This window comes from Strigops habroptila, chromosome 6, assembly GCF_004027225.2.
Source record: "Strigops habroptila isolate Jane chromosome 6, bStrHab1.2.pri, whole genome shotgun sequence".
In the NCBI taxonomy this organism is placed as follows: Eukaryota; Metazoa; Chordata; class Aves; order Psittaciformes; family Psittacidae; genus Strigops; species Strigops habroptila.
Window position 1 is genome coordinate 10309718 of NC_044282.2, and position 144179 is coordinate 10453896.

Below are 144179 nucleotides of genomic sequence, written 5' to 3' on the forward strand. Positions count from 1 at the left end.
GTTTGATCTGACTATTTCTTGATGAAATCACAAGAACAATTTTGCCTTAAGGTAATTTAGGTTTAAACGGCATATGATAATTTAGGTTTAAACAGCATATGACAAGGATTAGAAATTATCCCCTGCTTTTTCCTCTGATTACCTTTCACCATCACACTTCTGCATTAAGAAGAGTGCTTTGACAATTCTTTGCTCCCCAGCCTAACAACACCTTGATTTCAGTTTTCAAAGTTTTTAAAAAATAATTCTATGATCCATACACTATTATAACTTTTACCCTTTCCCCATCAACATCAAGTAGAAAAGAAAGCGGCAGGTCAAGGATATGCTTACAGGAAAAACAGTTTTGCCAGTAAATGTGAAGAATAAACATTTCATCAATTTATATGTTTTACTTAATGTCTCACTTTTAAATGTCTTGTTTTGTAAACAACATCAGCTTGCAGATCAAAAAATTGAACACAGCAAGATGCATTAAATTGGTGCCTGTCTAAATGTTAGTCTTGTAACTATACTTCAGCTTGACTCCTGCAGAGAAAAATGAAAACATTAATAAATAGGCACTGATAAAAAATCTTATCTTGCTGAGTTCTTTCAGATTACACTGAAATATGACTTTGCCCTTTGTCCCCACTCTGGTGTCTACTGTGGGAAGACAGCGCAACATTAAGGCCTGAGGCAAGTAGAAAAGGAAATGGGAAAATGAGACTTGCACAGTCATAAAAGTAGAAGCACATGGGAAGAAAAGCAGGAATGGCAGTCATTTCCCTTCCCACATAATTTTCTGAGGTTCCAAATTTTACCCCGTTTAACACCAAGGTAAGACAAAGAACTTTTAGTGGGTAAGCAAGAAGTGTATGTAGTATAACGAAGACAACTGCAAGGTCCTGGACCCAGGTCAGAATAACCAAGGAGCCCAGTATAGTCTAGGATCTGTGTAGCTGAGGAGCAGCCTTGCTGAAAGGGACCATGTGGACCTGGTGGACAACAAGCTAAACATAAATCAGCAATATGTTGCTGCAACAACAAAGACAGATCAGATCCTAGGCTGCATCCACAAGGACATTACTAGCAAAGATAAAGGTGTGATCGTCCCACTCAGCACTTGTCAGGCCACACCTAGAGTACTGTGTCTATTTGTGGTCCTCACAATTAAAAAAGGGTGTGGACAGACTGGAGAGGGTCCAAATGAGGACCACAAATATAATTAAAGGGCTGGAGAACCTGCGCTATGAAGGAGTTAAGTCTTTTCACCCCGGAGAAGAGGACGCTCAGGGACAACCTCATCACAGTTTTACAGTACTTAACAGAGAGCTACAAAGAGGATGGTGGATCTCTTTTCACAAGGAGGCACATGGAGAAGACAAGGGGCGACAGGTACAAGTTGCATCAGCAGAAGTTTCATCTTAATATAAGAAAGGAATTTTTTACAGTAAGAGCAATCATTCACTGGAAGAACCTCCCTAGAGACCTGGTGGAGACTCCACCACTGGAGGTTTTCAAGGTGCAACTGGACAGGGTGCTAGGTATTATCATCTAGGTTCCCTTTCCCACAAAAGGTTGGATAAAATTATCTTTTGAGATCCTTTCCAACCTGGGCTGTTCTATGATTCCATGATTTTGTAATTCTGTTCCATAGAAACAAAAACCAATTTCTTCTTCCTGGCAAAAAATATAATGGGGAGGGTGAGTAGGCAGACAGGCTTCTTTCTAAATAACCAGATGGTTAACATTCTCCTCCACATTTCTTCGTAGCTAAAATTTTCATATTTGATCTCAAGCCTAAGGTAATATTCCTTAGAATCTTGTGCCTCCTACTTACAAATCATCAATCTCAAATCTAGATAGATCATGGAAAAAGCAAAAGCATGTTTCTTGAGTGAGAATATTTCATTACATATTATTCATGTCCTTCATTTCCAGTATTTCTTCTGCACATAAATTGACAAAACACAGACAAAACAGTTTACTTTGTTAGCTTCTTTCTATCCCCACAACTGTTAAACCAAATAGCAGTGCACTCCATAGCACATCCAGCCACAGATGTATAGCCAGTGACCCAGATACATTGCATCTTGCCATGCAATCTGTTCTCTAGAAGGAAATCCTGGACATGAGCAGGGAGGGAACTTTGGTGATTTGTATTGGTCTGAATGACGGAGGGACCCAAGCCAGTGTACAACTCACTGAACACATCTGCACCGCTGCACAGACACGGCTCATGAGCTGTCAGATCTTTGCACCAGTCCAGACTCAATCAGGCAGAATTCAAGTCAAAGTAAAGGTACCTAAATATATGTATACTTAACCTAGGCCCCAGTCTTCATTGCACTCAATGGAAATTTAGCCAAAAGTCAAGGAAACCTGTGACTTTTAGCTAACCTGTCTACTTTGAATCATAGAATTGTTTGATTTGGAAGAGAATTTTAATGATCATCTAGTCCAACACCCCTGACATGGGCAGGTACACCTTCCACTATACTAGGTTGCTCAAAGCCCTGTTCAATACCACTTTGAAGTCCTCCAGTGATGGGGCATCCACAGCTTCTCTGGGCAATCTGTTTCAGTGTCTCACCAACCTCATCATAAAAAAATGTCTTCCTTATATCCAGTCTAAATATACCCTCTTTCAGTTTAATGCCATTATGTCTTCTCCTTTCACTACGGAACCCAGAAAAAAAGTGTTTCTCCAACTTATAAGCTCCCTTTATATAACGAAAGGCCACAATATATTCTCTTGAGAGCCTTCTCCAAGCTAAACAATTCCAGCTCTCTCAGCCTTTCTTAATGGGAGCAGTGTTCCTGGCCTCTGGTAATTTTCATTGCCCATCTCTGGATCTGCTCTCTGGGGTCCATGTCTGTCTTGTTCTGGGGACCCCAGAGCTAAATGCAGTACTCCAGGTGAAGTCTCATGAGACCAGAGTAGAAGGGGAAAATTACTTCCCTTGGCCTGCTGCCCACACTTCTTTTTATGCAGCCCATGCATAAGGTTGATGTTAATCATCCTTTAGCTTCCGTCATTCTACAGACCCATGCTCCATCGACTACAGTAGAAGTCTGGGCACGTTGCTTGTTTATAGGCACCTGTGTTTAGATATTGTGGACACCTGATGCCATGTGTCATCTAAGGCCGAGTTGCTTGGCCTGATCTGGCCTCCAGACCCTCTTTCAGAAGGGCACAGAACCAGATAATATCTACTAGTCCTATGCAGATGTCTCACCTACCCTAGGGCATTTCAATATATCAACCAAACAGGGACCACAGTGTCAACTCATTGTCCATGCATTTGGTTATCAGCCTCTTTACAATAAATGGAAACAGCATAACTAATATCCCCGAAGACACCTTATTCCTGAATTACACTGTCATAAATATCAGAATGTCTTACAGCATAAATTAATATCTTTGATCTGCTTGCAGTCCTTTGACAAAATACATTCAAAGGGGCTACAAAAACAATAAGGACTAAATATTTGTACGTTCTGTCTACAAAGGTTTCAAGATTCTCCTACGTATTCCTATAATGTGTGGGAGTAAGTCATCACACTTCTTTGAAGTAATGAAAATAAATTCCTTTTAATGCATTGTATCAGACCTATTATGTGCAACAAATATGGCATTGCTAATGGAATGTGTTATGAAAAATTAAAATTCTATCACATAATAATATGACAGTTTTCTAAGTTATTTTATATCTAGATAGAAAAATAAATAGGGGAGAGAGAGAGAGAATTTGGCTCACTTATGAGCCTGAGAGATTGGCCTACTTCTTTTCACAATTCTGTCCCTTTACACATGCCATAGATGCATAAATCCAGCACAAAAAGAATACAGCATGTTGCCTTGTGTACATTAGTTTGGATATTTTAGTTCTGCTCTTGTCCATGCAAAAGAACAAAACATGTATATATAGCTTCACTTACATTTACTAAAGAGACAGCTGATTAAGTCAGGCCATGACAGGGCAGTTTTAGACATGATAACCTGTGGTCTTCACCTCAAATGGTTATGATGATAATGGGAATGTATTTATTTAACTATCAATTTATTAATGTATTTATTACAGAGTAATAACTTTGTAATAGTTAGAACTGTAAGTTCAAGTTTATTCAAAGACTTAAAATATATATGCATGTAGCTCACAATATATAACAAATAAAAAAAAAAAATATATCCAAAGCAAAATCTAACTACTTAGAACCCAAGATTTTATTTTCTTTGAGATCTTGTAGAAAGCCAACTTACTAAGAAGTCTCAAATTTAAAAGTTTTACAAATCAAAGAACAGATTAGAGTCTAGGGTGAAAGAGAGAGAACGCATAAATAAAAGTAAAACCAGAGAAGGATTGATGACTCACCTAGTTATCTTGGTTTACACTTTCTTTAAAAGCTGAACAATTAAAAAACATAAAAAAAAAAAAAAAAAATAGGTTTACACTAAGCAATAGTTTGTGACATTTAGATTTCTCTTTTTCTCCCTCCCTTATTTTTTTTTCCTAAGGCATTTTGGCAATCATATAATTAATGCCCTGTCTGGCCTCTCAGTCAGTCTGCTTCCTGTCAGGGATGCCAGAGCGGTGAAACGCTGTTAGTGTGTCATGGGATCCATGCCCAGAGCTCTACTTTTCTCCCAGCTGTTGGCCCATCTTGTTGAACTGACATTGCACATCACTCAGCATGGCGATGCCAAAACAGCTAGCACCCAGAAGCAGCACTTGTAGCAGCCTTTTGCCGTGCTGGTCCAGCCCTGACTCGTGCCAGTTTCCATCAGTGTAAACCAGCAAACTACTCCCTTGGCCTGGTGAGAGAGAAGGAAACAATACAGCCACCTTGGAAGAGCAGTAGGACTGAGACTATTCTGCCAAACTTTACGTTTCAGTTTGAAAGCTGCTTTCAAGCCGCTGCATCCACTTATTTGTGGATTTGAGTCGCCAAGACTGTGCCAGTGGAAAGCAAATAAAATCTTTAGCACATAGACTGATTTATTTATATAAATACTCTACAAACCAGTAGAAGACCAAGTGGAAACTGATGTGCAAAGATTTACACAATCCCTTAGCCACTGTCACGCTACAGAGAGTACCCACAGAAATTACCTGTCTTCTAGCTTCTCATTTGCCTTTTTTTTCTGAACTTCCATTGGCTGAACTTATAGGACTTTGATGGCTCGAAATCAGCAAAAGTACATGAAGTGCATTGCTGTAACAGACTACCAGGTGGTTGCCGATGCTGTTAGGTTGCTAAAGTGAAACAAGGCTCTGAAAATATTGCTTGCCTTACATACTCAGGACAGGGGTATTGTATGGATACAAATGATGCTGTCCAGGTCAGGAAACTCATCAACATGTTTCAGAGTATCTCTTTTAGGACAATGAATATTTACACTGATTTTCAAAACATTTGGTTTTTAACTTCTACCTTTTAAGACCTAATTGTTTAGTAGTTCTGATCAGAAAGTTTGTTGTTGCATTTCACATTTCAGTACATTCAGAAAACAACTGTCATATATATTGATATAACTCTGGTAAAATGAGTCCAAATGATCTATTCTTGACGTTAGGTTTGTTAACAATGCTTCTAAATGACCCTGGTTATTTCACAAGGGCATAGATATATTTCTGTTGTCTGAAACACAAATGCTTAACTCATGCCACAAATGGCTTCTGAATAGTCTACCAGGCTTAGGATGAGTAACAGCTGCCATTCGTTTCTTTTTCCACCTTTGTTATATTGATTTGTAGAACTTGTTAAGAACTTGCCAAGGAAGTTTTAAGTTGACAAGCAGGTATTCTTTATTGCGACGTCGGGGTACACCAGGAATAGCTCCTCCTAGTGTGTCCTGTCTGAGCATCAAACAAACTGTGATTATATCGTTGTTAATCATACATATTCATTATGTATGTATTATGTATGTATTATGTATGTATATACATTACATGCATATTTATGAAGTTACTTATACATGACATCATATTTCTAGATTATTCTTCCTGCATGTGCATTCTATTATGGCAGTGGTCAGTGGGACCCCTGGTGGTGGTTTCTTCATCATCTTCTTCTTCATCATCACGTCCTTTGGCTGAACTTCAAGTTTGGAAAGTCCCGTCATCAAGCCAACTACCACCAGTCCAGTTCTGGCTGGTTATTGTGCACCTCGTTTCTGTTACTTACTCCTTTCTATTGTTCAAAACCACCAAGCTCAACATCCTGTAACCATGAGACAAAACTGAGTTTACTTATTTACAGAAGATAATTTTTCATTTTGTATTTTCCTGTCTCATATATACAATATGAATTGGACAATGCAAGAATAAGTACGATGAAATTAAGTTCATCTTAGTTTGAAGCCAATGGCATTGTGGAGTCTACCGATTTTTCAAAAATGGATCAGGAGATTTTTTTTTTTTTTATTAAAAGGATACTTTTTAACTGTGAACTGGCCCAGCTACTAACATGTGACCTCCATTTTATCCTGCAGATGCAAGAGTGAATGGAATGATTAAGATAGGTCTTTCAAATGGGTGTGCTCTAAAAAAGAGACACTTTCTCTGTGCAGCTGCATTCAGTGGCCTCCTTATTGCCTTTAATTTGAGACTAGAACCTTTCCAGACCAGTTAGTCACTCATACACATGCCAGGAGTAATTTTGAGTTATGTTTCCGGTGGTTCTCAGGAGATTCCTTCTCTGGCATTTGGCAGTGCATCAATGATTTCGGCAGTTATATTATCCTTACATTATAGTTTGTAGGCTTGTTTGTGGACGCTTGGGTTGAGTTCTTTTCTCCAAAGCCTCTTTTATCAAAGTTGACCTTTTGTATCAAGTGGAGGTCTCTCTAAAACACACTGAAAATGTCCTAAGCCTCCATTTGCTTGTACTTTTGTGGGGAGGAAAGAAGAAAGAAAATTCTGTATTTATGTTTTGTTGGTAACACTGTAGCTGCAAAAAATAAATCAAGCAGAGGCTTTCTTGTTTAGAATAGCTCTTTTATTCTCTTTTTGGTTGTTGTTTATGATTACTAGACCTGACTTTCAATATGTATTTGTTTTTTCTTGTTAACAACTTTACTATTACTTTTACTTGTTGACAATTTTACTATTACTTTAACTTGGAGGGTGTTTTTTTTTTCCATTAACATTAAAAGATGTCTAGGTCTGTCTGCTCCTGTTCATAATAGCTTTACACATTCTGTTGAAAAACTATTTCTCTCTCCTAGCCAAACCATTCCTAGATATATTGTCATATGTATCTCTGAGTGTTTCTCCAAGTTTCTCTTCTCCTATCAGAGATGGAATCCTGAAAGCATGGTGGAAAAACTTCAGAGCAGAAGTCCAAACTCCTCTCTGCTTTGATGGTAGATGATACATCTGGAAATAAGCGTTCTTTGAAAGTGCTTTCTAATAAAAAAGAAATTCACAGAACAGCACACAAGTCATGGCCATCTTCTACATTGGCTTCTCTGATGTATAAATGTCCAAAAGAATGAAACTAATTGCTTACTTGTTTCCTGGCTATTTATGAATCACATTGTGCCAGTGGCTCACTTTAGTTTACGATTGTCCATCCCATGACACTTCGGAGACTATAGAAAGGTAAGGTAGAAACTTCTAAATTTGTCTTTTTCATATTACCCACCTTAAAAGCAGAATGCAAGATGACAATCAGATGTACACATTGCATGCGGGTTTTGGAAAATACTAGTCTCAGTCTAGGATGGCTTTGAGTCCTATCGCTCATGACTGTAATAACTCCTATTCTTCCAATCAGAAAACTCCAAGGTAATCTATCAGCCTCCGGTCATGGGCTCAGCATTTTTGTGTCCAGTCAAGAACTTGATCACACATACCCCGGTTCAGGCCATGTGCAAGCATTCAGCTTCATTTTGTCAATGTTAGGAGATTCCAGGACAGCAAATCAAGTAAGTGTGCTTGGCTTATTTTATATTCATGAAGTATTCTTAAAATATCAGACTATGTATTCCTCAAGCCTCCAGTAAAAATAACAGTCCCAGAAGCAATTAAATGAAACAGAGAAACCTCAACCCACACTTTCTATAGCACATTCTTGTTGTCTGTAGACTGTAGACAGCAGCCTGGGTGAGAAAAGGGTTTTCACCAGAATTTGTCAAAACTAAAATTTCTTGTTTTCAAAATACATATCTTTTGTTGAGAAATTTTCTCAGCAGCAAGATGGGCTATGTATTAGTTGTAACCTCAGAGACAAGAATCTCAGGGTCGTAGGAAAACTTGCTTGCAAGTTTTGGACCCTGCCTCCACTGAGCACCTTAGCCATTGCAGTAGCCCGCTATTGCCTTTCTGGTTGCTTCCAACATAGAAGCCTCAAAGCTCTAAGGACCTGAAAAACATGAAAACATTTCTCATTTCCCTCTTTCACCATTTCAAGTAAGCATGATGAAAAAATAAATAAACCATGCAGTCAGCCAATAAATCTTGCAGTAGCCTAATTTTTCTTGCAATGAAGCCTTAGGCAAATCAGCTGTGGCAAAGAAAGGAAAAGCATTAAAGCTTTGTAAAATTCCCTCATTTACTTATCTTCTACATCTTCTTTAACTACTACTCCCCTCAAGGGATTCAAAGTCCTAGTGTTACTCAGTTCTTGTACCAACCACTGAAAATAAATGTTAAATGATGCTTATCAGACCAATTCTGACAAATCTCTCAGGAGTTTCAAACTAAGCAATTATTACTTTTAAGCATAACATAATAAAGATAGCATACAAGAAGCTTGCAGAAAATATTAGTCATTCAGTTATTTTCGTGGACCCTTCTCACTCACTGAAAAAATCTTTATTTCCTCTTTCAACAATAAATATATCTGGTCTGATTAATCCCTATAGAAATTCATCTGGCTTGGCCAGCTACTACGCTTCCTATTCCTCAGTAATTTCAGAGAATTGCTTTTAAAACTCACATAACCATTATCAGTAATTTTGATGCTGTACACACCACATCCAGAACTAAAAATACATTAGCCATACTATTTGCTGTCCCATAGATAGAAGTTTAATATTCATTCTTCTATTGCTGGGATCTTTCTGCATCATTCAGTGTTTCCATCACGAGACAAAAGTGTGCCATCTAAGGAGGTATTTCATACGTTGTACAGCATTCTGCTCCATTACCTTTCATAGCTTTAGCTACTATAAAATTCTATTTTGCTTGCAGTTGCTTGGATAATTCTCTAGAGGTAAGAATTCACACATAAAAACACATCCTTCCAAAGCAAGCACACCTAACGAGAGAAAGTAAGAAATTAAAGCTTTAGACACCTCATAGACACAGAGATTCACAAGTATCATTCACCTTTGACTACTTAGAGAACTGGTGAGACACTGCAGGCTCAAATTTGAATATGTTTCCTAATGTTACATAATTCTGTTTACTCATCACATCATACAGCTATATTGCCCCCACTAAATTAATCTACTTTTTAATGCAGATGAGCTCATGGATAAAGAAGAGCTGTTTGAAAATGAATCAGATCAAAATTAAGATTACACTGTGACGTAGAGGAAAGCTCAGAGTTGGTGACAAGGCCTTGTTCTCTTTTTTTTGAGAAGTGTAAGCACAACTAATTCATTCTTAAAACAAGTTCCTGAAGGATTCCCATCACTGATGGGAATTTTTTATCATATAGTAATATCCATGGAAAAGTAATTAATTTTGGCTAGGACTCTCCGTTATGTTTTCCCCTAAATACCCTGACTCTGTGTCCCTTGGATATATTTAGGTCTACACAATATGGTCCTGGAAGTAAATGCAAAACAGAACTCCCAAAACTACAGCCGAGGCTGAAATCCAGCAGAAAGCTTTCTACTTTACCATAGAACCACGAACCTCACTCAGTTTTGCCTTTCAGTCTCCCTGCATAATTTCCAATCATGACCAACATCTCGGGTCACCTTTCAGGGTGGGCATTCCTTAAAACAAACTAAACAAAAGACTTATTTTCCTTAGAACACCGCCATGGTTAACAAGTAAAATGCTGCCTATTGCCAGGTGAATAAAGGCTCTTTACTGTACAAAACATTGCTTAGAGCTACTCCAAAACTGTTAAAAACATTCTCAGAAGACCTAAAAACAATGCAAGCCCTACTAACCTTACCATCTGTCTGCAAAACCAACTTCCTTGACCTTCATTCTCCTAATAAACACCTACCAGAACATATGCAAATGTAAAAAATATTTTGTCTTTTTTCATCTACAGATGATTATCCCCCAGGAAAAGGTAGAGGGAAAGAATAAAATAACCTATATGAATTAACAGCTCTGAATTATTAATTTTTCTATTAATTTTTTCATGTGAAATAATGATTCCTTGTCCCGCACATTTGAAATAACCTATGAGGTTTTATGATTCAGGAACAACAGGGTTGATTGCCCTTAAAGAATAGGTTTTTATTGTTTATCATTCAAATGCACTAGATATATCAAATATTGACTTTACAGATAGTGTTGTTTCTGCCATGTATGATTCGTGGTATTTTAAACTAATATTTCACCTCTAAGTTATGGAAGCAGCCTCTGATTTCTACCAACAGGAAGCAGGAAGCAGACTCCTATTCATACCTTTTGTATTTTTTGTTTACATCATAAGGCTTGCTACGATTTTGGTACTCATTGTTAACATCCAAGATTTATATAATTACAGGAAAATGAGTCAGTGATGATGGTTTTCAATCAAAGTTAATTAAATATGAATGTTACTAAGTAATACGCTTTTAATGAACTAAAAAAAAAAAATTAAAATTGAAACTTCTAGTAATGACCCAGCTCTAAAGTATTAAAAAAAGAGACTGCTTGTATCTATTCACCTGTTTTTAGCTATCATTCAAAAAAAAAAAAAAATCATTCCAGTAACATCAAGATCTACTAATAACACAGAGTCTTTTTTTTGTCTTCAGTCAAGAATGACCTAAACTCCTTTTAAACTTCTGCCTCTGCAGCCAGTCAGTTCCATTGCCTGCTCAGGCTGGAAACAGAGAACAGTTCTGCCATCTCATTCAGAATTCAGTGCCAAGAGGCAGAAGAGATAGGACAACACCTGTATGGACAATGCAAACTTTCTTTAGGAACCTGGGTTTTAACTATCTGTACTACTCAGGTGTAGCATAGGTAACAGAAGCTTCTTCTGACCTTCCTACATACCAGATAACATATAGCTTCAAACAAGAAAATTTAAAGTGGTGTGTTTCATTGAAAGAAATTGAAAAAATAAGAGAAAATCTCCAGGTATATAGAAATTAGTAAAATAATGAGTAGTGTTAATCCTAAAAAACAATTGCTATTGTTGATTTTAAGAAATATACCACCACTTGTAAAGAACAGGTTCCATATAATGCTAACTTGCGAGGCATAGAAACAGCTGAAAATACATGTAAATGGCTTGTAATTATTATGAAATAAACTTCTCTAAAAAACGTAAATTCCTCTCCAGAACATGACAAAATACAGATGTAATGTCTAGTTGATATGTTACATCAATCTTTCATCTTCAAGCTAAACTATAACCTATGTTCTGGAAAAAGCAGAATTGCCTTTTAAATGTATATCTGCTGGCTAAACTGGCCTGTAACAAATTAAGCATTTAATACATTTATTTTCTTTAATGACCAGAAAAGAGAAAACCCAGCTATACAAATATGGAACTTGTGTGGCAACACCAAGAATTATATTGATTTCATTCTGACTGACAGGCTTTGTAGAAGCATGTAGAATAAAACCACTTCAACTCAGGAACTTCCTGCTGAGATATATCATTTAACAAAACATTAAGTGGAAAGGAATAAAATTGTTCAGTGTGAAAACTTCGGAATTAGCTAAGACAACTTTAGGACAGAATTTAGTCATGGGGTGAAAGTGGAAAGACATTAAGTGTTACTCACTAATTGAATTTTTCTGCATTAAATAAAAATGAATGATCCAGTTGCTGTTGTAAATATAGCTCATCAACTTAAGAAATTACTAAACTTATATTCTTCTAGACAATACTCTATTTTATTGAAATGGAGGCTGAAGTTACCAATCTGAAATGTCTTAATATACTGTCAGAGGCATTGTATTTCTCTAAAAGGTCAACCAGAAAGAAGTTTACCCACTGTGCTACAAAGCAGATTACTTTGCCCATTTTCAGAAATGACAGTGATGCAGAAGGTAGGGCTACAGACAGCATAGCCAGTGGGAACAGAGGCAAAAGAATGGAAAGGTATGGAAAGCATTGCCTTGAAAAAAGCAGCCTTCAAGAAATTTGCTCATTGACTAATTTTGCACTGTGTTTTAGAACTTGTATTATTTCATTGTTTTCATTAATTTCTTTAGCACAAAAAATGTGACCAAATAAAGAAACTGGTTAACATCACAAAGCTGGGAGGATAACATGTTGAAGAGCCAACTGGAGTAACACCTGAGAAAAAACAGATGACTTTGAAACACGCAGAAACAGAAATGTAATGGTAAAATAAAATACAAGGTCCTGAGCTGAAGAAATTACAGGAATTTGTAAGAGAAGTTCTAAATGCAGCAGCTACAATTGAAGGAGAAGGAGAGAAGTGTAATCACAGCAAGACTAATAACCAGCAAAGAGAAGCAGCTGCGATATGAAAAATATTATTAAAAGGTGTTTCCGTCAAGCTGTTTCTAGTTGAACTAGGTAAATGCAAATGTGATGTGTGCATCACTATGTGATGCCTAATTTAAAATACAGCTTTCACTACACATATTTAGATACAAGGAACTCAGACTAGAACAGATGGAGAGAATTGGTACCGACATGGTCTGAGCAATGAGTAGCCCATCACATGAGGTGAGGTTAAATGAAATTGGGTTGTTTTCAGACAAGTAAATCAAAGAACAGGAGGAATTTGTAAGCAAAGGAGGAAAAAGCATGCCTTAATTTAGAGTATAAAAAACAGGTAATAGGATATAAACTGTTATTGAGATATCAGAAGAATTCTGGTTTCTAGCTTGTCAGGTAGTGAAATCTGGAACAGCCTTTTTAGAGGCTTTTCATCCATCATTATCTTATCATCCTTCAGTTTTGATTAAGTTAAATTCAATTAACTTGTACTACTATTATTAAATTACAGAAAACTGCGGGCTTACTGAAACTAAGAGGAAATTGACTGTATTTGTAGAAGTCATTGTTTTCTTGTTTGCCATTAGTCAGCCTAGCAAGCAAGATGGCATGAGGCTTCATGAACCTCTGAAAATTCAACCTCCAGGTAATTTCGTCCTCTAAGGCAAGTGACTTGATGCCATTTATATAAAGTAAAATTGCTCATAGCAAGTGTATTTACATATGCAAAATTTCAAATGTGTTTTCCCACTTACAGTTATTAAAAACCTGAAAAAAAAAAAAAAAAAAACCCCGAAAAATCAGATTATGTATAGAAAGCCAATGAAAAGCAGATAGCCATTTATGGAGGCAAAGGAGTAAGCAGAGGAGGAGCAGTATTTACTTGTATAATGGTTCCCTGAGTGGCAGAATGTGTATGGAGAAAGTACTTCACCACACAGCTCAGAGGAATCAATGGAAATTGGACTGCACGTACAGTGAGATCTGATCGCTATAGCTCAGGCTGTGCATGGCAACTTCTCCTTGTTTCTTTAAATGAAGTGCTTTTTTCTTGTGTTAAGAGCCTAGTCTACTCAAATTAGTCCAATGTGCAAGAACAGACGTTACTTGGGAGACAGTTTTAAAAAATCATCCTTCCCACTTGTATTTTATCTACTTGTTGTATAATTTCATAGCCATTTCTTAGCCATATCTATTAAGATATGTTTTTACTTAACTACAAATATCTATTTTGTATCCTTATACCAATGTTTACTATCATATTACTATGCTTGCATTATAATTACATTTCAATATTCTACTTCATTATTAGTGGAAAGCAACTTGAATAAACAATCTAAATTGTTATGGCTTCATTTTCCTTTGTATTAAACAAACCAGATCACTCCTCATTCAGGTGAATGGGTTAATGTCTATGTATCAACATAACTACAATATAATTAGTTTAGAGTAAGCAAATTTTTAAGCCTAAACTCTCCTTTACATACTTCCAAAGCTAGAATAGGATCATTGCTGCACAATGCTGAAGAACATACACATTCTGCCCAAAAGTGTCCTCATATATTAAAGTTTGTCTTATACACTGAAGCTACTACAGCAATTTTTAACACTGCCACCTAGGGCCACCATTAGTTGTGACAGAAACAAAAGCAGTGGTACAGCAGTAGTTATTGGAACAAATTAATTTTACTCATTTGACAGGTGCACCTGTGACATTCAGAAGTAATTACAGCAGCTAGGCTTAAGGTGCAGCTTGTGAATATAATTCCCTATGAAAGGCATTATCAGGCACAGGCTTTTGACAAATCAGAGGTTTAGCATACATTTCTATCAGTCCTTCTACTTACCAAACAGAAACAAGAACGCTGGAAAATCATTGCTGCTTCATTGCACTTTCAGAAATAGAACAACCCTGTGAAGTACAAAGCAAAAAGACCCTGGACGAAGGACACCTTTACCTGCATTAAGTACTTCTAAGCATCTGTCATGGAAATAGCATGTAAATGCAAATATTGCAGTGCACTATGAAGAATTTACAACACCTTTATGATCCACTTGAAGACAGTAGAAAAAAATAATAGTGACATAAATTTAAAAGCATGAAAAATGTGTAAAACCTGAAGATTTTCTTCTTTTTTTACACTCTCCTAGAATCAAATCCAGTATTCAGATGAGGTATTCAGAAAGATCTTGTGGGAAGTGGAACACAGGATCACATGCAGAAATCCAAAACTGTATTTAGAAACACAAATTTCAGTGACTTAGGAATTCCTAAATGGCAATATGGTGTATCTGAACTTGTTAAAGTTACTGACAAACTGAAAGGGTTCAGTGAGCAGCCAATGAGCACTACACATTCATACAACTCTTCAGCTACTGCACTCAGGCACCCATTTACAATTCTTACCTCCAAAAGGGCATAAATGGAAATTTTATTCATCCTGAAATCATGTAGTGACACTTCATTAAAAAGAATCATTAGATAGGCTAAAAAATAAGGAGCATAGGCTCAAAGAAGAGTTTTTGCAGATGAACATGATTGCCTTAGGATGTGCAAAAACAGTTACTGGAGAAAACATGTAAGAAAGAGTATATTTTGGATCTAGTGAGTATTTGACCTATTTCAATATCTTACAAAGTTGATTCATATGAACTTGGATAGTGATGTCATATAAATTAAAAATAGCTAAAAGACCATGACAAATAAGAAGGATGAAATGTATCAAGTTGTGGTAGCTCAGCCTTAGTGCTCACTGGTAAGATTAGATCAGTATGCTAGACTGAAAGATAGAAATATTACAGCCATCAAAGGCAGATGCAAATGGAATATTTATACCAGCGCAATGTCACTTGAACAACTCAGTGTTCTACCTGCCTTCTGAGTAGAGTCCAGACAATCTACAACTACCCAGAACAGGTCCATCAGCTTGAACTGACATCTATATCTGCATCATATTCCAAGAAGAATATGCTCTAGGGGGATCTCAAACACAGAGGATATCCTCAAATGCAGAGGATAGAAAACCAGGTTGTTTTGATCATTCCTGCATCTTAATGGAATTCTTACATTATTTTGGCAACTGAGAAAGAGGGTAAAGTTGGTCATGAAAGGTTGCTGATCATAAAAAAAAAAAAAAAGTCTTATAAGAGTAGTGTACACATTGAACCAAAAGTTGCCATTTAACGGGCAGTTAAGATTAGGTGAGATACACATAATCTTTAATGCCTAGAATACTCCACGTCCAGTGCCTGTACACGGGGTAACAACACTTATGAGTTCATAGATACACTATGGTTCCATATTTTTTGTGATGCTTTGTTAATGAGAAAACACACAGAGTATTTCCTAACAGTGATCAGATCCCATATTCTTCTCTGGAAAATTGCTGTAAAACCTATTCACACCACCAAGAACCAAGCACAAATTCCATTAATTTAACTCAGCAACTTTGTACTTCTCCAGACAGAAACGACAACTCAAAAATCAAAGAATAAAATTTCCCCAAATTATTTTTTAAAATTATTGTGGATAACATTTATATTTTTTCCAGCTTTTTTCTCTCTTGTGAAACAGAGGTCTCCAGATACCAGAAAAAACTTCAAAAAGTTTTGCGTTTATTTTCAGTTTAGATAAGCATACTGAATTTCATATCATCTCTAAAAAAATCTTCTGAAGGCTGGATTTAGATTTCACTCACACTGTTTTAACATTGCGTCACACCTACTGAATTCAGTAGCACTACTCCTGACTTAGGAATAAAAGAAATTCAGACTGCTGAAGTCTGCAAATGGGGATTTAATACAAGAACTGCTTGTCTTTCAAGATTCTCAACACTTCTGCTCCAACTGGAAATTTCTCAACAGCAACATCTCTCAAGGTATCTTGGCACATCCAGTGTTGGCTAGCTCCCAAAAATTCAAGTGCTATAAAAATAAGAAAGGTAAAATGCATTGAAACATTTCAGAATCTCAATAAATTTTGTATCACATCTAGATAGTGGGCCGTTTTTGCAAGAACACCTACAGATAAAACAGGGTGAGCAAAGCTGTTAAATTCCCGACTGATTCTCTGGCCCTAATTTTATTCTTGGACTCAAGTTTTCCTTCAGTCAACTGCTGAGTACAAAATGATATTTAATTTCAAGACACATAGTGACTCAAGGACCAGATATCAGTTTCTTGCTTTCAAAAGCGCTTTTATGCAATGGAGAAATGAAAGGTACTAAAATAAAATAACGTTATATTCTTTAAATCTGTGAACTTGCATTATGTTGAGGACTTGACCACTCCTTCACATAATGTCTAAGGAATGAGAGCAAGAAAGAGTTCCTGTTGTGCATCACAGAACACTGAAGAAGTTAGTTGTGTTACATTTCTCAGCAGAAATTCACAGTTAGGTTCTTGTCAAGTATTTATGTAAAAGATAGAACATCAGCTGTTGATAATCAACCAAATTTTAGCATACAATTTTTTCTAGCCAATTATCTAGTAAACAGATCAAATTTTCTGTTGAGCAATCTATTTTTCTTCCATTAGCATATTCAATGTAAAAGCAGATTATTATAACTGCAGAAGCAAAAGGGAGAAAACTGTTTTCACCAAGTTTGTATGAAATTCATGATTAACTAATTCATTTTCATTGGCTTTCTCTGTATGCTTTCCCTTCGTTATGTGTGCCTCTGAACTCTGAAATCTGGCCCACACTTTAATGATTCAGAATCATGTTTGTAGAAGAAATCTCTCTCTTAACAGTGAAAACAGCTTGAATAAATACCTATTCTCTGGTTTACATATATGGAGACAAGAACTACAGAATTTGTTCCACTGCCTTGAATTGCAGGTCTAAAGCTTCTTCCAAGCCAAGTTTTGTTTTGCTTGCCCTTTCTTTCCTGCCGGACATTTCCACCTCCTTTGATTTGTCGCCGAAGATCACCTGACCACATAGCCATAGACAGTTCAAGGCTGACAAAAACCTGTAGTACTAATAACAGTAACAATAACAAAATAACAAAAGCACAAAATAACAATAACAAATAATTAATGTACCTATATATTCCAACCATCAACCATAAAATGCAACACAAATTGTGAAAAAAAAAAAAAAAATTAAACATTCTTTCACCCTAAATTAACTAAAAAACATTCTTTCAAACACTGCCTTTTTTAAGAAATTATTTAAAGGAGAGAAAAATTTCATTCACCCAGTCTTTTGTCTAGCTCTAGAAGAAACAAAACAGAAAGTGATGTGCTTTCATTCTGCACTAGGGACCTATCATCTCTCATTCTCACCCCAAAATTCAGATTCTTGGTCTGGTCTCTGACTATAGGATTGCAAGCTTTTCTACAAATCCAAGACAGTAAGAAAACTAATGTTGCATAGGAAAAAGAAATACAGTATGTAATAGCATACAGAAAAAGCCATAAGAAAAATCAATATGTATCACACACACTAGCACCATTATACCACTTGGCTCCCTAGTGGTATCTCTTTTGTCATCACAATCATCATGTATCCTACTGCACAGGAAGGAAGCCTTTAAAGCCTGTTTGGCAAAAACACTCTTCCATGAGTTTTGCAGCAACTGATGTTCGTAAGCCCTAGTTTCAGAACGAAAAGTTAACTGAGAGTTGTTAGCCAGAGGCTATGGGAAACAGAATGGATTTCAACATACAGAATGGTCAGTAGACTGCCTGGTTTTGGGTTACAGAGTTGGGTTTGGGTTTTTTTGGTTTTTTATTGTTGTTTGCTTTGGTTTTTTTTTTACCTAAGACGCAGGTGCTGAAATCAGCTCAATAAGAAGAAAACAAAAAGTTTCTACATTCCAGTTCTAGGAACTTTGCTCTCTTGGCCTCTTATCCAAGTGGGTGGACAAAATCTTCAGTTATTTTGAGGACAGCAAAATAAATGCATTCAAGTGCAACAACTCAGTTGGCATAAAGTTGTCATGAATATTCTGTGTAAAACCTCTTTGCCTGTGCATCCTGTTATAATTGAGGAAAATATTTAAATGTTTTATTTATCAAAACAGGTACTTGTTTTAGATGAATGAGCAAATGGAATTTTCCCTGTATGTGTTAAAAATACAAAAAATCTGTTCTGCTGTCCCAATCCTTTTTCTGCTTTCCAGCCAAACAAAATAGCAGAAAGAGACCAACTATTCCAATTGGCATGTTCTGAGTGCTCACAAATTTTCATGAGAGGAGACATCTCAAGCACTGGACTAAACTCTCAGGTTCCAAGTATAATTTTGAACCATTTATCTAAATCCAAACATCTCCAGATGGAAATTAAACCTCTATTTTATTTCCTGGATGTTCACAATGGAATTTTTTTTGCTTCTGAAGCTAGCTTGTGGTGACATCTGTGTCAAGCCACCTTCTCTGCCTCAGTTTTTCCACTAAATTTTCCATTTTTGCGTTAAGAAAATAAAATTGTGAAGTCATCTACTTCTAGAGCTATAGTAGTATTTCCATTGTCAATTAGAATCATAGAATCATAGAATAGTAAGGGTTGGAAAGGACCTTAAGATCATCTAGTTCCAACCTCTCTGCCATGGGCAGGGACACCTTGCACTAAACCATGTCATCCAAGGCTCTGTCCAACCTGGCCTTGAACACCACCAGGGATGGAGCATCCACAACCGCCCTGGGCAACCCATTCCAGTGCTTCACCACCCTCACTGTAAAAAACTTCTGCCTTATATCTAATCTAAACTTCCCCTGTTTAAGTTTGAAGCCATTACCCCTTGTCCTACCACTACAGTCCCTAAGGAAGAGTCCCTCCCCAGCATCCTTATAGACCCCCTTCAGACACTGGAAGGCTGCTATGAGGTCTCCACGCAGCCTTCTCTTCTCCACGCTGAACAGCCTCAACTCTCTCACCCTGTCTTCATATGGGAGGTTCTTGTCAACCAACACCACCAAGTCCTTCTCTGCAGAGCTGTTCTGAATCTCTTCTCTGCCCAACCTGTAGCAGTGCCTGGGATTGCCCTGACCCAGGTGTAGGACCTTACACTTGGCTTGGTTAAACTTCTTAAGGTTGGCATTGGCCCACCTCACAAGCATGTCCAGGTCCCTCTGGATGGCATCCCTTCCCTCCAGCGTATCAACCGAACCACACAGCTTGGTGTCATCAGCAAACTTGCTGAGGGCACACTCAATCCCACTGTCCATGTCGCCAACAAAGATGTCAAACAGGATCGGTCCCAACACCAATCCCTGAGGGACACCACTCGTTACAGGTTTCCAACTGGACATCGAGCCATTTACCACAACTCTTTGCGTGCGGCCATCGAGCCAGTTCTTTATCCACTGAGTGGTCCATCTATCAAATTGATGTCTCTCCAATTTAAAGACAAGGATGTCATGCGGGACAGTGTCAAACGCTTTGCACAAGTCCAGGTAGACGACGTCAACTGCTCTGCCCCTGTCCCTCAGTTCCGTGGCTCCATCATAGAAGGCCACCAAATTGGTCAGGCAGGATTTCCCCTTAGTGAAGTCATGTTGGCTGTCACCAACCACCTCGTTGTTTTTCATGTGCCTTAGCATGCTTTCCAGGAGAAACTGCTCCAAGATTTTGCCAGGCACAGAGGTGAGGCTGACTGGTCTGTATTTCCCCGGGTCTTCCACCTTTCCCTTACTTGAAAAGGAGGGTTATATTACCCTGCTTCCAGTCATCAGGAACTTCACCTGACTGCCACGATTTTTCAAATATGATGGACAGTGGTTTAACAACTTCATTTGCCAGCTCCTTCAGGACCCACAGATGGATTTCATCGGGTCCCATGGACTTGTGCACATTCAGGTTCTTAAGATGGTCTCCAACCTGATCTTCTCCTACAGTGGGCCTAAGGTCTTCATTCTCACAGTCCCTGCATCTGCTTTCCAAGACTTGGGTGGTGTGGTCAGAGCATTTGCTAGTGAAGACTGAGGCAAACAAGTCATTGAGAACCTCAGCCTTCTCCAAATCCATGGTAGCCAGTTCTCCCAATAGCTTCCAGAGAGGGCCCACGTTGTCCCTAGTCTGTCTTGTATTTGCTACGTACCTATAGAATCCTTTCTTGTTATCTTTCACATCCCTTGCCAGATTTAATTCTAGCTGGGCCTTAGCTTTCCTAACCTGGTCCCTAGCTTCCCAGGCAATGCTCCTATAGTCTTCCCAGGCTGCCTGTCCTCACTTCCACCTTCTATAAGCTTCTTTTTTCCCTCTAAGTTTCCTCAGCAGCTCCTTGTCCATCCATGGAGGTCTCCTGGCTCTCCTGCTGCGCTTTCTTCTAGTCGGGATGCAACACTCCTGAGCTTGGAGCAGGTGATCCTTGAATATCAACCAGCAGTCTTGGGCCCCCCTGCCCTCTAGGACTATATCCCATGGAACCTTACTAAGCAGGTTCCTGAAGAGGCCAAAGTCTCAACCTGCATTCTTCAGGTCTTCCCGGCATGCTGCCATCCCTTATCTTTTTGACAAACTATGCCGACTTCTCTCTCCCTGTGACAAACTCAAGTTCCTCAGCATCTCTTGTACAGCTCAGATCCTGCCTCTATTTCATCTTGATTTTTTCATGCCATAAGCCTCAAGCAATTGACACATCAGCAATTGTCTCACAATATTGCTTCTTTTCCATGTGATTCTGACTTTCTTTTAAGCCTCTTAGCGCTGTCAAACCCTCTGGGAAGCATAAATATAGCCTACAGCAATCTGGTGTGAGAACACCAGGAGGGTGCATGGGATCACTGAAGAACACCTTTTTCCAAGCCTGCAGAATAATTCACATTCAACAGCATCGAAGACAACTGGTTAAAACGAGAAATGTTATTCTGCTGCAAAGAAAGGTCTAACAATTGCAACAAACCTTCAAACTCTTCCTCCCCCCAGCTCAGACTGAAGTATCCCTTTCCCTTCACTAATATTTCCATTCAAGGAACATTTTGGAAGGAGCAGCAACATTTTGGAAGCCTCCTCTTTTTCCAAAAGACTTTGCATTCTATTCCCAGTGCTGGCACAGTCCAGGCCTAGAGAATGTCTGTTCCAGCATTTTCATTCCTTCATCTATTCAATTTATTTCATTAATTTCTCCTTTCTGGAGGTGTGACCTCATAAAGGCTTAAGTACATCTCCCACTCTCTCCATGGATCATTAGTGCTTCTGCTGTCAGGAGACAGAAAATACAGTTAAAACAAGGGAAAGGAGGGGGCAAAGTGAAACTACATGTTTTTGAGGGCAAGGGGGATATTATATCACCTTATCTCCAGTTTGGTTCCATTAGAGGAAGCGCAGGCATAAGCCTTGTGTAAGTCTCCTTTTAAAGTGAAATCAACATTTCTACACCTATGAAAGCTTCACAGTTCAACCATAGGGAAGGGTTTCACATTTATCTTACTGCTTCAGGTAAGCAATGCTTGCTAAAGCTCCTCTGATTTTAAAACTCTAGTGCGAACAACTGCCTGGCTGCTTCATTAGGCTAAACTGACAATGGAGGGATGAATGAAAAGTCTCATGCCAGTTACGGATTTAAACATAAACAAGAGTTATCAAGCATTGCTTGTACACAGAAAAATCACATTACAACATAGATTTTTCTTACGCGAACTGACAGGCGATACCAGGACACGCCCTGTCACAATGGAAAACGTCACATTCCAACCCAGAGCAATATTTCCCAATACCCTTTGGCAGTAAAACTGGAGTTTAAAGGACACAGATTCCAGGCTGCTTTCCTAACCATGAAAAGAGGGTGGTGATGTCCCTCTCTAACTCTAAAGTGATTGCTTCAGCTCTATAAAAGTGTCTCAATATTTTATGTGTCTTACTTAAAGCCCTAGCTCAAGGATCTATTATTTTTAGATCCCACAGTCACAGAAAAGGCTCATAAGGTAAATTTTATAGGCTCCTACTTTTAAAAGATTTTTTTTTTTTAATAAAACAAAAGTCATGTTTTCAAAGAATGTCAGGATTTAGACAGCTCTTGAGCACTTCCAGCTGGTAATACTGATGCTACTCTTTCCCTATTCAGCTGAATCTATTAGCATTAGCTGTAAGTGGTCCGTTTGTTTGCAGCTTTGTGGTTTTGTTATGGGTAGGGCTGGGGGAGTAATCTCTAGGTGTCCTGCTCCTTTCCTCCTACACTGTCATCACCAGCCACTGCTGACAAGCATCAACAGCTTTGGGAATAAGTCAAATAGGTAGTTGCCTTGTACTGAAAATAATAGACTTTGCTGTAATCTTCTAGGTTTTGTCTTGTCTAAATGTTGAACTAGCAGAATTGTGAGATGGAGTTACGGAAATTACCTGCCCTGCTATGAGCCCATCCTTTGCAACACGAAACTTGAAAGGCAGCAATGGTGTGGCATGAAGTGTCAAGGCATAAGAGAAATTTTTTTCTTTGGCAACGCCCTACCTCCCTAGCAAAAATTTCAAACCTATTGATGCCATGGTTCCCTATCATTTTATTTTGCCTACAAAGCTGACAAGCCTCAAGTCAAATCTTCTAATAATTCAATGCATATTTACATAGCATCCTAATCTATGGAAAAGTGAAAGAATATTGCAATAAAAATTAACAAGCAAAACTGAACATATCATCAGTTGGTGGTCCCAGTGAGAGCAACACATTGAGCTTATGTAAGAAAGGAAGGAGAATATGTCAAAATTATCCCAGTTGATGGTAGTTTTCTACAAAACAATCCTTATTTCTGGCAAAATCAGTAGGAAAGAAGAGCAAGTTGGCACATGCTGAATTTTACATGAAATGAAAAGTAATACTTGTTCAAAACATTGAGTCATGTATTTATATCCAAGAGAAAAATGTTTTGAGAACTTTCTCAAGGCAGCCTATAGAAAGATTGGATTAAAAAAGAACCACTTTTTCACACAGACAAGCAAACTTCATTGCTTTCATTTCATTTATCAGAACTCCCCCAAACTCTGGTGGATTTTAAGGCACGTTCCTGACCAAAGGCATAGTATTCTTCTGCTCCCAGTACCACACTAAACATCCATACATCCTGGACTTCTGTTTTACCATTGGCTGATACAGCTAACTGTATTTATTTATTTAATACTAACCCACCAATAAAAACAAACCAAAACAAACAAACAAACAAAAAATCCCAGTGCATATTCTATAAAGTTTGACAAATTAGCTGCCATTTAAAAAAAAATAAAAATTTCAGTGGCAAAATGTTTCTTGGTAATAAATCCATACAAAACCCTATAAAAGTACCAGCTGTTCCTGACAAAACCCTGAAGCAAAATTAACACTTCAGTATAATTTTAGCAGCTGCAACCTCTAGGCAGTAGCTGAGTTGATAACCAAAAATAGCTATTAGGCGCATTAGATATTAACTGAAACAGGGAGACTTCTGACACTGTATTTGCAGTCTGAAGAGAAAGCAAGATGGCACACAAAGGTCAGTTCTTCTGAAGACGTGAATCACAGAATCATAGAATGGCTGAGGTTGGAAGGGACCTCTGGAAGCTACCGGGCCCAACCCCCTTGCTCAAGTAGGGCCACCTACAGCCAGTTGCCCAGGACTGTGTCTAGACAGACAGAGACTCCACAACATCCCTGGGCAACCTATTCCAGTGTTCAGTCATCCTTACAGTAAAAAAGCATTTGCTAATGTCCAATGGAATCCCCTCTATTTCAGTGTTTACTCTTTGCCTCTGGTTCTGCCACTGGGCACCACCGAAAAGAGCTTGGCTCTGTCCTCTTTGGACCACATCTTCGCGTATTTATATACATTGATCAGATGCCCTCGAGTCTTCTCTCCTCTAGGCAAAACAGTCTCAGTTCATTCAGCCTTTCTTCATATGTGAGGTGCTCTTGTCCCTTAATCATCCTTACAGCATTTTGTTGAACTCTCCAGTATGTCCATGTCTCTTTTGTACTGGGGATCCCAGAATTGGGCACGGTATTCCAGGTGTGGCCTCACCAGTGCTGAACAGAGGGGTAGGATCACCTTCCTGAGCCTGCTGGCAGTACTTTGTTTAATGCAGCCAAGGATATCATTTGCCTTTTTTGCTGCCAGGGCTCTTTGCTGGCCTATGTTCAACCTGTTGTCCACCAGAACCCCCAAGACTCCCAAGGTCCCCATCAGAACCCCTATATCCATTTCTGCCGAGGTGATTTCCAGCTGGCTGGCTCCCTGTATATACTGGTACATGGAGTTGTTCTTCTTCAGGAAAAGTCAGTCTTGCAGGTAAGACTAGTATGAATTCAATAGAAATAGTATTTAGCCAGAGAGTCTTAATTAAGCTGCTGCTATGATGGCATTGCATTCTTTGTGGGACACAGACGTGCTACTGAGGCTCTGCTAGTTGCTGCTGGGGAAAAAATATTACAGACAAAGAAACGGAAACTTACATTTCGCACTAAGACAGTCAAATGTTTCTACATTCAAAAGGAAGGGAGGCAAGAAAACACTCTGGAAATAGTTACTGAAGGACTTGGGACTGAACATAGAACTAGAAGTGCCACTTTTCAGCAACCCATATTTTTAAATTGGTACCTACATTCAGAATAAGGTACACTGTGCTCGTGTCTGTTCTGAAGTTCAGGCAAAATCTCTTTTCACAGCAGGTTTCTGTAATGAAGAGTTCTCACCAACATACTCTTGGCTGCACCAGAGCATTGGCAATCAAAGCATTTAACAAGGGATGTGTCTATCAGGTTGTCTAGGCTTTCTTCTAAATGAAACACAAGCTTCAGCTGAAATTCCCATCTAGAGGCATACTTGAATTTCTTTCTATGGGAAATTGAAATCTAGTTTTGTGTATATTTTTGGAAGATACTTATTCTTCCTTCTCCCAGCTCAACAAATAACCCAGGGACACAGCAAGTCTGCCTTGGAAAACACAGTAATCAGCTGAATGGGTTAGCTTTTCACATAAATTCTGCACTGCTATTCTGCACAGCTCCCTGTAACTGCAGCTTGTATCCAACTCCCTGAAAGTACAGCACTAATTCAGGTACCATCTGCAGCTCCAAGCCAGGTGACCAGGAGAATCCCAAGGTGAATTTTATAGCCCCTTTCAGACCCCCAAACACTATCATTTGCTACCACCCTTTCCTTCCCTTGCCAACCAAACATATGCCTGGAAAAATGCCAGACTATCTACAGAACTAAAGCTGCTAAACTAAAGCTAAAATTTTCCACACAACTAAACTACTTGTGTGCATAGGTTTTCATGTATGCAGGTACATAGCCTCTACTACATGAAACAAAGGGAATTTTCAGATAACAGAATTTATTTTGGAGGCACGCAAATGTCAGCAACCACAACTGCCTTTCAGCTTTTTCCTTTTATTGGGAGCAGGATCCAGAGAAAAGGAATCAGTGAGTTAACCTGGTAGCAAAGGACTACATTATCAACTGTCTCATGTAATCTAAAGGGAATAAATCAGCACTGCTTCCCTCAAGCTTTCTTGTCAACGTTTTTCCCTCCAACCCAGCCTGCTTCATTTTATCCCTCTCTAGTACTCCATTCGGTTACAGAGTACTAGGTTCTCATATTTATTTAGATTCTCAGTTTCCTGTGAAAACAAATGGCAAGCTGGTACTTAACGTCTTTGAGGGGCTATCTTTTAAAGTCTGAATGTCCGTTTGCTAACAAAGAAGAGAAATGTAAGCAAGCATCCCAATGGAAATTAGCAACTATTTGTCAGCAAACAAAAGAAAGATTATCTTTTACTAAGATTACTTCTCTTAATCAACTGATACTGAATGTTTATTTTTCGCTTCACAATAGCTAAACAAGCAGAACCAAATGCCCTTTTTATCATAATAAATTCAGCTAACCAAGAATCTCACTTGCAGAGAGAGAGCTTTAGGAGGGAAAGGCTCTGAAATGCTTTAAAAAGCCAAGCAAAAACCAATACCCTTGGTGGAAAATATCTTAGTTATTTTCTTAGGCTTTTTTATATACAGCACATAAAGCAATTGCTGCATCAATTTTACCGAAACTGTTCTGGAAAAAAATCAACAAATAAAGTAGGTTTATTGTTCAGATCCTATAACAACTTAGCAAGACAACAGTGAAAGAAAACCTGGCTTCTCTCCCTGATCCACTAAAGCCCTCTCAAAACAATAAGCAAGGAACGAAGGAACAAAGTTAACTTTATGAACCACTTTTAATACAAATATATACTGTTATGTGATATGTAAGTTGTCAGCATTCCACAAAGAAATGCCATCAACAAATTTCACGACACAAAAAGACCATGTTTGCTTGGAAGGGGTAATTCTGACATGACCACAAAGAGACCAGTACCCAATGAATTTGTGAGCAAAATTTAACTGAAAGTCCTGCAAACTGACAGAAAAGCCTTACAAATGGCTTTTAAAATTACTCCATGCAGATGCTCATACTTAACTAGATACTCATTAAACACATTATCAAATAATACCCATCTAGGAATGTGACCTCTGTTACTCCAAATGTTATGATATTACAGAGGAAGTCTCCATTCCCTGATCTTCTACTTCTCTTGAAGATCTCTTACTTACTTGAGAAAACACATGCTAGGGCAGTTACATTTGTAAAATTGTATGCCACCTATCAATGAATACCCTTAACTGAAAGATTATATACCAAAACACACAGCAATTTTACCAGCTTGTTGCTGGGCTTTGTAGGTGTGCCACATTCACTTGACTACATCACTGGGAGAGAAAACCTTATATTTAGTCACCCCACAAAATGATTCACAGGAAATAACCACAAATAAAAAACATCCTACACCTACAGAATTTGAAATAAGAAATTCCAAGATGGTGGTGCATCTAGTGTCCCAGAGGTTGAGTAGCAAAAGCCATGCATGAACAAAGAGGGAAACATGTTACAGGGAAAAGCAATGGGTTCTTTTTGTCCTTAGGCCAGTGGAATCTAATCAAGAGTCTGTGCTACTTTTGTGCATTTTAGAGAGCATCACCAGAGAATTTAGGTTGTAAAAGGTATGCATAGTGCAGGAAAGAAATTAAATAGAAGTTGCTGTCATGCTCATGGCTAAATAAATGACTTCTCTGTCAGGCTTGACAAAGTGATAGTATAAATAACTTCCAAGGATAATTTTCTAACACTTGGCTAGTTGGTTTGATTCAGCACTTGGCACTGATAACCCAGTCTTATTCTCAGAAGAGCAATGACATTGTTTAATTCTTAATTCCCACTGCAGAAAATTGCAACCTGTAGTAAAATCCAATGATTTACCATGGTAACATATATCACCAATCTACACATTGCAGTCACAGTGGCTGTCTGTATCATTGTCTCAGAATGTGTAGACCTGTATAAAATACAGTAGAGGAAGTGGAACCAAAATGTAAGTCCAAAAACTCCCAAAGAAAGTAAAACCACAGGATGATCTTTTTTATAAATATTAATTATAGTTTTCATGGATTTACAGGTAGACTGATGCTGGGATCTGATTGAAATTATTATATGGACAGACCCTTGCTGGTTGCCCTCTTAGTTCTCATGTGTGTTAAAACAGCAGCTCGGTCATGTGAAAAAGCCTTTCTGCATGTGAAAGTGTGAAGATTAGTACTGCTGCAACTTTGACAACAACTTGCTTGTCTAAAGGAGACTGCTGTCATGCAACACCAGCTTCAAGTACTTTCTACACTTATAGTCACCTGTTTGGTCCAACTACCCCTCGTCACCTGTCATTCTCCCCATTTTGAAATCTAAATCTTTCCCAGCTGCTGCTGTGGCTGCTTTATGTAGCATGGCAAATAAAACTGAAAGTGATAAATAGCACCCTGATGATTAAGCATGCTCCAGGGAGAAGACCCAAACAAGTGAATCAGATTTTAGTGACCTTCTTGTTGACAACTGTCAATTCAAATGCTCACATTTATATTCATTGCTGACTACCTCAGAGCAACCCTTTCTTGACTACATGCTAGCCTGAATCATACCCTCTCAAAGGTATCCAACAGCAGCAGATACAAATGCTTCTATTGATGCAGATTTTTCCTGGAAAAAGAGTTTATATTATTAAAGTACTGCAAACAGAATGTAAGAAATCAACTATCTGTTGTACAATAGCCATATTTTCTCCAATTCACACTGAAGAGAAGGGTGGTCCTAAAAGCAGAGGAACAGAGGCATGAGGAAAGTGTGTGACCCCACAAAGGTCCCTCACCAGCACTGGTAGCAAGAAAACCATTCTGCATCATACTCTGCAACCACTTAAGTATCACAAAGACTTTGAAGTAGTGAGGGACAACAGACCTGGTGACTCAGTCCAAACAGTTACGTCAGTACTGTCTCCATCCTAACTAAACTAATGCAACACTGCAAGAAAAGGGAGGCAGAGGTGACCTTTGAACAGCATTGCTAAAATTCTCAAAGCTCTGTTTCATGCGTAGTCCACATTGTTGAATGTACTTTAGGGGACAAACCAGTTTGAATTTCATTGTTCAAAAAAACCCCTCACAGTCATATGTAAAGAAGAGATTTAGAACAGAAAAAAAGTTTTGATGGGCAGCAAGAGGCTGCATCTCATTCTCCTTTTAGACTTTTTCTGTCTTCTTCCTCCTAATGCTATGAAGCTTTGAGGAGGTGATCCCTCAGTTGTTTCAAGTTGTCAGCTCTACCATGAGCAAGAGAGGAAAATTGAACTGTACCATTTCTGTATGTATAAGTATATGTATCTATAAATAAATTTGTATACATTAATAAAAACTTTACCCAAGGAATACACTATACCTTACAGGCTATTTACCCCATGAAAATGTAGTGAAAGAAAGAATGAAAAATAACAGATGCTAGACACTCAGCCTCTAGGATGATGAAGGTAATGAAAAGTCTATGTAGACTAAAATAGCATAAAACAGCAGAAGCTTGTGACATGGAATGAGAAGCAGCTACCTATAAAACCAACCAAACCTAGACGAAATAGATGGTGGATCTGTTACTGATGCTAAACTTAACACATATTAGGTGTAAAATTCAAACCTACTATTTTTACAATTCCCAAAAGAATGTTGGATGTTTTCAGGAAAAACAGAAAGATATAGACCACGACCTGAATGATTTTCAGAGATTTGACATGACAAGTCAAGATCACCAGGTACATCAAGGGGATAAATTAAAGAATGTTAATGGAATATTATAGATGGGGTGGTAGACATCACAAAAGGCAAAAAAATTAAGAAGTTAGTTTTCCGCAGCAACATTAGCTTTGCTGTGTTACACAGCCTACAAATACTATATAACCACAGCATGCTAGCATCTACATTTCACAAAGAAAAAGAAACTCATGTTCAGCTTTTGCCTAATGTAAAAAAACAAAGCTACTTTTGAACTCAGTGGAATTGAGATTGAGAACATCTGGAGCAATGCATGTATTTACAAGTTCCATATGAAGAGATATGAGAAACTATATCTGGTAACAGAACTTAATTTGCAAAGACAAAACTTAGTGGAAATCAATGAACACTAAACACAAATTCTATTGATAGGTTGAATACTGTTTTGTAAGGATCCTCAAATTCATTCTTGAACCCATCATGGCCATTCAAACGGTCTTTTATTTTTAGGTTTCTACATCAGGTGAAATTCTCTAGAAATATCTTCATGAACAAAAACATGTTATATATGGAAGACAGACTTGCTGTTAGAGGAGAGTATTCAACCATTACCTACCAACCTGGCCAAAATAAGAACATCTAAAACGATGTGAACATCCTGTTACCAATCTCTGGAGTGCTGGCTACTAGAGGTAACTTTAAATGAACATAACACTAAAACAGAAGTAGCAGAAATGGAACTTAAGTGTAGAACCTGAGTTTATAGTTTAGATCATATATAATACTAACAGCATGAATAGATTTAAACTTTAGTAATGCCTTTGCGACACCTGTGACAACATGACACCCTGCACAAATTGCTTCAGACAAACAACAGTCATTAATATTTCAGAAATTCAAGAGAAGAGTACAATTATCACAAAGACAAAGCTACAAAATAATGAGGTTATTAAAAAAAGGGTGCAATTACAGGGATAAACAAAGTACAGCTGACTGAAACAAGTTCAACTGCTAATACAAAGGCATTAGCAGAAATTCTGCTATAATCTGGATACAAAGGCTGGTTAAAAAATTACGAGAGTATTTGAATACCATAAATTCCACCAAAAGAATATTATTGCTATGCTATTGTACTTACAGAAGGAACTGACTTTTCAAATAAGCCCACAAAAACCTATTTCACAAGAGGTAAACAGAATTACAGGAAAGCCTAGGAGGATATAAAACTTCATAAGCAAAGCACAAAGATGAGAGGGAAAAGACGAAATTGAGAACAGAAGGGGAAAAAAGACAACTTTAGTCTCTGTCACAGGAAATAAGATGCAGACCCAGGTACACTACAAAATAGCAGAACTGCAATTTGCATAAATAAATAACCTTATCTTGCCAGCTTCCTCCTTTTATCTCATTTTATTCACAACCTTAAGATCACCAAACCTCTATCTGCTTCAGCACTTAAAAACCCACTTTCTTAGAAATTAGCTTCCTCATTACAGCATTCCTGAGCATGTTTATGCACTTTTAGAGAATGTCTACCTCGGAGCTTCAGGTCATTCATAGTTTTTCCCCAAACAATAATAAAAGTAATAAAATTAATTATTTACTGCTTGAGGTATCTATAGCAAAAGAAGGCAACAGAAATGAGGAGGACACGGGCACTCTCCACAAAACTTTGTGAGCTGATGGTGAACAACAAAACACTTGATTTGGGCACTCATCTTGTTCTACTGAAAACCCAGTCTGCATTTTTTTTTTTTTTTTTAATTCCCTTATTCTTTAAATAGAACTTACTACCTAAATAGTCCAGAATCATTCCCAAATAGACAATAGCCTCAAGGGATGAGTGAGGAGAGGGCAGGGAGAGAAAGGAATCAATGCCACAGCAACTCCAAGACTTTTAAATTAATTCTGCATCTAATCTTCTATTCAGTAATTTTTTTCAAATTTTTATAGCCCATTTCATAACAAATGGCAACTACTGCCACTTCTAGTAATCACAGACCCAGCAAATACAGTGTAACTTGCATGGGCTCAAGATAGTATAAAGTATTTATGCAGAGACAACATGAATTGTAAGGTTTCAAGATAATTTTATTATATTCTATAAGTTGGCTGAAGTTGTTTTTCTTATTTTTTCCACCATGTTATCTGTGCCCTCTGAAATCCTGGAGGATTTCCACTCTCCACTAAAGCACTGGTGAGGAGTTTGTCTCTGCCTCTTCCCATCCCTCCCAGCTGCAGCAGGACATCTCCAGCCACTCCAGGCCATGTCCTTGCAGCTGCAAGATCACATCTCCAGCAGAGAGCACAGCTAGGTTGGAACCGTGTAGTAGATATAAATGTCCAGGGCAGGCATGGAATGGTCTTTAAATGAAGTTCACAGCGTCAATTCTTCAGCTTTCACATTCTTCAAATTAATGATTAACAGGTTTCTTGTTCGTGACACTTTTCAGAAAATATTAATGTTGCTCTAAGACACAAATACTCCCTCCTCCAAATAAAACACAAATAGATTTTATTCTTTTTTTTAATTACTCTGAGCTCACATAATTGCCTATCACACTTTCAGGCAAACTTGGTGATGTTTCCTAAGCAAACATAAACTTTTCAGTCTTGCTTCCACTACTGGGTGTTACTGAGCCTCTACAGTGAATATTAAAGAAGGCAAATGTATTAAAGTATAGCCAGGAGAAGAAAAATGGAAAAAATGAGAATTATGTTAGTCATTCTTTAATTTCTTATAATAATGATGTTGAATCATTCATTTGAAGTTACTATGTTGGTAGCCATTTAAAAGAAAATCCAGCAGATTAGGATCTTGAAGAGCTATTTCTAACTCCTTTCAAAAAAGAGATTATAAAGTTTGGGAAGGTCATCTCTGCAGCCTATTGAAATGTTTCTAGGGTGCTAATACAAGTGCTACAGGAACAAGGCAAAGTGAAAAACCTGGAAAAGTTCCCAAAGAACATATTAGTGAAATGTGAAATAAAGATACTTTTGGAGACATAATTTCACAGGAAGCTACATCTTGGTTTCTACATGCCTGAAATAGGCCCCATCTATTCAGGGAACTAGATTAAGTCAGATTAAAGGACAGCCCAGGCAAGATCCAGATCTGTCCTTCAAACTTCACTGTTCAGAAGATTTATAAATGGTTAAATGATACAATTTTTGTGTGTGTGTTTTTCAGAATGTTTCACATTACACAAGAGGGATCAAAAAATCTGATTATTCTTGTGGCTCTTTATGTTTCTGGATTACAAAAAAATCATGGCTGATTTCACCCTCTTATAACAGTGCCAGTGAGACCTGGCTGGAATGGAAGCTCAGTTTCTAGTGTAGTTCCAAGTTATTAGGAAATGTGTTCCCAAGAAAAACAGTGATATTTTCAGAAATGCAGAGCTCATGCCATTCACTGTGAAGTTAAATTTTGAATTGTAAAATAAAGAAAGAGGCAAACAAAACAATAGAATTTTACGTAACTGTGCCTCTTATCCACTAGACTATTGCAAGATTTGTATAACTTTAATGGCGGAATTGAAGACCTATTTAATTTTTTATTCTTAAGGTCAAGGTCTAATGACTATTCAGAATGACAACTACTTTCAAAACCCAGTTTGTTCACAATTATACAAACTGTAAAGATTCTGAATTATCAGAGTTTAGGAAGGGGACTTGATTGTCATTACAAAAAGATAAGCTTTTCAGTAAAGGTTCGATTATAGTCAAATCAGAGAAACAAGATGTTGCATAAGGACTAGGGAAAAACACTTTTGAAAATGTTACAATACTTTTTATATAAATCAGAAGTGTAAATTCATTTGGATTAACATGTAGCCTATTCCAAATAGGGCAATGCAGAATTAGGTAGGATTCAAGGAATGATAGTAAGAATTATCCACCTGGACACAACCTGATGAAGAAAGGCCAAAAAGACTGGTGAGTGTCTATTCTAGGGCAAAGTATAACAATGAAACCATAATATTTATTGAAATGGGTAATACAGGGAAGATAGTTTAGCAGTTTCTCTCACAACAACATAGGATATCCAATAAAACAAAAGTTAAGCCAATTCAAAACCAATTTTTTCTTTTTCATTTTTTTTTTTTTTTTTTTTTTTTTTACATTCTGATACTTTGAAAATAATTTGCACAAAAATTTATGGACATCAAGAATTTTAAAAGATTCAAGCAAAACCTGAATATTTGTACAGACAACAAGAGTAGTACAAGTTAGTCAGAGCTGTTGGAAAACATCCTATTTTGGCTACAAGGAGTTCTTACTCTTTCCAAAACAGCTTTTGTTGCTAGCTGTTGTTGACAGCAGGACATGGAAAACAAGCATCAGCCCAGTGAAGTCTGCTAATTCCTCCACTAACGTAAAATTACCAGTCCAGGGAACAACCTTTTCCTGAATTCTCATGTATTAATTAATATGTCTTCATCTGTAACCCATAAAGGATACATTGGTATACAAGCTGTTAAAGCAAGAAGAGTGGCCACCTCTCTGAATGAGCTTCACAGAAGGCAGGAACAAAGACCCCCAAATAAACCCATTTTATAGTCAAGAACTAGTGTATTTTATGCCATACCAAAATATTTTTAAGCTGCCTATATTCAGAAGTAATCCAAAATTCACTACAAATGCAGAACCTGGTCCATTTTAAGTGCTTAGTGAGAAAGAGGACAGGTTAGGAAACAATTTGTGACTGGGTCAAATCACCTCTGTGTTGTGACTAGTCTCTGTTAACATCTTAAATGCTGTAATAAACACATAATACTTCTATAAGGGCTGCAGGGTGAAGCCTTTTTTTAATATTTCAGACTCTTATTTTACTTTCCCCAGAAGGAAGTTAATTCTGTAGCTTGTTCCAGTGACTTTTCACCATTTAAATATCACAAAAATGGTGCTACACATGTGATACCACAAAAGCAGCTTGCTGTGAGGAACTAGGAACCACTAACCTCAAAGTTTCAAGCAAACATCGTGTGAAAGAGACATTTTGTTCCAACTTTCTCTGCTCTTGACCTTAGTGTGGTTTTCCAGTCCTTGCTGGAAAATTGCAATAGAAGTAGCCAAATAAAGAAATCTTCTAAATCAGAAGTAAAAAGTAAAAAAGTGAGAAATAGAGCAAAGGAAAATAATTCTGTCACACATACAATCCATGTGTGGCTCTTAGTTTCGTCTAAGCAAAAGGGTGCCTTTCAGAGATTCATAGGATCGAACCAGCATTCAAGAAGTCATCTGTTTAACTCTCTGACAAACTACTTATGACAGTCCTCACATATTTTTTTAAAAACTGATTATAAAAGATGTGCACTAATAGAGACCACACAGCCCCAAGGGAAATATAATCAATTGTATTAGGTAAAAGAATTTTCCAGAGCTACAGTGTAAGCTCTTTATTATTACAATCCCTCAGAAATAGAGAAAGGAATTTATTCTTTTCCTCTTAAAGGTGAACTTCATTTGTGACCTTAGTCTCCTTAGTCTTCTCTTCAAGTCAAACAATGCTGTCTTTTACTCTTTCCCACAAAATCATGTTCATTTGACCTTTGACCACTCTCATTCCCTTCACCAGTTTTTCTCCAGCTGGTCCACATCTTTTACAGTCTGAATACAAGCTGTATGCTACCTAATGCCTTACGACTGCGAAACAAAGTTAAAAGGATTACATAGCTCATTCTGAGGCTATATTCCCATATATTATTTTAGCTCAGCATGACAAAATCTGGCAATGGCAGGATGTTAACTCCTCTTTGTCTTATGATCCCCAGATGATCTTTTTACACAGCACTACTACCTAATTATTTGCACTATTTAATAATAATAGTATTTGAACTATTTAAAGCACTGAATTTAGATGCTTGATCTGGGAAAGTTCAGTTATTGATTTTAGTCCTTTGTATGATCCCCAAGTCTCATGTCTAAAGTAGCCTGAATTAAATAATAGATATGATTTCTCGGTATTTGCCATATGCTGTAAATATTTATCTTGTTATCTTTTTCAGTGAAATATTACCATAGGTCTGATATATTCAAGTATTACACACAAAGATTCCTGAAGAGAAAATATTAATTTCAGAGTAGATCTACTCTGACAGAAATGCAAGTTATATAATAATAGTTATAAAGTTCCTTCATATACCCAAGGACCATAGCAACATAAATAAGTAACTAGATGGGAGATGAAAGTGAAGGGAATGGCCTGACAAGGAAAAGCCTTCTGAATAAAAGGTAAAGATGGACAATTTGTTCCAAGCACTTCGCAGGTCAAGGGACAAAGGAGGAAACAATAGGGGCATTCAGTCTTTTCCTTCATATGTAGTTTACACTTTGCAGTAGTCTGTTTTATCACTAGACATGCCAAGAAGCCCTCAAAATTCTCTTCCAAACTGCAGTTCTTATTATGAACTATATGCTGCTTAAGATGAATTTGAAAAAAAATAAATAATTGTGACAGTTAGCAGCATCCATAACTAATTGTCACAGACTCACCGAAGTGACCAAATTCCACCACACTGACACAATCCCATACCACATACTTTTTCAAAGGAGTCATCCAAAGCTGGGTAAGGGGCAAATGCTCAGAACTAGGATATTGAATTTCATTATCTGTCGGTTGGCAATAGAGAATATCTGAAGAACAATCTGAAATAAGCTATATATGCAGAAAGTTATTGAAAATAAGGTGTGAAAAAATGGACATTTGTAATGTGTCTCTTCTCCCTGGTCACCTACTGTCACAGAACCTGCAGGGATAATGACATCTTTGGCTCTCCTGTGGCAACTGTGAATGACATTAGCCACTGGATCTAAAAATTTTAAAGAAAATAACAGACATACGTGTATACAGTATATATATATACACAGACATGTATATATAAGTATATCCATATATATAAACACACACAACTATAGAGAAGCTTTGTTTCCTTCAAAAATTTGGCAATGTTCCATGTTCACCAATTTCAGAAGGAGGAATCTTCTCATTTTACTGTACTGATCTTGCACTTGGGAAGTGGTTTGGGGGGATGGGGTATTAGGCTTTCAGGAGTGTATTTTCCAGAGTATTTTTTCCTCTATTCCAAATAAATAGTTCACTTAATTATCTCAGTATTTAGTTTTGTAACTTCTATAGTATATGGAGAACCTTTTCTGTCTGCGACCCTTATTCTTATAACAGCATCATCTGCAAGTTATGTAAGCTCCAAACACAGCCTACAATCATACCCAAGGCCATTTTCATCTTGTGAGGCAGGCTTAAAATAAAAATCAACATTCTCCTTTTTTAATATACTGTTCACTGACACTGATTAGTTTATTCGCTTTGAAGACTCCAGAAAGCTCACTTGTAATTGAGGAATGTAATAAATATCTCTAATTTCTGAGATGCTATCCTTTTCTGAGGTTGTAGTTACTTCATTGTAACATCCTTCCAGATTCCTCATAAAGGTGTTACTAAGGATGTTAGCTGATGGATAATAACTACATCCGTAAGATATATTGCCTTCTAGAAATAAAGGAAAAAAGTCCATAACTTCTAACATATTGTCACTTCTACTCTGTACAGTATTTGGATTTCAATATATTCTAGACATAAATACATTTATGCATAAATGAAAAGTTTTGGTTTGTATTTGGCTCAAATCACAGAATAATAGAATGCTAGAGAAGTCTGGGTTGGAAGGGATCTTAAAGATTATTTTGTTCAACCCCGCTGTCATAGGCAGAGACATCTTCCCCTAGACTAGGTTCTCAATGTCCTATCCAACCTGACCTTGAACACTTTCAGGGATGGGGCAGTCACAGCTTCTCTGGGCAACCCGTTTCAGTGTCTTACCGCCTTCACAAAAAAGAATTTCTTCCTTATATCTAATCTAAATCTACTCTATTTCAGTTTAAAGCCATTCCCCCTTGTCCTGTCACTACATGTCCTTATAGAAAGTCCCTCTCCAGATTTCTTGTAGGTCATCTTTAGGTATTGGAAGGCTGCTCTAAGGTCTCCCTGATTTCTCCAGGTTGAACAAGCCCAACTCTCTCAGCCTATAGGAGAGGTGATGCAGACCTCTGACCATCTTCATGGCCCTCCTCTGGACTCCCTCCAAACAGTCCATGTCTTTCTTACATTGGGGATCGCAGAGCTGAATGCAGTACTGCAGGTGGGGACTCACGAGAGTGGAGTAGAGGGGCAGGATTACCTCCTTCTACCTGCTGGCCACACTCCTTTTGATTCAGCCTGGCATACGGCTGGCTTTCTGGGCTGCAAATGCACACCACTGGCTCATGTTTTGCTTTTCATCAACCAACACTCCTAACTCCTTCTCCTCAGGGCTGCTCTGAATCCATTCTCTTCCCAGCCTGTATTTGTTCTTGGGCTTGCCCCGACCCAGGTGCAGGACCTTGCACTTGGCCTCGTTGAACTTCATAGTGTTTGTATTGGCCCACCTCTCAAGCGTGTCAAAGTCCCTCTGGATGGCATCCCTTCCCTCAAGTGTGTCAACTGAATCGCAGAGTTTTGTCTCATCATCAAACTTGCTGAGGGTGCTCTCAATCCTACTGTCTATGTCACTGACAAAGACATTAAACAGAACTGGTCTCAATGCCAACACCTGAGGAGCACTGCTTGTCACTGGTCGCCACTTAGACATTGAGCTGTTGACCATGACTGTTTGAGTTTGAACACCCAGCCAATTCCTTATCCATCAAGTGGTCCACCTGTCAAATCCATGCCTCTCCAGTTTGGGATTCCTTTGTGTTGCTCTTCAGGTGCTCTCCCGCTGACCTTGGACCCCTCTCCAGGCTCTGGGCCTGTCACTGTCACCCATTGCTGCCACTGGCATCAAACTGGTAGGAGTGGGACAGATTGAGGTTCCTGTCTCCCAGCAACTTTAGTTTAAAGCCCTCTTCACCGGTTTGGTGAGCCTATGACTGAAGACGCTCTTCTCCTTCTAATATTGCCATCTTATTATTTCCATCTACTTTTAACAGAAATATGATCATTTTCTTTTGTTCTGAAAGGACTGCCTGATGCTATCAATGTTTACTTTAACAGGATGTTCCATAAATCATTCATAATAAAGCTGAGGAAATTACAGAACTTTGAAGTATAAAATGCAAGTTTAGCCACAGTGTGTATTCAATATTAAGGTATCAGTCAAGTACATCTTCAGACTAACTCATAGGAAATAGGTGAAGGAAATGGATTCTTTTCTGGTACAGACAAACTGTGGATCAGTATGACACCAGCCACTCCAGAGTTTTCACACATTTTTTTCCTTCTCATCTACTCTGTTTACTTCTGTTTCACTGAATCAAACTCTAAAGGAAAAATGTCAACTGCAAATCTAGTGAGGAAAATAAATAAATTTGTGTGCTGTTTACATAGCAATATATTCACCTGGATATTGTAGGATGTTATGACTTAAAGTAAATGTTGTTGAATGCAAGCAACAAAGAGCTTCTAGCAGACATCAGGGAAACTCATAAAGTTGTCTTAAACAAGGCTAATAAAAATACAGTTAAACAGCCTTCGTTCCCTAGTGATACAGGTTAAATCACAAAAAGAACAATAGAAATAATAATTGCAAGACTACAGTACTGTCATTATTTGTTGACACTGCAGAGGAATTAGCAGTGTCAGATAGTTGAAACGTCATAGTGATAGCATTAGAGGTCATTAAGACCTTCCATGATAGTGAATGCATTTTTGAAATGTCATACACGAACTTAAGAGAGATGCATGGAGTTCATTCTTTATTTTACATAGACCATTTTTCAAGCAATTTTTAAGTGAGTTTGTTAATGATGACAGTATAATGTTCCTAGGCTTGTTTAATTAAAGGTATATTTCTCTGTCTCATTACATTCCTGAAGCTGTTGGCTCCAAATTCAGACACTGTGCACATTTTGGTCTGATCAGGCAAAACACTCTAAAACATTCTTCGGTGGGGATTTATGAGTAGAAGGCTAACTAGCTAAAGTTAGAAGGAGAAGACTTAAAATATTAGTTCATTTAGAAGACCCCTGATTGCCTTTAACATAACATCCTACCTATTTACTTTTTTTTTTTTTTTTATGGTAGGCATGTTAATTAGCTTTCTCTGAGCATATAAATAAAAGCTGTACACAAACACCTCTCAGGTTTTCTTTCTGTGCTGTGGTGCTCTTCCCATCTAATTCTGATTGCTGACTGGAAACCCTGAAAATATGAACTTAGTCTTTTAAAAACATGTTTTACTTCCCTTTATGCTTTACTTCCTAAGTGCGGAAAGAAGGAAACAAAAATGGATAACAAAGATGGGGATTGGATTACATGACCTTTGAAAGTCCCTTCCAACCCAAATTATTCTATGATTCTATGATAAAACTATGATAAAAATAATTCACTAAAAATGCCCTACATCATCTTCCATTAAGTATTAGTTTTATGTTTAAAGGAGCTAATGTTGGTTAAATATTTGACACAATCCCACTTGAAATTCTTAAAAGCAAGGTTATGGAAATCATAGGGTTCATCTGGGGCTTAAGATCGTGGTACTAACACATATTTCATTTCTTCCCAAGGATTTCTCTTGTTGAATATTTACTAAAGATTGCAGGGCATCTGCTTACAGCTTTGTTGTCACTTATTACAAAATCTGAATTACTATTGAAGCAACATTAGAAGACATTACTTTTTAATATAGCTGCACAAGTAAAGCAAAACAGGGAGTAATTATTAAATCTGATGCTGTTTCTAGAGGTTCCTTTGATATCTGCGGTTATTTTTTAACGTCACTCATAATCTTCCGAATGCTAAACCTTCTCTCTGGACACAGTTGAGATTAACATAGTGAAGTTTTAATAATTTGATGGTCGTCTTACTATATCTTTAATTCTATTATGCATAATAGAAAACAATCAATAGGATTGGGAAGGCAAACTCATACAGTAACTACTCATCCACCTGTTTGCTAGGTTAAGAAAATAAAACTTTAGAGAAGTCACAGAACTCTGCTTAAAGCATTTTTATTTATGATTAAAATTAATAAAGTTTACTAGAAAATACTTACACAACTCAATCTTGATTCATAAACTATTTACAGCAAATCTGAAGCAGGAACAATGTATCCTACATAAAATAAAGTTTAAAAGCTGGTCTTAAGTGGAAAAGTGATTCCATCACCAAATACTGCATTTCCAGATTCCGGACCTCACTGCTAACATCTAAACTAGTGGGCCATGAAGCCAAACAAAATTTCAGTGCTGGCATACACTGGACTATACACAGCCCATTGAAAATGCAGAAATACCTGTGCTTACCATTGTCCCATGCCAGTAAAACCACACAGTTGAAAGGAGAGGCTTTCCAATTCTTTCTAAGGATATAAGCATATGCAACCAAATTTATATATATCCTTCAGACTTTTCCTATCCTTTTCCTATGCTTCAGAACTTTGAGTTTTCTTAAGCACCGCTTGAGTTCGGAAAGAAATTTGGCCCCGTGGACCTTCATTTTCTCCAGATTTTTTCCAGAATTTTTGATACTATGCAGCATAACATCTTAGTAATTGTCAAAGACTTTATATCTCTTTCATTCACATAACCAGTATTTAAATGAGAGGCATTTCTTTTCATTTTCTCCAAAGCTGCTAAAATCTGACAGTCCTCCTACTTCCATTACGAAAAGACAAACTCCCCTAGATGAATTCTAACTGGACTTTTACTGAGTCCAAATGAAAAATAAGTTCTTCAGCTACAGATCAGACTAGCCACAGCTAAGTAGCAATGTGATTTTTTATTTTAACACTGTCCTCACCATCCAGATTCATTATACAGTAACAAAATTGAAGAATTTTTAGAAGCAAAGATTTTGTTTGTTTGTTTATGATCTAGAAGGAAATACTGCTGTGACAAAATAGTAGGTCAAATTTTGCTCGGGTTTATACCTGGTGCCAGCTTTTGATCGAGACATTACAGATAGCATGCCTGTATCTCCTATCTTTGCTTCTGAATTCTGATTAATTCAAAAAGCACTGTTCAGCTTCCCTTCATCATCCTGCATGTCTGACATTTTAAAGTGGTTTGGTCTCAGCCAAATATAATCTTTCAGCTCTGATGGAAATCCCCAGCCCACCCCGGCTCTGTGACTGAGAAATCCTGAATCGCTGCTGAGACGGCTGACAGCAACCAGCAGCCACACCAGAAAGTTTGAACCGTTTCACTGCAAGAGCGAGCTGCCTACTAATAAAAATAACATTTGTTTTCTTTCTCTTGTGACAGCTGCCAGCATATAAATCTAAGTATTTTACACTTCTTTTTTCAACTAAATAAAGCCAGACAGGTGCCTCATCCACCATGGGAACCGTGGAACAAATCCAGACAAACAACAGTTGAAGCCAGTCTTTCAAAAGATATAATACAAAGGGACAAGAATAAAAATAATAAAAAAAAACAACCTGTAACAGTGAATTCTCTAGAGGAGCTCCCTATTCTGGCTACACATTAGATAGTAGACTCAAATTGCAAATACCATGTTTTCTTCTTTGTCTTCCTGTTTTCAGGTGGCAATCTATGACATCTTTATCACAATTATATATAATGAAAATGCATATTTTGAGGATGACGATGATAAAACAGAAGTCTCCCTAGTGTTTTAGGATAAATTATTTCTCTCCATCTATTGTACAACTCTGTGACATTGACTCAGCTTTGTTAATAGGACATTAAATTCTACCGTCTGAAGGAAAATGAAATGTGTCTAGCTACTTCTAGCTCATCAATAAATTTCAAACCATCTCGCAAATAACTGAGTTAAGGTAATCTTAAAAACAGCAGCCTAAATATTCCAGAATGGTGCCTGAAGTGCATGACTACTTCCTCACCAGAAATGTAACCTGCTTGAAAGCCTTTCAGAATCTAGAAATCCATTTATAGAAGATGCTCAGCATACTAGTGTCTCACCCATGTAACAAACCTCTGATCCTACTGTTACCATGCTGCTGCTTTGATTTTTTCCTCCTGCCTCACACCTCATATTAGTAATCTGCATCAGAGCAAAATGAGTGCAAACAATCATTATGGTCTGAGTGGCTATATCTATTTTGTACAAGCATAAGTGGCTATACAAATCATTGAAGCCTTGTAGAAGGCTGCACTACGTACATCTCAAGCAGTCAAATGGATCTGGCACCTAATTCCAAGGTCCATTTTCATAACACAAGCATGATTCCAACCTTAAGCATTATGAGTGTCCTGCAGAAACTTCTAAGAGCTTTATCTTGTTTTCCTACAAATTAATGCATAAATTAAGTTGAAAATTAATAGAACAAGAAAAACTAAAAAGTTTCGCTTGCATAATGTGTATACAGTTTACAGTTGTGTATCTTGTCATTAACACATGTCTTGTCCATATAAAAACATATAAACATATAAAGCCTATCTATGGGGACACTTTAAATCTTTACCCACAAATTGGCTGGCCTGCTAAACAGAATGTATTGTAGTTTTCATTAAAATAACACCTCTGCTCTTACTGTGGTGCATCTACAGCTTAAACCTCAGTTCCCTTGTGGTCACTCTCTCAGGTGAAGCTAACACAACTTTGCATCAAAGACGACTCCCTGCCCCTGGAAGACATATCTGCCAGGTAAGAAAGAGAGAGGTGCAAAGGGGCCATCCTAATTTTAGGTGTCAAATTGCAGAGTCTAATTTTCAGCACCCCTACATTCAGAGGAGACAGGCTAGCACCTCTACTCTGCATGGATTGTACAGGAAGCCTGGTGTGATGAACCTAACTCCAGCACCTCATCTCAGTTTCTGAAGTTTGGCAGCATGAAATCTCTTCCCTTTCTCCTCCCATCGTGCCATCTCAGGGCACAGTTTGATTTTTCATTTCTCAGAAATGCGTTCCCATATCAGAAAGAGTAAAACACCTCAGCAAAAAAAGCACTGCAAAACATCTAGGCCAGCATAAGGCCCAGAGGTTCCTATAAAAATTATCAGTACTTGACCACCTTCATAAATGTCCCACTAGACAAGCTCCAACCCTGAGGCACTGGGAAGATAAAAATATCCCAACTCTTGTTTGAAATAATGAATTACAAGAGGCAATGTAGGCAGCAGTTGTTTAAATGTGAATTTTTAGAAGAGTTGGTTAATTTCTGCTTACTCTCAGAATTGCATTTGGAACCTCAAAAAAGATTCAGAGTGGACCTTTGACACCCAGTTACAGGGTCTTTATAGATTTGAGCCCAGTCATCTTGAGGGCAGAAAGGAAAGAAAGCTAACAATATTTTGGCTTTTGTTCAGCATTCACCAGATCTACAGTGAAAACAAAAACCAGCTAAGTCAGTTAATTATTGACAAAGTAGCAGCTCCACTTTGAAGTCAGGACATTGGTGAGGTAAGAGGCAAGCAGAAGGTCAGATGTTCCTGTGTTTCTGCCTGCTGATGGAAGTGAGTACATAATGGGGTGACAGCATAAAAAGCAGCTGCAGATAAGGATTGCTTACTGCTTCTGCTGCCTGGAGGAAGGAGGGCCTGCCCTGGAAAGACAGACAGTCTGAAGAGATGGAACACAAAAAGGAATCAATGCATTTGTTTAAATGAGGTTCAGCAGGGCTCCAAGTGGCAGCTATGATGACAGAACTTTTTCCAGCACCAGACTATAAAGCAGTGCCTGGCAGGCTATGGGCTAAAAATATGTCTCAAAGGGATGCTATCAACACAGAACCAGATCTCCAAAAGAAAGGCAATATTTAGCATATAGGTAATGGCCCTGTTGTAAAAGATGGGCTACTTATGCATACTTTCCTGACCCAGCAGTTTGCAGGGATTTCATTCAGCTGAAAAAAGCTGGGTTTTAATCTTTACTTCCATGCCCTGAAGTTTGCTGGAACGGGTTTGTATTGAACTGCCCAGAAAATCCTCTTCACAGAGAAAGCCTCAGCTCTAACCAAAGAGTGCACAGATCTAAGGACAGATGAATTAAACCCTTCCAGCATATCTTTTAACTGCTTCCTGTAGGTCAGCAGGGGAAGCAGCCTGCCAGAGAGGTAGGTCATAGGCCACTCTACAGAGAAAACATCTTCCATAAGAGTGAAAAGAGCGTGATAATAATAACCAGGAGCCTCACCTGATGTTCCTCACTCTAAATACAAAGAAAATGGCTTCCACAAACCACAGAAAGTCAATTAAACAAACCCAGAGAGTGATTCCCTGCTGAGCTTGTTTGACCCAGATTTATCCATTAGCTTGAACATTTCTTCAGCCTCCTTTCCTTTACTCCCATGCCAAAACAGATCTAGGAGTTGTCCCCATATGTTGATAGTATTCATTTATTCATGTATTACTTCTTCTTTCTACTGATACAGATGCCACTACAATTTGGAAAACTCAAGAGTTTTTGTTTTCTTTCTGTTGTGGTTTAACCCCAGCTGGCAACTAAGTACCACCTCACACACACACACACACACAGTGGGGTGAGAAGAACTGGAGAAAAAAAAAAAAAGGCAAAACTCATGGGTTTAGATAAGAACAGTTTAGTAATTATAATAAAATACAATATAATACTAATACTACTAATAATAATGAAAAGGGAAATATCAAGGAGATATACAACTAAAAACTATAAAAAGAAACACCCCAAACCCAACAATGGTACACAGTACAGTTGTTCACCACCTGAGATACTCAGCCCATCCTGGAGAAACATTCAGCCCCTCACAGCCTACTCCCCGAGTTTATATACTGAGCATGATGTGCTGTGGTATGGAATACCCCTTTGGCTAGTTTGGGGCAGGTGTCCTGAGTCTGCTTCCTCCTGGCTTCTTGTATCCTTCCTCACTTACAGAGCATGAGAGACTGAAAAGTCCTTGATCAGGGTAAGTGTTACTGAGCAACAACGAAAACATTTGTGTGTTATCAGCATTGTTTTCAGACTAAAGCCAAAACACAGCACTGCACCAGCTACTAGGAAGAAAATTAACTCTATCCCAGATGAAACGAGGATGCTTTCTTTTCCTGACATATATTAAACTAAAACTAATAGTCCAGGCCCCAGCAGCCTGGGTTGTGAATGCTTCTCTTTATTACAACAAGCTCTGTAATGACAAAAATCGGAATCTGAAATTCACTTAGAGAGTTTTCAATTTATACAGAATAAATTCCTGTTGTTAAATATATTCTTGCACCAATGAAAGCAAATTACTAAAGAGGAACACACTGCCATTCTTAATAAAAGTTATTTAAACTCCTCCTGCCTCTCTAACCACCATAGACAAACGCATACATTGTGTGTATTTGGGCTCACACTTTTTAAAAGTAGTATTAGCAATAGAAGACATTTACTAGACAGAAGTAGATAATGTAGCAACAAAAATGTTTTTAGGTAAGTGTCATCTTCCTTTATAAGGCCCCAGTAAACCTTATTCTGAATACTGTGTACAACCCTCATCTCCCAGGGGCAATAAAAATTAATTCAATCCAAAACAGATAAAGGGAAGGATTTCTAAGATGATCAAGGAAGCAGAGAGCTGATTTTGGTACAGAAGACTAAAAGAAGGCTATCTCATACACCCAGAGAAATGAAGGCTGAGAGTGGATATTAAAGCTCTCTAGTAACACATCAAAAGGTAAACAGAATGTAGGAAAAGGGACTATTCAAACTTAGAGACAATGTGGATGCAAAAGAAAATGGTTATGAAGTGACCATGAATAAATTTCAACCAGAGGTGAGAAGAAGGTTTCTGAACATCAAAGAAACAGAGCTTTGGAAGGCTCTTTCAGTGAGAGCAGAGAGGGAAAAAACTTTAATCAAGTGTAAGATGGAGCTCAATAAATTTGCCCAGTAACAGCAGCAAGTTAGAATAAATGACATAGTCCCTCCTGTTCTACATTCCCTTTTTTCAGGGTAGAAACTGAGAATATTTGCAGATATTTGCACATAAATTATACAAGAATTAAGGTAAGCCTCTAATGTATGCAACTCTTTTTTCACTCCTATGAGAGCAGCAATTCACATTGCCTTCAAAAGAAATCATGATGCAAAGTACAAAATCTAGACAATTATTGTTATTCAAATATTCCCAGATTAATGCAACGGGTATTGTTTCTGAGAGACTATACAGCTTTAGCTCTTTGAGTTATTTTTTGTACTATAATCTAAAGACATAGGTAAACTCTCCAGACTGAATGATAAATTATTCCTGTTTGATTCAGCCTTGCAGGATGAATGTGCAGCTGGTCAACAATCCATTCTTTCATTTGATTTCATGTATTTATTTTTAAATGTTGCACTGCTGGGTTTGGTTAAAATATGTTCCAACATCAGCGAATCACTGATAATCCTTAGGTAAATAGGGGCTATTTATATATCCATTTAGAAAGCCAGATTTAAATAAGACTTCTAGAGGTAACAAGTATTCAGTGTATACCCTTACCTTACTCAGGTATACCCTTACCTTCAGTTTGGAAACGAGTAAAAAGCAAGAAAATACACTGAACGTATCCTTTCAGAAGCACTTAGAGAGGTGAGCCTACTCTGAAAAAGATAGCTTTTAGAATTGTTCTATCATCATTTGGAAAATAAAAAGAAGAGCTACTGATTTTGCAAATATACACAGATGGGGAAAAAAATATTACAGAAGATCTGTCAGGAGCAGAGTGCTGGCATGTTTATTCCAAGGCATGAAGCAAATTTTCCTTCAGAGACTTCAGCAGCAGTGTTTGAAACATTTCAATAGCTTGGTTTGGGTGTTTGCTTTGCTTTTAAAAAATCCTCAGCTATAAATTCTGTAGTTTTATCTAGATTAAAAGGATAAGTAGGAATAGTGAAAACAATATTACAGTGATGCAGCAAGATGGACACTGATGTAACAGGCTGCTAGTCCTGCAAAAAAGTTCAGGTCTTAATACTAAATTTCAAGAACTGACATGTTTTCTCTTTTGGAGAAGGAGGTGTCTTTCGACAGTGAGGGGGAAGGGAAACAGTTGAAAAGGTCCAGACCCTGGTTGCCTATCTTTCTTTGGAAATGTGAGCAAAAGACATTCCTTCTGGAAAAAGGGAGAGCCAATTTAGCATTTAAGGGTAAGACCAGCTTTCTACAAACAGCCGGAAATTTCACCTTCCAAATCTCTTGCTATCAAAGCATCCTATAATGCTGAACACGGTCTTGATTTCTCCCTCTGACATCTCTCTGAAACACTGAGCATCTTGTTATCAATGCCAAGTTTCCAATTTGAAAAGAGAGAGAGTCATTTAGTGGAGATGAGATGAGCAGAGCAAACACTGTGGTGAGCTTTTTGGACCAAATTTCTGCTCTGAAAGTGCCTGTAATTGAGGAGGCTAAGGTTTAATGTCCCAAGAAGTCACTTTTGAAGTCACTGTTTCTTATTAACCACTTATTTGTTATCAGTAGCTTGTATAGAAAGCTGACTTCAGTAGTATTATGTTGATTCACACCATTTGGCCCAAAATAGGAAAAAGACTTTGTTTGTCATTATGACTTTTTGGAAGTGTGAATTCCAGGGTTACTGATTCTTCCAGGCTCGAAGGAAATGAAGAGAAAAGACAATAAAAAAGTAAACGGACTTTTATGTCCCAACTTTTTATACTCCAAGAAAGCTAATATGTTTGGTACCTAACAGCATAACACAACATTTTAGCATAATTTATATAAATATGCTTATGCTTATTATTGAGAAATTCTGAACAAAAATTGAAAAGAAGCCTGATTTTCAAAAATGTCCATGAATTTTCATTATTATCTGACCACCTCCTCTAGGGTCCACTTCCTAAGATCATTCTCCAGCCTGTAAACCATCTCACAACTAGGCTGAAAAGCTGGTCCCTTTCAGCTCCTGCTTCTAAAGCATCATTCTATATCTTTCTGAATCATACATAATCCCTTTATTTAAAATTTATTTTCTGCTTTTCATGTAATTTTAAATTCCTTTATTTCTTGCTTTATTGTGAACACTGCAAAGGCAGCAGTTTTGCAATATTTTGTGATGCTGAGTCTGAACGCAATGCCTTTCCAAGTCTCCTGTTGATGTCACTACATCTATTATCAATAAAATCAGCTCCAGGTGTTTGGCTTGCTGCACTTCTCATGAAAGACAATACATAAATAGATTGTACTGATAACATATTTCCCAAGAGTTGTTAGTTACCACATAAACTTTTCCTTGGTAATAGGGTGGTTTTTTTGTCTTTTACTTCCTTTAAAGCTTGGGTTAACCAATTGACTATCTTTAGAGCAATCAGTGCTTCCTACTGAGAGCTTAGTGTTCAAAACCTACAGCTCTTTTCTGTTTAGAGATTATCAATAATTCTTTAAGTAACCAAAATTCAAATTCCTCAAAGATGGTGTGATTTCTGTATGGTTTCCCACAGGCTCTTTCCAGGCTAGCTCCCTTCTTTGCATCCCCGTTGAGCTCTGGTTGTCTTGCAGCTAACGCAATACATGGCTACAACCATACTAACAAACCAAACATTGTCCAGACTCAGTGACTGATCCAGAGGACTAAAAGCCTAGAATGCCAAGGTCAATATTATTAAACGTGTAGTTTCCAAACATGTAGCGGCATTGAAAGCGCTGAGTGAGAGTTCTGTCCTGGAACTGGTCTGACCAGTGACACTCAGCCAGGACCAACAGCTGTGAGGGACAATCTGTCAGTTTTATGGGTAAGTCTCATGCCCAGATCTGCATCCTTTCAAATTTATGAGCAGGGATATTGCCAGTAAATCAAAGGAATTTTAGCACAACTAAAGAGAGATTTACCATTCATATCTTAGCTGAACATAACTGGATTATCCCATTTTAATGATTCTTAAGCCACTAGCTGTCCAAAGAATGAGGCTGAAACAAGTTAACAGCAGCAGTTTTCAACAGGTTAAATAAATATGTATAGGAGGCACTTTCATAAGCTTGGGGATGAACACAGCAGCTAGGTATAAAAATCCTCTAATGATATTCCTTACTATGGGAATACGTACTTTTTTGTTTCTATTAATTATTTCCCTTGTGAGTTTTTAATCTCTCCTACTGTAATATCTAAATAAAAGCTAAATTAAAAAAGGATTCGAGGAAGAGCTAGTAAGAATTGGAATTTTCACTGCCTTGGTGTAAGAACTTAGTTGTTTCCTTGGCTCTCTTCTCACTTTTGTTGGCTATAGAAACTAACCTCCAACCCATTAAGACATGTTCACTGGGTGAAAAAAATGGTTTGCTGGGTAAAAAACTGGCTGGATGGCTGAGCCAAAGAGTTGTGGTGAATGGAGTAAATCCAGTTGGCAGCTGGTCACAAGTGGGTTTCCCCAGGGCTGAATATTGGGGCGACTTCTATCTTTACCAATGATCTGGATGAGGAGGTTGAGTACACACTCAGTATGGACCTGGGAGTGTTAGTCAATAGCCAGCTGAACATGACCCAGCTTGTGCCCAGGCAGCCAAGAAGGCCAGCGACATCCTAGCTTGTATCAGAAATAGCTTAGCCAGCAGGACTAGGGCAGTGATTGTCTCCCTGTACTCGGCACTGGTGAGGCCACACCTCAAATACTGTGTTCAGTTCTGTGCCTCTCACTACAAAAAAGACACTGAGGTGTTGGAGTTTGTCCAAAGCAGGGCAACAAAGCTGGTGAAGGGTCTGGAGAACAAGTCTTATGAGGAATGGCTGAGGGAACTGGGGTTGTTTAGTCTGGAGAAGAGAAGGCTCAGGGGAGACCTATCACTCTCTGCAGCTACCTGAAAGTAGGTTGTAGGAAGGTGGGAGTTGGTCTCTTCTCAAAGTAACAAGTGATAGGACAAGGGGAAATGACCTTAAGTTGCACCATGTGAGGTTTTGATTGGATCTTAGGAAAAATTTCTTCACCAAAAGGATAGTCAGGCATTGGAACAGGATGCCCAGGGAAGTGGTGGAGTCACCACCCCTAGAGGTATTAAAAGAACATGTAGATGTTGTGATTAGGGTCATGGTTTAATGGTGAACTTGGCAGTGCTGGGTTAACGGTTGGGCTCAATGATTTTAAAGGTCTTTTCCATCCTAAATGATTCTATTCTATGTTATTATTAACCACCTGAGTATGGAAAATGCAGTTTCACTCAAATAATGCATGCCTGCCAGCTTTCCAAACCAGCAAAACAGTCACCTCATTAGCTACTTACAAAGGGATTAGGAATTTGAGAGCAAGGCTATGGTCCAATGAATAAAGGAGTAAACAAGAAATAATCAAACCTAGACTCTTTTTCAGTCTCTGCCTCTGCCTTACTCTGAGATCTCAGACAGGTATCTTAACTTCTCTACCCTTCAGTTCCTTCATCTATAATGCAGAAATAACACCTCCTTTGTAAAGTGTGTGCATGCAAATGCATAGGTGAAAAGCTTCTTGGCATAATCACCACAGTAGTTACTGACTGAATACAATGCCTCAGGATCCTTATAGTACTACAACATTCACATTGTTCCATGAACACTACAAATAAAACCAAAGTTGACAAGCCAGTTTGAACAAGAAAATGGAAACAACCCAGGAATTTGCATACAGCTGGCTTTCTTACAACATGTAAACTGCTGATGTAGGATGATAAATTTTCAGATGCAATCATTAGTTTGCATTCCAAAATGTCCTCCTTTCAGTGTCTTTCTCACCACGTCTTATCAAAGTAGAAGTATAATGTTGATAATATTTAGTATACAGTACCATGTAAATAAAACGTCCTATTCTATTAATACCTAATATACTCAGCTTCCAGTGTTCTGAGGCTTGCAGGTTTAACACTATGTAACAAGTTGCAAAGAAACAGCTTTTAGATTAAAATGGATTAAAATAATCTACCATAGAAATAAAGACCTTTCTGAGATTTTTTAAAATAGAAGTTAGACATTATGTCCCCAAAAACATCCAGACAGCTTGGCAGTGAAGACATTTTGGTTTGGGAAAGCAGATTCCAATCCTATCACTACACCCACCTGCACCCCCTTTTTTTTTTTAAATTTGAGAAGGAATTTGAATTTGCGCCACACATGTTCCAGGTCAGTGCCTAGGCCATGAAGCAGCTGATAATTTGGAGGTCAGTTAGTCATTGGTTCAGGTAGATATTCCAATCAGAACATATAGTTTTTCAAAACATGACAGGCATTTGCAAATAAAAATAATTCTTAAGCAATAAGTCTTTTCTAACAAGCAAAGCCTAACTTTCCTTTGGAAAATGCTTGCCTGTATCTAACCAATCATTATGTTTAATCCTCAGAGTATCAAAGGAGCAGCATATTCCCTGACAAGTTTTCAGTAGCAGTACTACAGTTTCATCTTCCTTGATGCCACAGCTTCACACAGTATGGTCTCCTAATATGACCTTATTTTCCTTAATTTGACTTCAGTTAGAGCAGGGAAAAATATTTGTAAGTTTGTATCACCTTTTTTTTCAGCTGACATTTTGTGGAAAATCTCAACTTTATTTATTAAAATAATTTCAACATTAAACCATCTTTCACATTAAACTGGTTCCACTTGTAAATATATTTAATTTTTTAACTGTCAAAAATTTCTTAAAAAAAAAAAAAATTCCTTTGGATCACAATGAACAAACATGAAATAAAGTGTAAAAATTAAGTCTACTTCACCAGCAAGACTGAAAACTTCTTTTTGAACTCATGAGAAGTCATAGTCATTTTTTTATTCTTTCAGAGATGCCAAATAACATTTATGCAAACAGCTTTGTCCCACGTATTCATTATTTCCTTTAGAAGATCTCATCTTTTTCTTTTCCAGATTTTGAGGGTTCCCTTCAATTTTCCCTTTTAGCTTAGATATGACTTACCTTAGCTACAATCATAAACGTAACTATCAATCACCCTCACCCTCTTTCAGACCTTAATTCTGTAGACCTATCTTCTGAAATTCTGTATTCAATCTTGTCTATCTAATCTAATAACTGGTTTCATATCAAGCTTAACATGCCTATAAAAGGTCTATCAACATTTTTTTGCAAATGTCCATCATTACATTATATTTCAACAGCCACTCATACTGTCATCCTACTCTATCTTATGTTGGGTATAAATAAAGCATCATCTTCAAAGTGAACCTCTTCAGTTCTGACAATGACATCATTGTTACATGTTGCAGCTTCTCTCTCCATAATATATTTAACTATGGAATAGCAACCCTTTCATCTCCAAGCTCCCACCAAAGTTCAAACTCTGAAGACTTTTCCTGTGGCTTTTATCCTACATCTAGTGAGTATTCAATCATGCTTGGTGATTGTTTCCCCTGATCCTCGCATCTTTCTGAATCACTTTTTCAGCTCTGCTATCTACTGTATTGTACATCAGGTATTTACTCTCTCTCTACAGGCTCTTAACAATTTAGTTTAGTCCTCACAATAATCTCATATTCAGTTGCAAGAAGTTCATTCTAATCAGCCTATTGAATAGCTTCCATTTTCAAACTTTTTTTTTTTTTTCCTATTTTGCTTTCCCCTCTTCGGAAGAATTTACTGAATCATCCAAGAAACTCCTTCATTATTCTCCTCCAGATTGCTCCTAAAGTCTTTCCTTTGATGTGTCACTAGGCTGTTGATGCATTAAAACTGCAATCTATCATGCTGAATAACACTCGTGTGGTGATTAATTATAGCTTTACTTGGCATCCCTGGTATTCTGCAAAGATAATAAAGTGACAAAGCTAAGCTAGGTTTATGCTCACAATAAATAAATCAGCAAATCCCCAGCCATCTTTGTATACTTTTGTATAACTCTAGTGACAGAACATACAGGAGGCTCATGTGAGGCAGAAATAGTCTTTTGCATTCAATTGCAAAAGTACATTTCAAATTAGACAGAGGACTATTGATAATCACACATACACATTTGCTTGGCTTCTTTTCACAGCCTTGTAATGCAACACCAGAAATCGCGAGGTTATCGGTGTTCAGTTACTAGCGTTCTCTGGGAGACTCCCAGGATGAAAGTGGTGTTACAATTGGTTTAGCTCTCCTTAACATTGTGCATGGTCATGCTATTAGAGAGATATCTCTGAGAAGAAAATATTAGAGTATGCAGCAAATTCTAAAACTTACCAACAAAGGTGGATTTATTTTCTGTGTGCTGCTTTTACAGCAGAGACTTGTAATAGTGGCCAAAAGAGGCAGCATGATTCAGCTCTAGCACATGGATGTGACTAAGATGAGATGTCATTTATGTAGTGTCTGCCTTTAATGTAAGTATATATTTCTTATTGTTCCCTTTAAGTCTATATCAGAGCTAGTCTTCAGCAACAGAGCAACAAAGTCAACTATAAAGTAAGAAAAACATAAAACAACTGCAAATTTTTTTCCCATTCATCTAAAAACAGAAAAGTGATGCTGCTTCAGCAGACAGGGCCTCCTGGAGGGTTTGAGATAGCTGGCAAAAACTGTGGATAAGAGCTGCCAAAAAAATACAAAAAATACAATAGTAGACAATAAATTCCAAAACATCAACAAGACCATAGAGGAATCAACAGAAATTATAGAATTTATTAAGATTAATAAATCTGAGAACTGAGTGGATCACAGTGCTTACCTTATGTGTGAAAAGGACAAAAAAGGGAAATGTCTTTGCCACCTATGTGGTCATCTTGGGGTGCAAAGTTAAAGCAGTAACAGGTAAAACAATTTTGGATTTTGGTGATGTCAGATATTACTTTAAAAGGATTATTATAGCACTGTCTGACAAAGTTTACTGTATGTGCATAAAGGTTTATAAATGTATACCCTCTGTAAGTTAGATCCATCAACACAATCTCTATAATTTTCCACCAACATTCTCCAGAAAAATAGGAAATTCTTCCCACAGTTATTAGTAATAAGGACCAACTGATTACAAAACTAGGAAAATAATGGTATCTTTCCAAACAGCTAGTAAATCATCAGATGGTGATAACATAATTAAAAAAAAAAAAAAAAAGGCATAACAAAACACATAAAAAAATCTACACCACACCCAAAAGTTAAACCATCTTGCAGAAATTTACTTTGGAAAAAAACAGGAAAATTCCACAGCAAAACATAAAGGCAGCAAACTTTTGCATAAGAAAATGCAAACACATTCCTTCCAAATAACATCAATCCAGAAATCTGCCCTAAAACCTTCACTATTTAATTTTGGAAAATCACTATATTTTAACCTTCTCATGCATACACATTTTTTCATACCTAACTTCACAGTTACCAGCTACTAGCAGCTACCAGCTCAACCTTACCCTAATCGCAGCCCATACAAATATTAACTGGCATCACAATAGTAATAATCTTCTTGAATTCAAAAGGCCAGGGAAAGTTACTGTGGGATATCCACAATGTATACCTCAGAGGAGAAGGAAAGCAAGGCAATTTAAATAAATTAGAAGCCAAGGAGAAGTGAAAAGTTGTCACCATAGCAGAGATTCCTTTACACTCTTCTAAGGTCTTATGCCAGGGCTGCCACTTATGCAAATGGTAACATATATCTGCACTTACTTCAAACACCTTATCCTCACATGAAGCCCAAAAATCCACTACAATACATACTGGTGCCTGTTTTGAGCTGGAGGGCAAAAATCTCATTTTTCAGTCACAAGCAGCAACAAAATGATGACCCTGGGCAATTCTCCAGGTAAAACAAATCTCCAGAGCTAGAATAATTCAGTTTGTCTTTCCTACTCTGCAGGTAGCTTTAAAATATTCCTTCATGAGAGGTGAGGAAAGCGAAAATGGTGTGGTGAGTTGTGCTGCAGTCCACAAACGCATCAAGGTGAAGTTTGCCAGGTACATGCCTCTGAGCAACACAGCAGGATCATCTTTTAAATTTGGACATCGAAAAGGCCTAGTACATATCTTCCCTTGAGGATCAATTCAGGGAAAATACTTCTGCCAGCAAGTTAGTAACTTGTAATGGCAGATGAGTAACATTGAGTTCCACTGTGTTTTTTTCACCTTTCATTGCCTAGGTCTGGGCTCTTGATAGTTCAGTCCCAGAAGCAAAGAAAATACAAACAGATTCTGATAACTAACAGGTAAAGACAGGTCCTTAAACTTCCAGATATCTCAGATAAAGTGTGACTTTCAGGTGGCTTCAGGCACAGATGCAACTTGCCATCATCCGTTCTGATAGCATTGGAAAAGACTTCAACTATTTTGGGGAGAAACCTGAAAATAGTGAGGTGTGAAAACCTGTAAAGGAAACCAGGGAAAACAGTCCAGAAAACATCATTTCAGTAAGATGTGCCACAGTTAACAACAGCAACAGAAGTGACGGGGACTAAGTATTTTTTTTATTTTTTAGAAGCATGGTGAAGAGTCTGTCCATCCCCAGGAAGCATAAAGAGAGACTTACAACTACAGCTCATCTGAGGAAATGCAAGAACCCAAATGCATTTGTACAGGAATTACTACATTGTAAAAAGTCTATCCTGAAAATTTGGCATATTTATACATGAATATATCTGAATTTCTAACCTTTAAATTTGGCTGGTATTTTTTCTAAGGAATAAGAATTTGGTTGTTCATCAGTGGGTGTATATATGTGTGTTGCTCTGCCTAGAGGAGTCACCACGTATCTGTGGCTTGGCCTTTTTTATGCTGATTTGCCATCCTGCTTACTGGCAAAAGAAGTGTTAGAGAGCACGGCGTCCTTGTCTCTAAATTGGAGAGACATCAATTTGATAGATGGACCACTCAGTGGATAAAGAACTGGCTGGATGCCACATGCAAAGAGTTGCGGTAAACGGCTCAATGTCCAGTTGGAAACCTATAACGAGTGGTGTGCCTCAGGGATCAGTGTTGGGACCTGTCTTGTTTAACATCTTTGTTGGCGACATGGACAGTGAGATTGAGTGTGCCCTCAGCAAGTTTGCTGACGACACCAAGCTGTGTGGTTCGGTTGATACGCTGGGGGGAAGGGATGCCATCCAGAGGGACCTGGACATGCTTGTGATGTGGGCCAATGCCAACCTCATGAAGTTTGACCAAGTCAAATGCAAGGTCCTACACCTGGGTCGGGGCAATCCCAGGCACTGCTACAGGTTGGGTGGAGAAGACATTCAGAGCAGCCCTGAGGAGAAGGACTTGGGGGTGTTGGTTGATGAGAAGTTTAGCATGAGCCGGCAGTGTGCACCCAGAAAGCCAACCGTATCCTGAGCTGCATCAAAAGAATCGTGACCAGCAGGTCAAAGGAGGTGATCCTGACCCTCTACTCTGCTCTCATGAGACCTCACTTGGAGTATTGTGTACAGTTCTGGTGTCCTCAACATAAAAAGGACATGGAGCTGTTGGAGCAAGTCCAGAGGAGGGCCACGAGGATGATAAGAGGGCTGGAGCACCTCCCATATGAAGACAGGCTGAGAAAGTTGGGGCTGTTCAGCCTGAAGAAGAGAAGGCTGCGTGGAGGCCTCACAGCAGCCTTCCAGTGTCTGAAGGGGGTCTATAAGGATGCTGGGGAGGGACTCTTCATTAGGGACTGTAGTGGTAGGACAAGGGGTAATGGCTTCAAACTTAAACAGGGGAAGTTTACATTAGATATAAGTTCTTTACTGTGAAGGTGGTGAGGCACTGGAATGGGTTGCCCAAGGAAGTTGTGAATGCTCCATCCCTGGCAGTGTTTAAGGCCAGGTTGGACAGAGCCTTGGATGACATGGTTTAGTGTGAGGTGTCCCTGCCCAGGGCAGGGGGGTTGGAACTAGATGATCTTAAGGTCCTTTCCAAACCTAACTATTCTATGATTCCATTATCCAGCAAACTGCACTCCATGCGTGTGAATAACAGACTTTTAGTTAGCTATTCATTCATGATATAATTTAAAAGAACAAAATAAACTAGACTCTGGGTTACATTCACATATATACTGTATTGACTAGTGCTTCTCCTTATCTTAAAGGATTTTAAGCTAAAGCCTTCCTTTACTTAAGTGGCCCTTCTCAGTCTTTAAGGGGAAAAAACCCACTCTTCCTCTCTTTACTGAATAGTGTTCAAATGACACAGGGTCTCTATGATGACTCAGGAAACTCTAAGTTATGTCTCTGCCTTGAGATCCCTTCCCTCTGCAAGGAAAGATCTGAGACAATCAAGGAGCTGGCCACAATATTCTCTGTATTGCCTCTATAATGTGGCAAAATGCACCCTCTAACTTTTGAATCTTCTCAGTATGTCCCAGTAAATGATTATATATGATTGCCTGCGGCCATCTGCATTCACCAGTTAGATTAAGTTTGTCTCAGAAGAAGCTTGTACAAAGGATTGATCGGCTTCCTTTTGGACTTAATTCTAACAGGGGTACTTGAGAGTGAAAAATACTGCAAACATATTTTATCAAAATAAAAGATCAAGATCTGGATTACAGACAGAAACAGGATGGCAAAAGATAAGAACTAGAACAGTGTAGTTCTTGGGTTAATCTTTAGCAGCGCAATTCCTCCTTAGCTAGCCAGGTAACTCCCCGTGAGGCAATCTAGGACATCTCTCCACCACCTACTCACATTCTGTCTTTCAAGTGCTACTACACACAGCTGAATTCAATTCATACCCCAAAAATTGCATATTCAAGACTTCCTCTTAAAAGTTTCAAAGTTTTTCTTGCAAAACTGGCTGCTTTTCCCATCTAGGCTTCTGTAGGATAAAATCTAGACTGCAGCTTCTCAAGCCTATGGACACCAAAAAAAGCTTTCAGTCTAGACTAGCTGGGGACAGCATTGCCTTTTCATGATCACAGTTTGTTAGGCTGCCAATTTCCCATTTCTTCTCCCTGTTCTGACTAGGAGGTAAGTTGACTAGATGGCTTGCTAGCCAGACAAGGTAATGTTCTTTATAACAAAACTCCTTCTTTGCAACAGGAAAAAAATTACATAAAAGGCATAGCCTGCCAGCTGTTATTATAGTCCTCTGGCTTCTTGTGGAAACCAAACACAATACACCAGTAATACAGATTCTACACTTAACAAGGATGTATAAGGCAGTGGTGTATACTCCACCCTCAAAGGTGTTGTCAGCATTGTCAGAATTCATCAGCTCAACTGAGTAGGATGAAAATCTTGTTATGAAAATTGGGGGACCTTTATGAAATATCTAGTGCCCTCCATTCCCACCTGTTGCTGGGGTAGAAAGCTGAGAAGCAGTCTATCCCTGCAGTTAAGACGATGGTTGTTGTTTCCAGCCAGAGGTGCTTAGGCACAAATGCCAGCATTCTTGCAGCCATAGATACTTTAGCTGCTATAGAAAAGAAGCTGTTGCCTGTTCAGCTTTGCCTGTTTCCATGTCTGTCTGATGTCTGAGGAGCAATGGAGGAGCACCAACCCACTGGAGGCTGACCAGCAGGGACCATGACAGTCCCGCTCAGCAGAGCAAGCTTTCCCAGACCTATCTTCAACCTGACAAAACACATGGCAGGGATGCGAAATCTCCACACTGTGCCAAGCTCTGCCCTCAAAATTGTGTTTCAATATTGCATAGTATAAGTACCTCACCTTTCTCTTTTGGCTGTGATCCCATTTCTAGTTACTGTCTTCTGTCAGGCTGTGAAGCCCTTGTACTATAACGGCAGGAAGGATCAGACTGAACATCCCGCTTATCCTGTCACAACTTCACCTGGGGTCATGACTCCTTTCTGGAAACTGCTGACAATCAGTAAATAAAGCTTATGGTCACTCATTGATCAGTGAAAGCACAACAGATCATTTAAGGGAGTACACTGCAGCTGTGCACTGAAAGTATAATGTTCATGGTGTGGGGGAGAAAAAAACATCTAGGTAAAGATTACTGCACAGTGCAAACACCCAAATGAAGTGACCCAGGCTTATAATTTTACTTCTGACTCTTCTGGATTTTCCAGTGGTCGGCCTTTCAACCTTAATTCTTTCTTTTTTATTGCCATTTTGTTTGGGCAAAATAACAGCAGAAAAACAACTCATAGAAAATATCAAAATTGAGAAAGATTGCAATTACAGTCTACACACACAGGTACAGGATTGCAGAGTCCAAAAGGGTATGTCTTGAGAAGAAATTTCACAAAATATGTACATCTTTTTGATGTGATTCTGTGATACTCTCCCTCTCAGAGATGGTATCAATCTTGTAGATTAACTGCTACTCATTCAAGCTACATCCTCAAAGGGACTGTGGTTCTCTTCATAAATGATTCAGGCAGCAACAGTACACAAACTTAACTCCTTGGTGGAGAAGGAGCAGCTACTTGATCATTTGATTTAGATGAATGCATCTTGCTCCCTGTTACGCAGTAGTAGTTGTCTTAACCAGACAGAGGCTAGGAGAGCTCACCTCACTGTTTTTATCATTTCCACAGGCTGAGAACCACCAAGTTTTAACAAAGAGAAAGGACTGACCTTGGCAAAAAACCACCAGCAGTCAGAGATAAAAGCAAAAAACAAAGGTTGTGTGTTAGTCTGGACAATTTTTGCCCATCTACCTTTAAAATTTGAGACTAAGGAGAGCAAAAAGTGAGTCAGCTCATATCCCCTGAGTTGTCAAATCCACATTGCATGCCTGAGAAAGAGACTGAGTCATGCAGCATAGGAGAGCAATAAGAGAATGCAAATCAGACAAGCAAAAGAGCAGGGGGAGAGCTGAGCCAGCAAGGGGCCATAACAGAAGAGAGATAAGGGTGACCTGCTGTTCTCTGAAGGACAACAGAATGACCTACTGACAACAGAAAGAAAGCCTAACATTTGCACCAGAACTAGGAAAAGGTACTGACTATGGGCTATGTTGTAAGAATTGACAAGTCTGTCACTTGAACTGTTACAGCCAAGGAAGGTGTATGATATCCACCATGAGCAAAAGGTATGAGATATGTGCCTGAAGCAAGAATTAATACTGATATGAAGTGGGGGTGAGGAAAGCACAGAAAAAACTCTCCTAGTTGCCCTTCACATTGGAACGAATGATCCTGCCAGAGTCTTGTTGAAACAAAATCCAGAATAGCTCTGACCACTAGAAATGAGGCTCAAAGCAATATGGGGAAAACTCATGGGATCAACAAGAAAGTGAGGATTAACAGATGAATTAATGGAATATGTTACTTGCATTTGAGGAAGATTTCAGATGTGTGATTCTTGGGAGGACCTAATGAGAAACAGTCTCTTGACACAAGGATTTCAACCACAATACCTGGCTAACTTACATGCTAGGATCAAGTTTAATGTGATTTAAAGCAAATAAACTAGAAGAAGAACTTTTAAGAGAGAGCTCTGAAATCCATTCGTTCTGTCAACACTTAAGAAGAGGAAAGCATAACAGATATGGAAACACTCTGGATTAATTAATGCCTGGAAGCAGAAGAAGGTGAAAAACAAGACAAGAGAAAAAAAACACACACTGAAGGAAGTGGTAGGGTCAGCAAGGTGAAGTAGTTAAAATGACATAATCAGAAAAGGAGAGGAGAGACACAAGTGCCTCAAGTCTACACATAAAAGCAAATGGAGGCATGAGAATTTGATAAAATCCATGCAAGCAAATATTGTAAGACTCAGCAGGTAGTGGAGAAACAAGAAAGGTTGATCAGGATAAAACATAATCCATAAATCAAAGTGGGGTGGAGATGAGGAATGAAAAAAAGGTTTAACTGTACTATTAGTCAATCAGATAAAGGTTCTGGCTGAAAGACAGATCCAGCAATAAGAAAAAGGTGTGGGAAAGTGCAGGAAAAGCCTCCTATCTGTGTGAGGAACTTTTCAGATGTGGAAGGGAATTTTCACTGCAGTGAGAACATGGTTTAGCAGTATCAGAGTGGACCAAGCAGAAGTTTATCTAGCAGATGCAATAGTGGTTTGATGCTCCTGGGAGTCTGGACAGATGTGCAAAAACTGCTAGCAGTAGCCCACAAGAATTACAAAGTAGTCCATATGAGTAACACAGGGGAAACCACAGAGAGAGATTCTAGGAGAAGAATTCAGACCACCAGGGAGGAAACCGAAGACTAGGACCCACTGATAGCAGGCTATTATCACATGCAGGGCGAGAGGTACAACAGCTATTCATGGAAATTTTGTAAAGAAGAGAGGTTAAACTCTTTAGGACCTGAGGAAACATTTGCAACTAAAGACTACCATGAGGAAAGGGCTTTAGCTAAGACGAAATGTGAAAGATTAGGAGGAATTTTCAACCAGGGAATTGCCAAAGAGTGCATAGTTTGTGGTAATGCAACTCCTCAGATAGAGTCACAAGAGCTCTATATTTATATCTTATACCCTTAAAGAAAAAAGAAAAATTGGGAAAAATTAAATAGGAAATGTTGGTGAATAATTGGATCATTAGGAAAAAAAAAAAAAGCTACAACAAACTTACAAAGTCTTCTATACAGATAAAGTAAGAAAACAGATGATAAGAACCAGAATACCTAGCTTGAAAACATAGAAACATTAAAAATTTCGAGGAAAAACAAACAGAGGAACATTATTCCTTTGGGATGTGAAATATAGGGAAAACTACTGGATAAGTAAGTGTAACTATACACTGTAAGCCTTTATCATTTATATTATAAAGCCTTTATCATTTACATTATAAAGCCTCAATATGAAGTACATGTTAATGGAAGATCTCTACCTACAATATGGTAGAACACCTATGGACTGGCATTTTAGACCTAACTAGGAGAAGTTCACGAATGGGGCTATACTGACTGCATGGTCAGGATAGCAACAGTAAGCAACATACTGAGAGAAATTTGTGAGGCTGTGATAGCAGGAGACAGTAAAAAAAGGCCTCTGTGCTATCTTCCTAAAGAAATTGCCAGTGCAAATGTCACATTAGGGTTGGTGACATAATATATTTTTATATATTTTTAGTGCTTAGACACTCAGGGAACCCCTAACAAGAAGAGTAATGTTTACTTATTTGACCAGCACACAGATGCAAGTTCAAAATACTGCAGAGCCCTTTTGACTTTCACATTTTGATCTGAGTCAGCATTCAGGTTAAAATAGAAAAAAAACAAAGCCACGTGTTATCCTGGTGCTTAACTTGAGATTGCTTAAGTGACTATATTAGACTGGTGGGGTTTTCTAGCTCACACGCCTAGGACAAAGTCATTCTGGCTTTTAAGTTTATTTGTATTACTCCTAAAATGAAAAATTGAAGCTTTTTATAAAGGAAGTATATCGGTATTAGCTGGCAGCATACAGAAAACACACTTTTATGAGTTTCTAGCTAGATCTTCTGTAGGAATAAAAAGAAAGAGCACAAACGCTAATGAAATCCTGCATCACAGCTTGTTTAAATAACTAAACCAAGAATAAATCACAGTAGCCAAAGAACAACACAGTGAAGAGTTATGCTACATCTTATATCAAACAGAAATATGACAAAGAAAGAGACAAGATTAGTCATTAAATTGAAAGTGTGTAAAACCTAATCTAACCTGCTGGTATTATAAACAAGATATCTTACACCTAGCAGTTTATATTGCAAGTAAAAATATCAGTTATGGTTTAAACATTTTAGTGCCCAATATTGACTTTAAGCCTGCAGAATAGGCAATCCAACACTTTCCAAGATCATATTTCACAGTTTAATCATCCTTACTCTTAATGATTCACACTTTATTTTCATCTGGAATGTGTCTAGTTTGGGTTTCCAGCTGTTTGTTCTTGTTATGCAGCTCTCTGATAGATTAAAGAGCTCTGTAGTACCTAATAACTTCTTCTCATGAAAACACTTACCCATATTGATCACATTACATGTAAATCATCTTTTGGATAAACCAAACCATATTGTGTTCTCTGTCTTTGATTCTGACATTATCCTCTGCCTTCATACTGTTTATGTTGGTTTCTTTTGTGCTCTCAATCTTTCAGCATGCTTCTTTTAATATTAATTCATCTTATTTTAGCTGTCTACCTAGCCTAGGCAAGTCTGCAAGGTCCTGCTATAGTCCACAGGGGGCAGAAGGCAACTCCAGAGAGCAATCCATCCTTATCTCTTAGACACCTCTTTTAAGAGCAGTTAATGATGGTTTGGATGTAACTCTCTTTCCATGGATTACAGCAGGAATCTAGGTCACACAGCTGGACTGCACACCCAGCTTTCAGAAGGCTGAATTTCAATTAAATCAATTCTAGCTCATATTCAAACTCTGGTATCAGTTGTTTTAAGCATTTTAGCATGTACTTCATCAGGACTGCATATGGTAGTCAAATCGCCTCACTGCTCTTGCTATACACACTTGCATGTGTGCCTCTGTCTGCTGCATCATAACGGAGAAGCTTGTTTTGATTTCCTTCGTGGCCTGTGACCTCTATATCATTTTTAGGAACCGTCTTGCAGATTGCAATTTCTCCTTTTGTAATCTATATTTGGACCAGAGGTCTCCTGGAAAAATAAAGATCACTCTGCAGAGCTGTATCACTGTTCCCATTGTAATTATCATAATCCAAATAGTCTCACAGCTCAGTTGCACTTATTTAAACTTCCCATTTTGGAGACTGAATGAAATGATACTGAGCTTTACAGTTAAATGACATCTTTGATATAAGATGAACTCTTTCTTTTAAAGATGCAAAATGAATGAGAAACAAAGGGCAACAGGAACTCCAGTAACCATCCTCACTGGTGAAGAAAAAGGTTGCAAAACCATGCCATGAAGTAGAACAGTCTAGAGCAGTTTGACAATCCTGGTATGAACCTGAAGACCTACCAGTCCACTGACTCATAGCCCACCTACGCCAGGTATACCACCTCCACAAAAGATTACAGAAGTGAAAATCTTAAAAATTGTAATGAGCGTGTATATTAATTTACTTGTTAGATAAGTTTTAGCCAATTATATAAGAGAATAGCAATTCATCTGTATTAGAAGATTGAATATGTTAATGTTTTGTGTATAACTAATTGTGATTTGAGAAACACTGCTGTGCTAGCTTTGTGGAATTACCACCTAGCACCCATCTCTGCAGGAATGAAACATCTAAATACCTTGACCATGTGTGTTTATTGGCTTCTTGCACTCTGGGTGAAATAACCCATATTTGAGACAACAGGTATGCCTGTACTTATTTTAGCAGCAATCTTATTCTTGCCCATAATCATTCTTCCTTAAACTAAAATAATTATGTTCCAGCAGAGCAAAGAGTCGCTAACATTTCTTTTGTCTTTTCCTTTTTTTTTTTTTTTTAGGTTGCAATCTTCACTGTCTGCTTTGCATTTCATTGTAGGTTATTATGGCATCGGAGTGAAACTTGTCAGTTGTCAACCTCACAGTGTCAGCAGCCTAGAAATGCTCATGCTGCTAACTAGCAATTACTCACATGTCAGTGTTAGATTTGAGCAAGCACAGGCGTCTTTGCGAAGCCTTCAGAACTTCGGTTTCAGCTCTCAGTACATGCTATTAATGACAAACTACAAATCAGGGAAAGAAATGCCTTTTCAAATGCAGGCATTCAGCCTGGGATATTACCATTTGCTTTACTATAGCTTCAATCAAGGAACTTGGGAATGTGCTGATTTACATGGGACCCTACTGGCATTGCAGAGACGCCAGATGGTGCTTGGCCAATCACGAAATCAAAACGTGATTTTTCAAAGAAAAAAAAGTGCTCATGCACAATGTTTGTGTGCAAATGCATCAAAAGTTTCTGCTACTAATGACTAATTACCAAGTCACTCAACTGTAGCTCAAATTGTTGCTTTTTTCTCTCAAGGTGAAGATTTTACTCCTCACAAGAGAATTGTGGGGTTGATTTTTTTCGAAGTGTGTTGACAATAAGACATACTAGCCTATCATTTGTTGACAGGGAACTTGAAGGAGATTTGTTGTCATGTAGAATATTTTTACGCTTTTCTCACAGACTAGTCCTACATTCTCTAACTAATCTTGCTATATTGGTCTCATTTTACATCTTTTTTCTTTTTGAAGTTGAGTAATAGAAACATTGAACGGTAAGAGCACCACTGTTGTTAATTTAACTGAAAATACTGGGTTTATCAAATCAGAAATCCAATGTCATGTAGTTTTAGCTTATTGTCATAAGTTACTATGGCAGCAGGCAAAATTATGTGCAGTTAAATAAACATTCTTTTAGATGAGCATAAATTATTTCCACTCATGCAACTTCAAAATAACTGCTATTTAACTAAGCCGTATTATTTCTCCTAAAACGTGATAAATTTTTCCTCAAAAAAATCATACTCTTTGTTATTCACTCTTTTGTTATGATCTTTACAATATTTTACAGATTATAGTCACCTATCTTGCAGTACAACAAATTTAAAAAAAAAGATATAATTTGTAAAGATTTTCTTTCTACTTTTTGCTCCTTTGATTACTGATTATACAGTCAAGCATGGTAAAATTCATCATCCATAATAATAAGATTAGAGTTATTATAGATATCAATTGTCTTCAAGTATTCCAACATCTACTTTGAGTTAATGAATTATACCAAGTACTTAGACTGGTACTTTATGTTTTGTCATGACAACTTGAGCATCACGTGACAGAAAATAAACCTTGAGGTGTTTCTTGTCCTAACTTCAAATCCTAACAGTCACAACCTCTCTCATCTGGAGGAAAAAATGATGGGTAAAGAACAGATGTTTGTACTTTCCTGACTAGCAAAGGCTAGACTTGAAAGAGTTGTGGAAAATCCATAATGGTCTCTAAGTAAGATTAAAGTCTGAGGACAGCCAATGTTCAGCCAGGATAAAAGACTGTCCAGGAGCTCATGCCACAATGCTGCATGTGCACTGTTGCAAAAGTCAGCTCCAAGAAGTAAGCTCCACTTGGCAGTGCTGTCTCTTCTTAATGACAATCACATAAGACTTGGACAGTCATCTGCACATTCTTGGCTAAGAATCCCCTCCTCAACATTCACAATTTAGGAACATATGGGCTCCCTTGTCAGCTTACACTCTTACCCATTTGTTCAGATGGTGTGGAGTCTGCCCACAAGTCAGTCAGATGGTTGCTCTAGGATACACATGGCATGCAGTAATGGGTTTAGCTGAAAATGTCTTTTCTGCTGCAGAATGCCTCTCATCTGTACCAGCAGTCAAGCACTGGTACCACATGAGTCCTTACACTTGATCAAAGCTATTTGAATAGATTTGCCAGGAAAGAAAAGGAAGCTATCAGCTAACCACTCTTATTGATTGTAGGAAACAGGGCTGTCTGAGTACTAAAAACATAGAGAAACACTTTCTCAAGAAGCAGCCTTGGTTAATCATGCAAACTTAAAGTGCCCAGAGGAATATAAAGAATATACAACTGAGTAATTCAGTGAAGATTAAGGCCTAGACTGTAATTCCTAAAAAATACCTAGAAACATCGTTTCATATTTGCTTCTGTCTTTCACTGTTGCTAGGAAAATGTGGGGAATAGGTGTAAATGACAGCAAAAAAGATCATGTAACAGTCACAGTCGACTCCTAGATAACGGTATATCAACCTCAAAGCATAGTAGCTTTCAGAATATTGGAACTTACATTTTGCGTAACAGGGTTAGACCTGGTTTTAGGTGTTGCAGTAGCTGGTCCCTAAAGAAACCCCATAGGCACATTTGTAAATGACAGGATTACAATCCTGTCAGACTGAGTGTAGCTTGGGTGGCCCAGGGCATCTAAGAAGCTTCACATCTTCTAGGGTACTAAACACAAAGATAGTTTTTAACATCTGTGTAGTAGCATCCCATTGAAGAAAAGTCCTGCTGCCTCCAATGAGATTTGGCAGGCAGGTAGGTGGAACAGGTAAAGACACAATCTTTTCCTATACGTAACAATGTGGCATCCTGGCATATTGCACCAGAAAAGATTTATAGAACAGATTACCATTTACATATATCAGGACTGCATGACTGGAACAGACATTTGTATCTGAATAGAGATTTGTCCTAGCAGGAGAAACTTATCAACCTTTACTATAGTTGTTGCACTTTCATTTAGTTCATGTAGGACAGCTGACCACAGACACTTTTCTACAAGATAAAGGAGTTTCCATGGCTAATATTTTCAACTAGTATTTTTACAAATTAAAGATCTTTTCCAAATGGTCCTTTTTTTTTCTCCAAATACATACAAATTCATGACAAATATTTGTTAATCGCACAGTCTGGAATGTTCTAACAAATTGTTCATCCAAACTACTTTAGGGAATGCCTTCAAGTAATTAACATACTTGCAAAAACATGATGAGTTTGCGTAATTCAGTCATCAGAAATAGATTCAACTGGTAGTTAACATTGTTAGAAATGTCTAATCAGAAATCCTCTAAAATGCTGCCTTTCAGTTCTATTTCAGTAGAGATTGAATTAGGAGACAGATGAACCACTTAATGAAAGTAAATCCAAAAATAAGAACAAATCCAAAGAAAATAATCCTTCAGTAAGTAGTGGTGATTTAATACAATTTATACTACTCAAATAACATTAAACATTTCATGTAAATATTTGTTTAAATTCTTTAGGTCATTCAGACTACCACCTGTATTTCATTTCCATAAACTCCTGAGTAGTAAAGCTTTATATGCAAGTTCAGTGGGAGATGAATTGTAAAGTCTGTTCTACAATCATAAAAGAAAACCAGTTTTCAAATCGGCACATAAGGCAGTACAGATAAAGAATACCTTCAAGGAAATGTTAAAAATATTGAAAAAAAGAAAAAAAGTAACTGCGGATAACATGGTATTGACTTCTCTATCTCTGTTTTTCTGAGCTAATTTTACTGTGTGTCCATTGTTTTTCTTAGCAAACAAGGCAACAAGAGACTGTGCCATAGTACCTGTGATCAGAACTAGGGGCCAACATGATCTTTTCTCAACCACAAACTGGAAATAAATCCTGCTGCCTTATGTTGGTTTGCTTCTCAGGTTTAGAAAGTCATATCAGATTGAAGCGTAAGGACTATGCTTCAAGTGAAAAAGTGTTCGTCTTACCTTGAACCTCTTTTCTAGCTCTTAAAGTATTCCTCTTCAAGAGCAAAAGAAATTATAGCACTATAAAATTCATGAAAGACACAGCTCACTAAATTTGGCCTTGGATCTTAGGCATTTATAGAACAATGACAAATGAATTTGCTTATATCATTTATATCCTGGAAAAAGAAGGGAAAAACCCACAAAAGAAACTGTTATTTTTCATGCGTAGACTCAACATCAAATGTAATGATTCTCAAGCCACCAGGCCTTGTCTTCTACAGCCTATCATTACCAAACCTGAACAGTGTCATACAATTGACTGTGATTCAGTACCTGCTCCACAACAAAAGCTATAATTTAAAACAAGAATACAGAAGCATACACACAAGTAAAACTGACCACAATACAGCCAAACTTCTCCCAGGAGGATTCACTCCATAACTTTCCTGGGGACTGAAGTAAGATTGATGGGCCTATAATTTCCTGGATCCTCCTTTAAAACGTTCTTGCAGATGGGGGTGACATTTCTTTTCTTACAGTCTTCTGCGATATCCCCTGATCCCCATAACACCTCAAAGATTGTGGAAACCAGCCTCACAATGACATCGGCCAGCTCTCTGAACACCCTTGGGTGCATATTGTCAGGGCCCATCAATTTGTAAGGGTCAAGCTCCTGTAGGAGTAGTTCATGTACCAACTCTTCTTTCACTAATGGTGGGTCTGTGTTTGCAAGAACCTGGATCATTGTTCCCAAGGCCTGGGTCTTGATAGTGCTGGTAAAGGCAGAGGGGAAGAAAGTGTTGAGAATCTCTGTTTTTTCAGCGTTGTTGGTGACCAGTTCCCCCCGACTGCTAAGAGTGGGCCAATGTTTTCCTTTTGTTTCTGCTTGTTTTTTAAGTACCTGAAGAACCCTTTCTTGCAGTTTTTGAGATCTCTGGCAATTTCAATTTGAGCTGGTAGACCTACATGCAGACTGCATGGCCCTTCCCAGGCACCCTTCTGCACAAACTGCTGCACCCTCTCAATCCATGTTTGCCCACTCTATTTGCAACACTCCTGGTTGCTTGCACTCCCTAGGCCCATTTAAATCTCCCACAGTGGCTTCTGGCAATGCCCAAGTCTCTATCATGAGAGCTGCCAGTTCCTGGTGGGGCTCTCTGCTCTTTCTCAGGTTTCCCCGGCTCCAGGAACCCCCTGTTCCTGGAGCCAGGAGATATCTCAATCTACTATCCAGTCACAGAACTTGCCATTGCAGCAGCTGCATGCCTTCACCATATCTCACTGACCTATATATATAAAAAATACTGTGTATCCCTTAAACATTTGGTACACACAGTACAGAAAATCCACACAGGTTTCAGACCACATCAAGCAACGAGCCTTGTCAAATTTCATGCAGTATATTCACTTTGATAACTGTTATTTCACAGTCCTGGATAAGTTCTAAAGGAGAAAAGCTTACTTCAGCACTACACGTGGTGACTCCCTGACCATTCAACAAAGCATGCTTTCGACTTACCAGTGCACTAGTATTCCAGCAGCTCAGGACATAGAGCCAGCTGGCATAGCACTTGTGAAGCAAGGTGAGCTTAAAGGTCCAAGTACATGTAAAGAGTTAAACATGGGGACAATTATCAGAGAATTGGAGATTTGTAGTATAATTACTCTTCATGCTGGAAACTAATAAAAATATTTTAGCCTGTGCTCTGGATGCAAAATTCAGAGCATTTAAAGATGCCCGATCCCACAGATGCAATCTCAGAAAAAATAAGTAGGCAACCAAGGCATAAGTCTGTTTTACTGAAGTCAGCTCAGTAGTGTTTACGCAATCAGAAAAGAAGAAACGACCTACTCTCTCCCCCATCTCTACAGAAGAAAAGCAATGCATGAAGAAATGCTATTTTTAGATAGCACTTGCAATGGGATATATCTAACAGTTCCATCTAAATACATGTTTCCCAGTCAGTGCAATGAATACTGGGATGCACTATGAGGACTGAGAATTGAAGAGTGCAGATGTGCTTCCTGAGCAGAACTCTGACTGAGCTATGAAATAGTCTTCAAGCAAAAACTCTATCAGTCAGGTCAGTTGGAAGTGGACAGCAGAGATCTATTGACATGTGCTAAGGATTGGTTATACATTCATGGGAACAGAAACTAGAACAAACAAGCTTTTAAAAAAACAGTACAAGCTGCTTTTCAATCAGTTTGTATATACTGTTTTATTGTGTGTGTAATGCTATACACCAACAACTGATACATCCAGTGTCAGGCCACAATCGTCCAAGAGTGTCTTTTCCTTGAAACATGAAACAAAGGAGTCAAAATTTCAAACATTACTGACTGCATAATACCAACCTACAGGAAGATCATGACTCCTAGGTAACTCAGCTTGTCAGGGCATCCCACCAAAAATACAAGAACTGTCCTCCAGCACTGTTTAGCTGATGGAAAAGAGAGTGAGATGACAAGACTAGGAACATAAACCTACCCAGAGCTTGCACAGCAGAAAAGCTGGAACACTGTAATGGAGGGGTGGCCTGGGACTGCTGCGTAATGAGTTCTAATGGAACAAAAGAAATCTTTCCATTTCCATACAATTAAAGTTGTTGCAGACTGGAATTGATTATGCAGACCTGATCAGCAAAGTTACTCAGCCTGGAAAGCATGCAATCCACAGAATAACATCTTGTGAATAAGGTCTTGTGTTAAGGCTTGTGATTAGTATTCTGTTAGGGATTGATTTGATTATTCCAATTACAAGAATTAACTTACACATGGACTTTGAAAAAATGAAACCATGTGGGAAATCTCTTGCACTGCCACACTAGTAACTCTCATTCTTAACACATTCAATACATGGCACTAATTTATCTAATACTGGATTATTCATCATCATGTACGTAAGTAGAAAAGAGACATTCTGCAAAAGCAGAGCTGATAGACCAGAGAAAGCCTTTCTGTCACGCTCGGAGTTTAAAAGCATTTGCCCTTGAATGCAACAGGGGATGGTGATACTCCAAGTTGAATGGAGATATGTGCAAATGCTCACATCAATAAAAAAGGTTTGTAAACTGTTAAATACAGTCCTTGGAGGTAAGCTAATTAGTAAACTAGAGAGTTTTAAAACTCTCAAGTGCAATCTTTGAACTGAAAAAAAGATATCTACTAATGAAGTCCCCTGTGGGTTAGCAGTCTAGATTTGGCAGCACACATACTGCTATAGCTGAATTTCAACTAGGTTGATAAATACAACTTTTCTTATTGTTTGTGTAAGGACAGAAAAAAGGATGAGTACATATAGAATATACCCAGTGACCAATCTCTCTCTTCACAATTATTAGTCTTTAAGCTGTAAAGTGAAGAAGAGCAATCTAGAGGTCCTACCACTAAAAGGGAAGTGGCAAGTGAGATACACATTCATGGATGATTAGTTTCAAGCAATATCTGAGAAGCTGCTCACCCATATAAAACATAAGAGAATTTATCATTATGAAAGTTGTACAAGTATATATTTTCAGTGTATTGTACAGAAACAGATATGACCTTTCCATTTTGGGCTTAATGGTTTCTGTAAAAAGGGGTGTTTTACTGTGCTGTTTAGCATAAAGTGTTCAGGATTCCAGCTAAACTTGAATTAGAATTTTGAATGTAATAACAAATTGTAAGCAGAGTAAATATTCAATTTGGAGCTCCAGATAGGTTTTCTAATTGTCCTAATCTCGACAATAAGAGAAGGATTGTACCTGAAATTGTTGCTCATTCCTTATTAGGAATCAGTGATTTATCACACTGCAACCAAGAAACTGGCTGGTATGAGCCACATTATGTAATAAACATCATACTTTCATATTGTGTTATGATTCCTTCTCTCTCTTTGACTATAAAGCCTGGAAATTACATCAAGTTGCTTTGGGGAATAATCAAAAAAAATCAAACTCTGAAGTTATTAGCTTCTAAAGACCTGTCATAAGTTAGAAACACAGAGACCCAGGAAACGGAGATCTGGACTGAAAACAGCAGAAATTCTTTCTTATTCCCTGGGAATAACATCAGGATTTTAAAGCTGTCATCAAAAAGGCCAGGGCAGTCAGGAGAAAAGAAAAAGGTATGCAGAAGGAAGCCCCCAGAAAAGTGGCTCTGATAAACCTCAGGATTAGTATGCCCAGGCATATGGATGAGCAGAGAATTACATCCCTCCTTTCTTACCTACAGTGATTCTTCCAAGCATACACACTTCACACTACTTTTGTCTTCCAGGTGGAAGTCTGGCTCTTCTTTAACCTGTGGCTTTGTAGTGGAAAAGGCAAAAAAGCAATCTCAGGCTAGGTTAGAGAGCACCTCAAAGCTGTAACAGAAAAGCCAAAGCAGCAAGGAAAACCTGATTTCACATTCTGTGAGCAATTTTATTTTTCATTTCATTATTCCTCATTTAAATCAAGCTTGAAATTTCAGGTTTTGTTTGGGTTTGGCAGCAACACACTTTGTCTTTTTGAACTAAGCTAAACTTGCCTTGCTGACGTATCTATTCTTTTATTTGCCAGATGGGACTAGCTTCAAAAGAGCATTTATGTTTATTCAATCTCCATCTTTCAGCAGTTTTACTGGTATTTAGTGAATACTTTAATCTAAGGGATTCAGAAAGCACGTTTTAGGATGTGTCAGATTCATCTGAGAAGAGGGGAAAGTGGCTGACATTAACTTTCCCACAAAACAGAAGGAAATTATTCAAATATGCACATTTTCAATATAAGTCAAAAATAGAGATGCCACAGGGTCACTGTAAATATCCTCATTCATAGCAAAAAGACTAGTTTAAAGACAGACAGTTTGGACCTCTCATTGTTTGGTTAATTGTTCTGTGATGTCTTTGGAGGGCATAAGGTTCGTTCTTATCCATCTTTTCTGCGAGTCAGTCATGCTTACACTTCCCGGAGAGGTCCAGGTTACTTATTAGTTGTTTACTAGACACTGGTCCAGAACAGACACTTTTTCTAGGTGGCTTCTGAATTATTTCCTGCCTATACTGGTTGTTACTAATCCCATTATTTCCTGTCCAGCATGTTCAGAAAAAACACTGTTATGTAGCTGTGAAAGTGTTAACTTGTATTCCTCACATGCACAGTTGCTTTGGAGTGCTACCTAGGGATCACTTGTTTGTATTAATGCAATCAAGAAGAAAAAAAAGGGGAAAACTGAGTTTTGTGTATGCAAAAAGAGGCTGCAAAACTTTTCTACTGTGCTAGAGAGAAAAGCTTGTCCCCAAAGCAGATGGGCTGAAAGGATCTCTTTATCCACGCTGCCTTCCCATAGACCTGTTTTAAATTATTTCAGCACTGTTATTTCCAATATAAAGCAGTGTAAAGAGACAACTATCAGGTTACAAATGCCTGGAGACAGGGAAAGGAGAGGGCGGGTGGACAGGCAGGGAGACACTTTTTTATATCCCTCTTGTACATTTAGGAAAAAAAAAAATACTATGTTGCTCAGAACAAAGTCAGCTTTATCCAGCGTCATGTCTGACAGTGGACAGGAACAGATGTATGAGAAACAAGAGGGCAATAAACATTGTATTTTCAACTTCCAGAAATCTATGGCTTAAGGTCTCAGTAAGCCACTGTTTACATCTTTGATTTTAATAACTTGTGATGGATTTTTTATTATTACTATAGGAATTTGTTCAGTGATTTTTAACCTGTTTCAGTAAGGGTTTTCTTTCTTTGTGTAAACCAGTTCCTAGTTGATTCTTTTATAGTGAAAGAGTGAACACCAATTCTCAAGAGCGATAGGTGCATCCTGGACTTGTTGAAGGCTTTCATGTGACCTCCATTCCTTTATCGTATATGCTCGTCCATTCCACAGCTGACCACCAAGTTAACAGTCAACGTACCTGCCCATGATGATTCCAGGATCTATTTTCTGAGGAGCAATAGCTAATTTTGAAACGACACTAATTTTTTTAAGTAAGGTTGTTTCTCTATCAAGCTTGCTAATAGTGGTATACCACTGCCTACAAACAGTATCCCAAGTAAGGAAATATTATAAAGCCATTTATCATTGCCGGTCTGTCATTTCTTAGGGAAGGCCATAATACCTGTTGCTGACTGGCTGGAAATACGCACCTACTGTATTTTCATGCATGCAAACTGCATTTCAGATAGCTCACATCCATACAGAAGACCAGGTGTTTGAAAAGCATGGGCTAATGCAGGTCTTCATATAGCTTGCAGGAAACCTGAGGAGCAGGGTGAGAGAATCGGAGTTGCAAAAACTCCTAAATAGGAGGGAAAGAACAGGGATTGAATCATCTGGGGATGAGGAAGAAGACAAAGGCCACTTATGTGCAGGAAGTATGACACGGAACAGACAGGTGTTCCTCTGGATTATTTGCTTTTACCTATTACTATCATGGACACTCAACACAAGACCTAGGGGATTCTAGTCATTCATTTTGTCATTGAGGATATTTTAGAGGAGGAAGGGGTTGTTCTGGTAATTTAACAGATACTTCCTAGGTATTTATCCTTCTTTAGGTACAACTGTTTCTCTGTAGACACTCCAGGGATATAAACTTTACATCAGATTAAAGAAAAGGAGACATGTAGCAATAGGGACATAAAAATCAAAAGTAGCAAAAGGGACATAATGTAAATGTAGCAAAAGGGACATAAAAGCCTTTCTAGATCACTTACAAGTTCAAGATTTGGGGGCCAAATAAACTGATGAAATTATGTAGAGAACTCAGGCACAATGTCTCCATAGTGATTAGCAAACAAGCAACTCATTTGTTCCTTCCTGGTTTCCAGCATCTTACATCCCTCCCCAACTGGATGCTTTTACAGAGTTTAAAAAAACACAAGTGCTTATTTTTTAAGACTTTCCCAGAATAAAAATGTCAAATGTAAATATCTACAGAATCTCCGGGCTTTGTTTTATTTTGAACTTTTGCACAGTACTCATGAGATTACACCCAGACTAAAAGGAATTCTGAACTATACTGTCGTGTTTTTCATCTCCTGCCAAAGACTTCTTCGAAATTCACAGCTCATTTGAACCTTATGACTACTTAATAAACAAAGCTTTGTGTTATCACTCTTATCACCTAATTAAAATATCTCATTTCAGAGCTTTATTGCATAACATAAAGCTTCTGATGCAAGTTTGTACAAAAATTACTATGCAGACATCAGCTAACTGCACCTCTCAAACCATACTTCTGCTATAAACTGGCACAAGCCAAATTACATATAGGTAATATCAATTACTCCTCTGTAAAAAAGATTCTGGAGAAAAATCATACAAATTTTAAGCTCAGCTTTACAGAAAACACAATTCAGCTTACATCTTTACACATATAACAAAGTGATAATTCTGCTTTTAATACCTTGTGATATCTGAAAGGGTTTCTTGTGCAATTAGGGGTCACTTTTGCAATTTGAGACTACATTACTATTATTTGTTTCAGGAAGAATATGACGTGTCACAATTTAAAACCACCCCAATGACAACTTTTCTAAACTGCATCACCAACAAATCCACCAGCACAAAGCAAGCCTTGTACTCTGCAGGCATACCTACCCACAATCTGCCTGCACTGTGGGGGCAGAAGAATAATTATTGTGGTATGTTGAACATGCTTATAAATTGCAGTGGGTACGTCAATAAAGACAACATGACTAAGACAAATTATACCCAGCAATACTTCTCACACACAATACATATGTCTGCCTTTCTGTTGGAGCCCCTGGGGGCAAGAAAGAGGAAAGGGAGCCAGTAGGTCACTAACTAAAGAGTGAGGTGGAAGGTGGATGCGTGTCAGTTCCTGGGAAGACACAATTTGTGTGATAGAAGTAGCAAACTCTTCTTTGTCAAGGGCAAAGCACAAATCAGTTTGGGAGGAGGGGACTTGGAGAACGATGTGATCACCTAACCCATGCTTGCAGTGTGTTCATCTGAACATTGTTGATTGTCATTTTTGTGTTGCCCACTAGGGCTTGAACTGCTTCCATCAGTGTCACAAGGATAAACTCACAGGTATGAGATGTTGCGACAAAACTCTCTCAATGCAAGGGAGCTGGGTAGCACAGCATAATGTCAGCGCAGTGTTTGTAGTCACATATTGCAATGACAGGACATCCTGTGCCGGACTGAAATCACCGTGACTGAAATGGTTCTTCACCATAAAGGGTGCAGATCATGTCAGTTACACTACGGGGAAGACAAGAGGCCAGATCTACAAACAGACACAGGCACAGCAATTCTCAGCAGTAAATGTTTACAACTCCAACTGCCACTAGAGTCTCCTCCCATCACAACTGAGGTGTTCAGGTGCTTCCAGGAGGAAGCCAGGCTTTCGAAAAGGAGGCAGGATCCTTTATTTTTGAAATGGATGGCATGATCCCAGCACATTTACAGCTTAGAGACATCTTCCTCTAAAGTGAGCTCAACAAAGATGACTAAAATGCCATACTTCATTTGAACACAAATTAACAGAATTAGTTTTTTTTAAAAAAAGGAGAAAGAAAAAATCAGCAGTGAGAGGCAGAACAGAAATGAGAGCAGTTTATATGCAATGCTCTCCCTCCCCAGTATTCCTGTCCAGGCAAGTCCTTGTTTTCATACAAGCTTGGGATTCTCTGAGTTGCAGACAACTCTGCCTGCTTTGCCTGATCCCCAAAAAATCCTTTCTGCCCTCTCCAGAAGGTCTACGTTTGCCCTCTGGCCCTTGCGCTCACAAGAACAGATCCCAGCCCCAGCTACAGCTGCTGCCAATGTCAGATCCCTCCTGTTCTCATCTGAGCAAGGTGCCCAGGCAGTCACCTTCACACTCCTCCCTCCATGCTCTCCTCAAAGTGATGGCTGGGCACAGCAGCAAAATCCAAACGCTGCTCATCAAGAAAAGTGACAGAGGAATGTAACAGAACAAGGAAAGGACTAAAGAAGGGCAACCAAGATCATCCAAGAGATGCCATGAATCATGATAAATGTGATGAATGTGCATAAACAATGGCTGCAATGGGGAAAGGTTCCGTCTTTCATCTTCTTTCCTAATGTAAGAATTAAAGTGCGATGAATGGCAAGAGTAAATGATGGATAGAGATGGTCCCTTACACACGTAATTCAGTTGTGTTTTGGATACAATAAAGGTTACCTGTATTCAAAGGGGGACAGAAAACAATCTTGGATGAAAAAAAAGTTCTATTTAGCAACACTGAATACAAGACAGAAATCCTGACTTGTGAGCTACAAGAATCACAGATCAGTGGTTGCTTGGAGAATATTTGGATCAAATATCACTGCATACTTGTGTGTGTCTTGTACTTCTTATTTTTCAGTGACAGGATCATTGATGACCATCAGAGGCAGGAAATTAAGGCAGATTCAGTAAAGCCAGGCCTGTGGTTTTATGAAAAAGGAACTTTTGTTTATCCAACATAAATAGTTTTTATAAATTTTATACATGAAGCTCCAGACTAACCGGATATGTTAGTCTAACTGCAAATAGGAGGCTGTCACGTACCCCTGCTCAGACAGCACCAGCAAAGCTCTCTCTTGAAGGTAGGCATTGAAACTGGTAAGATTTTTCTTATTAAAGAAATCAAGAACTATCCTATTATAGGCAATCAGTCTGAATTCTTTTTGGATTTTTATTAAATAACCATTGAGGGATGTGAAAAGAATCAAAAAGCTTGACTCTAAGGTCACTCTAAGAGTGGGAAAAGAGGGAAGTATTACATGAATATTTAATTAATAACACAGAAAGGGGAAGCAGAAAGCAGGATAATATAACACTTTTATGGTGTCTGGAAAACTTAAACTTAAGACCTCGTGCCATGACAATCGTCAAAAAAGCAACGGACCAACAAGAGAAAAAGAGGAAACAAAGAAATATTGGTCTTGGGAGAGTCTTTGTCTCTCTGTTAGGAGACTAGAACTGATTGCGTTATGAACCTTTAGCTATTTATTAAATTTTCTTTGTATATACAGAATGTACAAAGTTGCAGAAATCTTGACATCAGAGAAACAAAGACAACAATACTTGCACACAACAGCCTCAACAGTGCCAGCATAACAACTTCTCTCTTCACACACGGTAGGACTTTTGATCTCAAGAGTAATTTTAATTTTGACAACATCTAAGGGGTTTTTAGGCTGTATTTACTCCCATCTTTGGTAAAATAAGGTCCTTGTTGTGCTTGAACTCTTCCTCTTTTTCCCTTGGGCTTCTATATTACTGACGATTATTTTTTTTCTATACCTCTCTCTGATTATTCCTTAATCATTAAGGAGGGTCTTGCAAAATAGGTTCAGTTAGTTAAATTCAAACATTGTTCCAGTCCCTTCAGGAATTTCATTCCCAGATTGCAGGCTGGTCAGTTTATAAACCATTTACAGACCAAAAAGACCATAATTGTTTCCCAGAGGAAAATATATAGCAGCTGGCACCACTGGTTTCTGCCAGTGGTTTCATTTTATTCCAAGGTCACATACGCCAATTCTCAAGAGAGACTTTTTTTTTTTTTTAATGCTGCTTAACATTAGATTAGTTCAAGATTTCCTGGCATTTAACTTGGAAATGTCTTCTTACAGGATCGCTAAGGAGGCCACCTATTGGTTTTGCCTTGGGGAAGTATTTCCCCCACCCCAGGGAATGCACTTTGACTCTTTGTGATATCAGATACTACACTGTCTTTGGATGCTTTGTTCTTTAAACATTTTCCTGCTCATCATTTTTATAATCTTCTTTTTTATTCTATTTATTTATTTTATTCATTTTGACTTCATTTCTGGAGCTTTCTGCAGTTTATTATTAGTATTAACAAAGGCTTAATGCTGGAAAATAGGCATGATTACTGGATTACACAAACAGAAAACCAAGCAGTACACACAATTAAAATCCTCACCTAACTGCTATTATGAAGCAACCAGTCGAAGTTTTCAAGTGCTGCTTGCCACTTTGTCACCTTGACAATTGCAGTACTAGTCTAATTAAAAGAGGGACAAATAAAAAAATATTAGAAGTAATGGAAGCACTTTGATGAAACAGACAAGTTTATCTGCCATCACATTTCCCAGTGACGGCAGTAGTATTATGCTACAGTATCCTGCAATACCAGCACTATCTCAGAAGGAACAGCCTGCAGTACCTTCCCTCAGCCCATGTAAAATTGCAGACTAAAGGATCTGCTTCATTATAGGGAACAGTAAATAAAGCTAATTAAAGGAAATCTCTTGTTCGCGTACCCAAACTTTTAGGAACAACAAGGCCTAAAACTGTCATAGTAAATAACTCATGAGTTTCGCAACTCTTAATTTTAAAATTATGTATGATGTTCCTGCCAAAACATGTTCATCTACAACCTGAATTATTATTGTGAGAGGGGAAAACATGGTGTTCAACTCATAGAAGGAAACTAAACAGAAAATTTAGACTTCCTTTTAGCAGTAAATAACATTAAAGTAAGTGGCATAGAGCACATTTCAACAACCAGCTACAGGCTAAGTAAGCAGGAAACAAAGCTCAATGAAGCAACACAGTGAATTGATTCATTAGATTTGCATCCCAGTAGAGCTTGGTTTGCATCAAGTCTTGAGTTAGAAGCAAAAATAAAAGCAGTTGCCTCAACTTTAGCCTTCCTATAATACCAAAAAACATCAGTTATGTTCTCATACAGAGAAAGTGGCAAAGATCACAGGCAGCTGTATTAAGCTGACAACAGGAAACCAAGGTAGAAAAGTTTTTCTGTGCAAGCATAACAACAACGAGAGGTTAAAGCAGCAATCTTCGTGGAGACAGAAATACATTTATTTGAAAACAACTGGAAAAGGCAATCCCTGCCCCTGTAGCATTGAGACAACACTTCCACCATTTTGTAACACCTCCAGAACAAAGGGTACTTCCCGGACGCCACTGGGAAGATTCATATATTTTTTTTCTCATCATCTGCCTGGCTGAAGCTGTGCTTTTTATCAAACATCCACTTTAACAAATATAGAATTTAAAATAAAAACATTTTTAAAATCTAGGAATCTGCTGAGACACAGTATTGCTAGGCCTGACTGAATACGCAGCCCCGTCTCATACAAAAAAACAGCCCTCAGTCATGTAGAAGAGGAGATGTAGTAACTCTCTATGAAAGTTTGCTTAAGAAGTATTTTCTAGATTCTGTCTTTCTTTTTCTAACATAAAATCAAAGGATAGCAAATACAACATATCTGTGATTTTATTGTATTATTAGGTTAGTATCTTATTCTGCATTACTTCTCTGCTTCACTCCCATATTTTTGTTCCTCACAGCACCCAGAGAAGTCACTGTTAAAAGCAGTAAACACTGTATGATTATTACATCAGCTATTTTTCAGTCTTCTGACCATTTCACAAGTTGATTTTTAATAATTTGATAGCCATTGATAAACATTTCCTTAAATGTTAAGCAAACAGCGTTTTTATGCTTAACTCACTGAAGCAGTTGTGTAAAACAGTTACCACCAACCCACTCCATCAACCACCAGCAGTTACCACCAGCCACCAACCCACTCAGTACTCAGCCGTAGCTTCTGTTCAGAACCTGCTATTCAGCAGATTCCCACTGTAATTTTGTAAGAAGTTTCAATAAACACAAATCAGCTCTGCTTCAGAAAATGGGCAGTCATGTCCTCCCCCACGCTGCCAGGCTGTCGTTTCTCTCATTCTCCCCACTTCATACTTCAACTCCATCACTCAAGTAGTCAAATCCATCCTGACTATTGAGGCAAGCTAAACATAATCTCCAGGGTAGTATTTTTGCCAGGTTCAGTCCAGTCCCTACAAGATCACTGGTGGGTCTCCCTGCATGGTTGCACAAAGGCTTTTGCCCACTGCCCAGATAGAGCGAAGGAGAAAAGTGCTGGGCTAGCGGTAGGTAACTAGAAATACACCCTTTTGCTTTTGATGACAAGACCAGAATATTCTGGATTAAATTGCTCATGAAGCAATGGTGCAATACAAAATCCAGGCACGAAAGATTGTGCTTTGCCTCATGCTTCCAATGAACAACAAGAATTCAAAACTCTTTGGAGCAGCAAAGAGATATTTGAGGAAATGATCTAAGAAAGTGGCCAGTGACAGTCACTTCAGAGGGCATAGATCATTTACGCAGACCACTATGGTTGTACAAGTAGTGTTTGCTAATTTGACCAAGCCCTAGAAATACTGAAACATAAGACTGCCCTGTGTAAAGGCCAATATGGGACCTGGTTTTCAAAATCGGTGTATCTAGTTGCCAAAATTTCTTATGCAATTCAGTTACCTCCAGAAAGTGATGCTTGCTTTACCTCTCAAATTTTGGTTCTTATGTATAACAAATGAGCTACAAAAAATTATGACACATAGTAAGGGGGGAGCTGACTGTACTTACAAAACATTGGACAACATTTCCAAAAGTTTGACTCTGTAGTTCTACTTACTTCAGCTGGCAAAATACCCATGATGATCCAATCACATCCTATTGGAGCTTGCCAATTTCTGTTCACATAATCTTTTTTTAACAGGAATCTTCTTTTTTTGTCATAATTAGAGCAGCAAAGAAAATCTCTTTCTGTTACTAGTATTAAACATTTTCACCTCAAGAGATGCACTTGAGAGCTTCAGTCTTTGTGAAGCAGCACAAATCATAGCCCTTTCAGCTGCTGGGCTGAATAGGGAGCACTTATCACCTGGTAGAAACAGAAAACATTCAGGAAACAAGGAATATTAGTTTGGACAGAGAGAGTTTAAAAAAAAAAAAAGGGGGGGGGGGGGGGGAAATCCTTTTCCCAGAGAGATGGGGGAATCTACCTTCATTTCACAGCTTAATTCACTCTGAGAAGAAAATGTTTGAGAGAGACAAGAGCTGGAAACAGATACAAACACCCTTATTTTAAAAGGCTTGCAACACTGGAAAAAAAATACCACGGCCAAATCCCTGCTGCCTGCAGCAAGAATCAAGTGAAAAGCCTGCTTGTTCCTGCCAATTAAAATTTGTGGTTTTCTCTTGTAATCCTAGCAAAGTCACTTCCATAGATATTTTATAGTGTTTTTCTGCCTCTGGGTCTCCAAGGAAAAGGAAGCTAAACACCTCACTTTCACTACGTACAACATTTATTACAACTATGCTGTGTATTTTAAATATACCTGAGTCCCTTAAAAGCACTTTAAAAGGGAAAAGCAAAAATGATAAGAGTGGACAAAACCCCAGGACAACTATTTAAAAGGTGTATTAAATGCACATGAAACAATTTTCTTGCATGCACTGCCTAAGAATATACATTAATTCCTGAACATACCTCCAGGAGGTTCACGAGATCTTGTATGAGAAAGGACATACGCTTCTTTAGTTTCCTTTTGATGTACTTTCAGTAATATGGCATGCCCATCAGCATCCTAATGTTTTCCTACATGTGCATTTTAGGGGAGTAGGGATACCAGGAATCCTCCTCATTTTGTTTCTGAGATTCCTTTGCTATTGTGTTTATATCACCACTCTTCTGTCTAAAAACAGAAAGAAAACAGAAAAAGAGTACAACACCACAAAAGAACCCAAGTTATAAGATATATACCTCTGCAGTACTTTTGAAATGTTTTGAGGCATCTTGAAAACGTGTAACTCAAAAAAAAAAAATTCACAAGAAATAACATTTAGATAAAATAGCTAGCAAAGAATAACCAGTTAAACCACAAAGTCATGCTATTTTCTGTAAAGTGAATTAGGGGTTTTACATCTGTCAGTAATACATTCAGTGTTTCTGGTTAGAGCTGTAAAAACCACAAGTACCAGCCTTCTATGTATTAGGAGAAAGAATACAGAAGCTTACCTCCATTTAGCTCTAAATGACTAACAGCAGGACCCTGCGATATGCATGATAATCAGTGTATTATTTAAATTGATTTTTTTTCTAGAAAAGTTTTGATAGTATGCTGCACATGTCCAACTACATCACAAGCATTAATTTCATTTTTATTAGATCTATCTTGAAATGTGTTGGCATATTAACAATATAAATTCTCAGACAAACAACACTCATTTATAGCACAAATTACAATCTGTCCAGGTCTCTTTCCCCTTTCTTTCATGTTGGCTGAGATATGTAGATAGCCTTGCAGTATGGTAAAGAAACATGTTCAGTTTTTCACTTGCAGATAACTAAAAATTTTTTTAATAAAATAAAGTATAACAATCAAAGGAACCATCTAGGAAATTCGACATTTTAATTGAGACTGAACTCCATTCACAAGTTTTACCACCCATACAACACCTGAAAAAGACTCTGTCTCCTTGAGATCGGTGCCCTCTAGGTTTGTGCTGGCATGCAATCAAAATTCTCATTTACTTCTATCACTTAATTTAAAAATAAAGGTATGAATTCTAGCATTTAATAATTTTCTTCTGATTACTCATAAATCTTTATATTATTCATTCTTAATCAGCTTCAGAACTTAGAACATTTTATGCACAATTGTCTCTCTTACTTCAATAAAAAAGATTCAATATGCCTTTCCATTCTCTTTCTCCTATTTGTTCCTCCAGCTAGTCTGCCCCCTCATCTTTTTTTATTAAGCTTTGCTTTATTTCTGAGATTGAATTCAGAAGCTTAGCAAATGGTGAGGGTGCCTGTTGTTTCAGTTCCTAAATTTCCCTCCTAAATTAGCTGGCAGCCTGCTGGGGTGAACCACCGTCTCTTTTTCCTGTTGTTGTCAGATTGTTCATTCTTCTATTTCTTTGAATTAAACAGAAAAAATTTACTACCAATGATGTTGTTTTCTCAATTATATTGATGTCTCAGCTTTTTCTCGATGAATGCCACCTTTAAATAAAAAATAGGGGCTGATTTTAAGGATTATACACAGGTCAGACACTTTCATGGCTCTGGACCTTGAAGTTTTACTGGATACATTCAGTGCTGTATCAAGCACATAAACCTGGTATGTCTGTAGAAAGTAATGTGATTCTCCTTCCACCTGATCCCTGTTTACATCACAGTGATTGAAGGTCACATTTTTTGCATCATACACCCATGTTACCCCAAAGATATATTTGAATTCCAGCATCTGAAACAGACTTGATTCAGTCACACTGTGCAATTACTGTACTACTATTTAGAGTAATATCATAACTGCAGTCTCATGGTATGGAGAACATGTAGGAAACTCATTCAAACACAAAACTCAGTCATGGATCTCCTACCCTGCCCCTCAGATGCCAGCAGGGAACAATTTTCATGACAATTGGAGTGCATACTCCCCCCTTACTGCCAAAGAGCTTCTTACTTCTGCTGATGTCTAAGCAATATTTGTCCTCCTTTCCAGGAGGAAGGTAGAAGACCACCATAAACATTACCTGCCAGATTATTCACCTGAGCAGGAAAGTCTGCCTTAAAAACTGAATTTGCAGCCATCTGTGCCTATCATCTGCTCCAGTTACAAACACATGGGAGGAAGGATTCCTGGAATTTCCTAAAAATTAATATGTAGACTAGATTACAAGGTAAAGAGATGATAACAAGATCCACAAGTTTTCTTAGCCAAGCTGTTTAACAAGAGAGAAAGAGAAGAAAGTCACCACCTCTCACTTTTCAAACTCACAGAAGCACACACTAGATTTATTTTTGTATTATCATAGTGGTTCCTTGTCATTGTTTTCTGTTTCCTCTTCAGAGCTAAGAAATTACTGGGCCAAATTGCTTTAATCAGAAATGGGTTGCAGTACTTTTTTCAATCTGCCATTTCTTTCCTTCATTCTTCTGTTCATTCGTTCAACTTTTCTCCCCCAGCGCAAGTCAGGAAATATTGCCTCATAACTGATCTTTCGTGGAGTAGCAATCACTTCTTTGAAAGATGCTTCCTGATGTGTGCTCATTTTGCATGTAGAAGGTTTGTAAGATGTAACTGCTGAAAAAGAAAGTGACTTGGAACAGTGTTTCAGAGGTAGCTGAATGGTTGCTGGATTCCCCAACCTACAGGATAATGAGTCCGTCCAAAATGTTTTGGGGTTTGTTTTTTTTCCTGAAGCAGTGCAGGAAAATATAATTTAAAAAAAAAAAAGTTCATGTGGTATAAAGAAAATAATCTCTCTAAAAGAAAAATATGAGGAGCAGTTTCCCCAGACTACAATGCAGACGTACCCCAACCTACAGAAGAGGCAGACAAGCCTGCATCTCTGCATGCAAGGGTGGCCTCTCCATGCACTGCTCATGCACTATTCACTGCAGTATCAAAAGATATAACCTATAATGTAAGTAAAATGTTTATAACAAAGATTCCATTTTCTGTTTAAACTTCTTGTTTTCACTTACTCAAACTTCAAATCAGGTTGCAGTTTATATTCTGCTTTTGAAGTGGTACAAACAAGTTTGTTAGAAGTCATCATTTTCCTTTGCCCACAGTAGAGTACCTGGTGTTCTGGCAAACTGTACTGAATTTTTCCATCTATGAGCATGGAGGCTTCTCGTTCCTTCCAGCTCTTCTCATCATGCTACACGCAGACTGTTGTCTGCCTCTTCAAATGCCCAGACAATTGTCACATCAGAGAAGAGAAAATAGATTTCTGACTAATGGGTACTGTGACAGCGTAATTATCTCATGGCAGGAAAGCTTATTTACTTATTATCCAAACAAGTATAAAGTTACAGAAAAGCAAAACCCTGCTAAGAAGAAAACATGAGGTACTGTTTTCTTAAATAAAAAAAAAAAAAAAAAAAAAAAAAAAGGGTTTGGAGACCCTGTACAACAATCATTCCTCCAGAGTTATTTAGCCTCAATTACCTCAAGAGACTAAAATATTCTTGGTCTTTGATCATGGACCTAGTAAGTCAACGAGGAGAAATTTCTGATCTTCCTTAAATTGCCTGTGTCCCTGAAGTCAGTCCAGATCACCTACTTTCTTGCACCTCCTATCTTGAGGACACTCCCTGGTAAGACTGAATTCCTTATATTAGTTTAAGGTAGACCCCAAACTATGATCAGAATAGATCTGATATGGAAAGCATATTTTGAGCATCCCTATGACATGCTGCTTAGAGTTCATTCAGAGATACTGTCAAAAGAAGAGAAGGATTTTGTTACCCTTTGTGTGGTAACCTAATGGTTAAAACACCTACCAAACAAATGGGAAATCTAACCACACGACAGCACTTCCCAGATGAGAAGGATGCTGAAGGAGGAGGTTTTGAAACACTATTGTTGAACAGGCAGGAGTACAAGATTCACAGGTATAGTTAATGAACAAATTAAATGGAGTATAACTCTACTCTAGGATTTACAAGTTTAAGAGGATAGACCAGGTCTCCTGCATTTCTTGCAGAATATTTATTGATATTTTATCCAGTGTATAGGTAATTTAAAATGCATAAACTTTCCTAAGAAAACAGATGAGAAGGTGCTAAACATAAAATTACTCTCATAACTTCTACAGCATTAGATAATGATGGAAGTAGTAAAAGTAACAGTTCTAAATGTGCATCCATTGTGAATTCAGAAAACTTTCTCCTTTGAAGATGGAACAAACAACAGGCAATGTATTTGTTTTGCTGCTATTTTAACAAAGTAAAACAAGTGCAGAAGACAAAAAGTGGATACTATTGAGACAAGCATTATTTTTCAGATATTTTCTGTAAGCAAATTTAACAAATTTTTTCTAAAAATGACACTAAGAAAAATTTGAAAACTAAAAATCCTTGATACATTCATAAGCATGCTGTTCAGATACTACAAACTCTCACTGGAATACATAATTTGGTAATATTTCAAGTATAAAGCTGAAGCATAAAGGAATACGAATATCTTTCAAATTCTCTCTTGTATCTTCAACTTGAGAAATAAATTAATAAACATTTGATGCATGAGCTATGCTTTTTCAGGGCAAAAAATAAAATACAACTGTCTGCAAACAGCAATACACACTATTAGTAGAGCAATGACAGAAAACATTATATTAAAGGAGTGCAATGTGATCAACTTGAAACAGCCCTCTGGGGAATGGAATAGGCTAGTGCACATTCACAGATGAAAAGTTGGGAAAACATCAGAAACTGCTCGACGTGAGCTTTCAACAGCAAAGCCGTGCCCCTCCAAGGTATAATGGAGCTCTCCATCATGCCGTATGTTCTTTTCTGTGAGCCAAAATACTACTCACATCACTGAAATTTCTCACAAATGAGACTAAAACAAACACATGTGGTCTACAGACCTCATCAAAGAGTTTTGCTCCACGCTTGGAAAAAACAAAAAAAAAAAGTGTATATATACTTACAAGATAGAAAGGGTCTTTGTTATTTCTGCCTGTTGAATTCTAAATGCATGTTTTAAATTGCTAAGGAATATGCTTGTTTTGAATTGCTGAGGAATACACTTTCAGACACTAATAATAATAGTAAGCTGGCTAGTTAGAAGCCAGGATAATTAACTTAGAAGGCACAGAAAACATACTTTGTCTGCTAACAGACAAAGTAAATAGCAGGTCACAAGACTTGTAACGAAAATACATGCTAAATTTTCAAATCTAAGAAAGAAGTGTGCTAGAAAGCCATGCACTTCTCATATTTCATAATATCCAGGTTATACTGAAGATAAATAATGAAATTTAAAAGAGGACATTTTGAAAATAATTTACATAGTACTCCCATGATAAGTGAAGATCAAGTAGAATAATTAATCATCCTTTCTAAGCCAAAAGAGATAGGACCAGCCACAAAGACATGCAGGAATAATAAAGAACTAAGTCTAGCTGGTTTTATCAGGAAATTCAGAGTCTACTTAGAGAAAATGTTGCCTTTAGTCAGAGAAATGCATGAATATTAAAGAGAAATAAAACATAATAATCACTCTCATTGACATAAAGGAAGACTCAGTTATTAATAAACGTAATAGAGGGATTTATTTACTATAGGTTTGTTTAGACAGTCTCACCTCCTCATTGAGGTAGGTGTTATGCCCATGGAACCCTAGAATGGCAGTAGCTAATGGAGACTGTGGAGGGACACAGCTCATCAGCCCCCAGACCTGTGCTTATACAGCTCTATATCATATATCAAACATGTGAAAGGTTTTCATGGGACTGGAAAGGAAAGTTGTCCATGCTTCCTTAAACTGAACACTGAGAGTATTTTGGAGGGCCTGAGGATAGCTGGGAGTCACAAGCCTAGAGAGATTGAGCAGTGGGGGCTCCACCTCTGCTGGTAACTTGCTATGGTAGATCATTTTGGCCAAGACCCTTGTGAATCTTAAAGCATCCAATTAGTCGTCTTTTGCATGCCCAATTCCAATAGAAAACAATAAAACTTCACCATTTAATGTTTGCTGAGATCTTAATCCCTTTTCAACCACTCAAAGTCTGTATGTGGAGACAAAAGCCCTGTTATGAGAGAGGTAATGTCTCAAGAAGCAAGCTAAGACACATCCCTTACACGCTAAAAAGATCCTAAGGCCTACTGTTTGTATAAGACTGGGTTCCTTCACAGGAAGAATTGTCAAGGAAACATAACATATATTCCCACAGACAAAAAGTTACTTGCAAACACACATTAAAGGGAACAAGATACAAAACCACTATATCTGTGGAATACCATAAAGCAAACGAATGCAAAAGCCAAAGGCTATCCACATGTAAAGATATGTGATGGCTCTTCTCCACATTATGGATGCCATTATCCCATCTTCCTGTGATGTAACAACTGCCTTCTCATCTCCTCTAGAGTCCCCCGGTTCTTTTGCAGAATCTGCTGGTGTCAGTCTCAGAACAACTGTCATCCATTTACTTTGAATTTTTCTCATACCCTAGAGTGTCCCTGTAGTTTGATATTTTCTACTTGTAGCTTTGACCACAGACATGGAGAGACTTTTCATCTTCAACAGTGAGTCAAAAGTAATCAAAGAACTTTATCTTAAAAACTGAAATAAATGATGGTGGTGTAAATAAAGACTTTAAGAGGAATTTCAGCCAATATTTTCTATCACTGTTTTACTTAAATAATTTATTCCTAACCCTTGGCATTAATAGGACTACCTTTTATGCTTGTTTTCAAACGAAATTTGAAGGATAAGAAAAACACTTCAGGTGATTTGCTGCAGTGAGTTCTCACCAAATAAATGGAAGAGTTTTAACCAATATACCCCTTGAAACATCATATCTTCCCTATTTGTAAGCAATTTATGAGTGGCTGCACAGCAGATGAAAAAAAGGATGAATGATTCTTATTTTAAATCCAGAATACATTAGCTTGTCAGAGGTCCATTGTAATAGATAAACGATGTTTTGGATATTTTTCTCACAAATAAATCTGTATAACTGCATAGACACCAATAGACATAAAGTGTGTTAAACTGCAAAATATCCAGAAAGAAGATAAGAATTAGCATTAAGAACTTTCTATTTGAGGTGCTTTAATTGCTGCTTTGGTTAGTATATTGAACTGCCAGATTAGTTTACTTGAAGGTGACAAATACATTACGTTTGTCCAAGAATCAATTTGGACTCCCTAATATATTTTAAATGAACTTTCCGCAGTATTACTAGTTTCACTTCTTGTTAATTTTTCAGTACTCATTTAGGATAACAATATATTTTATACTAGGGAATGCTTATGTATATTCTTTGTGTTTATTTTAAACCTATTACAAGAACAAAACCATTTCTGCAACTCTAAATTTTTAATCATATCAGGATACAAATTCCTGCCAACAACAGATGTATTTGCAAAACCAAAACCTATTATTTGACCACCAATTATTAAAGTTGATTATTCTATTCCTCAATTAACAAAAGAGAAGATAGATTGCGATACTAAATGAAATCTGGACTTACAGATATCCTTATATAAAACTATTACAAACTAGAATAATTGTTACTATCAATTCCAGTTTGGTTTTTAAATGAGAATAATTCTGATATGGATCTTGAATTTTTTCTGTAAGAATAGTCCCTAATTCAATATTTTTATCGACATATATAATGCGATCATGCTTCACTAAATCAAAAGCTTTGGCCTACTACTAGTACCAATTTATCATTAGTCTTTTATTATTAATAATGGAAAAATATTGTCTCTCTTGCAACCTGGAACTGCTATGAAATATTTTGATCACCACTTGCAAGAAGGGTAGCCAAAATCTTAATGTACAACCCTCTCCTACTAGAGTAGGTAGTTACATATTTGCAATTGGAAGACTTCAGTCTTAGGGATAAGAGTAGCCTTTCTTTCTTAAAGATATTCAATGGATTGTTAAATGCTTAAATCATAAATAAATGTTTTGCAGTGTCTCTGAGGGCATCATTTAAAAGTGCCTCAAGAATCTTTAACTTTTATCACTTCATATACTATTTTTTTAAACAAAATAAAAAGCTTTTTCATTACTAAGCAGCTATCTATGAAAGTAATATATTTTCCCTTAGTACTATACACTGGCATTTCCAAAATGCCTGCTTAGGGACCAAGGTCTTTTTTATGTAGAGGACATGTATAAAAATCATAAAAGACAAACTGGATAAAAGTTGTCATATGCCTTTGTAGTACCATCTTTCTTCTTACCAATGGACCTTCTTTTGTGTAATGAATGTTATTTAAATTGATGTTTGCAAACAGAAATAGCATAAGCTAAAGACTCTAACGCCTCCGACTATGTTTCTAGCACACATAGGTAAAGGGTGCTGTTCAAACACACCTACCATTCACTTTCATTTATGGCGGAATTCGAATGAACATAAGAGATTCCTTTTCAAAGCTGACTATGGAAAAGTTACTTCTAAATAAGCACTAAGAACAGCAAGTTGTGTGATGGAAACCCTGCTCAGACTTTTTCTTATAGTTTAGTTGTGATTCATCAGAGATTTGTTCATTAGGATTGTGTGTTTGATTCCAGCTTGGCATGTATACCGGTATGTCTTTTCTCTATGTTTCTTCTATTCTAACTAAGTGAATAGAGGGCATACCTACAAGGTGAAAGTTTGCAACTTAAATATATCAGCACGGTATCCTTGCATCAAAATCTTGCTGCCTACTGGGTTTCATTAGCCAGCAGGTCCAGGGAAGTGATCCTTCCCCTCTCTTTGGTACATGTGAGACCACTTCTGAACTGTTGGGTTCAGTTTTAGCTTCACCAGTACAAAACAGACATCTGCATACCAGAGTCCAGCAAAGGGCATCAAGCTGGTCAGGGAGCTGAACTTCTTCAACATTAAGAGAAGGCTTCAGGTAGGCAACTTATTGGTGTCTGCAGTTACCTAATGAGAACATATAGAACAACAGGCTCTTCTGGAAGGTACACAACAACAGGATGTGAGGCAACAGACACAAGCTGGAACAAGAAAATTCCAACTAAATAGAATATTTCTGTCCTTCACCACTAATAAGGGTGAACAAACACTGGAACTTGCTGCTCGAAGAAATTAAGGAATCTCCATCCCTGGGGATATCAGAACTTGACTGGACACAGTTTTGAGCAACCTGATTTGGCTGGCCCTGCTTTGCTCAGGGCCTTGACTGGACAACCCACAGAGGTACTTTCCTACTTAAACTACTCTGTGAGTTTATGAATTGCAGACAGCTGCATGCTGTATTCATATATGCACAGAAGAGGATTCAGTCATGTTGTCACAGTTCTGTAAATGTGTTTAAATGGCTTCTGGACTGGAGCTGGCACATGTAACTTGGGCAGTGAGCCCCAGGTGCCCAGAGAATGGGCAAAGCTAGCAGGGAGCTGTCGGCCCCTGGATGCATGAACAGCAGCTGCAAGGAACCAAATATCAGTTGTGATCTTGATTAAGAGATATGAAACATCCCTTCTACTTTCAAACATTATCCGTGACGAAAAAGACATCATCCTCTTGCTAGTCAACTGGTTTCATACCCCTGTGAAGTGTTACCATACCTCTCCAAGCTACTTTATATGGTAGGCTCTTAGTTCCTACCTCTGCCCTTCAGGTGGTATCTGCACGTTTCACTTTCCCATTACCGTGTTTGACTACCAGCTTGAGCTCTTTTTCAGAAAAGGATTTTTCTTTCTTGGATCAGATGAATGCTACCTATAACTTCAGCTACCTGTCATGAAGCTAAAGTTCCTCTAGAGTCACTGGAGAGAAAAAGGTCCCTCCAGAGGGTGATTCACCCCTAGTTTTCTCAGAAACAAGACTGGCAAATTTCTTAACATATGCAAATCTCAGATATGTACTCTTTGCACACTATTTATGTCTTTAACTGTCTTCATTTGTAAAGCTTTCAGTGAGACACAGAACAGAAAACACAGAGGTTTTTTTGAACAATTTTCGGTAATTTAGTTAGTGGGAACTGCAGAAGGCAGCAGTAAGAGCAAGAAAAAAAGGAGCTTGGCAAGAACTGGTTTCGTATATAAAAGGGAGTGGGAAAACAGACATATGAAGTATGTTGATCTTTGAAACAAGTTACAATTTTGTAGATGAGGACACCTTACACAAGTATGCCCTTACAAAAGGTATAGTATTTATGTAATACAAAAATCGCAAGGTCTCCTCCAGAGAAATTACACCCAGGAACCTAATTAAAAAAAAAGAACTCCTCCTCTTTCAATCCTTTTCAAAAACCTAGTACCAGTATCAGCAGTTTTCACCATTGTGACAAGGCCATTTTACCAGTATACGGTAAGGCTGCACAGTGACATGAAGAGCCTTTTATCATGACACAGAGTACTGAACCTCTCCTGGCTAAAGAAACCTACAGAGCTGTTGAAACAACAACAAGGGTTGAGACAAAAGCTGTAAATGGAAGCTTCTATAGCTGCAAGATGAAGAAACCAAGCTGTAAAAGAAAAATCAAACCTCTCCATTTGAAGAATGCCAGCGGATGATTTCACATCATATTTGCTCTTTGCTATCTCACAGATCTTCTGTTCTTCCTTTTGGCATCATCTCCAAAGATTTGAGTTATGTCAATTAATTTCAGATCAAGACCAGGAACATGCCAACAGCCTGCAACTCCTGCCAAGCCCTTGCTGCATGACGAGGAGCCCACTGATGTGGGAGGTGCTCCAGCAGCAGCGCTCTGGGCAGCTGACAGGCGTCAGCCCACACAGCAGGCGTGCAGGAGCAGACTGGAAAGAGAAACACTCATATCAGTGTCAGCGAGTCACCAGGGTGCCCGGGCATAACAAAAGAGGCATGTTAGAAACTGTCCTGGCTAGACAAGTGTAAAGAGGTTTCTTTGAGAGATGTGAGGAAACCAGACTCCTTTGGAATTAGAGGACAAAAGGAGAATGTCCCTCTCATCTTGTTCTCCTCCTGTGAGGAAGAGCAAAGATAAACTCACTACCTTGCATATTTCTCAACACATCTGTAAATAAAAGACTACCATTAGCACTTCTCACCAGACATTATTTGTGTGTCAAAACTGTTTAGAGTATGATTTGATATCCTCTCCTTCAGAGAGCACGCAAGCAAGAAAAAGCTGCCTTTGATTTATTAAAGATGAACTATCAGTACTGTAAAAAGCAAAATGGGAATATATGTGCACATCCTAAGAGCAGGGCAGGATGAATACCACCTTCACATTTATGCATAAAGCTCAGTCCACAGCCTCTCCTTTATATTAGCCTGTCAACATTCATGCAGCCACAGCACACCTACACCAATATTTTTTGAGAGGTTTACCTGTGTGTTATTTGCCCATGACTGCATCAGTTTAGGTACAGAATGCTTCGCTGTCTGCATGAAGCAGACTTGGGAATTAGATTTTGGGGATTAATAGCATATGAAAAAGAGTATCTGAAACTAAGAGCCTTATTTTTTAGTTAAATGAAAGACTAACTAGAATTCAAGCACAGGAAGCAGGGGAAAAGTAAACTAGTGAGAGGCACGAGGATAAAAACCCTGTACCTAGTACCACAGCACTTCCAAACTACAGCTGGCTCGGAATTCAACTCTGGGTCTCTGGGAGTGCCGGGGGGCTGAGCAGCCAGAGCTGTACTGGACCTGATGGAGATACCACCTTCAAATTACCGAATTTAGTCCTCAGCTGACAGCAAGCAGGTCAACTATGTATGTCTCAGCCATTCTTCTACAGAAGCCATTAACATGTATGCCATCAATGTCGAGGGATGTAGCACACTGCACTTATTGAGCAGATAATGCCTACAAGCACTCCCCTGCTCCCCCTTTTAACTGTTGTATATGAGGTGTCTGAGAGCTGATGCTGGACTGGTGATGGAGGGCAGTGCTGTTCTATATATGCCATTGTTATCTCAGATACAGAAATTCTGACCACACTGAAAGTTGTTGAGCCCTTTTGTCCAGCAGCTCCTGCTTCCCCCACACAACCTAACATCCAGAATTACCTTACTGGGCAAAACCATTCTCCAAAGATCAAGAAATGATTGTGGGTCATGACATGTAAACAGCATGGAGAAGGGAAACAGACTTAGTTCTTTGCATAAAGAGATACTTAAAACACTATTGTTTCATATTCACCACAAATGAAATCAGAGAAAAGACAAAGAAAGAAAAAATTGGTTCAAGCTTCTCTTTTATAAAGCTTATGTCCCTGAACCAAGGCTATTTTTTCATGCTCTGTTGTCAGAGGCTCTCAGTTACTAACTCAACCAAAATGAAATAATCTTCAGAAGCCAGATGAGAAGCAGCTCACTGCAGAAGACAGTTGTTGGATGGCTTTGTTGTCACTGCTGACTTGTTTTTGTTTACCATGCAGCACTTGATGAAGTGCATATTATTAGCGCCTGGGGTCCCCTGTGTCCTGTTCTGCCTTGATGCTACTAGTAGCCATGTGCTCTCACTTTCAGTGGCTGAGCAGAAGCAAGTATTTGCTCATTTTGATGAGTGCTAGACTCTGTGCATTTCCTGGGAGGGGGTGGAGGGGCACAGGCTTGGGCAGCACTAAAAAGCCGTTCAAAGCAAGCATTTGAAGGGAAAGAGTCGAGCGTGAGGAAGGCCGTTTGACGCTGGAACATGTCCCTCAGCAGATCTCTCCAGCTGCCTGTGTCACAGGCAGGGTTACTGGCAGGCACATTGGCATCCCGCCCCTCCTGAATCAATATTTCATGCGGTTCAAGCTTCAGCCTAACCCTCATGGAGCCTTGGAGAAATTCTGGCAGAGCCAGACTCCACCACAGCTCTGAGTGGTTTTCCCTTTCTAAATAACCACCATCAGGCTTGTTACTGCATTTCATGCCAAATGGCACCATGCTGCAAAAAAAAAAAAAAAAAAAAAAAGGATTGTGACCCTGCCAAAAGCACAGCAGCCCATATAACTGCTAGCCTTCCCTCGCAGTGGTTTGTATCTGCCCTTCCCTCAGGTAAGCAGCAGGACCAATGTACTTTGAAATCTGGCAACCATGTAGCTCCAGTAGAATTCTGGTTTTAATATATTTTTGAGGTGCCTGGCAGCACTCTGTGAGCCAGCCAGATATACCTCCCTTGTTACTGCCCACAGTCTGACACTCAGCTTTCCACTTCACCCTGTTGTTCAGCAGGCAGGAAAATGAGCTAGTAAGGCACACAGCACATCAGAGCATCAAAGGGCAGCAGGAAAAATCACACACATTTCTCCCCAGCACCAGTTTGAGCCTGTGCAAAGTTCAATATGTGAAACCTCCTGGTGGCAGGGAGCACTCTGCCCTCAAAGCTTGTGTCTGATGAGTAACAAAATCACACTTGGCTCAAACTAGATGATTAGCTGTAGCAATAGAAAGTCTGCTGGAACAAGCTACCTTGAATTCATTTCCTTCATGGGGGTGTCAGGCCTGAAGCAAGGGAAGTTGAGACAGAGCAGTTTCCAAGCCTCTCTGCTAGACCGTCTTCTGTGAAACCCTGTGGAAACCATCACCTGCCAGTAACAAATTGGCTCTCCTCAGAGGCACCAAAGGTATCATACCAGGTGGCTCCAGCGCGAAGCATGGAAACTTGCTGTGTCAGCACATCTGGATTTGTATTTTGGCAAGCAAGTGTAGGTTCTGGGAGAAATTAGCAATAACGGTGCTCAACTTTAGACCATTTGAACTGAACACAGACATTCAGCCTAAATTAACAGCATAACCCAAGCTCAATATGGACAAAATCATCTTTCCCAAAACTACCGTCACTACCTGCTTTTTCTGTGCAGAGTATAATTCATCCTGCCTGTCATAAAATCTTGCACTTCAAGGTCACTTTCTATTCAGGTATTCTACTAGGTCTTCATTTCTAACAATATTTGAATGTGTCTCTCCAGCTTCCAACTATGTATCAATACCATAGTTTTTTGTATAACATACCTAACTTCCATTATTTCCATTTCAAAAAATGCTTCTCATTTTACACTGTCAAAAATACAACCACTTCTGCCTCAACTGTGGCAATAATTTTCTGTCCAACCATTCCTACAAGACTTCAAGATTTGACCTCTCCAATCTTATAATCCTTTCCTTCGATCCTCCTTCCTTTTCTGACACAGAGTATCACACAATTACCGTAATGTTTCATTTCCCTGTTCCCCACAACCACCATCCATATATAGTACACCTCAGTCAGCATTGAAATACAGATTCCTGTTCTGATCATAGCACAAACAGCCATTGCAAAGTCCCTGTGAAATCTGCCAGCTACAGACACCTGCATGACTCCTCATACTTGGAAGAGGCATAAAGCCTTGGAAGAGGAAAGTACTGAAAACCAGAGCTGCCTGTCCCTTAATAAATGCCAACAACATGCCACATGCTCAAGGGACACTTACAGAAGGGCAAAGCACCAGCAGCTCCAATGGGTAATTCTGGCTTCTGGTTTGGGCTGCTTCTTTTACTGAAGTCTTACATACTGAAAGGCATTGGGTCAGCCTGAGCCAGCATGCCAGCAAAAGCAGCTGAGCATCTGATTCTGAATTAGCTGAATGAGAGGGCAGTGCCAACTGAACAGGGGGTGGCCCAGCCCTTTGCCTGAAATGAACAAGCAGCTTTCTGCAGTGTTTCATTAAGGCTCAGTTCAATGTTAAACATATCCCGGTGAATAACTGGGGTACTAGACATGTCCACCCTGCAGACAGATCCACCCTCTAACTGGTGCTTGTATATCAGCTACATTCAAGCAGCTGTGAGAATCCCCCGGTGCATGGTGATGGCCAGCAAAGCAGAACAGTCATAATAAATGCAGTCTTGTGATGGAACAGGGCTCAGAGAAGGAAGAAACATCTTGAAGGTGCTGAAATGCAGTTTTTATAGCATTGAACCAAACACAGGTCAATACTGAGATCACCTGATCAAAAAGCTTTGAGCAAGTTCAAGCGTCCAAATGTATTGGCTAAATTAGGCGGCCAAACTAGCTCACTATAGTTTCTCAAACCAGAAAAAATTATGAAATAAAAGATATTTTCAGCAACATCTCATCCAGAGTTTTACAGTCATTACATATATGCTAGCTGTAAATGAAGTATTAAATTCAGCTCTCTCAATAGGCATCAGAATACATCACTGCTAGTGATACAACCCACCTAAAGGATCTTTTTACTGTTGGTTCTCAGTTGAGTTACGCAAAGATACCAAAGGACTTTATGTGCTAAATTAAGGGCTTATTTCCACACAAATTCTGCAGTGTTGACTTTTGAACTCTTTTGAAAATGTGACCCTGAAATAACAGTTGAAAATCTAGCTTTGAACCTGTTAAAACACATTGTCTTATAACACTCAGATTTTGCAGTAAACATAGTGTATACAACAGCCTTACAATAAAAATTTCATACTAATAATTTTCTACCAGTCCAGACATAAACTGAAAAGAGGCACATGGGCTGGATTACATTGAGAACAAAGGAAAGGCTGTCAGTGTTTCATCTTTACTGAGTCATAAATTTCCAAAATTATGGATGCTATTGTAATTCTTGCTACTGGATCTTTACACTAAGCTCTAAATAGTGCTCTTTTCATAGCTAATATTACTTTTTTTTTTTTCTCTACAGAGTCTGTGGTCAAAACACCACCAATATATCATTAAAAACGTTTTGATGTGAAACTGAGACTGAGAATAAATTTGACTGGAGTACACAGAGGAGGGTTAGAATCAGCTTATTAACCCTATGGACAAGTCTTCAGGTATGTCAGAAACAGGTAAACATTTTTAAGTATTTTTTTAAAGACATAATTACAATAACCACCACTTTTCCACTGTACCCAAATCAGAAAAAAATCCAGGTTGCTGCTGCTGTCTGATTGCTGGATTGTGTTTCCTTCTGGCTTCAGTAGGTTTTCATAATTTAAAGTATTTGTTAATAGTTTAAGAAATGCAGTGATTCTTTTCCATGGTATGACCCAAGTAAAAACTGCATGAGCTATTTGGAAAGAAAAATACATGTTAGCGAGTAAACTCTCAAATAGAACACTTGGAAACAGCAGAGAAATGTTGCATTAGTACTCTTAGTCAGTGTTATAAGAAAAAAAAAATTAATAGGCTGGATTAATGAGGATGTACTAAACTACAAATATTAGTCATTGGCCCACATTTCACTTGAGAATCAAACATTTTCCTTTGTTTACAATTCTGCCTTCTCATTTACCTGAAATAACGTTGGTACCAAACCACCAATCCCCATTGTTAAGAGCTGACAGAAGGCTGTTTATGATCAATGCTTCATTCTTTTCTTTTCCTTTCCTTTCCTTTTCTTTTCTTCTCCACCCCCCCCCCCCCCCCCCCCCCCACTTGAGGAACTTCTGTATTAGTTAAAGAGTAAAACCAGTTTATTTCCATGGCTTTCTCTGCTGGAATTTTTTTCCCTCAAATAAGATTTAAAAATGGCTTCTAGATATTCCATTATTGCTTTATTTTCTAATGCGTTATATCACACTGGATTATGGGGGGTATCACTCACATTAAATTTACTCCTGAGAGACGCAATAACTTTCAATCAAGCCACAGGTACTTCCTGCACTCCTGCGTCCTTCAGAAACAGGCCTATAATGCAGGATGAATGAATGGGAGTGAGCACAAACACCGGAAGACTACAGATCAAATCAACTAGGGAAGCACAAATTATCACTGCTGGATGAAAATAGTTACAGTCTTAACAAAACTACTTAGGTCAGCTGAATAATTTGCAAATTATGTGTAATCCCGAGAAAAAGCATTTCTGAGAATGCAGTTCTTCAGAAATGGTCTTGTGATGAAATGATGCTTGCTTTCCAGATCCAGATTCAAATGGCCTACCTTCAGAAGTGTTTGAGTACTGGTTTAATGTTATTATACTAGGCATCAAGAATAATAATAATTAGAAAATAATCCTTAGCAAAATATACATAGCTTTCCTATTAGCTGTTTTCCAAGCTGTTTCTGACTGGCTGCCTGTCATCCAACACAGGGAAAGATAGTAGGTAGGAAAAATGAAGAGGTGTGAAAAGCCAGAGTGCAGAATCCAGGAGAGAAACCCTTTGTGATTAAAATGTGCCTGCACATGGGCTGAAGGTCTTCCCACCAAACGCTTAAATCACTTGTGCTCAGGGTCCTTCCAAAAGCAGGTTGCCTTTCAGAGCCATTCCCAGCACTGACCCTAAGCCACTCTTCAGTGAAGAAAGAAATCCTTGGATACTAAAAGCTTCTGTTAGCACTGTCTTAAGAGTCCACCCCATCTAAATGCCTGCTTAACTCTTAAATTGAAAGGGCCTCTTAACATGCTCATAATTCATGAGTTTGTCTCAGCTGGTCACACATGTAGGACAAATTAAAGCAACTGAGAAAGTTTCAGCTGCAAGAGCTGGGGAGAAATAGCACACTTTGAAGTAGATCTTTTCTAAAGTTGAGATAATAATTGTGAGGACTCTTTCTGCTTCCAGGAAACGAAGGTGTTTTCAGAAAACTTTTCATCCCAAGATAATACTTAATTGCTCATAAAAACACGTGCTCAGTGATCCCATGTTAGACACTCTATAGTTAATACTCAAACTCAGGATGGTATTTTAATTGCTTGTAAAACTTGGCATTTTTATAGGGGCTGGACCATTATGAACCTTCAAATTCACCCTCTGACAAAAAGACCACTGTGTCTTGCATCTAAAATATAATTACTTAAAGAAATTTTCATATTCTGATATAAAGCACAGTATTTGCAAAATGAGAAATTTCAAGGCAATACACAAGGTGCCCACAGCCAACTGAGGCCCGTTCTTTTAGTGCTGCTTTGTCACACAGGAAGGTATCTATCACTCCTTTCAACAATCCCAGTGTTTTCGGCTTGAGCCTAATGCCTGGTGGGATATTTCATTCTTTTGTTATCCTCAGCTTGAAAAATTGTTTCTTAAATTCCTTTTTTTACCTGTTGCTATTCAATTTGCATCATCTATGCTGGGCTGCAAAAAACAGCTGTGATTGCTGTTCTGTGCCAATTAAATTTTTATTGGCATATATTACATATTAGATTATTAGTTTTCTAAGCTTTACTAAATTTTTTTCAGGTTTTTTTACCCCTAAAATCAATTTTCTTCCCCTGTAAAAAAAACAAAAACAAAAAAACAAAAAAAACCCCAACAAACAAAAAGCCCCTACACTGCATTAACAACAAGTTTATAGATTTAAACATGAGTCAGCAAAAGATGAATTTTAAGAAGAAAATATTTATTATTTAGACAAGATGTGACCTGAAAATTCTACTAAAAATTGGTAGACTTACTCTTTAGAAAAGTTGTGATCCATATCCCTGGTGTTACGAATATTAGGAGGCTTGCAGAAATTTGTATATGTTAATTATTCTATACGAACGAGTATGCTATAGAATTTGCTGAAAATACACATTCATGTGTAAAGTTAATAGAGCTACTCAGGAATGTAAATTTACTGATATACATCATTGATCGCAGGCCAGGAAGATAATACTAAATATTCCAGTGCATATAATGACAACTTGCTCATCTGGCACATACTGTATACTTCAGAACAGTATATCTGGGTTACTTTTGACAAGAGAAAAGGATTTGAACCATAATTAGTGAGCACAAAATTAACAAGTGTTACCAGAAGACATAATTTCTGTTGCTCTGAATTTGGTTCTTGATTATATCATAAAAGAAGTGCTGCATCAACAGAGACTTAGATTTTTATCAAGCTAGTTTCTCTAAAAACAAACACAATGCACATCTCTACAGTAAATCCTGGAGAATTCAGCAGGATGCACATACAGTAAGCTTCTGGAAGATAGAAATGGTCTCTTACTATACATCTGAGGACCTACCAGTGCAGGAAAGCAACCTATTAACGGAGTCTGCAGTACAAAATATAAACACTAAAAAAGATCAAAAAGCCCAATAGCTATAGAAGTTGCTCATGAAACAAAACAAATTAAGTGAGAATTATTTCTGATTGTACATTGTATTATACAGAATATATAAAATATATCTTTATAGTTATAGAGACATATATATATTCTCTCTATAAAATGTCATCTTGTATTAAATTCTGTGCGTAAAGTCCAAGGCAATTCACTTTCTGCAAGGTTAACATGGTACCCATCTCTGCATTTAATGAGCAAAGCTCATTAATATCTCCTTATATTATCTCCTTTCATTGCTTATTAACTTCAGTTAGCTAAAAATCAAGCAGCCCCAGTTTCCATTGCAGGCAAAGAGTATGGGTATTCACCACCTCCAGGAGGAGGACATGAGGCCTGACTCTTCCTGAATATGTGTATATATATGTGTAATATGTACCATGCACATAAAATACAGATTTTACTAACTTTTCTCAAAGTTGTGGATATTCAGTGTGAAGAAATCTGATCATGTTTACACACTATTCAGTGTATGGAATCGGATTTCTGCCTGCAAATCTATTGGCACAAGTAGGTTTTGTGCATGCCTCTGCTGATCTAAGAATGAACCCTTCAATTTTGCTACCAGTTGAATACATTTTTCATGTCCCAGGAGAATGCTATATCGGTTTAGTTGAGCATTGCTTTAAAGTGATGAGGGAAATTCAGCAGTTTTAACCTTTATTGTAACCCTCATTTAATTTCAACTGCCATGGGTTAGGTGAAAGTAGAGATTATAAAACAGAAGAATGATCTTATAGACTCTAGTGATCTTATAGACTCTATAGACTTTTGTAATTAAAGTGATATTACTGTGCAGTGATTTAACTTTGTTAGAACTTCAGAATGCTACCAGTTTGCAAGACCCATTTGTTTTGTTCTTTTAGTACATAGGCACAAATATTTCTGCAGTTTGTCATGTTTTTCAGGTGCAGCTGAGAAACATCTGTAGTGTACTGGTTTTGTAGCCTTAGAAAATGGTTGCTGTTGGTAAGATGTGCAACATATGCCTGTTTAAAGATTCATTCCTCAGTTTCAGGTTTCTGCAAATGCTGTAAATTTTGCTCACCAACCCACAGACCAAATCCTGCCTCATAAGCAATAGGTACACACAGTCAAGTAGCATGAATCTGCCAGAGGCACAAAGAATAAGTTAGCTTTTTGTGGAATCAATCCATAATTCTGGATTCCAAGACTTGGGTTATGCTACACTGTGCCATATTTTCCCTGGTTTAAGCCACTGTGATAATATATGCCCACATGCAATACTTTCAGCACATTCATCACTCAGCCCATCACTCAACATATTTCTCAGTGAACTTTCATGATGAGCAATATCCTTCTCTCCTTGTAATAATTCATTATTCACATTGTAAGCATATCCACTGCTGGGCATAGAGAAATTACTACTGCTAGTCCATTTCATTCCTACTTGTTTAAGAAATATCATAAGCAAAGCTCAAGTACAACTGACTAGAAAAGATTTTCTGCAAAAGTCGCAAAGAGCCAACTCCAACCAATTGTAAAGGGTAAAACATGATTTACTTGACTGGATAGCGTTTCTGACAATGCTGGGTGTTCTATACTTAAACATCAACAGCTGCAGTAATAAAAGTTTTATTTTTGCTAAATTAATAGATAAATGTAGCAAAAGGCATTGAAGGCTAATCTTTTTCAATGCATCAGTGGGAGGTGCAAAGCAGCGCAGACTGGTCCAGGAAAGAGACAAAACAGTAATCACACTAGTTACTGGTAACTTGTCTGGAAAATGCAAAAACAGGCAGCACAAACCAATGCTAATTTAAACACTTAAAGTTCAAGGGACTCAAGACTTTGTGCACATCCGTGCTAGGAAGCTTTGCAAAGCCGTGACCCCTGGGAACATCTACTGACACTGTTGGAAAGAGCAACACACACAGAGGACACCATTAAAAGTCACTTCCAAGCTTTGTAGTCCTCCTGTGGATATCAGAGCTGAGTGTGTTTCTTCCTATTCTTCTACTGCACTCTGCTGCATAAACATACCTTATGCAGCATTTGACAAATCATCTTTGAGCTGCAGTTCTCCATCCCTTGGGAACTGTGAGACACTAGTATCCAAAAAAGCTTTTGGAAAGATAAATGCAGTAAAGATAATGCCACAACTTAGATACTAGGAAACAGAATGCACACAAACATATCTTTCATAGATTTGCATCTAGAGGACAGCTGTTGGTCTAAATGAGGTTCTTTTCTTCTTTACAACCCATACATTGACCAGTGTCCTCTGTTTTTGCTTGTGTGTAGGGAGCCTTAGAGACTTACACATTCCTTATGAGCAATCTGGAGCAAGACAGACCCTCTATTCTCAGATGATCTCTTTATAGAGGCATGTATCTTTGAGTCAGAGTCAGTCTGTTCAGATAAGACACCAGTACAGTCTCCAGGCTGCCAACACTGCCTCCAAACCAAACTTCATGGCTGGCATCACAGGGTGAGTAGGATGTAATTCAGAAGGAGACATAAGTGAACACTGCAACACAGCTTCTGCTTAAGAAAGCCTTTTCCCTTCCCCACCTTGCTTAGCATCTCAGCTGACTCATGATACCATGACAGTGTTTGACTTGCTCAAGATGCTCTTTCCTCACTTTTTACCTTTCAACCAACAGGGTTGGAAGTGGCCATAATTATTTCCCAGCCCTAGTGCTTCACACATTCAGGGCTGACTGTGAATACTTTGCAACTGCTTATGAATATGTCATACTTATTTACTCTAGAAAAGCCTGTTAATTATAAACACAGTTTGTAAATATGTATTACAGGCATAGGCATACTAAAGGAAGAAAGCAAGCACAAAAGCTCACAACCTCCAGGATAAAAATAATTTCTAGAAATGTGAACTACTATTTAAGCAACACTATCTTAACCCATTTCATTAACAGAAGCCCAGTCCCTGGCAGTGTTCAAGGCCAGGCTGGACGGAGCTTTGAGCAACTTGGTCTAGTGTGAGGTGTCCCTGCCCATGGCAGGGGGTTTGGAACGAGATGATCTTTAAGGTTCCTTCCAATGCAAACCATTCTATGATGCTACGGTAAGAAAATCTGACAGTTATCTTAAACTCCAGTTCTGTTCCCCTTATTATTATGGCTACAAGCCCTTCCCATTTCCCAGTTGACAAGGGAGATGCTGGTGCCCTAGCCATCCTGACACAAGCACCTCTTGAATGCTTTTTTAAAGTAAAGTGCTGGGACATCCACCACTCTCAGCAGCATTTCCCCCACAGCACCTCACCAGGTCCTGCGCCTGACTCCTGGCAGCTCAGCAGAGCATGATATTGCCTGCCCATACTGAGCTGGGACACAGCCAGAAGGAGAAGCAATCACAGCAGCCTTTGCTCTGTGAAGATCCCAGTTAGAGTCCTTACGGGTGGTCTACAGCCTCTCAGAGCTTTTGTCTGGATGTTGGGCAATGGGCAAGGCATCACAAAAGAGGAGCAGAAATAATTCTGGAAGAAAAACAGAAGTCTAAGAATAAAGACTATGCAAAAGAATACAGAAGGGAAGACAATATTAATGAAATTTAAAGCAGGTTTCTGGTGCACCAATGAGCCACTGTTCTATTCAGATAGGTCATTGTAATTCATTATGATAAAACCATTGATATCTCCATCTAAAAAAAAAAAAAAAAAAAAGCTACCACAAAAATTAGAAAAAAAAAAAGGAAAAAAAAATTTAATTCTTTAGTCTAAAAGATGCAGTTGTGTAAACAGATGCCAGTAAAGACTAGAAGATAAGAAGACAGGATGAAGTAAGATCCAGGATGAACTATCCATGACAAACAGGTTTCAATGCAGAAGGTGTACAAAGAAGCAGAGGAACACAGAATGATTTTTTTTTTTCACTTGGGCTTTCACCCAGAGGCAGCCACTGCACTGTCCTCTGCACTGAGACTGTCCTGTACAAACTCTAATATACCGTAAAAAACTTGCTCAAATGTTAGTGGTCCAAAGACATATGGATGTAGTACAAACCTTCATGCAATGCATGAGGAATGTCTTCATGCTCTTTCTATATCCCAAAGAGAACAGGGATGCAGCTCTTCTGCTTACAGGTAACCACTTGTGTGTCCCTTGCAGAAAACTAAGGAAGGAAAAGATGAAACCTGTCAGCATATTCAAGCATCTTGCTCAAATAAAAAGGTTGAATGAGGTAGCACGTGCTCACTGCCTCATAGCAGGAGCAGCCAGTTCTTTCTGCCTTTTTTACCAAGCTCTGCCTGACAGGGCAGCCTGGACTGCACATGCCAGGAACGTAGAATCATAGAATAGTAAGGGTTGGAAAGGATCTTAAGATCATCTAGTTCCAATCCCCCTGCCATGGGCAGGGACACCTCACACTAAACCATGTCATCCAAGGCTCTGTCCAACCTGGCCTTGAACACCGCCAGAGATGGAGCATCCACAACCTCCCTGGGCAACCCATTCCAGCGCTTCACCACCCTCACAGTAAAGAACTTCTTCCTTATATCTAATCTAAACTTCCCCTGTTTAAGTTTGAAGCCATTACCCCTTGTCCTACCACTACAGTCCTTAAGGAAGAGTCCCTCCCCAGAATCCTTATAGGCCCCCTTCAGATACTGGAAGGCTGCTATGAGGTCTCCACGCAGCCTTCTCTTCTCCAGGCTGAACAGCCCCAACTTTCTCAGCCTGTCTTCATATGGGAGGTGTTCCAGCCCTCTTATCATCCTCGTGGCCCTCCTCTGGACTCGCTCCAACAGCTCCATGTCATTTTTATGCTGAGGACACCAGAACTGTACATAGTATATGGTTTTGTTAGCCCCAGAAAATCCCCATTCAATCTCATATCTACAAAATTCTCACCGTTTCCTCCTTCCATATGCCCAGTATTATCTCCTACTAAAGTTCTGCTTTACATAAATACACTGCTATAAGCAGTGGAATTTAGAAAGTGACTATAAAATACCTCACAGATTTTACTTCAGACAAAATCATTAGCTTACTGAAAGTGTTAGAGGTGACCTCTGGCATAAAAAGTAATGTGGCAGTAAAGGGGTTAGTATCTAAAAATACATTTAAATCCAATGCATGATAATAATTCAGAAATTGACAATCATTTCCCAAACCTCCTGTGCAGAATGCAGTTATTATTCCTGTGACTATCTCTTTAAGGAGGTGAGTTACAGAAGTATAAGTTCTCTTGAGAGAAACTGTAATAAATCTTTACTGACTTGTCTTTTAAGCAGGAAGAAAAATTCATCTATGAAAAGGCTTCAAGGCAAATGTTACCCAACTTTTTAGATTCAAACTTTCTATTTATTAGAAGAGATGTAAAGTTGTCTCCAGGTGCTTGATGTTACTTGTTCTGAGCAGTGGAAGTAGTGATGCTACTCCAGGGGAAACATCTTCCACTCTGGCACTGTTGATCTTAAAATATAGTGTAGTATAAATACACAAAGTCATGTCAATCAGACAGGTACTATTCCAAGATGTAAATTACATACTCATGACACACATACAGAGTAGTGCTGTGTAGACATTGAAAGGAGAATCTGATCAGCAGTATCTGATTTGCAATAGATCAGCTCATTATGACCCCTGTTTGGGACTGAGGTGTCAGCATCTGCACTAAGCCCCTGAAAGGGAGCAAGGTTTTCCTGGTTTGGTTTGCTTTATGTTGTTATACTAAGCTCTTCTGTTGTTACAGTAAGCTTTTTTGTTGTTACAGAAAGCTCCGGGGTTTTGTTTTAGAACCAGTTCCTTCAGCCTTCAAGAACAAAGATGATTTTGCTGCTGAAACACACAATCAACTTAGATAGCAAAATGTAAAATTCAGCATTTACTGCATTTGCTTCTAAACCTATTCCACTAAATAGTCTCAAGAAATTTGATATCTAACAAGTCTGATGGTTTTTCTAATAAAGAAACCTAATTGTGGACGCAAAATACACAGCAACAGAGATTCCACAGATGTTTAAATATATCTATTATTACTGCAAACGATCTCCAAAAATTGCGGATGCCCCTACAGGAAGTACTAGGAGCTTTGTGTCCAGAACAGGAGTTGAAATAAGCATGGAAAAATCCTCTGGTACAAACGAAACGGGATAAAAGCTGTTTTCTAGCCACACATAAATCCATAGACAAAATAATAAAATACTTTCCCACTGATCAGATGGAAACTAAGCCTTTTATTAATTCTTCTATACCACTGACAGCCCTGAAATGGAATTTTCCACCTCATAGTAAGGTTGAACAAAGAACCGATACAAAGTGGTCCTAGAAAACAGATGTATACTGCAACTTTCCAGTAAACAGAGATTAAAGGCCAGATTCTGATCCCAGGTTGGTGATGCTGTCATTAACAGGTTTCTGAAGAGCACAATGACAATTACTGCTAGGTAATAATGGGTAGTTTGTCTCAAAAGGGCCAACAAGGTAGATGTGCTTCCTTAGAGATGAAGACTGATGAATTTAAGTGAGGGACAGACCTGAAAGATTACTTTTTGTGAGATTAAGAAACTCAACTCATACAGTAAATCATGATTCATTCCATCCCTGACTAATGGCCAGGTGTCCTAGTGTGCTGAATAAGATTTTGGTCTGTATCTAACTGAATACTTGTACAAGCCAACTTTTTTTCCAGTAACAAGCATAAGTCATACCAAGGAAATTATGACTCTACATTGCTAATTTAATAGACTCATCTCATATAAAACTCAGAATCTTTAAAGCCTCTTGCTCAGTTTATCTTGTGTTTTTGAACTCACATACTTGGGTAGAAAAATAATGGATGCATGGGGAACTGTAAATACTTTCGAATACTAAGGTATAGAAAGTCATTAGAGTAAAAAACATGTAAGTCCTTGGAATAAAAACATATAAAGCATGAAATTCAATAAAGACAAGTGCAAACCATTATTCTAACACAAGAACAATCAGGTGCATAATTATGAAATAGAGAATAACCATCTAACAGAAACACTGTCAAAAAAGGCCCACACAATTAAAAGGTTCAGGAACTGCCCAGAGTGAACATTATCATTTCACCACCCTGTCAGGCCACTTATTTGTAAAATGGAGCTTCTTTCATGCAAGCCTCGCACAAGACCACAGCTCAGCCAACATATTATTGTGTCCTTTTGGCTACCAAACCATAAGAAACTAACCAAAAAGTCTCCCAAGAGAACAACAGGACAAAAACCAGCAAACAAAAGAAACAAAAAAACCCAACCAACCAAACAAAAAAAGTAAAAAGCAAGGTGGAGAGAATAGACCCCCAAAGAAAAATGGGAAAAGCTGAAGATCAGTCAGGGATTAAAAAGACTTGGTAACAATTTTTGGGTATTTTAAAGATAAATATTCTTTGTCTTTACTGGTGAAAGGAAAATAAGTAATAGGTTTAAAGTAAGAAAAGATGATGTAAGGTAAACATGACAAGGAAAAAAGAATTCTAATTATAGAATTAGAAGGATAATCACTCAACAGAATAGAGGAGCACTTAGGAAGGCGATTGACCCACTTGACTGGGATGCTTTTAAGAATATAGCATGCAAACATGAGAAAGGCTGTCGGAATAACTGAATCTGTCTCAATAAAAGAATGACCCATAGGACCTCCCAAGGATCCTTGTAGCCATATTTATAATGATTATATCAGTTTACAGTTTAGGTACAAAGCTTTCACAATTGTGATGTTATTAGACACTTGAAAGATGTAATTGTGGGGATGGATTTTATACCCTTGTTCTTGAAAATGGTAGCCACTATTTGGGAGAAATGTGAGAGGCAAATAAATCTTCTCTCAAAGTGAGTGGAAGCAGCGGTTGCTATTGTCCATAAAGCCAGCTACAGATAGCTCAGTTTCTGGCTAGTGTTATCTGAAGGAAGAAATAGGCATGTTCACTGTGGACATACTGCAAATTTAGAGATCTGATTGCTGTTTGCAGAAGCTGTCATTATACAACCAAAGCCTAAAATGCCACATGCATAAACACAGAGAGTGGCAGGAGGTTTGACAGGCAGAGGTGCACTTGTGGGGTCCAGAAACAAAATTAAAAGGATTTTTTAACAGCAAACAGTCTGTAAAAGAGACAGAGAGAGGGACAAGAAGGAGCGGGGAGGAAGGAAGGTTTGGATTATTAAGCTGCAGAACTTTCTGTTACCCGGTTCTACTGTCTTAGGAGGACGAGGGTTTTGTAAATTACGGTTGAATCAAAAGAAGTTAGATAACAAATATAAAAATTAACACTTGACTGCAAAGCTGACATTGGTGCAAAGTTCTCCAAATGTCTTGGAAGTCAAACAGACAATTTTAAAGAAAACAGGAGCTCTGTATTTAGACTCAGTTCATCTAGGTTATCAAGGTCATGATTAACTGAACATAAACATATGTTTAAAATTAGACCTATACTTGTATTTTTTACTCAGTCATCATGTAATGGATGAAAATGGGCTTGGAAATACATCTTTGTCTCTTCATAGCTCTCTTTATCTGTCGGCAATCTGATTTCTTAGGTCTCAGACAATGTAGTATGCCCATATTTAAATTCATTGCTAAATCAGGACTTAAATAGGCTTTTTTCTTTACAATCAAGTTCTATTTTTGTGTTGGCAATTCACTTCTGAAGAGTTAAGTCAGTATATAATCTGCAAAGAATTCATTGCATTATTCTGAAATAAAAGAAAGACTGACAGCAGGAAAAAGAAAATAATCCTGAGGTGCAGGAAGAGAACATTTGTACAGAGAGTAATGTGTTCACCACAATTTTTCTATCTCATTTTCGGATATTTGAGGCAGTTTGAGCAAGTGATTACATTTCCTATGACCCAGCTTCTTCTCCTGTTAATCCTCCTCCAAAAATATAATGCTTTCTTGTGGCAGTTCAGCTCCCTGCCATCCACATAAGTGTTACAAACTCATAATTAAAACTACACTGAAAGAGCAATGACAGTAAAAATGAGCTATGGAGAGAAGAAAACTTCTATTAAAAAAAGAAAAAAAAAAAAGGAAAAATCTATTTGGACAACTGGAAGTCTTGGATATCTCTCTTTTTAGTAAATAAGTTTTCAAATGTAACTCATTTATTCTAATGCAATACAGAAGTACTCAGTTTGAATCAATAGGGTTATTCCCAATTTACATCAATATAAGATCAGAATTTTCCATTTATTTTTCTTAGGTATCAGTAATGACCCCTTGTTGCACGTATTTGGGCATCTCATCCATTTTACTGAATAAGGAATTTAGGGCGAAACAAAGGTTTTGGAGAGAAAGATACTTTTTTGTTGGTTTTTTTGGGGTTTTTTTTGGTTTTTTTTTTTTTTTTTTTTTTTTTTTTTTTTTTTTAAGTTGAGTCTTGGGTGTTCAAAAGGAAGAAGAAACTTTTTCCATTTGTGTGGTTCCTAAAGATGACTTCCACTGCTAGGCACTACACTCATCTTTCCTTAAAGAGAACTAATTCCCTTGAGAGAGAAGCTATGGTCCACCCGTCATTTCCTGCATTCCTTCATCATAATTCCAGAAAGACATTTTTCAAATTATCGAACAGCAGCAGCACAGCAGGCAGAGTGTACTGTGTCAAAATGCATTGTTCAAAAGGAAAAGTACCATCATCACAGTAACCTGGCTTCATTTCAGATTACAGTAATAACAACAGTCTGGACACGTTGGCAAGGCAGATCAAAGAGTATAACAATAAAAATAAATAAAAAAAAAAAAAAAACATAGAAGCATTGCTGACCAGGTTTTCCATTTTCCATATGTGCAGAGGTTTTAGGGTACTGTTCCTTACTGATTTTTTTGAAGCTTCATCCTGCGGTTATACTGCAGATAAAGAATGAAATGTGTCTTCATATGTATTATGCATCCTTTCTGATGACTTAGAAACAGCTTTGAAACAGACTTGGAAGGCGAATGCAGCAAGACAGGAGTTTCATCAGAAACTCAGCCTTACTGATGTCTGGAGGTTAGTTCTGGAAGTAGTCAATAGGATGTGGAGAGGGAGAGAACAAAACCAAGTTTAGGGTGAAAAACTGATTAGGAGGAGCTGGATGAACTGTTTGTAGCACCAGGTAGAAGGAAGCAATGAGGAAAAATCACAAGCAGTGCTCATCAGAGGAAGCGAAGAAGTAGGAAAAGGAGGAAGCAGTAGTTCAGACTGAACACTGGGAGGGAGTAAGCCCAGTATCCCCTGTGATGGCCTAATACAGAGGGAAAACTAAGAAAAATGGTGTAAAAGCAATCAGGTATCCTTCTAAACAACAGAGTTCAGCTCTCAGACCCACAAAGTAGCAGACAGGAGACAATGGAGGGGATTCACCTGTTAGTTTTGAATAGGAGTGAGGAACTTAGTTGGAACTAGATGATATTTAAGGTCCTTTCCAACCCAAACCATTCTGTGATTCCATGAACTTCTGGAGAATGCAAGAGAAGAAAACCAGATGGGCACAAGGTAAAGGAAGGGAGTGCAGGAGAACAGCAATGGTAGCAGTGGTGAAAGAGAAACGGAAGCCACAAGAAGAAAAAGGAGATAGAGCAGAAAGAGGTGGGAAGATGCAAGGGACAGAATAAATGTGGTGAGTTGCAGACAAGCACAGCTGCAAACAAAGTGAATACTGCTGTAAGAAAAATTTGCTCAGCTCTTCTCCAGGAAAATGGGATATATTTGCCTTCACGCATACACACAGCCAAGCTAGAACCAAATGGAGTGTGTGGCATCACAACAAGGACGACATGCTCTTCCACAGCCAGCAAAAGTGCACACAAATTCCTGCAGAATAAGTGTTTTCAAAGCAAACCTAACAGTTCATACTGTTAAGGTGATCTTGCCTGTATTTAGCATTTCCATGAGGATCAGCATATTCAAATCACAATAGAACACTGCTCGCTGCACAACAGCAGGCATAAAGCAAGCAGGGTGGGCTGTGGGGAGCACAGAGCATTGATGGGCCTGTGCTATAGCTCAGAACAGGAAACATGTTTTGTAGCCCCAGATCAGCACTTGAAATGCAAGTCCAACCACCACCTTTCTGACAGATGCATAATCCTTAAATTTAGCATAGTCGACATGTCCATTTAATTTGGTTCAAGCAACTTTAATGACAAAAGAGCATCTTTCACTGAAAGCATTTGCCATTCCCACAACATTTTGTACCCAGAAAGCAACACCAAGTGTTTTTGGCAGTAGCAGTAGTACTCCACTTGCTCCTGTCGCATGCCACTACCTAACTTTTCTTATTGAACAAAGTTGTCTTCATAAAGCTAATATCCCGCAGCATATCACTCTATTCATTTCAGTGTCCTTTATCTTTTTTATTACCTACTTACCGATTTTTCTGCCAAGACCTTTTCATGATTGATCTTTTACAACTTTATTAGAAACTGTTCACTTACAGAAGGCTTGGGGAGGGTCACATTTACTCCCAATGTAATTAAACTGACAGGAATGGCTTTATCCCAAGCAAAAAAAAATTGACTGTGTAGATTCACAATAAGTAATGAATTCCAAAATTACTCAATTGTTTCCATATCACTTGTTTCTCCTCTAGAGAGTTAAAGTTTATATTGAGCCATGCATCTTGGTCTTGTACATGTCCTTTAGTACCAAGAGATATCAACAGTAATTACATCAGGATCTCTGAGTTAGTTAATTGGACTTAAAATATTCTGATCATGAGTCTAGATGAGACCTGGTTTTGAATCACAGGCATAGTAGCTATGCAACTAACATTTGTTAGTTAAGTCCTGCCTCCGCATTTCATTCATTACCTATTGTTACAAAGGCAAAAAAAAAAAAAAAAAAATCATAAGAATTTGAAGTCACTTATAATTACAGTCTTTCTTTCCCTACCTATCTTATCACACATTTTGCTTCTCTGTTTCTTTTGTACCATGTGTGCTCTTATCTCCTCCCCTTATTACCTCAAACCCATGTGTCCTGGCTTCAACTGGGATAGAGTTAATTTTCTCCCTCATAGCTGGTGCAGTGCTGTGTTTTGGCTTCAGTCTGAGAACAATGCTGATACCACACTGATATTTTAGTTGTTGCTAAGTAATGCTTACCCTGATCAAGGACTTTTCAGTTTCTCATGCTCTGCCAGTGAGGAGGGGCACAAGAAGCCGGGAGGAAGCAGAGACAGAACACCTGACCCAAACTAGCCAAAGCAGTATTCCATACCACAGCACATCATTCCCAGTATATAAACTGGGGTGGAGTTTACTGGGAACCGCTAATCACTGCTTGGGTATGGGCTGGGTGTCAGTCATCAGTGAGCAACTGTGATGTGCATCACTTGTTGTTTTTTTTTTTAACTTGGGTTTTATTCCTCTCCCACTTGTTTTCATCATCATCATTATTATTATGGTTGTTATTATTATTATATTTCACTTTATTTCCATTATTAAACTGTTCTTATCTCAACCCACAGGTTTTACCTTTTTATGATTCAGCAACTGCATGGTACTTAGTTGCCAGCTGGGGTTAAACCATGACACCATGAGAGGTTGCTAACACTATATCAGAGTTAAGTAACAAGTTTTCATCTAACTCATGTGTTGTGCTCACCTCCTCACCTTTTTGTCATCTTCTGTCTCCTTTTCACAATCACTGTTCTCTTTTCCTATATGGAAACTAGCCATGACTACCCAACTTTGTATCTTCAAACTAGTTTCCACCTGAAAGTCTAAACATTGTCAATTCCTTCTCATTGTATTATTTAATGCTAGGGCTGGCCCCTGGGATTTTCCTGAGAGAAATGACTCTGTGACTAAGTTTTTCGAAAAGTGTGAGCTGTGAGAGTATAAATTTGAAAGGACAAAGGGAACTCTTTATCCTTCATAACAGCAAGAAAACCCAGGAGCTTGTGAACTCTGCTTGGTTGCCAACATTTAAGAAATATTCTGCCCACTTAACAGGCAAATTTAGGTACAGATCTTCTAGGTAAAGTTACTTGGAGATAGTATAGATAAATTTTAGGCCATACATCACAGTTATGTGGGCATCAGCTATTTAAATAGTGAGAAATATTACTAATGGAAGAACTTAACCAGGAAAATAACCTGAAATGACCAAAGGCATAGAAAAAATTAGAGCCATGCTGGATTACAATGCTGCAGCACCCATTCCACCTCATATTGCACTGTGGAAACACTCGTGACCATATGTTAGTCAGGCCTTCACAGATATGCGCCATGTAAAGGTGGGCAGTCAGCAGACAGCTCTGCTCACTTCAAACAGTTGCTCCTGTGACTTTATTATCAGGCTAAAATCAGCTGATGTGATATTTTCGTGGCCTCCAAAGGCACTGTAGGGACAACACAAGTAACCTGCCATCTCCACAAAACCCAACACAAAAATGCCAGCTGTAAGAGTAGTTTATGCCAGTTTGTGTTTATAAGGGGCCAAGGAAAGTAATTATTGTGGTTATGAAAAATATCACACAAAGTGTCCTCTAGAGTCTGAAGCTGGGAAAACACAGAAAGGCAAAGCATCCTCTGCAAAACTGTTTGCTAAAAGGCAACATAGGAAACACACAGATGTAAAATTTGCTGGTTTAGGCAATCTCCATGCAAGCAGAAGGAGGATAGCACCTTGTGATCATCATGAGCTAAATGGTAGAAGTGCTTATCAAACAGCAAAACCACCAAGTCTGCGTAAAGTAAGGCTCACATATAGCAAGCCCAGTCCTCAGGTAAACAGTGGTAGTGAATAACTACAGGAGGCAGACCAGAGGTTGAACTTCCTTGCCTAAACCACCTGCCAACTAATTCTGAAGAACACCAGTAAAATATAACGTGTTTGTAAATAATTTGCCAGGGCAGGATGGGGGGGTGGGGGTGGAAGGAGGAATGCAGTTCAGAGAATAAATAAGTACTTTGGTGCAATACTGAAGCTAGCTATTCCTTTGCCTCATGACTTGATTTTATCACACATACTGAAAATACTTTGGTTTTAATATCTCTAGCCCCTGGGTAAAGACATTTATTTTTTCCATTTCCCTCCCTTGCCCTCAATTGTACATCCACATTTAGGTTTCACTTCTCTTTCACCTTTATCTTCCAGCAAGTTCTGTCACTATTTTTTAAAAAAGGAAGGTTTGGGAGACAGAGAAATTGTGTCAGGACCTATATTCTGTGAACACAGGTTCTGTAAACTTGCAGATATACAGTACAGCAAAATGTTGACATCTTCACTGCACCCTTCCAACAGCAAAAATGAAGCAGTCTTTTTTATCCCTTAGAAACCAACCACGGAGCATTGCAATCTTCAATCTCTTCTTCCACACTGGGGATCTTTTCTTTCCTGTCTGGATTAGGGAGAGATACAATGTACCCATCTGTTTAAACGTGGTTCTGATTAATATGCTGTCAGCCACCCTGAAAACATTTGGATATTAACTTGCTAATGTGAAACTTGATCTAGTTAATGAGTGTGTACACACTCGTGCAAGTGTGCTCCTGTGTTGATATGCATGTGCAGGTGAGTGTGCCAACAATGGATTCTCACCTACAGCAAACCAGAGAAGCCACTAACAGAGAGGTGAGCCAGGAGGGAGTCCCCTGGGCCATGCTCCACCTTTTGTTACTCCTCTGGAGCCAGCACAGCAGAAGCAATACTTCCCTCTGATAAGTTTTTAGATTTGTCATGTCTGCACCCACTGATGTAGAAATTAGGAAAGTGGCACCAGGAGCAATGATGGAAGGATAATTAAAAAATAATTAACAAGAATAATTTGCAAGGGGCCAAGGGACAAGAGCTTTTATTTCATCAGCTGGTGTAAGTGATTAAATAGGTACACAACACTGCAGTAAAAGTATTCCTTTCTAAAAATTGAGAGGCAGGAAGGTGTATAGGGAATAATTACCAATTACTTACTTACTTTTGTTCTTCTGTCAGACTAAATAACTTGCATGACCAAATAGTTTATTCCAAGACAAGCAGTTAACAAATCACCTACCCCCACTCTGAAGGGTAGCTCTGGCAGCATGATGGTATCTGATGGAGAACACAGCTGCACAGATAAAAGGGAAAAGCAGCAGAACAATAGACTCTCTGCACTTCAATGCCCCTGGGTGGGGGCATGATGGGAGAAGGGGAGGAAGTCTTACTGCATCTGCCATCAGCTGTCACACTGCTTTTCTCATCTGAAATCATTTATTGCTTCATAAAAGAGAAGAAAAAGAATGAGTTCCCTCATGATATTTTGCTATTTGTTTTGGTTTCTGACACTAAGATTACGCCCTAAGAGGTACACACCATAAGACTTGTTTTCAGCCAGTCACATCCTCCTAACAGATGATTGTCTTCCCCCAGCAGAGATAGCTTTCCACATCATCTAGCAGTTTTCTGCTGCTGGTCAAGGTTGCTGCACTGTGCCTAGTACCAGATTGCTGCCCAGTTAAGAATGAATCCCACAATAAAAGAATAAACCTCAGTGATATCATGCATTCTTCTGAAAATAATCTAGCATCTTTCATTTGAGCATTTTAGCTCTCATTCCTTTTTCCTTTCAAGTCTTGTGGCCACCACTTCAGTTCCTGCATGTGAATGGGAGCCTGCTGTCAACCTTATCACAGCCAAGACCTGCTTCTTCTGGCTTAGATTAAGAATCAAGACAGCTGCTTTTTTCCAGGGTAGTTTCAAAGCGCAATGATCTCTGGTTCCCTGCAGCTCCCTGTTCTTGATATTCCCTTGTATCTGGCCTCTGCTATAAATGTGATCAAAATGGTACCAACAGCAAAATGATTCACATGTACAAGAACTAGCCTAAAATGTACAACAAGCCTGAGAAGAAGCCGCCTGTTCTTAAAATACCTCACAGTGAAAGAATCGAAATCCCAGGTCAGCATCTGAGCTGCAGATTTTGTGCCAGATTTCCAGGCCAGTACAGCATGAACATGTCTGGGAAGTATCCAAGCCTTTGAATACTTTTCTAGACCTTTCAAGTTCACCAAGCATTAATGACTGTATGAAAAATGCAAATTAAGTACCATATGTGAATTCAGAATTAAAGCCTTATTGAGAACAATGTGGAAATATACATTCCAGATGCATTTCTGCTTGGAAGCTAAAAGAAGAGCAGCTTTCAGGATTTTGCCAGGTTCCTCTATTGTAATTCTATCCTCCCTTTTGAACAACCCTCTATGTGAACGATGACAGTGCAGTTAAGCACAGTGATTGTTAAATGCTTCCTACTGTTCAGTGCAGTTTTATCAGAGGTTTTTAAATTCAGCATCTTTATCCGTACTGCCTTTCAGTCAGTGCTAAGTGCCTGCTTCTCACCACTCCTAATAAATATCTCTTCTGTAAGTTCGATCTTCCTGCTGTCACGAGTATTATACAATATAAAAGCCAGGCTTCTACCATCGGAGAAGTGCATGTAATCACGTGCCAGATGCATATTAATTTCTTGTGCTCTGTCCTGTTTTCTTCAGTACAGGGAGCAGAAGCAAGTTACCTGCCACTGCAACAAGGGCTGGGGTCTTGCCTGTGCTAGGCTGGAGAGTCTTATAATCACAGCAAGGTTTCCCCAGTGCCCCTACAATACAGCTCATTCCAATGAAACAAATTACCAGCAACTACTCCAGAGTGATCACATCACTCCTGCAGATTGCTCTTGACCCAAGCAAGGTTAATTGTCATGTTAGTCTCTATACACATAGGCTTAGCAGTAGCAAGCATTTCCAAAGGAAAACATGAAGTTCCCAAAGTCCTTATTTTCCACATTATCTGTGTTGTTTTCAAGATACTGAATTTCTTTTTTTTTTTTTTTTTTTTTCCCTCTCCTCCACTTTTTTTTTTTGGTAATCACCAAGGTCTTCTCTACACAAAGGAAATTCTCACACTGTTTCAGTGTCACCTCTGATAACATATAACCCAAAAGCAGATGGCACAAATGCTGCTGTGACAGATAACACCATTAAACTCCACCTTAGACCTGCCCAGAGCAAATCTATTCCATGTCCTGCTTACAAACATGCGGAACAATTCACATTAGGACTCTGCCAAAATAAGTTGGAGGCCACAGATGTTAGGAGAAAATGGAACATTATCAAATATCAGCAAGCACTACAAAGCCATTTTCTGAAGCAAAGCTCCAAAGTCATCCTTTTATTCATATGCATATATAAAATTCCCTGGAGTGTATCGCACTTTGTCAGAGGCTTGCACAGCATTATCTGCCCTAGCACATGACATTGTTGCTCAGAACCTGGGGCAGCCTACAGTATGTTCAGATTCTTTTCCTCCTTTCATCCCTTCAGCCTGAAAGTTCCGCATGTGTACCAGAAAAATACCAAGAGCTTCTTATTTAAAAAAAATTAAGACTTTACATTTTCTATAGTTCCCTGCTCAGTAAAATCTACCAAAACATAGCTCTGATAACCTACGGAGCTGGCTGGTGCAGATGGAGTTTCTCAGCTGTTAATGTAACATTTGCAGGTAACAGTGGGGTATCTACAATTATTCTATGAAACATCAATCAGTTAACTTTCAGACTCACTGGCACCACACCCTGAAGAGGGAGCTTCTGGCTATGGTAGATTTCTAACCACAGATAGGCATTTTATAACTTGTACTAAATTAACTAAATATAGATTTGATCTCTTTGTAAAAAATAGAATATCATGCCACTTCTGCAATGAATTGTTTCTGAAATGTTGGAATATTTTGGCTTGATGTTTTCAAACACACCAACATTTTTACTTTTTACTTTAAAAACCTGAAAGTTTTGCTAAAATAGTTTTAACTGAAACATCAACAACAATAAAAAGCATTTTATTCTGGGCCAAATTAAACTTTTAAGGGAGGGAGGGGTGTCAAACAAGAAGTTACACAGAAAACTTCCCATGGTTTTGATTCAGTCTCTGAAAACATGTGTTCATCTTTACTCCTGAGTACAGGTCATTTCTGTCTTCTACAAAAATCTCAGAGCTATCATAAAGGGATAAGTGCAAAAGTGCCCATAAGATGGCCAACTGCTAAGAAAAAATATGAGTTAGCCAGAAATTGGGTTTAGACTGGAACTTAGATAAAGGTTTCTCAATCATTAAAGAGCTGAAATTCAAGAACAGTTTTCCCATAGGAACACAAAAGAAAACCTAACAACTTTAACATGTATTTTGCCACACATATGAGATTAGGAGATCTGACATTTCACAATGCAATAGACTGGTCTGTATAAGACAGGAATTGCCATTCTTTCTAAGTCTCCCATGAGAGTCACCATCTACAGGAATAATTACAGAAGTTATGGAATAAAAACTCAAAGCATTAGATATACAGTTTATAACTAGATCTGTGTGCACATATAGAAAACAACTGAAGGCAATGCTATGTTGGACTGAGAATCATCACTCTCAGCAGAGGAATAATCCTTGTAGTGTAATTTCCTGAAGAAAAGTATACCAAAGCAGTCATGTGCTGTTGCATAAAAGCATTTAGAAGCATGGCTCACTGATTGTATTGTAAACGGCTTGAGCTCTGTCATGATAGGGCTTTTGAGAGAGCAAGAATTGTCAAGTATTGTGTAAAAGTCTCTGCTCAAGGATTCTGAGAGATCTGCAGCAAAATCAGGAAAAAACATAAATACAATTTTGGCTAGAAGTTACTAGGAAAACTTCAGCTTTTACTGGTAAAATACCCAAGGCTCCCAGCTGCCCCATTGGCAAAGGGCAATCCATATGAACATGTTCACTGCAGATGTGAAGCCAGACTCCAAGGTAAGTTTTCTCATGAAGAGAGAGTCCTGGTGAGGGGTGGACTGGATGAGGTGCTAACACCTGGGGATATTTCCATTCCTTTCACAAGCATAATGCATTGAGCAAAGCTTTTGGCTAATGTTCAGAAACGGAAACAAGTAGATCCCTCCAACTTTTATCCTGCAAGGTTTTCCTCACAATTTTTCCTCTGGCTCAGACCCTTCAGCCTCACCAGGCTACTGCTATAGCATATTTTTCTGATATCATCTACAGTGACTCTTCATTTCCATACAAAGAGCCAAATGAAGTTTCTGAAGTGGGAACACTCTTCTCCAAGGAACAAGGCTATGTCTCCCATCTGTTTTCAAAGAGGCAGACAAATATTCATCAGATGATAACATATCATGACTATCCAGATGAAACGTACTCAGTCCAGTAACATAAAGTGAAGCCCTCTGGTTTTCATTGTTAACTTTCTACCATCTCTGTTCCTTTAACTTATAAGAAGATATTCTTATAAGAATTACTTATAATGCCGAATGTTTGACAAAACTGGAAAAGCTGGATATAAAGAGAAAGAAGCCACCACTGACATGTATTGTAGCTGCACTCTTCCCCCCCCCCCCTTTTTTTTTTTTTTTTGCACATGAGGGCTGACCAAATCAGCAATTTGGGATTTGGGTTTTCTTTCCTTTTTTTTTTTTTTTCTTTTTTATCATGCAAACTGACAGTGACAATTTTAACAAAATTACTTTCTACTTCAAATCACATTGATACTTGTTTGTCCAACTTCCCATGCTACTATGAGAATACTCCCACAGTGTTTTTTAGCACCTTTAACAGCATAAATACAAGAGGAAAACCAGATATATATTACTTGAGCAGCTGGTACAGACTAATATAAACGAGACAGAAAACTAACACACTGCCTGGTTTTCGATACGCAAGGCAGGAGACAATACCTTAGAGAATCATTGTTAAAAGACTATACAGTTAGATGTTCACAGATATGCAATGGCCTTTCATTGATAATGCATGACATCTTATACAGTAACAAAGAGGAAAACAATTTGAAATTTTGTTTAGAATTACATTTTTCTTTGTACTGACACTCTTGAGAAAGAAGCCTATGGTGATATAAAAAGGACCATACTGACCCCGTCACATTTTTGGCACTTGGGCTAGCAACAACTGTCTCTTTTTATTAATATTGTTTCTATCTAGAACTGTAATGACTATCCTGCACAGGTGAAATGAAAGGCATTTATCTTATGCCCAACACCTCAATGGGGGGGTGGAGGGGTGGAAATTCGTGTATTGCACTAATTTTCTGAATAACTTTTGCTGTCAAGGAGAAACAGCCTTTGAGGGCCAGCCACCTCATCTGGCATGGTTCAGAAACTAATTGCAAATCGCTATGCCCGAGCAGTGGGATCTCACCATCAAGTATGCCACAGTCTACAGCTCTCTATGCTAACATGATCAGAAATGATGACATTGATTATGGAGAAGTTCCTTGAGTACAACCTGTATCTTTCTTGCAGCATTAATCAGTGTTCTCACAAAAAGTAATGGAAACTATGGAATAGCACTGACAAGCCCAAGCAAGCTGTCACATATTAGACCTGCCTGGGTGAGCTCACTCTGTTGAGACATGAACTGAGATGCTATCATCTGCAGACAGCAGCAGCTGCAATGAATTGAACAGCAATTAAAAACCATTTCCTTTCCAATCACTCGTCTGTAGATGAACAGAGAAGTTTATTGGATATTTTAAAATGGAGATTTCTATCCAAGACACGTAAAGAAAAAAAAGAGGTGTTTCTCTCCCCAGCAAGAGATCTACAGTAGCACATGTCACTTTCCTATGGGACCTGAGTATGTCTATACTGCAATTACCATTCAGTTGTCCTGGTTTCAGCTAGCATAGAGTTGATTTTCTTCCTAGTAGCTAGTGCAGTGCTGTGTTGTGGCTTTAGCCTGAGAACAATGCTGATAACACTAGTTGTTGGTCAGTAGCTCTCACCCTGGTCAAGGACTTTTCAGTCTCTCATGCTCTGCCAGTGAGGAGACACAAGAAGCCAGGAGGAAGCAGAGACAGGACACACTCAGGCTAGCCAAAGGGGTATTCCATACCACAACGTGTCATGCCCAGTGTATGAACTGGGGCGAGTTACCCAGAAGGGACTGCTTGGGGTGGTCTAGGTGTTGGTCAGCAGCTGGTGAGCAGTTGCATTGTGCATCACTTGTGGGGGTTTTTTTGTGTTTTGATTTTGGGGTTTTTTTCCCCCTTTCCTCTTTTAGTTTTCTATTCTTTTCCCTTGTTATTTCACTTATTGTTAGTAGTAGTATTATAGTGCACTTTAGTTATTAAACTGTTCTTATCTCAACCTGAAGGTTTTACATTCTTTCAATTCTTCTCCCCATCCCACCTGGAGAGGGGAGGGATGAAGGGGAATGAGCAAGCAGCTGTGTGGTACTGAGCTACCAGCTGAGTTTAAACCATGACATCAGTATAACCAGAATATCCTACATCACTTACTCACATAACTGCCAACAGCAGCGATACAGCACTGTGTTTCTCAATGGAAAACCTGTCTGGGAAACTTAGCATACACTTAGACAGGTTTAGCAGCCTGTACTAAGTTTTATATTGCCATAATGATGGTGTTAATGCTAATTTAAAAATAGTTCAAGCCTTTTCTGTAGAACCACCATCCCAATCTCATCTGAAGGAATAAGCTGAGATAGCAGCAGTCAAAAAAATCTAACTTTGGCTTCACAACTTCGTCAGTACCAATGTGGCTAGGGACTGCTCTGATCTTTCTTGTGCTTTTTCAGAGGGAAACACCAAGTCAGTGACTGTCTTGCAGCCTGATTTATCTCAGAAGTCCTGAAGCCATTGAGTTAAAGAGGGAGCCAAGACCAGTTTATAAAACAGCAGCTCCCCAAGCCTGCTGAGCGTGAAATAATGCAAGGAAAAACACCTCCAAAATGTGGGAGAGAATGGAAACTATTTCATTATTGCCAAAGAGAAGTAACTGCTTAGCTGGTGAAGAAAGAGTTAAAGAAGCAGCAAAGTACACTGTGTGATTAAGCAGAGCAACCCAGCTGGCCAGGAGCAGGAGAACAGAAAGATAAGGAACTGGTTATTTTGGGACTGTTTGCGAAACGACGAAGAATGTTGAAAAAAACAAAACTGTAAACCAGGAACAAAACATGATGTGATAAAATAGTTTGGCATAACAGTTAGAGCAATAGGCTAAAGATAGCTTTGCTAGAATGATCTAGCTAAAAGCTAGAGCAATAGGCAATAAAGTGATTCGCTGCATGAAGATGCTCTGAGTCTGTGCGTTACATACGCCACACCAAAACAGACAATCACACACAGTAATGAATGTTATTGGTACAGTTGAAGGTGTTACTCTTCATTTCTTAGAGCTCTGAACTATGAGAAGAAATAGGGCTAGGATTTGGGAGACCTAGACCTGAAGAGAGGTGGCCTGATTTTTTTAGTTGAACTGGGCTCATTCACCCTGAGCGAGGCTCAGAGTGTTCCTCTGAATAAAGCACAGGTCACAACAGCATCCCATCTCATAGCTAAATTTGCAGCCTGTAGGAAAACAGTAGAAAGATTTATTTACTCAACAGCTCAGTGTCAGTAGAATTTTATAAACATTTGGATTTTGGCTTCTGACAAATTATCAGGTATCATGCTGTCTTTTTCAGCTGCAGAAAGAATCCAGTTCCTTTCAGGCATGGCACTTGTGGATCTCCATTCAGGAACGCATATGCTTTTCATTCTTTACCTGGACCCAGTTTGCCAACACATCTAGCTTTGTATCTCAGGAAGATGTGCTTCAGGTATGATTCTCCAGCTAGTTTTTGCTCTCTATTACTAGTATCACTGCTGTCTTCTCTTACTACTTCTAGCCTTGGTGCTTTTGGATTGCAGATTAAAAATGTGCCAACATGTGCTGTGAAAGAACCCAATACCCTCCTGGGATGAAATCATCAAGATACAGCCCAGAAGACATGAGAAGTAGTTGTGTTACTCTCTTTAATGCTGCAAAAGCTCCCATTGGAACACTGTATCCAGCTTCAGGTACTAGACCAGAGGAAAGATGTTGAGTAACTGGGCCTAAAGAATAGGTTCAAAAGTAACCAGAAAGCATGAAAGAGCTAGGGTTGCCTAAGCTAAATTAAAAATGACTGAGTAGCATCAAATATACAAATGTTTCTGCAAAGAGGAAGAGAAAAATCTGTTCTCTGTGCTTATGGTAGAGGAAGCAAGCAATAATGATATGCAAATTACATCAAGAAGGATTCAGATTAGACCTCAGGAAAAAAACTTGCAAAAATTCTTGCCATGCAGGCAGCTGATCCTGCCTCATGGTGGGCAAATTAGTCTTCTGAGTCTTTTCTGAGGCCCACACAGCAGTTCTGCATTATCCAAGGAGGCGGCTCCACAGAAAGAGAAAACTCAACACCATTTCCTTTGGATAGCAGAAGATCTTGACCTACAGGTGATCCTGGAGATGCTGAGTGCCTCTTCCAAAGAATGTAGCCTGCTGGAAAAGCAGGCTCCAACATCAGTTAGATACTGTGCACCCACACTGCCACCACCATGAAAATGTACACACCCCATAACAAGGAAAACAAGAAATGAAGTATCAGTTCTCACTTTACAAACATCAGCTGCTTGGAAGTGTAGAAACACTAGAACATCATTATCAGTAATTTTGAAAGCAGTTTTCATCTTTAATCCTTCTGGCCACTTACATTATACACTTTCAAAAAAACATGGTTATGTGTACTATATACCTAAAGTTGTTTGCACAACTGTATTTAAATATTAATGAACCACTAATCAGAGGACAAAGAATCAAGTACTGTGGCTTAATAATCTTATGAAGACATCATAACATTTTAACTTGTGCAGTAATAGACAGGAGAGTTAGTTGAACTTCAGGCTTCAAAGTACAAACTGGTTGACTGCAGAAGTTAAGAAGGATGGGCACTGTACAACTGACTGTACACATAACCTGGAGTCACCATTCTTTCAGACCATCTCATGTTATTCCATGAATACCTGCATTTTGGTCTCTTCTGTTTGGGCTATTAAGCATGCTGGTACCTTTTTGCCCTTCTTCATACATCCACTTAGGAAACTCAACTCTGCTTACAAGGAATACCTATAAAAATTTGTTTAAGTTGTTGCTTACACAGATCTTACAATGGAATTTTATACTTTTTTCTTGAAATATCAGAAAACAGTAGCTTTTCTAGCTTCATGCAAGGTACAAATCCTAAGGCAAAGACTGATGTTTTCCTTGAGGCCTTGCCTTTCAAATCCATGTACTCAGACTTTGTCCTTTATTTCCCTCACTCCTAAATATTTTGGTTTATTTTATCTTCACTTTTAATCAAAGACTCAAATTATGTATTTTACCCTCATCTGACTGGATATCAGGACGAAAACTAGGATGAAGTATGTAGTTCTTTTTTCATCACAATAGCATGCAGAATTTGTTCCTTCACCTTTTTATCACCTCTACATATTGTATTATTACACTACTAAATGATAAAGAACTCTAAATAGTATTTTTCAGAACTTCTTGTGCCTAATATGTCACTCATATCACCTTATACATATACATATATTAAAAAAAAAAAGTGTGCTTTATTTGTCCTCAGTCATTCATTCGTCTCAGAGTTTTCTTATAAGGTAAATTCTTCCAATTACTATGGGCAGCTGCAGAGAATTTTTGGCTGGGATAGAAATGTTTTCCAATCAGTTATGTCATCTTTCATCTATAACTTACAATTTGATATATACAAACAAGAAAACATATAGAGATACTCATCCAGGATGATTACAAACAAAAAATAGATTTAAAATAGCTTGAAAGAATTTACAACCAATAATATGCCCTCATCTGTATAGAAAACAGTTATTGAAAGTCAAGGAATCACAAGCAAGAAAGCCACAATGTTGTGGAATTGTGGAAGCCCCCTGATGCTGCAAGATGCCAGATGGCAGTAACTAGGAACCAAGACGGAAGGCAGGCATGCATGTTGGTAAATAGTAATAATACTGCAAGATAAAAATTGATATGTCATGAAGATAATCGATGAATAGGTTATTCCACTCATATTTAAAAAAAAAAAAATTATATGATTAATCGGCAACAAAAAATTTCAATTAAATTATAGGTGTTTGGCTCCAGTTGTTTCTTAGAACACTATACAAAAACAAAGTGTTGTTTTTGGGTTTTTTTATGTATATCTGTGCAAACAAATATGCTGCTACAGCAGCACAGAAAATTTACACCAAGATGTTTCTCCTTGTTCTTTAAGAGACTGTAAATTTCTTTAATAGACCATAAATTTCTGTTGTACAAATTGTTTGTATGCATAAAAAAGCACCTAGTTTGGTGCATGTGAAACAAATCTCAGATGGATAGAGAAGGAAGCAGGACAGCTTAATAAAATTAAGCTACTTTTACTTGGCTTTTCTCATCTCCACTCATGCTAACCAACATACCCTGTAACGATACCAACCAGATACTAGCCCCATGATGCTGGGATGAGTAACATAGAAAAGGCTAAATGGGCTGCCTGTATCTACAGAGAAAATATCAGAGACTGAATTTAAAGGCAGGACTTTCTTGGCTCCTTGCCCAGTTCTTAAAAACCTGGACTGCCTTGCCATCAACAAATTCATTTCCCTGCAAAACTGCACAAACTGAAAGCCTCCAGCTACTGCTGCATTAGCAAGTTCATCTCCTCAGTCTCTCGCTTGTGGTTTGAACCCTCTTAATTAAGATTCAAGAGGACCAAACCGGCTGCTGCTCAGGGTCACTGAGCAGCCCTCCACCAAACCCTACTGCTCTGAAGAGGAAAGTTTGGTCAAGCTATGTGCTCATTAGGGAGTCTGAAGGGTCTGTGTGTATTGCTAGACTGTGGCTCACAGCTTTTCACAACCTCTTTCTGCACTGGGTCAAGAAAACTTAGGAGGCAAACTGCTGATGAGTTCTACCATTTCGGGGGGGATGTGTGTTTTGCATCAGACCTATATACTTACACCCAGCAGGGAGAATTTCTGTCCCCATTAATTACTCCAGTAAACACTTAATGGCGTTGCAACTGGTTACGACCTAATGTTTTTTAGGCACTTACATAGGAAATCTTCCTAATCCAGCTCTGTGTGTTTACACAGCAGGGAAAGTAAATAAATACTGATTGTATGTGCCAAAATAAGTATGATTATTACCCTTCAATTGTGAGATCAATAGAAATTTGTTACAAACATATGATGATTTTAAAGTCAGGATAAGGATTTATAAAGAGCTGAAGCAGTGAACAACAAATATATGAGAAATATTAAATTATATTTGTTATGTGGGAGGAAGGATTTTCTCTAAATATTTTTGAGCTGTGTAGTGACTAACATTAAAATATCAAAATGACAGCTGAAGTATTAGCACATCAGCAAGCAGAGGCTGTGCATAAGTATGATTGCTAGGATGTTTGAGGATATTTAGAGGCTGACTGAGGTAGCAGCACAGCTTTAATGAATGTACTCAGTAAGACATTCTGGCATTCAAAAACTACACATTTTAAGTAATAACAAAATTTATGCCCAGACCAGTACAAAACAGGGCTTGCCCCTCCGCTAAACACTGCATCATTGAGGCCAGACTAGTTATGAGATGGCTGGGCTTTAGCTTCAAATCACTTAGTCATTTCTAAGGCAATATTGAAGCTAATTTGCTTATAAAATGTAAGTCTGTGCTTAGTGACCTTGTGTCGAAGATTAAGAAAACTGGATATAGCCTCCTGCAGCAATTGGAAAAATCAGCTTCCTTTCTCCTTTCTCACGTTCTACATGTAACCAATAATCAGTCTCACAGCATATACCAATTTCAAACAGTATTCTACAGAAACTTGATTGAAATGACACAAATTGGGAGGAGGGGGAAGAGGAGAGCAAAATGAATTTACAATTGCCAGAGAAAAATGCATTAACCTTGGTGGAATTTTTAGGAAGTTGCTTTTTAATGCACCCAGACACTTCTTTTGATGTCCAGTGCACCCAGCAGCTGTTTCCCAAGTAAGTGGATGTAAGAAAGGAAAGATGATGAGAAAAGAAAGGAATATAGAAACTTACTAGACAAAAACCTCATCTTAATATGAAGTTAAGACATGCCTGGGGCTTGCTGCCAGACAAGGAACCTCAGAAATGCTCCAGTGTTGAGTAATACAGACTGTTGGGTTTTTTTTAATTGAACAGCAAATCCTCAGTGGAAGCTCTCCAGTGACATTCACCACATTAACACCTGAACACTTCAGAAAAAATGTAATGCATTTCCCTTTTCTTCCATAACTCTTTGTTAGTCAAAGATTACATCGAATCAAACAACTGTTTTCGTTACTGATGGCAGTACACAGTGATGAAAGTGATGCCTAGGGAGGGATGGGGCAGAAGGGAGAAGAGCATGGCACTTGCAAAGAGATTAAGATGGAGCCAGAAGCTCCCCATCTGCAAGTTTGCCCAGTGTTTTGGGAAGCACCAGCTCTTGCCACCCTCCAAGCCATCACTGCAATCTTGGATCAGGGCTGGGACACAAATTCAGGTGAGATGCCCAAGCCTGTGGAGAGGGAAAACCACCCTTTTTTGAATATATTAGAGAGCTCTCACTCTTTGGAGAAGTTAGGTCAAAACAACGACCAGTCCTATGCACTCAATGAGAAGAGTTTTTCCTCACAGACCACTGCCTGGTTCCCTTTTTTCATCCTTTTCAAACCACACAGTTCTCCCTGCATCATTTTACCCTTCCAAAAGGTACCTACTGCCTCTAGTCACCATGAAGCAACAGCAATGAGCAATGCTGTGGACTACTGCAGGGGCAGCTTGGGAGCCTGGATAAATCGACGCATTGATGCTTTGTCTTGTTCTCAGTGCACATAGGAAATAGCTGTCTAGAAGGTCTCAAAAAAAAAAAAAAAAAAAAAAAAAAAAAAAAAAGGAAAAAGGACATCAGAGCAGTCTAGTTAAATTATTTGTCTGTCTTATCTAGGCTGAACAGGCTCACATTTCAGGTAAAACGTATGAATTGGAGAGTTTCCTTGTTTGGGTTTTGTTTTTTTCAGTGCTCTAAACTTTGACCTTTGCTTTGAGGGAAACGAAACATACCTCAAAAATTCAGAAATAATGGGAAATCTAGCACAACTGCTCTTCCCAAAACACAGCAAACATGTGATGAGGTCCGACAGTACAAAGACTCACATGGGCTGTAGTTAGTAATTAACCAAACCTTCAGTCTTACTGGACAAGTCTGGTTACATCATTTTCACTACAGCCAGGTTATCCATGTATGTTCCAGTTACTAGTACAACAAAAAAGCTTTACAAAAAGCATCATAAGTAGGAGGGGATGCCAATCACAGCAGCAATGAGACCAGTCACACATTCCCTTTGCATGCACTGGGAAGTCTGGCACAATACGTGAGGCTGCAACCCTCTATTTACTAAACTATAAGAAGCCAGGCCCTGCATTGTGTTACAAAGGGTCACCACTCCAGCCTTGCCATTTCAAATAAGCTGAAAGTTTGGTTTCTTCTCCATTCTGCCACCTTCTGAAAATAAATGTCCTATGTTGTAAACCAGTCATTTATATCTGCCATGAATGCTCTTACATCTAAAGCTGTGTTATGCATGCATCCTACATTTATGTATGACTACACACCTCTTCTGGCTGGCAGAGACCTACTAATGTGACACAAAGACGGAAAAGAATGAGCTTCCCCCTTCTTCTAAAGTAGCAGGTTTTTAATGCAAATCCCTAGACTTCACCTACAAACGCAACATAGTAGGAGAAAACAAATTAAGAAAGCAAGGGTCCTCTCCTTTCCTCCCGCTTCTCCTAGAGTCATTATCAGAAGCACCTGGGAAAGGTTTAACCTTTCATATCCCTCTGAGTTACTGTAAAAAAACCACTTCTATCAGAGCAGTAGTGAAGTAACCGAAATACGCATTTTGTTTGCACAATTACATCCTCAGTTTTGATAAAGCAGCTGCTGGACTCACATCTGTTGCTGGAAAGCTAGCCAAAGTCCAGGGAAATTGCAGTAGATAACAAAAAGTTCAGAGGATCCGAAAAAGCGTGAAGAATAAAAACACAGGGGAAAGAGGCTTGTAAACTTGCATAGAAAATTAGAAAAATATATTTCCATTGTGCAAAATTCTTTAAAAAAAAAAAATAAAGGAGAGTTTTCCCAATAAGAAACATACCCTTAGCCTTTATTAGGCTGCCACTGAAGCTCTTAGGCCAGTGCAAACACAAAGAGATGCATGGCTTCCTGTGTCTTTCACAAGAAATATGAATACACAAAATACCCAAACCTGTCAAAACATAGGGTTCTTTCTCTGCATCTAAGCATCAGCTTTGGCTTTATATTAGGGTTGAATGGAAAACGAGAAATCATTGGATTCACTTTTTTATGCCATGCCTTGGTTTCTATCAGCCATACTCTTACACCAGGATATCTGTTTTTCTATCTGAAGATGTCCTGCTATGCTGGATCATGGTCTGCTTTAGTACAGCACACTAAAAGGGTGTTAAATAACAACAGTCAAAGGGCAAATTTAATTTTAAGAGCTCTTATTTCAAATCATACTACCACACATACTTTCTTGTTTCAGTGTACAGTTTACTTTTATCCCCACTTCCATCTTGACCTCAAAAGCTTTCTTGACAATATGATCAAGAATCCATACCCAATACTGGCTTTTCTGTCCCTGTGCCTCATGGTCTTGTCTGGGATGCATCATGCAAGGCCCTACAGATAAAAATTTTTGCCTTACATGTATACATAGACATTAGATATTCCTGAGGCACTGGGGTGGATGTCTTGGCCGCAATGACCATGAAGTGGTAGAGTTCAAGATACTTAGGATGGCAAGGAAGGTGCACAGCAAGCTTGCTACCCTGTACTTCAGTAGAGTGCACTTTGGCCTCTTCAGCAATCTGCTGGGTAAGGTACCATGGGATAAAGCTCTGGAGGGAAGAGGGGCCCAAGAAAGGTGGCTAACATTCAAGATCACCTCCAAGTTTGGGAGTGATGCATCCCAATAAAGAGGAAGTCAGGCAAAAATGCCAGGAGGCCTGTGTCATGGTTTGAGCCCAGCCGGTAACTTAGAACCACACAGCCGCTCGCTCACTCCCTCCCCCCCCCTTCTTCCTCCCCCCACTCCCGGAGGGATGGGGAGGAGAATGGGAAGAATGTAACTCCCACGGGTTGAGATAAGAGCAGTCCCGCAACTAAGGTATAACACAAAACCACTACTGCTACCACCAATGATAATAACGATTAGTGAAATAACAAGGGGAGAGGATACAATTGCTCACCACCCGCCGACCGATACCCAGCCCGACCCGAGCAGTGATCTGGGCCTTCCGGGTAACTCCCCCCGGTTTATATACTGGGCATGACGTGCTGTGGTATGGAATACCCCTTTGGCTAGTTTGGGTCAGGTGTCCTGTCTCTGCTTCCTCCCGGCTTCCCCTCCTCCCTGGCAAAGCATGAGACTGAGAAAGTCCTTGGTTGGAATAAACATTACTTAGCAACAACTAAAAACATCGGTGTTATCAGCATTGTTCCCAGGCTGAAAGTTAAAAAACACAGCACTGCACCAGCTACTAAGCAGGAGAAAAATGACTGCTATAGCTGAACCCAGGACAGCCTGCATGGATGAACAAGAAGCTCCTGGACAAACTCCAACACAAAAAGATAGGACAGGTAGCTGGGGAAGAATACAGAGAAATTGTCCAAGCAGCCAAGGATCAGGTTAGGAAAGCTAAAGCCCTTATAGAAAATTAAATCTGGCCAGGGACATCAGTGGCCAAAAGAAAAGCTTCTATAGGTATGCTAGTGATAAAAGAAAGACTAGGGAAAATCTGGGCCCTCTCTGGGGGGAAACAGGAGACATAGTTGCCTGGGACATGGAGAATGCTGACATACTCACTATCTTTTTGCCTTAGTCTTCACCAACAAGTGCTCCAGCCACACGGCTCAAGTTGCAGAAGGCAAAGGCAGGGACTGGGAGAATGAAGAGCTGCCTACTTGTAGGGGTAGATCAAGTTCAGGACAATCTAAGGAACCTGAAGGTGCACAAGTCCATGGGACCTGATGAGATGTATCCACAGGTCCTGAGGGAGCTGGTGGATGAAATGACAAAGCTGCTATCCGTCATATTTGAGAAGTCCCTGCAGTCTCAGTCTCACGGTATAGAGATGCACGTTGCCTTCAAAAGCAGAGTGAAGAAATACAATGAAATCCAAGCAAATGAAGAAATACAATGAAATCCATGCAAACAGTCCAGGCTGATTTAATCTGTTACTTCTCACTGCTGAAGCTAGGCAAAGCCTGGCCTGTCTCAGGTCCCTGTAGAGCCAACAAACGTTAGAATAATACATTTTTTTAATTACACCATTACTTCCTTTTGGCTTTACTTGGTAGGCGCTGATCCTTTCCGAATACAGTTCCTATTCTTCTGCAACATCTGGGCAGCACAGTGAGGTCATGTCTGCGTTCAGCATTCAGCTGCCAAGACAAACTAACCTCTTGCATATCTTCAACTTATCCCTGGTTGGAGCCCCAGCCTGAGTACCAGATCTACTAGAACTCCTGAAGTTACAAATACAGTTTGCTGAATTCTCCAAAGTGTTTTAATGTGTCCGGGGATGTTCGTCATCTGAGACGAGTGCTACTGAGAAAGTAGGCCCTGACGACAAGGCTAGGGTCCTTCAGAAAGTGCTGCAAGACACAGCCAGCAGGTGGGCAGCTTTGAACGCTGGATTTTTCAAAGGAGAGATCAAACTATACCAGCAAGTTAATGATCTTAGGAAAGAGATCTGACAGGCCATTTAGGAATGTCAATAGAATGCCCAAGAAAATAAACATTATTTTGGTTGATTTCATTAATCTTAGCCCAAATTTTGCTTTCTAAGAGCCAGCACAATTCAGAATGGCAAGTACTTTACCCATGACATCATAATAAGAAAATTGCCACTCAGACTTAGAAAATGAGTCTTTTCCATTTTCTGACATTCATTTATCCAGAGGAAATCATGCAATACCGGAAATTACATAGGCCTTATCTCAAAAAAGAAATCTTACTGAATCACAGAAACTGTCAATACAGTTTTAACCTTTGAAGAAACACTTTCTTTTCAAAAGGAGTCACACTGCCATTTGCAAGGATAATTCTTGTAGTGACCCATAAAAATATTCCAAGGAGTTCTTTCTTATTACGGTATCTAATGTCCTCTAAAATGATCTCACCCCTTCCTATAACAGTAAGTGTTGTGACAGCAAAAATTTAGTAATAAAATGTGCAAGTTGTCATCTACTTTTAACAAATCAAAACTGGATGAACTATTCCTATACAGTAGCTTAATAACAGATAACTCTTTTGAACAGTTCTAGCATCTAGATACTTGGCTTTGCTTACTATATATGATATTTCTAACTTTTAACTTGAAGTTATCTAAAGAAGAAACAATGCTTTGTCTAAGGTAATTCAGAAACAGAAAATGCATATGATGTTTAGACCAGCAATGCATGCTTAAGATGGCCCTGAGTAAAGACGAGAATGGTCTATCTTGCCTATTCTTCTGCTAATACAATTTACTTCTTATTAATTACTTGCCCAGTCTAATTCAAGCTATGCAAGCTACTTCTCTTGGAGGTATCTGTAACCTTCAGAAATTACTGTTGGGAATTACTTGTAGATACTTGTCCTTGGTTTTATTTTGCTCAGTGTTAGCCGATTATTCCGACTTAAGTTTCTCCCTCTACTCCTTTAAGTTGTTCTTGTAAAGTATGAGCATAACTACAGCTACGTAGACAATATTCTTTCACACAGATTAGAGCAGTCAAAAAGTCATAAGAACCAGTGAGAACTTCTTACATGCTATAATAATCTGTATAAGTTGCATTACAATACTAGAGCAGATTGGCTTATTCATCATGAATAAGCTACCTGATGAAGAAAGCACAGTTTTTGTTCACAGACCATTTGCAAATTGGTCATGATTACTGTAGATCTATCGGTAAGTTCTTTAACAAATTAAAATACAGATTTCAACATGCTAGTCAGTCAGAAAACTATGCAATATTGCCTATTTTTCATTTAAAGTTGAGACTGGTGGCCTGTATGACACATCATTTATGTGTCAGGAGAAACAACAGGGAATGCAGTCAGCAGAAAACATTCCCCATGTATAAATATGTAAATGAAAATTCCTCAAGTGAAAACACACGAAATTTCTCATGACTAAACCACTGGAGACCTGAACACCCAGAGTTGGTGGGGACATACAACAAAATAGAAAACTGAAGTTTATCAGAGTCTGTTGACAAAATGTTCTCAAGACCTCCTTTTTACTAAAGCTCCAGAAATAGAGGCCTCTTTAAACTGTTCACACTCTTTATGATGATGTAAAACAATACAAAGCTATACTTTATGGCTGTGAGGAAAACAACGAAAAGGGCACATTTTAATACATCAAAAGATAAATATCAATATACAAAGCAGAGTTTACGAGGAAAACATTTGAATCAAATGGATGCAGTTCATTAAACCACAAAAAAACAAAAACAAAAACAAAAAACAAACCAACAATACTCTGAAATGAGGTTGATCATTTGGAAGGACACCATCAATGCAAAGAATAATTTCCAAGGGCAATTAAACAACTTAGAAGTTGTCTCAATAAAGTAGAGGGTTTACCCTATAATCAGAGCTATGATTATACAGCATATATTATCCATGCTAGTTTTAAAATCAAGCTAGCACTGATATAGTAGTGAACTAACTGTGAGCTGTAGGCACCACAAGGGACTTGCTGTACTTAATGAGGCAGACAGTTTATATCCCTTTCTGTTCTTGTGTGGGGATACCAGCCTGCATTTTTACGAGTTTTATACCAGTAAAATGTTTTTCCCTCTTTTTTTTCCCCCCTCTATAACAAAAGTCAAAACAAAGAGACTAAGCCCTTGCTCAGGAAATTAGGGATTATACAAAGTTTAATGCAAATGTGAAAAGAATTTCAGTCTCTGCCAATGTTAGCAGTCTTCTGTATTTTTGCAAGTGTAAACCTTTCATCTGCAATGATGGCGAAGCAAGTTCTTGTCCTACAGTCTTTTACAGTAAGATTCAGCATCATGAAGAAATGGAAAGAAAATGTTGAGTAGCTATTCGCCTGCCATCACATGAGCAATTCAGAAAGTCTGTTCCTCTCCTTTCCCCTTAGCTACAGATCTTCCTATGCAGATATATCTACCAACCAACACCAAAAACACATCAACAACTTGATCTTAAGTGCTTGTAGGCACCAGGTTAAGCATGAGACACTCCTTCAAAGTCATAACTGAATTGTCAATACAAGAAACAGAATGAGCATTACAGTCTAGTTGTCCTCCATGAAGTCCTAAATACTGCTGCTGTAATAATTTTGAGAACTGAAAAGGTGTGCACAATGCAGCAATTAGGAGGTTTTGAGCACCATTAGCTGCCATCACTGCAAAATTAATAATGGTGTAAGACACACTTCTCAGAGACAGCAGGTACCAATTCAGCTACTCACTTGATTCACTTATACCTACAAGATGAACAAGTATCTGAAAGCCCTGCCATACAAGTAAGCAGATAAGACATTTCTACCTTATTTCAAAAACAAGCTTGTAACATTAAGGACTCTATTCAGAAAAGCTGGAACTTGAGTTCTTGAGTAACAGACAAAATACAGTATAATGGTTCATGAACTAATCTCAGGATCAGTCCGTCTGAAATTAGGACTTTGAACTACTGATCGTTACTGAAGTAAGCATTAGCCACAAGTTACTAATGAATCAAGACCCAAATGAGTGCTTTAAACACTTTAAAAATGTATCTGAACAGAAGCTTGGGTCATGTTTCATCTCCTTGCCTTACTCAAACGTGTTCAAAGCACTCAAACAGTGTGTCCTAAGAAATTAGAGAGTGTTCAAGGAAACAAGGAATTCACTGAAAGTCAAATGCTTACCATGAAAGTGCCTGAAGCTCTGCTTCTCTGTCCTCCTGCCTTCCTGTGCTGTTTTCCTTAGAGCTGCTTATTCACTCAGTTCTGTGATTCTACATTTCTCTAAATCTTGGCCCTCTGGACTTTACTCTGTCCACCCCTTTTCTCTGATCTTCCCTTCTCACCACAAATCCCCTGCAATTCTCCACCCAATCCCCCACATTTTGATCCTCCTGTAAAACTAGATCAGCCCCACTGTCCATGTCGAACAGTGCTTGGCATACATCTTGCAATTACTGGCTACTCAGAACACATGCAGCCACTCACCACAGTTGGTCCTGTATCCTGGAGGAGGTAAGATGCTACCAAGCCGGGAACAACTGGCTTCTTGTTAACTATTGACTTATAAAGCACCACAAGCTCCTCCATCCACCACCCTTTGAGCTTAAAATCATGACAGCTGAGTCTGAGAAACACTGATCTCTGACAAACACTGATTTCACCTGGCCAATACCAGATGCTTCAGAGAAACAAAACACCCTGTATGGGTAAATATGCTGGAATTTGCTGTAATCAGATGTACAAAAGCTACAGCTAAAAGCAAGTTAAATGACTCTTCTGAAAACAAGATCCAGAAGTTCACCCTGACTTGAAATATATTTTGACAATACCAGGTGTGGAAAGAGCTCCCTCCTTGTGGAGAAAATAAAAAAACTTCACAACACTGCTATTCACAGGCAGATCTGGGAAGACAAGGATTTTGTTTATTTGTTGAGCGATGACTTACATCAGTGAACCCAACCTGGATTTTCATTTTAAGCTACAAATTTATCTTCCCTGTAGCATCAATTCCTGAGTATGCTTCTATCATATTTGTTTGTTTTCTTTCTAAACTCAAACACCTCTTACTTGTTTTAGATGTCTAAACCAAGAGAAGAATATACAGTCTTCTCTTATAAAGCTTAACACCTCTTATCATTTCCTTAACTTCTCACATTCTTATTTCTTCATAAAAATGAGGCTACTAGAGCTAAACACAGTATGACCAGCAATGAAAGCTGATGCATTACTATCATTGGGTTGAACAGACTGCTTGATTTGTTTCAGGGTTTTTCTTGTTCATTGGCAGTCCTGGCATAACAGTTGGACTTGATGATCTTGAAGGTCTTTTCCAACCTGGTTGATTCTGTGATTCTATGTGATTCTGTGATTTGCATGCCCTGTACTACTCTTTTCACAAAACTATGTTTTGTATTTTATTTCGGCCACTCCTGTTTTTTCATCAGAGACACCCAGGACGAACAACCGATAACATTTTGTCATGTTGAAAATCAATATTTTAATCTTCATTTGTCATAGAATCATAGAATAGTTAGGGTTGGAAAGGACCTTCAGATCATCCAGTTCCAACCCCCCTGTCATGGGCAGGGATGCCTCACACTAGACCATGTCACCCAAGACTCTGTCCAATCTGGCCTTGAACACTGCCAGGGATGGAGCATTTACCACCTCTTTGGGCAACCTGTTCCAGTGCCTCACTACCCCCACAGGAAAGAACTTCTTCCTTATATCTAACCTGAACTTCCCCTTTTTAAGTTTAAACCTATTACTCCTTGTCCTGTCACTACAGTCCCTAATGAAGAGTCCCTCTCCAGAATCTTTGTAGGTCCCCTTTCAGATACTGGAAGGCTGCTATGGGGTCTCCATGCAACCTTCTGTCCTGAGAGCATCAAAAGAATGTAACTCCCACTGGTTGAGATTAGAACAGTCCAGTAACTAAGGTACATACAAGAGCACTACTACTACCACCAATAATATTAATGATAAGGGAAAAAACAAGGGGAGAGAATACAATTGCTCACCATCCACTGACTGATACCCAGCCTGACCTGAGCAGCGACCTGTGCCTTCCAGGTAACTCTGCCATTTATATACTGGGCTGATGTGCTGTGGTATAGAACACCCCTTTGACTAGTTTGGGTCAGTTGTCCTGTCTCCTCCCGGCTTCTCGTGCCCCTCCTCACTGGCAGAGCATGAGACTGAAAAAGTCCTTGATTGGTGTAAACATTATTTAGCAACAACTAAAACATTGGTGTGTTATCAGCATTGTTCTCAGACTAAAGTCAAAAACACAGCACTGCACCAGCTACTAAGAAGGAGAAAAATGACTGCTACAGCTGAACCCAGGACACCTTCTCTTCTCCAGGCTGAACAGCCCCGACTTTCTGAGCCTGTCTTCGTATGGGAGGTGCTCCAGCCCCCTTATCGTCCTTGTGGCCCTCCTCTGGACTTGCTCCAACAGCTCCATGTCCTTCTTATGTTGAGGACACCAAAACTGCACACAGTACTTCAAGTGGGGTCTCATAAGAGCAGAGTAGAGGGTCAGGATCACCTCCTTTAACCTGCTGGTCACACTTCTTTTGATGCAGCCCAGTATATGTTTGGCTTTAATTTGCAATCCATGATGGCATTTCAGGTTAGTAGCTTTTTAACAACTTTATGAGACATTATATCAAAGGCCTTTGAAAGTCCAAATAAATCCTTTATATTAACTTCCAGAGCTCAAGAAGAGTTAAATCTCCTTGGCATTTTAAAAAGTGAAGGCACTTCTTTATGAATCTAATTTTCATAAGTTTCAGTTAACACTTCAAATAATATTTTAAAAACACCAAAAAATTGTTGTTTTTTCAACTCCATTTCCATACATTAAACTCCTACATGTAACTGGGTCGTATCAGTATGAACTGATACTGATAGACTACTGCACTTGCATATTTTTCATTATTAATATTTCTAGCATACTGTTGACTCCTCACACATCACCACTGTCAATGTTCTTTGCTTCCTCACCTAAGATAACAGAGGATGACATTTCTAATTTTTACAGAAAATGTTATTATTTCTTTACAGAACAGCAATTATCAACTCTGCCAGGCACTACAGATCAGATAAAGGAAGAATCAGTAGTTAAGTCATAGTAGAATTCTTGTATCACCAATGGCTCTCTGCATCACTACTTCTAGTCAATTGTCAGCGATATTGAAGATTTTACAGTAAAATTCTTCTTTTTCCTATCCCAGATTGATGTACCCTTATTAAATGCTAAAATGAACATAAGAGTATCTTCTGTTAAAAGTTCTGTGTGTCAGCCTTATTTCTTTGGGTGGAACAACTAACAGAGACTGGTGAGAGGTGCTGTCCTTGTATCCCAGCCTCTCTCCCACATTTCCAGAAAGATACTCCATGGATTCTGTTTCAAATAGCTGAGTTTTGTTTTCTCCCCTAATTTATGCTGCTGTCTCTGAGACAAATGATCAAATAAGCCACAAAAACAAATTCATTAAATGAAATAAATACACAAATGGAAAAGAAAAAACATCCATAAATAAGAAATCACTGATCAACACCATAATCATTTAAACTTTGACAGCCCCTCTGAGATGTATTTGTAGCCAGAAGGAGAGATGGAACAGAATTAAAAATTAACTAGTCTCTCTTGCTGCCAGAAAACAGTGAAATTAAATTGCAGGATGAGTTAGAAGTGAAAATCAAGTTAGACTGACAAACTAACCACCATCTTTCTGTGATAATACAGTCATTGTAGTGACAAGCAGTCTTGCAAAAACTGTCCAAATTCTGCAAGCAAAATTTTAATCCCTCCTTTCAGTCAATATGCATCTGCAAGTACTTTCATGTCAGGATCTAGCTAAATAAAGCATTTAAAAGTTTTGAAGAAACAAAATAATCTCCCAGACTTGATTACCTTACTTGCATTTGGAGTATTAAAAGAAAAAGCAAGCTTCGTCTTAAATGGTATTGATAATCTCATGAACTTGTCTGCAGTTGAGCTGTTAGGAATTTTAATTTCTCCTTTTGATACAATACAGCTCTCAAGCATTGCAATGGTTGTGTGTCTGACCATCACCATTCCTTGCCATTTCGCATCTACCTAACCGCTGCACACCTTTCCTTGGATGACTCTGCCAGAACAGAAACCTCACTGCTCCCCATGTTACCTGACACTGCTAAAAGTTCAACACAATGCTCCTTGCCACTCTTACTGCTGCAGCTACTCCAGGCTGCATCACGGGGTCTTTATTTCTACCAGACATGCACTGAGTAACTGAGTGGTAGCAGACTTGTGAGCCCTTCTTTCTCATCCACTCTTCTGGGAGACATCGGTATGTGTTGTGCAGTATCTCTCCAGCCAAGAGAAAATGTCTTTCAAAGTAATTTTTCTAACCTATTTTCCCAGCTGAGGTAGCAGAGGCCCCATCTCTAGAAACATGCAATGTCAGGTTGAATGGGGCTCTCAGCAACCTGATCTAGCTGAAGATGTCCCTCCTCATTGAAAGGGGGTTGGACTAGATGACCTTTAAATGTCCCTTCCAACTCAAACTATTCTATGATTCTAATTACAACACACTGGAATTTATCCCTTAAATCTTCCAATGAGTCCCAGTATTTTGTAAATTAAATCAGAATTTCCATTGGATGCTTGACTCTTGTGTCTTGCTATGCTTCTCACTTGCTTTCCTGTTCTACCAACAGATCATGCTCCCAGATGCTCCAGTAGTCTCTGAGCTTCCCCCCAGAAGCTATTTCAACACTGAATACCCTAATCAAGATAAACACATATATCCTTTTTTAATCCAAATCACTGCTCAAAATCCATCTTTGCTGTTTTGCCTATAAAAAGAAGAGTCAGATAATTAATGATGGCTTGAGGCACAAATGAGGCCATCTACCAACTTATGACAGCAGTTAAAACTGCAAATGTGTATCAACTCAAAACAGATTTATTTTATTTTCTCCTTTGTCTCTCTTTTCAGGTCACATCTTTCCTTAAATTGTGCATGTTTATACAGCACTTAGCACAGTGGGGGTTCCGATCTTGACTGGGGCCCCTGGGCAACAAACATTGCAAGCATTAAGTAATAATGCTACACATGCTCAATAGTGATGCAGATAATCAGGTCTTTAGAAGAACACAAAATTCATTACATAACATGACAAATGTGATCTGCTGAAGCTGTGCTTCCATTGCTTCTATACATCGTAGTATTAACTACATTCTTAAAAGCTATGCTCATTAAATCAAAGGATTAAAATCCTAAATACCTGACCATATTTAGGTAGACACATAAATATGTGAGCACAGGTCACTCATATTATCACTCTTGGCTTCCTAATGGTGGTTTTCCTTTTAAACAATTGTTACAACTATCATAAAAAAGCTGTGTTAATCCAGAGAGAGGTGTGAGTTACATGGCTGGGAAGAGGACACATAGTCCAAGAGACAGTTTCCTTGTTAAAATAGAATTGCTGCTACAAAGAGATTCAAAAGCTCTTACAGTACCAGAAATCGTTTGGAGGACTGAGACTCAGGATGTGTCTCACCATTAGCACCACACTGGCCTCCACAGCCATTTGCTGTGCTTACACCCCCACTGAGCTGGTCATGCCCTGCTGGTGGAGGGACACGAACCCAGGAGTTCAGGTCACCTCTGTCAGGGCCAGCTTCCTGCTCTGAGCTGTTCCTGTCAGTCGCACATGATCACTGACTCGCTCTTCACTTTCTTGGAAGGAGGAAAAGGAATAACAGCAATAAGGAGGCAGTGCTGTGTACCTGCATGTTGTATCCCAGGTCCGAATGTGCATTAGACACTGGTAAAGTGTGAAGCAACAGTGGGAACAGGACCTGCACATAATCCTTTCATCTCCCTCAGCAGTCTTGGCACTGAGCTGAGACATGCTCCCTGTGCTTGCTCTCTCTTGAATCATGGATCTTTGCGACTGCGGCTGCACAAATCCGGACACAAATGCCAGCCAGGTTGGGCTTCATTTTGTTTTCAAATAGAAGAGATAGAAACCTCTAAGAGCAAATCAAATTTTGGGGAACTCTCCCATGACCACCCCACCCCCACTGTTCATAACATGCTCCTGGGAGATGTCTTTGAACACTGCCAGGCTGGAAGGAATTGACCCACATTTTCCACTCCAGGGGTACAAGGTTTTATGTAGAAAAGCACCAATACTCCTTCTTCTTAATTGCTGCATTTTTAAATGAAATATCCACAGCTCCTATACTTAGTCCTGTCAGTGACTAGTCCATGGGCAACCAGGTGAGCTAAGAACAATTTCCAAGCAACTCTGCCAAGGCTATCTGAACAATACAGACCACACATTCACTGTGCTCATGAATCCTGAAATGCTTACACATGAGATTGTTACGGCAGAGGTAGTTTTAATCATGTGCATGTCCTTTACCACTCTCCAGTTTCTACCTGACACTCATTCTCCTACCATTGATTAGTCTATCTGTATAGAGGATAGATTATGCAAAACAAAATCATGAGAAGGTATGAGTTACTATGTAAAAGCTGACTGAATTTTCAGACTTTCAGTAACTGCTGAAAGTAGCTTGGATTTTTTTTACTTTATTCCATTTGAAAGTGCACAAACGTGGTTTTTTTTCTTTTACATCAGCTAGGTACATTATATTTTAAGACTAATATTTATAAAGCTTAATCAGGGACATCATAATCATCTTCTGTCACTGAGGCTACATCTGACTTGAGCTGTGTTTTGCACAGGTAGGCTTTACACAGAAGCTGAACTGCTGGCACCCAACTCTAATTATCTTCCTCAAACAGTGAAAGCAAAAGACTTCCTAAAGGAGATCAGAGGTACCCTCTTTTTCAGAGCTGGCACTGATGCTCTATAATATAGCCTAGCTACAGATAAGCAAGTTTGCTGAGGTATTGCAGCCTAAGAGGGGCATCTTCCTGCCGAATTTGTTACAGTTAGCAGTTATTATTAGTATAGGCAAGAAGGTTTTAACTGCTGAGTCATAAATATCAGCCAATCCCCTACCCAAAATTAAAGCTAGGAAAGATAGCCATCATTACCAGTAAAGTTTCTTTGCCTGTTTCCTGCCCAGCTGCTTAACTTTTATTAAGGCATAAAAGAGAAATTACTTGATTTCACCATTGCATTACACATGATTCACTGGAGTTCCTTTTTGCCTCAGGCATGGCAGAAGTCTGAGTTATTCTCAGGAAAGCTATGGAAAAGATTATCTGTTTCATAAAAAAAAGAGGTGGGGGGAGAAGCTGCCAACAAGTGTGCCTAACCTTGTATTATCCGTCTGTAGAGTCACTCAGCTGCCTGTCATGAATGGTGTCCTTAGAGCAACCCTTCAGTGCTGCTGTTAGTAAGGCTGCTCTCATTCACTCTGCACTGATGGGCACTGCAATCATTACAAAAAGATTGTTCTATCTTCCTTAAGCATCAGCCTTCCAGGCTTTCATATTTCCATAGAGAAGCCTTTCTGATTTGAGGTGAGATGAGATGCTGCTACGAAGACAATCTGACAGAAACCCTCAAAGGAACTAAATATCTGAATTACACCTGGGAAAGCTCTTACAATGTGTCAACTACAGAAATGGACTATACTTTGTGACACGCTGCACTTACTGAAGAAAAAAAGGAATTTGATATTGTGTTTTGATAAAAACTTGTTAGCTTAGAATGAGTAAAACCAACAAATACCAAAATCTTTAAAAGTTTATATTATAAATGCTTATTTTTAGTTCTTTGACACATGGCCATTCAATGAGCAGCACCAAAACCTTTCCGGGAGAAGAAAAGGTTAATTGTTCAGTGAAATGACAGAAGCTAAACATGA